A 118,552-nucleotide genomic window follows, 5' to 3' on the forward strand; every position below is an offset into this window, starting at 1 on the left:
CATAGTTATGGTATCACATTTAAAGCCCCAAGCATTATGTCGGCACGGTGGGAGACCAGGCAAAATAGTGGGGGTGTACCTAAAAAAATAGAAAGTAATTTATTTAGTATATATGTATGGGAACAGTTTAATTTTAAACATAATTTTTATAAAGTGAGTATAAAGAATTTAATTTGGAATCCACTGTAATTTCATTTCAACAAATTGTTTTGATATGCTTAATATTTTCATATAAAAATTTAAAAACAAACATTTACTGACAAAACACCCGTAATACACAAAAAATACTAATTAAAAATTTAAAAAAATATATTTAGCGGTTACGGTTACACTGTACATGGCATGTAGTACAAAATTTACTTACTTTATATGGTGCTTCTGTTCTTTTTTCCACGAATCTTTGTTTTGTCTTCGCTTTCTAGACACTCCATTAGTGGTCTTTTTTATATTTTGGAGTAAGTCACTCATTATTCATAGTGATAAAACAAGATGAATTCAACGAATAACTGTCACCTTGAGCATACAACTTGAGATTTCGTTCTGATGCCATTTGTAATATTTACCGCTCGCTGATTGGTCTACAGAAATTAAGAATCTAAATATTTTTTTTGTAGGTTTATATCGGGTTTTGAAACATAAAATTTTCACACATGGTGTAAAATTACGCGTACAATTCAAACATATTTTTTTCTCGATTTCGACAAAATATGATTTTATCGCTTTTTGTAACTAGACGCTTCATATACTGGATTATTTGCTAAGTTAGGTCAGGTTTTCATTCTTGAATTTTGCCAAAATCAACTATGAAAATTGAATCTAATAAAATTGGAGACCGTATAGTATATCGTCATCTCTTTCCGATAGAAAGCTCACGGCAAACTGTGCTATGGTGAAATGTTTTACGTACAATTTACATGTAACCGTCAATATTATGTTTATAAACAAAGCTAATTCAATGCAAAATAACATTAACCTCACATTGTAATTATTAGAGATGGAAAACTAGATGATCTGTAGACTTAACTATTCAAAAGATTAATAATAATATGATAAATAACTTCAAATGATGCCGGTATCTATATTATAGGAAACCCACTTTTGATAGATTACTATGCATTAATATGTTCTTAAGTTTCATTGGTTCATAAATTGGTACCATACAATTGAATGATTCGTGGATTAGTTGGCGTCTCTATGAATAACACAGACTGATAATAAATTGAATATTATTGAAATAACACACTCCTTCAAATAATGAACATTCAGCAACCGTGGTACATAAATTACTTATGAAGAGTTGTAGGTTCACTACATTACATATTATATAGTAACATATCACTTGACTAGGAGAGCTTGAGATATGATGACATCAGTTAAAACTGTATTTTTTTATGTTATATTTGCAACTAAAGAGCATTTAAAAAAAATTATAGAAATATATGAGTGACCAGTTACATACAGTCCAATGAAAAAAAAAACTAATGGGTTGGATGAATGGATAACAACGATTCCTCGTAAAAATCTCTTAATCTCCGCTTTTTGGATTACCATTGTCATGAAGTCGGCTGCCAAACAATTATTTATTGGGGAACCAGTCACACGCTTCATGGCAATATAATTAATTATTATTGAGTGATTCAGTTCAACCATTTTTGGGCTCACCAGATGAACGCGTTAGTCATATTGAATTCTTCCTGTTCCAACACTCAGTAGAGAAGGTCGTGTTGTATAGTCTGCTTGGACTACCTACGGACGGATGAATTTGATTAGTACAGTATGTAGTTATGTGTGGGGACTTTATTATTAAGGTATTGTAATTTTTTTATTATGAAATTTATACGTGAGTCCAGGATATCTAATTGTAATATTAATATGAATTCTAAAATTTTTGTAAATTGTAACTTTCAAATTGAGCTTGAATTATAGTGTTTTAACTTTCTTCTCTTGTGTGTTTATTTGCGCTTATCCTTTTTGTACTTCTTATTCTCACAAATATGCACTTGAGGATGGCAATGGCACCCCCCCGGTAACTATCCTGGACAGAAGATTGTAGGTTTACCGCCAATCATGGTACCTGTACCATGATTTTTCACTAACTGGTGAGCCATGCTATAGATCAGACTATTAAGTAGGCTAAAATAAGCTATTTTCATGTGCAAGTTTGTTAACAAAAAGAAAAAAAACAATTTTAGACAGCGAATTAATTAAAGAAGCATTTCTCACTGGAGCCGATTCGCTGTTTGAGGGATTTATATCCAACAACATAACTAGAAAGAGAATCCAGGTGATTTCAACTGATTTACAAAGTCAAATATGAATGGTTCTCACTATAATTAGACGAGTCAACAGATATTGTGCAGCTCCACTGAACTGTTCCGGGTAGCAGACGACAAATCCAAGATCGCCTTGATGGTGGCCGACCTCCGCTAGGGGATGGCACAATAAGAAGAACATATTGGCAGTAATTATTATAAGAATGGTATTCAGTGATTTTAGTGTAAAAGAAGTACAGTAGAACCTCATTAATAAGAACACAGATAATTCGAAATTCGCCGTAATTCGAAATTTTCACAAAAAAAAAGTCCCTTGAACATTCTTTTCATATAAAACCATACCTTTAATTGAAATTTCGTAATTCGAAATTATTTCAGATTTATTAATTATTTCCTGGCATATAAAAATATTCAATAAATCGTAATAAAGTACATTATTTCATGAGCCAGTCATTGAAAATTGTGACAGTCTTTTCGTAAAACATCATAAATTACTTATTTTAAGAAGGTAATAGAAATAATTTTAGATTATTAGATAGATAAATTAAGACATTTTATAACCCATTAACACACACGGCACCGGAAATTTGGTAGGCATATCTATGATAGTAAACAATATTGATGAAAATCAAAAAAAAAAAAAAATTAATATTTTTCCCCCATACATTTCATAATTCGTAATTCGAATTTTTTTTCGGTCCTGTGAAATTCGTATTAACGAGCTTTTACTGTATTAAAGTTCCTACAAATGCAAGAGGGAACAAAGGGCTCATTTCAAAAGGTCAAACATTTGAACAATCAGATGACCTTCATTGGCTGATGAACTTGGCTTATTTAGCATAAAAGCTTTCAAAACTAAAATACAGTTATGGATAAATAATTTGGTGAAAAATTCTCTTTTACATTTTCCAAGGATGAAAATGGTGATTGGTGAAAATAGTTTTGACCTAAATTTATGAAGCTTTTGGAGCAATTTGAAAGTAGATTCCAGCAATTTGCCATTATCGACCAGTAGCTACACTTTTTGTAAATCTTTTTAGTATACGCATAGACATTACTGAAATTATTGCTAAATCCAAAGCGGAAATTCTTCAAGAAGAAATATCAAAAATATAACATACAAATTATGAATAGTAAAGTTAAAGTGATTGTAAAAAAACCCTACATGATCATTAGATAACTAATCACTAATAATACATTCAATAAGCGTACAAAGTGTCATTACTGGTAAAACAATGACACTGGGTAACGTATTGGGAATCCTCCTCCATCTCCCTCTATCCTGGGCAAGTGTCTGCCAGTTTTCTGCACCAGCCGCTTCAGCGTCATTGTTGATATCGATCAACCATCTGAGTCTGGGTCTGCCAGTCGACCTATGACGGTCCAGTATCCAGGATGCCTCTTCGTGATTCAGCACTATTCATTCTTACTACATGACACGCCCATCAGCGTCTACCAAGTTTAACAAATGCGGATGTATATTCTTCTTGGAAGACGTTGTATAGGTTAACTAATTTAGGCAAAGGTTAACAGTAATTTTAGTCTATGGTATATGGCAGCGATGCCAAACCTTTGACTGCTTGACAATGACTAATATTGGGCGTAAATTATAAATTAGGAATTGTGCCTAGTATGTGCCTATTAGTAGTATTAATTGATTACTAGCCGAGCCAGCTGGCTCTCGCCAGTCTGTCTCGCTAGGTCTTGCAGACAGCTTGGCGTCCTAATGACATGGTGTTGGATTTTAATATAATTGTAAAGTATGTATAGACGGCACCATAGTTTTCCCTTTGGGATGGATTTTCATTCACGTCAGACAGTTTGACATTTCGCTGATTTGTCAGTTTTACGATTTGCATGTCGTCACTGCCAATACAAATTTGGAGTCATATGCGTAGTCTATTCTAGAGTCTGACCTTCACAATATCGTCTGACACCATTTCAGGCTGCTAGGCCTAGCAGAACAGCTGGCAATCGCCGATAGCTACCACTGACATTTAAATTTTAATACAATATATCGTCCCCTAATTAACACAAAAACGTATCAACAAAAAGTCGATTTTTCAGGAGAGGCAAAACAAACTTTTTTTGCTTAAACAAGGTTTTTAGGAAAACTAAGTATCGTAGAAAGGTGAAATTTTTGTTGTTTTAATCTATGATCATTTTTCTATAAATTTAATTGTTTTTACGCTATTTTTATTTCATTATATATATTTAAAAATCTGGTTTTAAAAAAAGTCAACGGACTTACGTTTTCGTGTTACCAATAAATATTCAGTCTATCACTGGATAAGCAATAAGGTTTCAAAAATGATAATCATTATTTATTTATTTTAAGTTTGTTTATTCCTAAAACTATATAGATTGCTATTATTTATATAGTTTTCTTAGAAATAAAGTTAAAAATAATAATATAAAATATCATCAATGGAAAAAATAAAGAAAAAATAGACGTGTTCGAAATAATTTTATTATAATACTTATGGAATTCTGGTTCATACAGATTAATAGAAACTTTTTTAGATGTAAAAACATTAATCTCAATATACAGAGAAACAAATTAATACAATCGCTATGTTATATTAAGATTACAAACATGGAAGACATTTAATAATATTGTATTTTGGATACCTATAACATTTTCAGTCCGATTCATTTTCACTACTATTCTCACGAATATCACCACCAATAGTTGTATTAATTATGAAAATATTATAAAACTGGTGGTGTTGCTGTCTTATTACCTACACTGCTCTGACAGAGCGTCATAATTGGCTATTGGTTGTGGTTTAATAATATGCCTGGATGAAATCAAAATCAATCGGGTTCTGTCTTGTACTGAGGCGCTGCTGTATAGGTATATGTACTGCAAAATTCTTATTCAGATTTTTCATACATGATGTATTATTTGGTTCATCATTTCTGTATTGGAATCAAGAAATTTTTAACTAGTTTCCCTGGTCTCCATTTGAGTCAATCTTTTTTTGGCAATAAATTTGAAGTCAATGAATTCCGTTGTGCCAAGTTCATTGACGGCGTACCTTCCACCTTTTGATGATATCCAAACCACTGTGTACCAACCAGATGAGTTAAAGATGTCGATATTCTTTTGTGTTCTCTCAATCTGCGCGTGCAAATTCAGAGTCTGCACTGAATCACATTCCATTTGGGAGTGTCCGGGTTAAAAAAAGCAATGATCAATCTTTGGTGCATTGATATTTTAGTGCAATCAAAAACATTGCACACACTGTGATATTGAGGTTCTGCCCACCGCATGTGTCTGAAAAAAAAGCAAAGTCTTTCCCGTTTACCACAATACCTTTCCGTTTCCATTTCAAATTCAGCAAAATTAATTTCTTGCAGTAGGTATAGCTCGATCCTTAAATAGGTTTTTTTTTTTAATTCTCGACCTTTTACTTTTCTGTCAATGTGTGCATTGTATTCTTCTAATAAACTTGCCTTTTCAGAATCAGAGGCTTTATGAAACTTATAGCACAGGTCGCAAATGTCTTTCTTTGGTTTGTGGAACTTTAGTTTAAATTCGCTGCGTCCAACGCAACTGGTGCGTTGCACATCAGGTGGCCATTAGATATAATTAGCATGTTATTTAAATGTGGTAATCAAATATTAATTAAAAGTTCCGCAGCGAATGGGTCATGCCTATAAGATAATTTTTCAGACAAATATTCTTTTCTAGGCAATTTTCCTTATACAATTCAAACATTTTATCCATTTTAAGAATTTATATTGAAATAAAAGATTTTATATAAGGTGAGTTAGGGTAAGTGCGGCATATAAAATGACTGGATGAACTTTAAGCTGATGTTGAACTTTAATTGTTTGTAATATCTCTTCGAAATTTTTGTTGACTTCTTCTTCTTTGGCCATGTCCGCCCCTTAACTAGAGCATATGGACACCACGCGGCGCCTCCAAGAATCCCTGTCGCTCGCCAGTCTTCTTGCTTCGTTCCAGGTCAAACCAGCATCCCGTAGCTCCGCCATATACACTCTGTAGATTGTATTTAGCGGCCTTCCAGGTCGCCGGAATCCGGTCGGCTTGAAGAACAGGCAAGCCAGGCTAAAGTTCTCTCCTGGCATCCGCAGCACGTGGCCGAGCCAGGTCCAACATCGCCTCTTCACTTTCAGCGTGATGAGAGGCTGCTTGGTGCGTTCTCTTATCTCCTCGTTGCTCCTAAAGTCATACCACCGCACACCCAGTATTCGTCGCAAACATCTGTTTTCGAAGCTCAGTATACGGTTGCTCTGAGCCTTCGTAAGGTGCCATGATTCGCTACTGTAAAGCAGCACCGTCAGAATGCAAGCGTCGAATAGGCGGCATTTGGTTTTGACCGAGTACAATCGTGAGTCCCAGACATTTCACATCAAGTTGAATGTTGCTCCAGCCATTCCCATTCGGATAGCGAGCTCTTTCTGCAAAATGCCATCTCCCGTGATGTGTACCCCCAGGTACTTGAAGCTGTCGACGCTCTCGATGTTTTGTCCATCGCTAATCAGAGGGAAATCTGGATCAGGACAGGTACTATTGCACAAGACGTTAGTTTTCTTCGCGTTGATTTTAAAACCAACGCGAGAGGAGTTGTTATGCAACCTGTCGATTGTCTCTTGAATGCCCTCGATTGAGTTGTCGAATAGGACAGCATCATCGGCGTATTCCAGGTCGCATAGCTTCACCGTGGGGGTAACAGGTATGCCTCGGTCGGGTGGTATTGACTTCCGTAGTATGAAGTCAAAGAGAATGATAAAGAGAAACGGTGCAAGGACACAACCCTGTCTCACTCCGGTCGTGACCCCGAACCATTCCGTAACAGTGTCTCCAATTCTGACACAGCATTCGCTTTTCTCGTGCAGGCTTTTGATTATTGCAATGATCTTGGGAGGGATCCCGTATGCTCCCAGTATCATCCAGAGTGAGGGGCGGTGCGGACTGTCGAAAGCCTTCTCATAATCCACAAAGCAGCAAGCCATCAGACTGTTCAGCTCATGGCTCTGCTGGAGAAGACATCGAAGGTTGTGGATTTGGTCTGCACACGCTCGACCAGGTAGAATCCCGGCTTGGTTTTTCCTGAGGACGTGCATTATTGGGTCCCTTATTCTCATCAAAATGATGTTTGCCAAAATCTTTCCCGGAACACTAAGTAGCGTAACGCCTCGGTAATTGTCGCAGCTTAGAGGGTCACCTTTTTTAAGAAGTGTGATGACTTTGTTGACTGTTCACCAATAATCTCTTTTTCGACTACCATATTCATGAGATGTAGATGTTGCATGATTAATTATAATAAAAATGTTTTAAGGAAACAAGGCGAGTGGACGCTCTTACCCCCGCATTTGGGGTAAGAGTATCTAGTTAAATTATTTCTCATAATTATTACCAGTCGAAAAATATATCAACCACAGGATAATATATTATTTTAAGTGCAACATTTTGATTGTTTATGGTGGTAAATTTCCTTAGGGAACAGAAGATATTAAATAGAATCAAAAAAGTTGGGTAAGTGCTGCATATGTAGCACTAGTGATGTGACTGTGGTAAAATAAAATAACTCGTTATTTTTAAAATATTTTATTTGCTGAATAATTTGAGATGTAGGTACAATGTAAAATTCAACATGTTCACAGTACATAATATGTTATAAAAAATGTTTGATTTTTATTGTACCTGATTACACAGTTGCCACCATCAAAACGAATTTTAAATATAATTTCTCGCCTTCGTCCTGTAGTAGGTGTCGGTAGTACCAAAATTATATGCTCATGGCCAATTTCGTATATATCCTCTACTTTAGAGTATCCCTCCCCCTCCCATGCGATTTTCTTACAGATTTAACAGTTTTATTGTCAAATTTCATAATTTTTCCAATAAAATGTTTTTCACACTTTTTCGCAAGGCATTTCACAAGTATTTCTTTTAGTTGACTCACTGGTGGAATTTAATGGAATATCAGCATTCCACATTTAATTAGTAATTACAACCCCTTCCTCCATTTGAAAATCGTCAAGCAAATTGTTCTAATAATCTTCTTCAAATATAAGACCTATAAAAATCGACAACATTTTCCTCTTCGGAAGAGGATTTCCATTCAGACTCAGTCTCGTCTGATCCACTGGTTGTAACTGATTTTTTTTTAATTTCTTAAACATGTCTTTTGTATAAACTTTTTTTTTTTTTGAATTTTTGTCTACCTTCTTAAACTGTTTTTTGGTTAACGGATGTTTTCAGATGGTTCAAAACATCATCATAGGTAATTATTACTTCTGCTGCTTGATTTTTTAAATTTTACAGGATCCTCCCTTTTTATCCGCAAAAACAGTTTTTTTTATATCAGTAGTTGGCGGTTTTATTATTTGACAATCCAAAATTTGTATTCGCTTAGTAGATTTCACTGGTGTCATTCATTCATTAGAAGTAGAAGGTGCTTGAATAAATATGTTATTTTCCTCGCCAAATATTGAAGAATCTGTTGATTTTTGATGTGTTAATTCATCCGCAGATTGTGTCATTGCAAATGATCCGTGATCAATACAGTGCTCATAATCAATAATAAGAGTTTCCGTAATATTTTTACTGTCAATCATAGGGTCAAACTTGTTTTAGTGTACGTCCTGAGTGGCAGCGTTCGGCGGAGCGTTGAGCGTTTTGCGCAACTCAAATGTATAACCGTGTGTGAAAATTTTCGTAGACAATGTCTTTTTTTGGTAATACGTTTATACGGTTATACGTTTGAGTTGCGCAAAACACTCAACGCTGCGCCGAACGCTGGCACTGAGGCCTCACACTTAGCCTATAACATTTCGATAAAAAGGCTGAATCCTCCCTTTTTGAATCCGTTTTTGATTATTTGGTAGTCAATTTTTTTCTAGGTTTCTGCGATTATTCTTGAAAATTCATTTTTGGGCAGTTTTGAGCCTACGTGTAGTCTTTGCCATTTCACCAATGATTCATCCCAAGCATCTTTCAGGAGGCAATTTTAAAATTGTGACATTATTTTTTCTTGCTTCTTCTATTAAGTTGTCAGTCAAGTGTGACATATGACCTCATAAATCAATAATACAGGCCGAGATGCTCCTATTTCTGTAAGAAAAGAAAGGTTTTTTCGCTCTACTGAATAGTTAACATTTTAGATTTGGTGTGTTATTCTATGAAGTATTCGGTCATGTCGATATATTGTAATATGCACTGCACGGTAGGTATTTAATCTGTGGCCTTATATTTTAAGTAATGTACTGTATGAATCTAGAGGTTGTATTAAAAAATGTTTAGGTACCATAAATTACAAATTCAATACATTTTCATTGCAAGGGACATCACTAGCCAAAAACTTGTCCATACAAAAAAAATAGAGTATATGGGGTAAGAGCGTCAGAAGAATGCTATATTTTTGGTGGGTGAGGTAGAGGTAAATCGTTTTACAGTGGCACCATGGGTACGGCAAATGCGGCTTGCAGTTGTAGTGGTATTGTTTGCTAGCATTGAAACAGGCATTGTCGCAAGCAATTCAATACACGCGCGAATCGCCTATGGTGCCACTGTAGAATGATTTACCTATAAGTGCATCTAGTTCAATAAAACATAATCATTTGCATTAATCATAAATCTTACAGTCGGAACACAAATCACAATTTAAAACAAAAGTACTCACCAAATATCTCCTTAGCACGAAAGATTGTTGAAATACAGATCGATTGAAAACCTACGAGGGTGGGTCAATAAGTCCTTAGAAAAGCCGACAGGTGGCGCGACTAGTACTGCAAGCGGTTTGTTTTCATGCAGCGGCACTACCGATTCAGTATGCTGCGAAGTTTCAATCAGATTGGTCGGGTTGTTGTGTGTTTCTCGTACATTTTTAAAAAAAATTTGCTTGTGGAAAATGGAAAAATGGAAAATGGAGAAAATTGAGTTTAGAGTTGTTATTAAACATTTTAATATAAAAGGGTTAACAGCAAATGAAATAAAAAATGAGTTGGATTTAGTTCACGGCATATCTGCTCCTTCACTTGCAACTATTTATAACTGGTTAAATGAATTTAAACGTGGTCGTACATCAACAAAGGATGAACCACGCTCAGGACGTCCTGTAGAGGTGACTACACCAGAAATGATCAATAAAATCCACGATATGGTGTTAAGTGACCGAAGATTAAAGTTGAGTGAGATAATTGAGGTTACAGGGATCTCAAAAGGTAGCGTCATTTCTATTTTACATGACAAATTGGGCATGAAAAATATTTCTGCAAGATGGGTGCCGCGTTTGCTCACAGTCGACAATAAACGCAGTAGGGTGGTGGCCTCTAAAGCCCTGTTGTCGCTCATGCAACGCAATCCGGATGAATTTTTTCGTCGCTTTGTGACTGTAGATGAAACATGGATACACCACTATACTCCCGAGACGAAAGAACAGTCAAAGCAGTGGATTGCGAAGGCAAACCATGTCCAAAGAAGGCGAAAACCGTAAAATCAGCTGGTAAGGTTATGGCTACTGTATTTTGGGATGCACGTGAAATTATTTTCGTTGACTATTTGGAAAAAGGAAAAACAATAACAGGGGATTATTATGCATATTTATTGGACCAGCTAAAAAACAAAATTGAAGAAAAATGGCCTCATTTAAACAGGAAAAAAATCCTCTTTCATCAGGACAATGCCCGTGTTCACACATGTTTACGATCAATGGCTAAAATTGAAGAATTGAAGTTCGAATTGGTCGACCACCCACCGTATTCGCCAGATTTAGCCCCCAGTGACTTTTTCCTTTTCCCAAACTTAAAAAAATGGCTAAGTGGACAACGTTTTTTTTCAAATGAAGAAGTCATCGATCGGACAAATGCTTATTTTGAGGACCTTCCGAAAACTTTTTTTTCTGACGGTTTAAAAAAAATTGAGAAACGTCTAACCAAGTGTATTGAGCTCCAAGGAAATTATGTTGAGAAATAAAAAAAAAATACAAAAATAAAACCTGTTTTAATGCTTTTTTCTAAGGAATTATTGACCCACCCTCGTATCAAGCGATACATTTGTGTGTTTCTAGTAACATAATATGAGATACGTCTTAGGTTATTTCGATCTGTGATGACATTTTTAAATTTTTTGTTTGTCCATCAGGTAGAAACCGTTATTCTGAGTAAAACTGCATACTTAACTCAAAAACACATTTTTTGTCGATACGTTTTTGTGTTAATCAGGGGACGATATGTGTAGGTGTACGTGCATTTAAACATGATAAATAATTATACATCTCAATCGTGATTATCATAAATAGCGATCCAATGTAACGCGAATACTAATCTCTTTCGGGTCTCATATACATAATAGAAAAAGGTTAGCAGCATAAAAAAAAAAATTTAAACATTATTTTGTTTCATTATCTATAAAAAATAAATGCTGCAGCCATAGAATAATATTTAAAAAATCATATTTTGATTGAAAAATTAACCTTAAACAATATAGTTTCCCGGTGTGGGACATTCATATCGAGTCAAATGTTGATAAATAATAAAGCAATACATATTATATCTGAGTCTATTCTAGACCAATTCTGATAAGAATAGGAATTTATAAGACCTAAAGATGTGGAATCAGCTTAAAGAGGCCTTCATCCAGTAGTGGATTGATACAGGTTGATGACGATAATGACGATATTAATGGGTAGGTATATAAAATCACAAATTTATAAAAATATAGCAGTTTACATGACCAAGAAGAGTAGAATTATGTTGGGATAACCTTCATCCAGCAATGGATTGATCTTGGTTGATGATGATAATGATGATATTATAAATGAGTAAATATAATATCAGCAATTTTGATAAATATAGCAATTCATATGACCGACAGAAATGCAAACAACTTAAAGAGGCCTTCATCCGCCAGTGGATTGATTCAGGCTCATGGGCAATATAAATAGATATAATTTAATAGCAATTCAAATGACAGAAAGGAATAGAATCTGGCTAGGAAGGCCTTTATCCAGCAGTGGATTGGTTCAGGTCGATGTTGAAAAGGATGATAGAAATAGGCATATCACAAATTCGTTTAACCGCTAGTAATAGAATCAGGTTGCGGAACCCTTCATTCAGCAGTGGATTGATCCTGGCTGATCATCAACGCATCTCAGCAGTGTCACCCGTCACCCGGTGCGGTAAATTTACACCCCCCCCCCCCCACAAACACATACATATAATTTTTCATTAAAACTTATATTTTAAGGTATTTATTAATTTCAGTGATTTTATATACCTAATAACATTAACAATGATAATTTTTGAAGTAAATAAAAAACTTGGAAATAGAGAAAGAAAAACTACTTATTCGTTAATAAAATATATTAAATTCTAAACTTGCAAAACATTTTATTTATATTAAATCTGTATTTATTATTAGTAGGCTTAGGGTGTTTAGGTGCTAAAAAATGAATAATAGGTACCTAAAATATGTAGATATAATTGGAAAATATGTTATTAAAATTTCATAATTATGTGCTAAAAAAAAAACAAAAATAGGTGCTAAAAATATAAGTAAGTATCACAATAAATCATATTTCAACAGTTTAATTTATTATTTATTCACAAACAGAAAAAGCTTTATTACAATAAATAATAAAATAATGCTTCAAAGTTTCTTATTTACACGGAAAAACTTCTTTTCATTTCTACAGATGTTATTATTGCGTATTTAAATGAAACTATTTCTGAAATAGAAAAAATTTAAACATCTGAGGCATCTGATGGATTTTCCAAAACTGCTTTAATATTCTGCAGCGATTGAAGTCCAGGATTTTTATTTAAAACACTATTTGTGTCGCTACATTTCAAAATCAGCCAAGTCCACCTTTAGGTATTTTTGACTTTTTTGTGAATTGGTGAAAAACTACTGCTTTCTAACATTTCTGCATTATCGAAATGTGGAATTAATTAATTTTAAATATTCTATACTCGAAATAATATAAACTTTCACCCTTGTGACTGTGTATTTGAGAAAACAAAAAGCTGTTTTTCTCCTATTCATCTATTATGGACTTGGCTGATTTTGAAATCTAGCGACACATTTAATTTTGTACTTATTTTTATTCCAATTGGTTCAAGAACATTTCTTACTTTAGCAGCAGTATTGTTTAAAATATTAAATTTGCTACACTAGTGACTTTGTATTTCAGCGCTGTCCAACTGGTTTTTTTGCGGCCCGCGAGCCGTACAGCAAATCTTTCACCAAACATTGGGGAGAGAATTATTACCCATCATACATTAACATAAAAAAACATTTCATTATAATACTAATTATTAAAAATACTTTGCGTGCACGGGAAACATGAGAATAACACTTGTAAAAAGGTTGAAAAATCAGCGAAACTATCAAATGAATTATTTTAACCAAGGAACAAAGTCTCAAGAAGCATCAGTATTTGCATCGTTTGAAGTTTGTTTAGAAATAGCAAAAGCAAAAAAGCCATTTTCGGATGAAAAATTAATTAAAAAATGTGCAATAAAAATGGCTCAAGCTTTTAATGACAACAAAATGGCAAGAAAATGCGCCAAGCAAGATACCAAGCTAAAAGCATTCCGGACAGCCAGCCAAAAAGACTGCATCGCCACGCCGCAAGCACTGACTCGTCTCGGATGCCAAGCATCAGCAGCTAGGACGCAAAGAAGCCACGTTTGCAGCTCGCCAATTACCAACCGACCGCCACGACAGTAACCTGTAAATACGATAAAATATACCAGCCTTGACAAAATACACCGTGCGTTTCTGTCTCCCACCTCCGCTTTGGCCTTGACGTTATCACGGCCTGCCATCTCCGCTTAAGAGCGCGCGGAAGGCGCGAAGACCATCCAAAAACACTTACTGGTGATAATTGTAAAGTTCACTATATACTATATGTAAATAAATAAATTTTAATTTGACTGTTCAAATTACAGTAAACTCCCGACTATCTGTGCATGAATTTAATTTTTTTTTAAATCGCTCGCTTTCATGTTTACACGTCCTATAAGTGCACGTGTTTGTGATTAGATGTTTGAAGCGGGGGTGTGTGGAAAAGCGTAGAAACCAAGATCATTTAATGGAACAGAAATAAATCTTCCTGTTGATTATTACAACCAGAAAGGAGTATGGATGGATAGAAGGATCTTTCAAGATTGTTTCAAAACTAAATGGATTCCAGAAGTGAGAGATTTTTTGAAAAGTAAGGGGTTGCACAGAAAGCAGTAGTTTTATTATATAATGCTCCTCATCTAAATGAAATCATATTTAAAATGGACGACGGCCTTATGATTGCAAAATTTTTACCACCTAATATTACATCTTTAATTCAACCCATGGATCAATGGGTTATCTCATTAATGAAACAACATTACCCTAATGGCCTTCTTAAAAGTCTTTGTAACGAAGATTACGATTTGATTAAATTCTGGAAAAAAATCACAATACTGGATGCTATCAAATCAAATCAAATCCAAATCAAATCAAATGAAATCAAATTTATTTATTTTACATATAATGAACATAAATTATAAATTCAAAGCGTTCATGACATGACTTAAAATAAGTGTTTTTAAAAATAAAAATACAGAGAAGTGTGAGTTAATAATACAATAAGTAATTAAATAAGAAATTAAATAAGAAAAAAATAAATAACAAAATAAAAGTAGATGGAAGCACACAGAGTGAACTTTGATAGACCCTATCTTAAAAACTTATAAAACAACGTCCACCTAAATTCACCTCACGTAAGTAGAATATATCAATATCCGAAGCGATTTCATTAAACATGGTTACTGCCCTCCCAATTGGTATTACTAATGGCGGGTTAGTTCTGCACCGTGGGAGAACAAACAACGGATACCCTCAATTCCTAAGGTAAGTATCAGAAACACACAAGCCAACACCACCAAGAATGGCAGAGTTCACATTTACGCGGCGTATAAGTCTGAAAAAATATGTAGCTAAATAAAGATCCCATCTAAATTTTAAGCTACAGTATGTAAACATACCTAAGAGAAAGTCAGTCGGATAGAGCCACGGATAATATCCATACAGCCGAAAGTAAAGGAGTCTTAAAAATTTCTTTTGGACTCTCTCCACCATAAGGCCGTACTTTAACTGATGCGGGGCCCAAACGATAGACCCACTCTCAAGTCTGCTTCTAACTAAGGAGTTATGGAGAATTTTTAGTACCGTAACATCCGAAAAGACCCTGGAAGTATGCAAGACAAAGCCCAACATCTTTAGCGCCTTTTTACAAATGGTATCTACATGACCACTAAACGTCAGTTTACCGTCAAACGTAATTCCAAGATCTCTTACAGATGATATTCGCGAGAGAATTCTGCCATGCATCGAGTACTGGAAAAACAATACTCGTGAGGCTTTAGTAAACGATAAAACATTGCATTTATCAATATTGAAGTCCAGTTTGTTACGCCTGCCCCAATCTAATATATTATCTATATCAAGTTGGAGTTGACGACAATTGTCCAAGGTGACAACTTCCATGAAGAGTTTCAAGTCGTCAGCAAACAACAAAAACATAGCATTTTTAATTACCAATGCTGTCATTTATGAAAATCGTGAACAGCAATGGCCCCAAGTTTGAGCCCTGAGGCACACCAGAAAATGTTTCAAATGTCTGTGACTGATAAAGGCCGTACGATACGTATTATTGACGATTCTTAAAATAACTCCCGAATAACCTGAGAAATCGATCAGACAATCCAATTAGTTGGAGTTTTTCCATTAGAATATCGTGATCGACTTTGTCAAATGCCTTCGAGAAATCATTGTAAGAACAGTCAACCTGGCTGCCTCTATCTAGTACTGACAACACATAATCAGTGAATACCATCAGGTTGGTTTCCGTTGATCGGCCTGCTCTAAATCCATGCTGTTCATTCATTATAAATGACTCAATTTTTGCAGAAACATGCTGTGCATGATCATCTCCAGAACTTTTGCTGGTGCAGAGAGAACAGCTACCGGCCTGTAGTTTTCCACTGACGACTCTGTACCACTCTTATGGATTGGAGTAACCTTTGATATCTTCCATGGAGTAACTCAATCTTGTTACAAAATAAAGTCAATAACACTCATTCGATCGTGGAGGAAAATTCTACAAAACGTAGAAAGTGATTTTTTAAAGCTAATGGCAAATTTACATGGCTTTTTGCAAATGTTGATAGAGAAAATATTGAGGAGTGGTTAGAATATCATTCATGTGATCCAGGTTTTCAAATAATGAGTGTCGCGGATATTATTTCCAATCTCATTCAACTAGAAGAAAAAAAGAATGCGGCTGAAAGTGAGGAAGCAATCGCATTAGTCACAACACGGCACTGACTACTGTTAAGACTTTATTGGAGTACATCGACCAATTAGAACTCGAATACATATAACAATATAATAACTTAATCCTTTCTATGCCGCAATTAGTTAATTGATAGTAATTAACATAAGAATTGGTGTAATTAGGGCGTCCAAAGACGCTTTGGGCACTTAACCGGTTAAGAGCTATTCGGAGGAAAATTCGAATTGATATTAGAAAATCATTAAAAGATTCCTGCAAACAAGCCATAATCACAGATTTTCTTAAATGTAAAAATAATTGTCAGCTTTAGAAATGCATAATATCAACTGCTAAATCTGCAAACCGGCTAACTCCATTTGGGCAAATTGTTCAGGAAGGAGAAAAAACATAATAATTTAACTATTGAGTGGAATTTAACAAATTACAAAAATACGCTTGAAAATTATTTTTTTTTTACAAATAAGCTGCACTATGAATATTAATACACTATTTTAGCTTCCCTTTTATATAAATAAAGAGCTGAGTCATTCCATTTACGATATTGGAAATTTGGCACTTGAAGTTAGTTGTTTTGTGACAAAGACGATAGTGCATTTATTTATAGGTTTAGGAGTTTGAAATTTTGTGAGTATAGTAATCATGCTTTATAACAAAATGCCATCATAAACTCATTTTTGGTCAAAAGTGCAGTTGGCTGGTTTGCAGATTAAAGCAGTCGATATGTAGTATTTTATAAAGAAAAAACCATAGTACGGATTATCCGTGTTTTTCGTTTATCCTTGCTGACTCTCCCCACCATTAACCCCGGATAATCGGGAGTCTACTGTATGTGCATATGGACACATCTAGAAGCAATAGCAAAATACATAGTATTTGTTATATTGTGTATCCAGCTATCCTGTTCAGCTATCAATCTATCGATTAGTGTCCTGTACACCAGTGCTCCGTAACCTTTTCTCACCCACGGCACACCAAAGATCTTCCCAGAATTCCGCAGCACACCACACGTAAATCAATTTATACACCAAAACACGGACCCCACATATTGAAGGGGGACTTCAGGCCAGGATGTTTAGCGGGCCCCCTACCTATCGGTAAGGTTAAGGATAGTGTGATACTCTAAAATAGCATTTTTCAAATGGTGGTAAAATAGCGCCTTAGGCAACTTTTTTAACTATTAGAGCAAATTTGTAATTTGTGTTTATCTCACTCATCTGGTTGACCTGCCACGCCCCCCCTGAGCCTGGGCCTCCAGGCTGGAGCCCTGTCAGCTCCTCCCCTGTGGGGGCCATGCACCAAAATTACATTAATTTGTTTTTTTATTTGATAGGTAATTAAATATACAAACAACATAACACATGATGAAGAACTAAATGTACACACTTCCATGTACCTATTTGTATTATCAATATATCTAATAACTAATTAATGTGATAAATGAGCTTGTTCCAATGAATGTAAAAGTTTTATGTATTTTGACTTGATATTTGAAAGAGCAACCCAAAGTTCTCGGTCAAGACTGCTTATTATTTTTAATTATAACTTGAGTTGAAAAACTTTGCTCACCTAGATATGTCGTAGAAAAGCTGAATGCCAGAATCCGAAATCCTCTCGAATTTATGGGAAAAGCGCTTCAATAGAATTTTCGGCATTGGTTGCAAAAAGGTTTCGAATCTAGTCATATTGATTGTATGAAAGTAATGATAATAATGAAATTTCTTTTACAGCAAAGTTAAATACTTTTGTGACAGATCCAAAATTAATTGTTTATTTTATGGTAGGTTTTTTGATACATTTGTAGAGATCCTTGTCTTAACTCCTTCTAATTTATCAGAGCTCGTCAATATATTTTCATTCTGACCTGGCATTATTTTATTAAGTTCATGCAGGTGCTCAAATATATTACCTGCCATGTACGCAAATTTGGCTATTAAGTAGGTAAGTATTGTATAATATACAAAATTTATTTGTGTTTTTTTTTGGGAGCAATGTACCGTGGCACACCTAGCATCGATTCACGGCACACTGCTGTACACTACCATTCTTTTAAAATGAATAAGAAAAATATATCATCGTTGTGACTTCAAAATCAGTTATAAAAAATTGGATAATAAAAAAAATGATATGGTAAATTTCAGATAATTTATTCAACATTTTAAAGATTTTTCCATCCCACATTATATTTATACAACAAATTTCAAAGCAACGTGTGTAAAAAATAATAATTACGGTCTTCTAATAATTATTTTAATATTACTGTCAACTGAACACTTGCGCAAACATTAATAATTGCAATATCAAAACTGATTTCATTGTTGCTGTTTGGATTTTCTTTACACATTTGTTTAACATACATACTAAAATGACATATTTAAAAGAGTATTGCAGTAACCCACGAATTATTGTTATTTATTGAAGAAAAAAGATTCTTCTTCAACATTTGAAAACATTACAATTTTTAACATGGTGTATTCCATTTTTAGTAACAATTTTTGGCCTCATTTAATATTGATTTAACATATTATAATAACAATTTTTCTATTCATGGTTTTAATCGGTATAGAAAATGGATCAACTTTTCAAAATATTAAATTCTACAAATAATATCCCCGAGGTAACAGAGGCAAACGATAATATAAACTATTATAAACCATAATACAGTCATAATGTAAAACCATTCAAAATTCTTATTTATATTAAGGCTTTTTCAATATAATTTCATATCTATAAGAATGTTGCAAAAACACCAATATTATTTAATACTACAACCAGGATATACAAAAAGCGATGACAATAATGTTTTCATACGGGGTAAATTCTGGGATTTAGTATTTTACATTAAATTTAGCCGATTCCACAAAACCATGAAAAATTTCTAAATCATATAATCATTACACTACGGTGGACAAATATCAGTTAACAATAAAGAGGTAGGGACTGAATAATTGACAATTTTATTGTGCCGAGTTTTATAAAATATGCAGATATATGAATAAATTTCACCGTCTGCTATGAATACATAAAACTCTTTTATTTAGGATATTCAACACGCCAGAATCTTCAAATTGCTACAAGTAGTATAAACAGAAACATAATATTCGTTTAATCATTTTTATACTCTTCAATCAATTTTTAGAATTGCATATTTGGAAAATCCAGTCATTATTATTTATACTACAATATTTCATATAAATACTTTATTCTTATAAAAATATTAAAATAATTAGCTAACCATTTCGTTTATATTTTTCGGCACATTACTGGAATATGAATGCATAATGAAAACCCACAAACTATAGTCTAGCACTGGATTCTAGGCATTTGATGCAAATTATTAAATATTATGTTCATTTATGTGAATCAGATTTCTAAAAGTCTGTTCAATAATGCAATCGATGAATTTTTAATGTTTATATCCATTGAAATAACATTATTGAAGTGTATTCAAAATCACATTCAACGTGTCCTTTTTTTTGCAATCATGTGATGCCATTTTGTAAAAGTAAACATGCATTTTGAAGGGCGGCGCTAGAACTGCTTTATGAGGAATGCAAAACGGTAATAATCAAAACAAATTTTACGGTATATAATTATTAGGAAATAATTATATAACAGGGAAATTAACATAATCAAGTGTTATAGCACCTGTACATGTACATGGATTTACTGGCAGCAATAGTGCATATTTTAAACTATGGTGACAATAACTGTTTACATGTAAAAGTGCTGACTGTCTCTCCAATCTCATTTTTCAAGAGTAAGCGAGACGCGATGTTGTCATTTTATGGTACTATTTGACAGGTAGTGAAAATCAAAGTCAAAATGAGTATAGTTGGTTTTTTTGTCGGCAGGTTCGCCACTATCGTTCTACTGCACAGGTGCAGATCAAAAAAATCCCTACTGTCACATGAAAATTCAGAAGCTTCCAAACTTTTTTGATTTGTGCATGCAAGCTTGCAACTGAAGGATAATACAAGTTTACCCATACATTTTCTTGTTATGGCCGCGATGATACGTACTGTCAACAGTAAATCCATCCACGTGTAAACGGAGTATTCTACAACATATAAAGCAATTCCATCACTAGCTGCCAATTCGCAAATGACATAAGAAAATAATTGTATCCATTTTCCCAAAGTCGGCAATTGATTTAGTTTCGATTTATCATTCGGTTTTCCGATACCAGAAAAAGCCTAAAAACTCTAAAAAAGTTTCAGTGGTATAGAAAAACTAAACTAATTACCTGTGTTAAAAGAAGGTAGATATGTAATTTGAATTTAAATAAAATAAACATTCACAATAACCAAAAAACAAATTCATCTAAAATTTGTAGATCGCATATCTATCACAAAATGAAGACAAGATGAAATCTACTTTTCCTAGTGGTACACATATAAAAAAAAAACAATAATATATTCACCTTTGGAATGAACATGAGCCATACAATAAAACTTTATACAAACGTAATATTAAATTTGTTATTTGATCATCCGTAACTATTTTTAGCACAAATTAACACCGTATTAAACACTTGGAATAGAATCTGCCATGTACTATAAAAAATATCATTAGAAATTATTTTAAAAATCCATGCATTTTAAACGTTTGACTTTTGTTAAAACATCCATACCCGCTCGCACATGATTAGGTTTACTTCAACTATTTAATGAGTCTATGTTTATAAAAATATTCTTTTAAACTGTAAGGTGATTATAAATAACATACAAGTAAATAACAAGAATTATTTTAGGCATTTAACTCCATACATCGGCTGAATATCTTTTTTGTGAGTCCATTTTCTTGAGATACGCTGTCGCCTCGGATTCGCTCATCTTACCCTTTTCCTGGATCACTTTCATCACAATATTACGGACGTCGTGCGCCATGGTCCTTGCATCACTGAAATCATAATAATTATAAAATAAGAAACTTTATTCTAGAAAAAATATTGTCGATTTGATTGAGTGTGCATTTTCATAAATTGTAAAAAGTGTAATATTATAATTTCTTGTTTTCATTTTATGTAATGAATTTTTTAGCTGATACAACACAAATTTTTCGTTAATTAAGAAATAATAATTAGTTTGAAGAAAGCGAAAAGTTTATAAGCTAATGCTTACAGCTGGGTTCGCGAACCATTTTACGTACGCGTGTCAAAATTTCCCAAATATATTTTTCAACTGTCTGACGTGCCGAGCAGTTTTTCATGGGGAAAAATGGTTTTTAAGAATACTATTAAAAATGATGATGTTCTAGATACTACTCACAGAACATAGCACGCATATAGCTTTATCACTTTTTCAATTACGTCATACAGTTCAGTCTACCAATTTTGAAACGGTCTGCCAGAATTACCACTAGGTACTAGCTCCTCAAAGTTTTTGGTTCTTATTTGGCGCAGCCATTTTTGTGGGTATAAATAAAATCAGATGAGGCATTCTCTCGCTATAGTAGTGTCAAGAATTGTATATCAGTCAAAATTAGAGGTTCGCGGTGCGGCTTCCCCCACTGCCTGATGAGGTTAGTGCGATAATATTATTATATGTGACGCATAAAGCCTAAGGACCAACCTATGCAATAATATATAAACGTAATTATAGGTCTTTTTTTCTCTTCATATGCGTGCCATAGGTTCACCACCACTGGTGGTGTTGTAGTAGCAGAGCATCCACGTTAACGCCATAGGTCGATCGTACGTCTGGCAAATTCACATGTCACTTTTTCTCGACCCAATCGGTTGAGAAAAAAAACTTACAATCAAACAGAAACCTTCAATATCAAAAGCTGGGATCATAATCATTTATATGATACATATTGCTGCAATGTGTGGTTTATTTATGGTGAATATTGGGATGGCATGAGAGAACTGATTCATCAGTCGCACACTTACCCATCGTTTAAGCACTGTATACAGACCAGTTTTTTAAATGTGTAACATTGCAAGTGACCAATGGTTTTCATTCTACCCAATGATGTTGAGTTAATGCAACACGTGTATTGTGAATGTCAACTTAATCAAAGAGATAAAGTTGGTAAGTTGCGATCGCTCAAGTTTGTATATGCGAGGCAGCTTAGTTGTGATTTAGATAGTCGATATAACAAAGAGCATTTTAAATTAAATACCTAATCAAAAATGACTAACTTAACGGGTAACTTACCCGCAAATATAGACGTGTCCACTATTTTCTATAACATTCCACAGTTCGTCAGCGTTTTGTTCCAATAGATGTGTCACATACACTTTCTTATCAGAGTCACGTGAAAATGCAGTGTGTAACTTCAACAAGCCGGATGCCTGGTATGATTCTAGCTCCTACAAAATACACAAAGAGTTAAAAAATGGAAATAATGATTTAAAAATAATATAAAACATATGAATCAAATAAACTACAACATACTTCTCTGTATAAGAAATCCTGTTCTTTATTCCGGCAACCAAAATAAAGTATGGTTTCGCCTAGTGGTTTTGATTCACTCTTGGATAGATTTCTCTCTTGGATGAATCCTCGGAAAGGCGCCAAACCTGTTCCGGGACCAATCATGATCACTGGAATTTGAGGTCGGACAGGCAACCTAAAAATAATACATGATGAAATTAATTTAGTTTACAAAAAACCATTATGCAACACCGTTGTTTACCATAGATTTTATAATAATAATTGCAAGATCTGTTGTTTTCAACATTTTCAATTGACAATGCGCAGTGAAAAAATTCTTCTCATGAAAGCATCATGATAAGGCGGTGATACCCCATCTTCTTTGGTTGAAATATTTTATAAAATCTAGGGAAACTCTCATCTGGCTGATACACCATCAGTGTTGCCATATTTTTCTATGCTGATTATAGTAGAAAGGCGTAAAAATTATAGTATTTCTGTAAAAACATGTACAGGAACATTTTTCGGCTCAAATCCTTTAAAATTATAGTATTTTGGCATATTCGGCGTAAAATTATAATATTTTACATTGTTTGCAGAATCAAAATTATAGTATTGTACTATAATTATAGTACGGTTGGCAACACTTTACACCATAGACATGGGTAAAAAAAGGGCAAAAATTTCCACTTTACGTCCAGACTTTCTGGTTAAAAACAAACTACTATAAATAATAAAGTTGTTCAAAAGTAACTGTCCAGCGAAAAGCAAAACATTCAAAAAACTTGCAAGTTGCACCTTTTCATCACCAATGTTTCGTGAATTATAGAACAACTAGGTTGAAAATTACTGGAATAAATGATTTATATAACTTATGACTTTTATATGGCAACTTTCTTAGAATCAAGCATGAATGGCATATTTCTGTATATAAGAGGAAAAAAGAGATGAATCTTAAAAAAATGCGGACAAGTCAAATCAACGCCGCTGCAGTAATTCACATTCAAAGTTGACCAAAGCAATTTTCTTTTGAGAAAATAGTGATTTTAGACATGTCTCCAATTTCCTTGAACACAGATTCTCAAACTCAAACGGTTCGTTTTACCTGAATTGTGATTTTCTTATATATATGGGCACAACAGGACTGTCTTTCCCATCCTCAGGATGCATATCGGCAAGCCAGCTCGTAGCCACACCTTTGTTTACTCGCCCACTCCCTGTCTCATATTTCACAACCACTGCCGTGATATGGACCGTGTTCGGATACAGCTGAAAAATGAACAACCCTTAAATATAACGGCACTACCAAAATTCGTGTCCACACACATTATATCGTCTCTGTTCTGGCAGAAGAACAGAAAAAGGATGACTTTAAAATAAAGACTGTTTATTTATTAAGAAGGTTTCCAGACGGTAAGTTTGAAATAAAGAACAATTTGATATAACTAACTCAATATGTCATTTTTTCGAATTAGTGTCTTCTGCCAGAACAGTGACGATATTACCAATATTAATTTGGATTATGAATATGTAGTAATGATTTTATGTAACTGTACATTATCTAATGCAGTGTCAAATAATAACAAATTTGAAAACAATCAGAAATTAGTTCATTCAAAAAAAAAAATTGTACCTCCATTATGCAACTGATATTAGATAACTAAATTGACTGGGTGACAATGAAAATTCATAGTGAAATTATTGTGGAAATTCCACATTCAATTCTACTGATTTTCTTCTTCAATGGAAGACACAATGGTGTATTTTAACTGTGATTAAATAATTGATTCAAAACTTTGTATAACAGATGATGCATCACTTAAGGTCGGTTCGGATTAGTCGAGTGGCGAGTAATTTAGTAACTAAACATGTATGAACAGACAAATTTAGTCGAGTAATTTAGTAAAATCATTCAGTCGAGTCAATCCATTTTGTTCTATTTTTTTGGTTGAGTAGCGCGGCCCCCACGACCTCTCACTACTTACTAAACAAGTCACGAGACAAGTCTGAACACGTTATCTTTAGTCATGTTCATTAATTGTCATAGAATTTCTTCCTCCAATTCTTTTAATACAGCCATTACAAATGAAGTTATTAACTTATTTATTTTTTGAACATTGTATTTGAAAACACTTCTGAGAAATATATAACCAATAAAAAAAATCTTATTTTTGAAAAAATACGACACAGAAGGATTCGAACCTGCTATGCTATAGGATCTATCTAATTACAATGAATTTTAACTAATGGTTGTAGAGACACTTTTACATAGATTTTTTCTATTGGTTATATATTTATCAGAAGTGTTTTAAAATTATGTATGTTCAATAAAAAGAATGTTAGGTACATTCTGAAGTCTTGTGAATTATTCGTTGAATAAAAAGAATAGTTAATTATCTATTTTTGCTTTGTTACGTTGTGCTCTGTTCATTTTGACACGTCACCCACTAATGTACTGTGTTCGGACACTTTTGAGTTACTAAATCATTTAGTGGTAACTAAATCTTTCGTCACTCAACTAAACTACTTGACTAATCTGAACCGGCCTTTATGTATGACATTACTTAATAATCATACTTTTTCAGTGTTGTCCATTGTGCAAGAATAAAATTCGATGAATAGGAATTAAATGGAAATGACTTACCTTAGGACTGGATGAAATGGAATAATATCTTGGCTGCAGGCGAGGAAGCAACTCGCAAAGATGGTCAAGAGGCGGGCGACAAGATGGAAGATCTTCCAGAATGTGAACAATGTTACGAGTGGCTGCTGCTATCCAAGAAGAGTAAAGAGCTTTTCCTTCAGCACTCGTCGAAGACATTAACCGTAGCTTTTCTTTATCCTATGAGAATGACAACAAATAATAATTACTAATTAGCCATTTAGGAATGTTGTTATAGTGTCCTTCTGTACCCATTACACTACAGAGTTATACGATAGCCAACCGTAAATATATCAGTAAGTTATATTGTGTATCAGTCGACCATTCTTCGTAAGAAAAGGCTCCTAATATAACCTGCGAGACACATTAATATGATATAATACTAACCGCTTCATCTGAGCAGTACTCTGCCAATTCTTTCAGTACGTGAGTGCGGGGTATGGCCGTTATCTCCAAGTAGTGAGTTAAAGCAGTTCTGTAAGAAGTGGGGCACGGGAACGGATGCTTTTTAGAACTGTCGGTATCCGTGTTCACCAATGAAAATATCTGATCCAGATCTGAACCGCTCAATTCTCCCAGACGTCTGACAAGGTCCGTATCATTTACAGGGAACATTGCAAGATGGTCACCTGAAAACGTTTATGTAGTGATTAAATGAAGAGATTTACATTGAAATAGGATTCTAACAAAAAAATAATGTATTTTTAGGTTAAAATGCATAGAATGTCACTAAATGTTATTTGGGCACATAATGTTTAATGTTAAATGGAGAACGAGAGTTCATGCGTAACGAGTAGCAAACACTGATAGCACCAATACCGGCATAACAAGTGAAGCAAATCTGACTGCTGTAATATTTTAACCTTAATTTAAATAAATATGGTGTTTATTTGTTTCCGAGAAAGGAAAATTATTTTGAGTATCGATTATATATGTAAACATGAAAAACTGGTAGTATTAAATACATTTTATTATATTATTCACATTGTTGAGAATAAATTGACATCAATTGTGTAAATAATATTAATAATATGTTATATGAATTACAATAAAAAAATATATGAATTAGAAGATGCTGTCGGTATACTGAATCTGCGATGCATCTATTTATTCAATTAACTACTTATAAAACAACAAGTGATTTATTCTAAGTATGTATAAACTTTTAATTTATAATTATTCGCTTTATATGGCAACCGGAATTGTGAAATAATGGCAAAAATTTTGATTGCAGAAAGCATTGTATCCTTACTAATAAAGATTTTTGCACCTGTCATTTTATTTTCATATATGCTTGGTTTTCGTCGTTATTTCATTTAACATAATGTCAAAATTCTATGCATGTGGGCATTAAATTATAAAAATTAGAATGAAGTAATGACAGTTTAATATCAAAATTACATATCGATTAATTTAATAAAACGCTTAATTTTTTAGTACTTATTCCACTTTTGTTATTTAATAAATTTGGACCGGTTTTGTCGGCCTCAAAGGGACATTTTCAACTGAATAATATTCATGAAACAGGTATTTACCATGATTTCGTTTTGGTAAATACCTGTTTTATGAATATTATTCAGTTGAAAATGTCCCTTTGAGGCAGACGAAACCGGTCCAAATTTATTAAATAATAAAAGTGGAATAAGTACTAAAAATTTTGGGTTATATTAAATTAATCAATAATACAATGCAGTTCCACCATGAATTGATAGTTAACACATTAAAAGTAATATCATAATAATATATCCACAGAGTAAACAAATATTAAATGTGTTGTAGTGTATGTGGGGAGGCCCATATGATCGTATTAGGATCGGACATGGTCGGAAAAAAAAATACCAGCATTTTGTATATAAATTAATATTGTTGCTCATAGAGGGTCATCAAATAAGAGGTATGTATATATATTTAATTTAACTCTCAATAAGTTGATTGTGTGACAAGTTGTATGGAATGTTGCACCATCTTGTTCGTACCGCATATCATCCAGATTGAAATCATCTAATTATTCTAATACATGCCAGAAAAAATCAGTAATCATGTTTCTGTAACGCTTACCATCGACAGTAACTGCATTGCCATTTTCATTTTCAAAAAAATACGGTCCAATCACACTTCCAGACCATAAACCACACCAAATTGTTAATTTTTGTAGATGTAAAAGGGTTTTTCAAGAATAACATGTGGGTTTTCATTACTCAAAATGCGACAATTGTGCTTATTTACGAAGCCATTTAACCAAAAATGAACGTAGTGATGCAGAATGTAGCCAGTCCACAATAATGTCAAGCTGAGATAATGGCACTTTAGTAACAACATGATTATTAAAAATGTATGTGAAATGTCAGATTGTAAATAGTATTTTATTTCAAGAATAGTTTTTTTGCGGCTTGGCTATTTTCAGTAGAATGTAGAGAAAACCTTGTCGCATCTTATCTATATCATATCTCATTTTTTTTATTTTTTGTGGACTGACTACTTTCTGCATAACTATGTCCAAATGAGCTTCAACGCTGATGAGGATTTTTTCATGATATAATGGGTCTGTTTCAAGTTTCTCTAAATCCCAATCAGCAAAATTTCATTTGGTATTTGGTTTATGTTTTTGTGTTAATTGTATTTTAGACAACTTCAAATGCAAATCTTTATAAAGAATACTCTATGTAGTGAGAACGACATGTAATTGATTGTTCTTGATTTTCATCCACACTTTGATTCACAACATTAATATTTTCAGCAGTACGTGTACATTTTTGACGGCTTGGATTCTTACCATCACAAACATTACCATTTGACTCGAATTTACCAATAAAATTACGAATAGTAAGCTCTGTAGGTCGATTATTTTGACCATAAATTTCACATAATGACCGAAACGTAGTTCGAATGGATTCATTATTGTTGTAATACATTTTAATAATTCGTATACACTGTACAATTGTGTATCTTTCCATAATGATTTGCAAAACAATACTGAATACAAATGTCAATTTTGGTGGGATCAGAAAAAAAATGGCAGCCGTGACATTTTTTAAAACTAAAAAATAAACGGATAACATCTTACCAGAATCATATCGCATCTTAGATCCTTCAATATCAAATTCAATGTGAAGACAAGAACGATCACCGCCTTTATGCAGTTCTCGGTTAACTTTCATAGGCGCCAGGTAAGGATTCTTTGAATCGTAAGGTCTAGAAAATTCAAGAATATAATATAATATTATAAACCTACAGTCGAACTTGGTTATTATGAGGAAGATGGGACCGACTGAATTTGCTCGTTATAAGCATTATTCGTTATATCAGAAATTAGGTATTTGGTGAATGAGCTCGGCACTCTTTCTATGTTTTTGGTTATGCATCAGGTTTCCGAGCCATACAAGACAACTGACCCTATTAGTGTTTTTTTTTATTGTACAATGCCTTGGAATGTAACACATTCATTAAACCGAAGTCACTATTTTCTTGCCTAGCACAATTAAATTCTTCTCTTAATTTTGATTTCTAGGTTACTCTCGTGTCAATCTGTACACTGCGTTACGCATATTATATTCATATGAACAAATGAATTGAGTGTTGCGACGGACATTTAAACATGCCCAATATTAATTTGCCCCCTGTACAATAAGCTAGTAGATAAGGCTTAAGCGTCGGCCTATAGTGTCGAGAGTCCCAGGTTCGAATCCTGGGTCTGGCAAAGTACACATATTGTCTTACAATTTGTGTATGAGTCAGAGTATGGAACTAATAAGTTGAGCAAGTGGCTGACATCCATTTCTCGTAAAAAAAAAACAAAATCTGTTAATACAAACCTCCACTCTGTGGAGGCCCATATGATCCTATTAAGATCGGACATGGTCGGAATGAATGAATGAATATTAATTTAAATCAAATTTTGCTGCAGTTAATTAATAAGATATGAAATAATTGGCGCATTCATAGAATGAATGAAATAGCCCAGGTATTCGAAATTATTAACCCTCTCAAAAGCGTTGTTATGTGTCCCAAAGGTCTGTCAGGTCCTCTGGATAGAGCAAAATATTTGATTTTCTCAGTTAAATTGAAGAGGAATATATACCTAATTATAAATAAGCATATAACTCACGGTCTTTGGTTCTTAAATGAGTGCAGTCTCGCAATCTCTCCGGTGTAAATTCTTTCATTGCTGACGTCGGGTTGTTCCAGAAGTCGGTATTGTCTGATCATTTCTTCTTCTCCGGTGCTTTCGATGCCAAAGTAATCGCAGACAGCGGGCCAAAACTTGTCTTTCCACGTAATAAAGTCATCCTCTATACTGAAAGGTTAACAGAAGAACATTATTTAATCTAAAGAAATAAAATATAAATCTTTGTCAATAATTATTATTAACTTGGAAGATACAAGAAGACTGGAGAGTGACAGAGTTTCTTGGAGAAGCCGCATGGCATCCATATGCTCCAATTAACAACTTAAACTTAACCATTGAATTAATATAATAATTAACACACAAAAAAATAGATACCTAATCGAACAAGTTTTATATGAAGTGTCATTGACATGATGAGAATAAAACCCTAAAGCCTGTGACAGATTAAAGCATTTGCTTCTAACGGAACGAGAATACTCCTCAGTATACAAGTTTAACGAATCAAGCAGTTTGCATCGAACGCTTACGGCTAGTTACTGGCCCATGTTACAATACAACAGAGTGCTAGAACGTAGTGATCGTGTGGGCGGCGTGGCGGCAGCACGTATAACCGTGTGTGAAATGTTCGTAGACAGTGTCTTTTTTTGGGCATACACACGGTAATACGTTTGAGTTAGACATGCCGCTGCCGTCCCGCTGCCCGCCCAACCACTGTGGCCAAACGCTTAATATTGAATACTGTAGGGTTTGTATTAACCTGTGTGTCAAGTACTACGTACAATTGGATAATGAAAAAAAAAAATGTAACCTACAGGGGAGCAGAAGTAAAAGTTTATACCACAGAACAGATAATAAATAAAATACCGATAGGCTATATTCAATACGCCGCATGTTGATGCAGGGTTTTTGAATGTGTGAGTGTCCTACGAAAATGAAGCACGCATTATGCACGTGCAATAGTGTGTGTAATACACCAACATTAAATGAGCGTAAATGTATCAATAGTATAAACCGAGAGCAGATTTCAGTATTCGACGTACAACGTATTCTTGACACGTGTGTAAGTTTAACCCGGATTCTTCCTTACTCGAGTCGGTTACCTGCTATCGCCTTACCCGTTCAGTATTTCAGTTCCCATTATTTCTGAGTTCCCTGGTTTATACAGTAAATTAAGCATTTCTTAGGATATGAAGAAAAAATCATAGAGCTACCAATAAAACATTAATTTAAAGAATATTATTTTGTGTTTTAATAATTGTGTATTTGAAATTATATTTTACGCACACTAAAGAAAGATTGACAAAACTAATATGAGCATTTGTGTTATAATCAATTCATTTATCTACCAGAGAAATTTATTTCACTTGCCATGATACCTCCCGTATGATATTTTGTGATGAATTTGGCACCACATACATTCCTTTCATTTAGGTGATTTTCTGCTACCGCGGTTGAAATCGAAAATAATATGAGCCAATGGAAACAATAAAGTGAGTGATGTAACATTTACCCGAGTATTATGTTACAGGTAAATGCTATACTTTGTCGCAGGCTTAGGTTTTTACGAGGTATAAAAACCAGTCGACTTCTTTCCAATGACAGATCTCCATACAAATAGTATAATAATTGTAATGAAAGTAAGTAGAAATGAATGATGAATAAATTATGCCATCAATGGTACATTGAATCATAGACTATTTTCGACCGGTGTTTGCGTGAAACCGGGAAGACTTTGTATGTAAATAGTGCAGACCTACACGGCAATTTTACCCAACCATCATAATAGGAGATTGTGAACATTAACATACTTGGCATCGTCATCGCCCAGCCCCAAAGTATAGACGCGATGGGCGCCCAGCTCCTCCAGTCTCCGGTCCACATAAATACCGACTTCATTGTAATGCTCATATGTTTTGTTTCCCAATCCAAATACCTGGAAAGATAAAAGAATACAAATTTACATATTATTATTCATATGTGACATAGCAATAAAATGGGTACAATTTTAGTTAGGTAGTTTGGAAGACCTATATTAATTATCATCATGATCATCAGTCTGAATCTATCCACTGCTGGATGAAGGCCTCTTCAAGCTGCTTCCACTTCTCTCTGTCCTGTGCATCGCGCTACCACGTACTTCCGCAGAACTTGATCATTTCATCGATCCAGCGGCCTCTAGGTCTACCTTGCGGACGTTTTGTACTTCTTGGATACCACTGAATTACTAGATTTGTCCAACGATTGTCTCTTCTTCGAGCTATGTGTCCAGCCATCTCCATTTAAGGCTTTTAATAAACTCTATTACATCGCAAACCCTTGTCTGCTTCCTTATCCACTCATTCCTCTTTTTGTCCTTTCGCGTTATGCCCAGCATGCACCTCTCCATACCACGTTGTGCTACTCTAAGTTTCTGGATCTCTTTTTTACTTAGGGTACATGTTTCACACGCATATGTGATCACGGGAAGCACACACTGGTTGAACACTTTGCGCTTTAGGCACAGTGGAAGGTCACTTTTGAAGACATTATTCAGGCGGCAAAAGGCACTCCAGTCTAGATTTACTCTGCGAACAATTTCATCAAATATACATCCGTCAATAGACACTTGTCCCAGATAGATGTAGCTTTTCACCTGTTCGAGCTGAGTGCCATTGATGAGGATCTCTTTTTGGCCCGCAATTACATACTGCAGATGAAATATCTGAATAGGGCAGTGTCACGTCAAATCAAACATTATTTCGAAGGTCATGCCGGATATCAAAATAAATCGAAATTCATGAATTAAAAAATGTCACTTTATAATTATAAAATGCTTTGCCTTCTGAAAATATTATGGTTATATTTATATTCCGGATTTCAATGAAACCTGTTTAGTAATCTTGTTCCAAAAGCCAAATTGCACAATTTAAGAAATTAAATAAAATTGGAAACTACACTGATAAAAAAACAATTGAAATATTAGCACAAGAAATGATATGTATGTTAATTTTAATTATAGTGAGAACAATATTATAATAATTATGAAGGGTACATATTATTTTATATATTCTGCGATATTAGTAAAAATGATAACATGGATTTGTTTAAATACGGCGCGAAATATTATATAATATCGACGATAATCAAAATTAGTTGTGTCTCTTTCTCTTACCTCTACATCAAACGTCAACATCGTAGACGTGTGTCTAAACTGTCTGCACGAGGTTATTATTCGTAATGAACATCTTGTCAGAGAAAACATTATATTGTATCGTTCTTTTAATTGTGTTATTATTCTATAATAATAGAATTAATGACAGTTCATCGCTTCAGTGTTTTACACATATCTGTCTCGATAAAACGGCACACGATGTAAAACATTTTCATTCACAGTTCAAAGTCCAATGTTATTTAAGAATTATTATTATAACATAACCTTAAACATTATACGACAATTAGATGATAATACAAAAAAGCAATGAATGGGCTTGACTGTAAGCTAGGATAGATCTAGGTAATATTTAATACTAAACCGCATGTATATATTAAATTAAAATTTTCGATAGAGCATATCATTTTAGAATTTACTATACATAATTCAGAGCCGATTATGACTTTGGCAGCTGAGCTGCCAACATGGCGGATGTAAAATATAAAATATGGACAGTGACGTTAAGTACTACCAACCATTCGTTCATTTGTAGATAACAAAAGAAATGTGACTTAGTTATATTGTCACCAAACGCATATCAATCGAAATAAATTATCTATTTTATGTTATTTTGACAGAAGGATTTATATTGTATGCAACGATGATAATATAATAATTATAAGGTCAGTAGGTACGGACTTGAGCAAATTTGCGCACACGCCATTGACATTTTTGTTGCCATGTTGTTGAACATGACGCCATCTTTGAACGTAACTTGTTATATCCGGAAAACTAGCTTCCGGAAAACAATAAAATCAAATTTGGAAATTGTTTAATCAAAGCAGGTATTTTAAAAATATAAACTACTTTTCGTGAGAAGGGCGACATGCGAACATATTTTCGTCTACTATAACGAAATCTGGCGATTGAAAATTTTGAAATCTCAGGTTTACGATAGTAGTTTGTTTGGTTTTAAAAAGCCAAAACGGATAATATTATGCTTTAGTCAAATATCAAAATACAATTTAAAGAAACCGGTTAGTTTATATATAAAATGTATAAACTAACCTCTGAAAAATGCCAGTCATTTCCAAACTTTCACGGAATTACTTTAGAATACTCCGCAAAAATCATTGACAGATAAAAAAAATTAAACCTCTTTGGTGCAACAAGATGTGCAAAAAGAAATAAGTAATACAAAATGTGTAAATGTTTTTTTTTTGTACCTACCTACCTGTATAATAAACAGTCTTAGTTTATGTTTATACCATACACCGAAAAGATTGCCTAAATTTTCTTTTTTGTCTAATATCATTGACAAATACTAATCCTGTAATTAAAATTCTGAACAGGGTTACAAACTCCATTACGCATACGTAACCATACAAAATTATAAAAATACTGATATAACAATAGTTTAATATTTTATTTACAATATATTTTTTTACGACGTGGCGGAGTGTATTCAGAAATTTAACTGGATTACATTAGCAATTAACAGATTGATTAAACTGGAGGCCGATAGCCGTACATTGATTTGGCCTCCACCATTGTATAATAATATCTTGATTCTATCGTACAACGGGAATAACATTTTGTGTTTTCAAACGCAGATACTAAATGAACGAATAATAGTTTGATTATAATGAAGGTCTACCTACATTCCATCATCAGTAAATTGTTAACCATAACATAATTGGCGAATAACGAGGAAGGTACAACCATAAATTCTGTGGCTATTTGGCAGAAGCAGATATGTCGATTTTTGGTGTTTTGAGGTTTAAATGCAGATTTGTTCTTCTATGTGTATATTTTTATTTTCCAAAATCAGATATGTCTTATCTCTTTTACTGACTTCATAATCAACGAAACAAGTTTCAGATATGTTTAAAATTAAGCAAGTCATATTTGCCAAAACAAGATATGGTACCATATCGGCTTCTGGCAAAATAATAAATATTGAATATGATCAATGTATTCTATTTGCCAAAACAAGATATGGCTGCTGTTTTGGTAGTTACTGTTTTTTGTAGGAACAGTTTTTTTATTATAATGTCTTATAATAACTGAAATTGACAACTCTGATATTCTATCCTCAACATGGCGCAGCGAAAATGCAGTACTAGATGAGCAAGCCACAGAACACGCGATTTCAATGTCTGTGTCGCAAGCAGATCATGATATTCAAATTACCGAATCTCAACAAAACTTTGCCTCGTCGGATGACGAACCCCTTGTTCAACAGATTAGAAGAAATTCTGCTAACAGCTCTTATAATCCGTGTACATCTACATCTCGAAGCACGAATTCATCTCAAGAAAAAATCAAGAATAAAAGAAGGCACATGAAGAACTTGAAAGACTGCGGCAAAGAGTATAAAACTCGTGGTGGTGTGGCTAAACCTGAAAAGCTGTTTATTCCATTAGAGTCCTGTTGCCGTTAGAAATGTGTTAGCATGCTTAGTGAAAACAATCAGAAGGATATGTTTGCAAAAATTCTGGGAATGAATAGTAAAGACACGGCTGACCAATTCCTCGCAGACAACATTACCATTAATGACAAATTAATAGAGAGGAAAGGAAGAGGCAAAGGTGGTCAAGTAAAAGAACGCATGATTACAGCTATTTATAAAATAAATTCAGTAAAAGTTTGCAAGAAGATGTTTCAGAATGTTATCAGCGTATCCCGAAATAAAATTAATGTCGCAATTGTGAAAAAACGCAGCTCGGAAACAGGAATCATAGACGGTGACCAATGAGGGCGTCACGAACCACACAATAAAAATAACATTGAAGAGATTGAAGTAACTAATCATATTAACAGGTTTCCGAAATACCAAAGTCACTACTCCCGAAGACATAGAAGCAAGCTTTATTTATTTCCGCAACTTAATATTGCAAAGATGTATGTATGATATGTATAAAAATGAACGGACTTCTCAACAGAAAATACCTTTTACAATTTTTCGTGAACTAGCCTACAAATTTAAAAGTCCTAGTATAGACACCAGTAAAGTATGTGATACATATAACATTCAGATTAAGTGTGCAAATCATTTAGAAAGAAAAGCTGAACTTAATGAAAAAAAAAACGAACACTTGGCTAAGGCTGATGAATCATATAAGAAGAAAGAACACGACAAATTGTTATCTAAAATTAGTCAGTCCACTCGAATGCTAGTTTTTGATTTGCAACAATGCCTGCCAACGCCTTCCCTGAATACCAACATAGTGTACTATAAAAGGCAACTGTGGACTTATAATTTTACAATAGAGATTGTTAAACAGATACCGCAAGCTGTTACATGTGGCATGAAGGGATTGCTGGTCAGGGGTCTGATCAAAATAGCATCGTGCTTCGTACAGCAATATAGTAGCCTATTGAGACTCCTGTCCAGGGCAAAACAAAAACATAAACTTTTCTTCAGCATTGTCTTATTTTGTTAGTAAATCTGAACACGTGCATTCTATAGACCACAAATTCTTGGAAGTGGGACACACCAGAATGGAATGCGACACGGATCATGCCCGCATAGAAAAAGCTAAAAAATCTATTGAACTTAACACTAACATCCCACAAAACTGGTACCAATGTGTACGAACTGTACGAGGCAAACATCCGTTTAATGTGGTGGAAATGTCAGCAGAAACTTTTCTCTCTTATTCAGACTTACTGAAAACCACTTTCATTAAGAAGTTAAAGTGTGTTGAAGGGCAACCGATCAATTGGCACAGTATAAAGTGGCTACGGTATGAAAAACAAGTCGGTGATATAAAATTCAAATACTCTCTGAATGATGAGGAGCCCTTCAGAACAATGCAGTTATTAAGGAATTCCAGAGGGTGTCCACATATTCCTATAATACCGAGGACTCATATGGCACCTGCCCCAATAAATCCTCAAAAAAAGAAGGACTTACTGAGCATGATGTATTTGATAGATCCCGTGTATCATACTTTCTATAATTTACTTGAAACACAACCTTCTGTACCCAATTATGGTGATGCTGAAACCAGCGAAGACGATTAAAACCTGGATGTTATTTTTAAGCTACCTGTAACTTTAAAATAATAATATGCCTAACCTAGATATGTGTGAGATATGGTACATTATTTTTAATATTGAATTTGCCAAAACCTGATATGTTCTTTAAAGTGATTTTTAAGAAAACCTGTACTATTTAAATACAAATGCTTATAAGTGATTAAAACTCAGTCCATGTCTTCATAATATTTCATTAACTTTCCTTCATAATTAAATACATAGGATTTATCACAAGACACACAACATTCAAATTGCTCTCCTGAAAAGTAGGTGAAATGGTCATATCTGCTTCTGCCAAATAGCCACAGAATTATATGCGTTGTATGAAGATCCCCCTGTAGTCTTACACGTGAAGTGGGGCGACTTCGTTGGGCAGGCCATGTCTCAAGGATGGAAGATACCCAACCACCAAAGAGGCTTCTCTTCAACAGACCAGAAGGGCAAATGAGGGTCAGGAGACCTAGACTGCGGTGGCTGGACTGTATAGAAAGAGACACAGCATCCCTGAGACTAAGGCGGTGGAGGGAGCTTGCGACAGACAGAGGGGAGTGGAGACGTTTCCTGGAGGCGGCCAAGACCCACATTGGGTTGTAGTGCCGATGATAACATAATTATTAACTATGTAGGTACCTATAGCATTTGTATTATAATTGTGTACATATAGTATCTATAGTTCCTACCTACGTCAAAAAATATACAATAGTTTTGCTAAGAATTCTATATTTTTTAATCGGAAAAGTAATATGAAATTGGTGTCGATTTTTCAATTAGCTATTAATATATAAATATATTTTGTACGCTGTTACCAGTGAGGTCCCTAGACAAAATGCCGCCCCTAGGCAGCGCGACAATACCGCCCCATTTTGTTATACAGTATTTTTTATCATCCTTTTATGACTCCAATATCTAATAAGTGTGTTGTGTGGATACATTACTAACAAAATATATACACTAAATCATACAAATTAAATTTAGATATAAAAAGAGAAAAAATATAATATAGGTAATTGATTATGTTAGACACTTCATCAAAATTCTTCACCAAATCATCAGAGTCTGAGGTTCTATTTGGTTGATATTTCTGACACATTTGGTTTGTACCAATCAACAATACACAAATTTATTATTTTCACACTATTTTTGCATACATGTAAACAAAATAAGTTTAGCTATTTATACTTTTACCAAATGTTTCTCGATTTGCCGCCCTTAGAGTAACTGTCGCCCCCAAGCGACGCTCAATCTGCCTACCCCCACGGGACGTCACTGGCTGTTACTTGGTAACAAACCTAGAAAACAGGATCTGCGCATCTATTATATACACAATACTGCTTTCGGCCTTTACGGCAGCTAACTAGGGCAGGAAAGTATCAAAATATTAACACTTATTGTAACAATTACTTAAGTTAGCCGTCTGAACTGTCAAAACTGTCTATATCACTCTAAAATGTATCACAGGCAAGGGAGGTGCTGTTAAAATATAGCACTTATTGTAACGGTTACAACTAACTTATTGTAATTGTTACAATAAGTGCTAATACTTGGATACTTTCCTACCCTAGATAGCGGCCGAAAGCAGTCTTGTGTACAGAATAGATGCGCTGGTAATCGAGCGAGGTGCGGTAACAAAATAAATGTGGACAGTGAATTAATATAAGGCAGGGGGTGTCAATAAGGTCGATCGCGAAATGATTTTTGGTCGATCGCCAAAAATATTTTATTTATTTATTCATAATTTGGAAGTATGTGATTTTTTCATTATATTATCCAAATTTTTAATTACCTATCTAATTCTAACACAGCAGATGGCAGTAATGCTACCAAATAGAATATTATTTTTAATATAGGATAACTTAAGGCAGTGACTCATTTCGTAGAAGTGGTTTCTAATAGGATATCACTACAAACTGTCAAACAAAATTATTTGTCTGAATAATAAATTGTCGATTTGCAGTATTTTTTGTTTTTCCTTCATATGCTTGCTAGGTATGCGAGATAATCGAATTTTAAATCTTGACACAGTGAATAGTCCAAAAAATTAAAACGTATCACTCTCATGAATAATCAAACTCCTATTCAAAATAAAATAACTATATCATGGCCCCCACATCCTGAAGCGGGCCCCCAGTCTAAGATGTTTGACGGGCCCCCCTAACTATCGCTAATGGTAAAGGCAGTGTGACGCGCTACAGTAGCGTTTTCCATGGTGTACGCGGTAAAATTAAGATTTATTTTTAATATGTAAGTACATCCATTTGAATTATGGAGTTGTCGAGTATCGGCATACAGTTAAAAATTGCATCGTACAATCAAATATTTTAATTATTAATAATTATTGAATTAAAATAGCGCGTTTTTTTATTATTAGAGAAAATTTTTGGTCTGTGTTTATCTCACTTATCGGTCGACTCGTCACGCCGGGCCCCTAGGCAAGAGCCCTGTCAGCCCCCCCCCCCCCCCCCCCCTCTTGTGGGGGCCATGAACTACATACCAAAGAGATTGGACTCCTCAATCTCTTTGCTATTATACATACAGTTATCTAAATATTTTTTTCTATTTACAACGCTTTATTTAATTTTTTTAGTAAGATTTTATTTTTATTTAAAAATATATTTATTATAATATACTATAGGTACTTTTATTTATAATATATGTCCTTAATTTCAGAAAAAAAAATAGATCGCGGAGGATTTTTCTTCTCCAAAGTAGATCTTATGTAAAAATTAGTTGACACCCCTGATATAAGGGGTTCTAGAATGATACAAATTTAGGTAACACTGCCTTATACGTTGGCTGTTATCTTATCTGCTACTTAGTTGAGTTGACATAGCTTAATTACATGATGACGCAGCTTTTATTCCACAACTACGTGATTATAATACTACGTAAATGTTACAATCAATATTTCGTTAAAGAAAAATCACGGAAGTGATGATAATATAATATTATTTTTATTAGAAGAAATGTCTGTCACTACGTAGACATTAATAATTACAATGACAATGCAAATTTGTATTAATTTATATAACATTCGTCCACATTATAATAAACGCACTAGTTTTACAATATGCTAGCGTCAATTGCATAATAAGTCTGTGAAAATCGAAACACTAGGAGCGGAATGCACAATCAAAGATTTTGTTCCTAAGGATAAGTCGCCGAAAAGGATGACTTAACTATAGACAATCCTAAGTATAGAGTTAAGGAATCCTTAACCATAGACTACTTTTGTTATGAACACGCCCCCTTCTGTATTACCATTTACCACTGACAGCTGCTGTCAAAATAAATTCGCATGTCTATAACACAGTCCATACACTCAAATTCATTTGACAATGTATCTCAATATGGATATTGATAGTGTTAATTCGTTTGGCATGTACTTGCAGAATGTTATTTTATTTTTATACGCCAGCCCGCAGAAATACAAAATACCAGATGAAGAATGACACTTGATGCTAGTGTTACCATGTTAAAAAAAAATCTTGTGGTGCCTGTGGAATCACGTATAATGACTTATAACGGAAACTTAAGAGTATTATAATTAAATATTAATATGTATTTATAGTTATTGCATTTATAAAATGCAGTTGTCATATTTTTGTCATCGTTTAACGATTATAAAATAATTTACCTAATTTACCTAACGAGAATTTTTAAATATGGTATTATTTTCAATAAAAATGATCTTAACTAAGGACAGTGTTTCTGCATAGTGTTTTCTGCTAAGGAAATTTTAGTTATGACAAATGTTTCTGCATTCCGCTCTAGGAGTCTGCCCATACGGCGCGTTTTGGCGCGTTTTGGCGCGATTTACGCTCGAGTACCAAAAATGTCTTCCATCCAGATATGTAGGTACAGCGTTTCTGCGCGTTTGAATCAGCTAGGATTTTGGATTAAAAAATCACGTGAAAAACAGTAACCCCTGATTTACACAATATTATGTATAAGATTGGAGTGCATTTGGGCGCCTGAATAGTATCTTCAAAAGTGACCTCCCATTGTTTCTTAAGAGCATACTTCAGTGAAACGGCAAATAATTTCCAACTATAGGTGCGACTCGCTGGCAATCGGAGAGCGAAAGTCGAGCTGTGAAGACGTCAAATTGCTTCGTGATGGCGGGTATTAATTCTTAAATCGTGTAAAGATGACTAAAAAACGTTACTCATTTACTTGACAAAGTAAACATGTCAATGAATATATTATTATTGTTACTAATAGTTGAGAGAATGCCTGAGCACAGGACGCCAAAAATCATGACCAAGTGGATCCCACAGTGGAAATGGTCTAGGGGCAGACCTAAGAAGAGGTGGGCTGACTGTATCGAAGAGGACTGGAGAAAGATGGGGAGGGTTGGAGACTGGAGAGGAGCAGCCAGGGAAAGGAGCGTGTGGAGGACAATTGTAGAGGAGGCCAAATCCCGCCCCGGGATGTAGTGCCGAGAAAGAAGAGAGAATAGAACAATAAACAGAACATTAAATGGACGCATGTTTAATTTTTATGACAAATTATATTTCGTTCGGCACGCGTCATTTACACAATCCGCGCATCGCCTAGTCACGATATTTTTAGACCGTGCCCCAGCTATAGTATAGCATTAAGCGTAAAGTGTTCAACCAATGCTCACGTATGCGTGTGAAACATGGACTATTAATGTAAGAGAAATCAAAAAATTGCGAGTAGCGCGACGTGGCATGGAAAGGTAGGTACATGTTGAGCAGTGGCGAAGGGTGGAGGTAGGCTGTTAAGATCCGCCATAAATAGTGTACATTAAACTTTTTCAGACATACATATTTGTTTTCATTGAAATAAGACTGCAATTTACAGAAAGTGTTGGTTAGTTTTTAAAATTCATTTAAACCATGAGAAACCAAGCCATAATAGCTAATAGTCAAAAAATACAATATGTCTATCTATAAAATATCTAAAATAATGCAATTAAATCATACATAACTTTGAATATTTTATAGATAGAATAATATTTTGTATTTATTATATTTTGGTTTATTCAGGGCTTAATGAAATAAAAAAAATGAGCCAACAATATGTGTAATATGTTATTTTAATCCAACGAAAACAAATAACTATGAATGAAAAAGTGTGCACAATTTTGTCGTATCGCCCAAATTAGACCAAAACTATTATGCTTTCGCTTAGGCAGGGTTTAATTGGTTTTTAAAAACTAACTGACACCATCTGTAAATTGTAATCATAGTTCAATAAAAACAAATACATATGACTAACAAAGTTTAGTGTGCACTATTTATAGCGAATCTTAACAGCCTACCTCCACCCTTCGCCACTGATGTTGAGTATAACGCGGAAAGACTGCAAAATAAACCAATGGCTAAGACAGCATACAAAGGTGCGCGATGTGATAGATGTCGCTAAGTAGATTAAATGGCAATCGGCTGGCATTTCGCTCGGGGAATGGACAATTACTGGGAAAATGCCGTCATCAGTGTCACCCAAGGGGTACTAAACGACCACGGGGATACCGTAAAATCAGCTGGATGACGAACTAATAAATTTCTGTGGATGTACATGCCAGCGAAGAGCTAATGACAGAGAAGAATGTAGGGAGCTAAGGGAGGCTTTTATTCTGTAGTGGGTCGACCCTGGTTGATGATGATGAAGATTCAGTCATCGAACTTAATAAAAAAAATGTAAATCTTAATTATTGCTGGCGTTGAATGATCATTATTTTTTTATTATAACACAAAAACAATAAATTGAAATAAAATAAACGTATTAAAATAATTACGACAACCAAAAAATCATCGAATATTAATTAAATACAACAAAAATCTAGCTGTTTATTACTAGTAATTTCCTCCATACCATTTCTAAACTACGAGGTCTGAACAAATAAAACAATAGTTAAATCTGTTTAGATTTATTCAAAAATCGCTATCTGAATATGACTAAAATATTCACCATTGTGCAATAACGATCGACCGATAAGACGTCACCGTATTAATATATGTAAATAATATTACCAATTAACTACAATTTATACAAGTGTGATGGAATTTGGATTATCAAACCAAAAGACATACTTACCTACTTTGCGTATTCAGAATATATTTAAAACACTTTCCACTTTTACCTTATCAATATGGCAATGTTGACCATGGTGGAAATCAATCCCAGTATCATATCACAAGGAGTTACCAAATAATTTTACAAACTAACCACATCAGCGAACAATCGTGTATCACATTTAGAGAACATGAACATGCGTGGCCTGGGGGGGGGGGGGTTAACAGGTATTTTTTTATGAATCCCCCACCTTCAAAATCAAAACTATGTGAAAGAAATTATAAAATGATAGAAAAGATATACATATATATTAGGCAGAGGCGAAGACTCCATACTAGGCGATTATTTAAAACCTACCATATTGCTAAATTTATAAATAATCGCTTGATTATTTTATATTATACTCGTATAAAAATAATTAAATGTACTAACGACAGATGTCGTATATGTAGGAATGTATTATACAGATTACAAAACAATCTGCAAAGGTTTAAAAAAAATATACCACAGCAGTCAGCTGTCCTCACGTAAATAAACGTCGTATGATTTCTCAAGGAATTGTGATATTTTTTCGTATTGGCTTTACGTCACGTAACGTCAGAAGTCTATCGAATTATATGAAATATGATAGGCTCTTATCGCAGAGCCTAAAACCTTCGCGCACAATATTGGTCACGTAACCTCAGCAGTCTATCGAATTATATGAAATATGGTAGGCTCTTATCGCAGAGCCTAAAACCTTCGCGCACAATATTGTTGTCATGACTGCACTTTGTCCAAAATAATGAATAATTAGATAATTTAAAAAAAAATCAATGGCGTTTAAGCGCATATTTATAAATATATATTGAATTAATGTGTCATTTTTTTCCGACCATGTCCAATCCTAATAGGATCATATGGGCCTACACAGAGTAGAGGTTTGTATTAACAGATTTTGTTTTTTACGAGAAATGGATGTCAGCCACTTGCTCAACCTATTAGGTCCATACCCTGACTTACACAAATTGAAAAACAATATGTGTATTTGCCAGATCCAGGTTCGAACCTGGGACCCACGGCGTGATAGTCCAACGCTTAAGCCGCGCGGCCACCGTGGGTATGTGTGTGCACTTATTCATTAGTAGTAATATCGGATTATTTTCTCATTTCCCATAAGTATACCTGACAAGTGTGCTCTTTTTCTCAGATCTCCACAGTCTACCTCTTTCCAAGTCACTCTTCGCCACTGATATTAGGTGAACTCCCCATAAAACACACTCTCTTATAGTTAGTGCCCCAATAAATGTTGGGTACAATTACAGTGACCATATTTTGTTGGTGTAAATACTGTAAATAAAGAATATTATTGATTTTTTCCTGTGGCAATTAAATAGTTTTTAAACAAATCTCTCCAGTTTCGATGCGGTATGCGGTCTTTTTTATGTACACAAACGTACGCACGACAAAGGTGGTTTATTCAAACATCGATAAATCTAATGAACACCGCAATTAAAGAACTGTCCTATGAAATAAACGACAAAACGTAACCGTAAGGCCCGTTTCACACGGGACACATGTGTGTCGAGATGCCGCATTTACATATTATAAATTAACGCGACACTCGTGTGTCTCCGTCTGAACGCTCCCATTCATTTATGGCACGTTTCACACGGGACACCTGTGTCGAGCGGCTGCATTTACACATAGGCCCATTTCAGACGGGACCCCGGTGTCCCGTCTGAAAAGGGCCATATATTAATAGGCGCGTTCAGACGGAGATACACGTGCCGCGTTCATTTATATGTACATGCAGTGTTCAGAGATACCAGTATCTAGACACCAGTGTCTCGTGTGAAACGGCTCTATGTGTAAATGCAGCCGCTCGACACACCGGTGTCTGAATACAGGTGTCCCGTGTGAAACGGCTCTAAGTTGTGTCAAACTAGGGGCTTATGGTACTTTGCGGTGAATGGCGGAAAACTCGACATGATTTCGATTCAAAGGGGGGAGTTGTAGGTAATTGATAATAGGTATTTCCTTTACGGTCAATTCAACCAAATACTTATATTTCAGTACAAAGTTACAAACTCGACAAAGCACATTTACCTATATGGTAATTATATAGGTTATGGTATTGATTCTCAACTCATTGAAAGGGGATCAAGGCTACGACGCGCTCTCCCTTCACATGCGAAAGCACTAAATTTTATTACCTATTTAGTGGCTTTCGCTGGACGGCAGCCGCCTCGCGAAAAATGCTTTGGTATACAATCGCGATTACGATAATATAATATTGTAATGATTAATTATTATGAATATTATGATAGTAAAAGAAGATATAAATAATGAATTTATTATTTTCTTCTGTAATATAGAGATGGGCTGAGCAGAATGTTTTTAGTTAGTGATTTACGAAACTCCATTGCTATTAAATTTACAAATATAATAGACCAGTTCGTTTCACATGATAATAAATTAAAATATGTCAAGGAAAGTTTTCTGTGAGTGGATTAATCTACAACCAATATTCATTGATGCGATTTCATAGTGTTGTCTGCAACGTAAATAACGGAGGCGTTGGTCAGTGTATATCAGTAGCGAAGGGTGGAGGTGGGCTGTGAAGATTCGACATAAATAGTACACCTTCGCCAGTCATACGTATTTGTTTTCATTTAACTAAGAATACAATTTGCAGATGATGATGGTTAGTTTTTTAAATTCAATTGAACCCTGCCTAAACCAAACCATAATAGTTAAGGTATACATGGACAATCCGACAAAAAATAGTGCACTCGTTTTCAGTCCTACTTATTTGTTTTTATTAAATTAAGAATACATATTACAGATGGTGTTGGTTAGTTTTTCTTTAAAATTCATTCTCTACATAGTCCTAGACCAAACCACAATCGATAAAAATATTCTTTATCTATAAAATATCTAAAATTATGTATGCTTTTATAGAATAATTTTAGATACTTTAAAAATAACCGAATATTTTTTTAACTATTATCTACTATGGATTAGGTGGGGTTTAATTGAATTTTAAAAAGTAATAAACACCTACTACACATTGTAGACTTAGTTCAATTAAAACAAATAGGTACATTTGACTGACAAAGTGTAGTATGCACTATTTATGTCGGATCATAACAGCATCCTCCACCCTTCGCCACTGGTGTACTTCCGCATATCGCCGTCAAGACGTCCGAAGTTATGATACAGATAATGGTGTTTGACCATTGGTTCCCAACGGTGACCCCTTTTATAATAGCCCAGTTACCTGAACGTCCACGGATTAGTTATAATACATAGTTACATTATAATCCTTTCAGCTTTTCTGAAAAAAATTATGCCAATAATTCCTCGCAGAAAGAGTATCTGTGTCCATATGGAGCACACTTTAGTATTGAAAATGAGACTTACGGCATAGTTGAGTCCGGTAAGATCGGCGTCACCAGACTTGATCCAATCATAAAACTCCATCGCGTTGTCGGTAGGGTCTCCTTCGCCGTACGTGGCAAGAGCGAACACAGCCATTGAATTGGGTATTTCCTTTAGCTTCGTTAATTCCTCCTGCGAAACAAGTTTGCAATTACATATTACCATATTATTATCAATATATTGCTCATGCCTGATTTCATATGATTCAAAAAATATGAGCATATTAAATTTAACGTATCATGCCAGCAGTGAACAGTATTTTACAACGCTTTATTAGCTCGTATTCCTGTTTGTCCGGTGGTTGTTTGTCCAGTACAAATCTTGCAATCGATTTTTAACTATCTTCCCGACTAGCTAGACATTTGAAACTTTTAGAACTTTCAGCTAATTCTGTTTTGTATGAAAAGTTATTTCAGAAAAATACGTAAAAAGTAAAAGACTGTTGAAAGAGTTGCTAAGGAGGTGGTAATAGCAACTAAATTATTAATATATACGTGCGTTACTATGGAAATCAAAATGAAATGTCAAAATGACATTTCAGTATTCTATATTTGTTTGTTTGTTTTTTATCTACTTCATATCAAGTACAAGTTTGAGCATATTGAGCATAATAATTCAACAGAAAATTTAAAAACGTTGTATATAAAAAGTTATTTACGTATTATATACACAATATTATCGAATAATCAAATTCCCTTTTTATTTACACTGTTACGCGTATCGATTAGGATGCTAAGCCAAAAGGTCGTATATGTTTTACTATTAATTATGCTATTATATTAATACTATCGACCGAAGGTACTTGATGGAATTTGAATTTAAATTTTAATGGATTTAAGTTATGTACTATTCCATTTGAGTCGTTTTTTGCGACCCGGGTTTTGCGTTAGGCACTATGTGCATTCACCAACAGGCAAATACACACTGACAAAAACAATTATATATAACATTTGTTATTGTTACAAGTTAGAGTTAACGGTATTCGTTGTCAGTGTCTATTTTCCTTTTGCTGAATGCACATAGTGCCTAAAGATGCCGAAAGGCGAAAAACCCGGTCGTAAAAATGACTCAAATGGAATAGTACAAAACTTAAATCCATTAGAATATTAATTATGTATTTTTTTTGTATTTTACGTTTTGTTTTCTTTACTATTCATAAATATTGTACAATACTTTTACTGTGTATTATGGCGCATTGGTCAATCACTGATAAATAATTAAATGAATGGGATATTTATGGGGTCTTAATGCGATATGGGGTAATCAGTGCCGAAGGGTGGAGGTAGGCTGGATCCGCCATCAATAGTGCACACTAAGCTTTGTCAGTCATACGTATTTGCTGTCGTTGAAATAAGACTAAAATTTACAGATGGTGTTGGTTAGTTTTTTAAATTCAATTAAACCCTGCGAAACCAAACCATAATAGATAACAGTCAAAAAATACTTGTCTATCTATAAAATATCTAAAATTATGCAATTAAATCATACATTACGTTGAATATTTTATAGAGAATAATATTTTTATCTATAATAGTTTTGTTTAGGCAGGGCTTAATGAATTTTGAAAAAATGAGCCAACAATATTTGTAATATGTATTCGCAATCCATCGAAAACAAATAAGTAGAAATGAAAAAGTGTGCACAATATTGTCGTTATAACCCAAAATTTACCAAAAATACTATGGTTGGTTTAGCCATGGATTAATTGATTTTTAAAAACTAACCAATGCCATCTGTAAATTGTAGTCTTAGTTCAATAAAAACAAACACGTATGACAAACAAAGTTTAATATGCACTATTTATGTCGGATCTTAACACCCCACCTCCACCATTCGCTACTGTGGGGTATTAATTCAGATAGGCTATACCCCAATACACTACATTTTGAAGCAGGGTTTTGAATGTGTGAGTGTCCTACCAAAATGAAACACATTATAGACGTGCAATAGTGTGTTACAACCTTCAAATACACCAGTATTGAATGAGCGCCAGTGCGTAAACTGAGAGCAGTTTTCAGAAGTAGGACAAGCTTAGAATGACGTATTCTTGACACGTTATTATATTATTCCACAATCGTAATCGCTTGCCTGTCACTCCACACCCGCTAGGTTTTCAGTTCCCATTAATTCTGTGTTAGACAATAAAATTTAGAATACCAAGTTCGTCGTCTCAAAAGTACGTCAACAAAAGTTATTTCGTGACGAAATTACCTTTTTTAACGGTTTTCGTTTAGTAAACTAAACATTACAAGCAATTATATTTCATAGTTCATTTTTTCGAACTTTTTGTGTGGATAATTTGTTAGATTTTGCGTATCAACTGTAAAAAGTCTAACTTATTACCACGGAACTCGTGTAATTACAAAAACGAGTTATCGATGTTTTTGTTATTATTCAATTTAAAAAAAATAACATCTTGAAAAACCTTTAGATGGATAGAAAACCGCCAATGAATAAGAATTTATCATTATTAATTATATTATGATATCTAGGTTCAAAGTTATGCGAAAACACTGGTGAATATACCTACTAAAGAAATTTTGCCGAAACCATTTGGCCGATTTACAGAACGCAAAAAGCATTCAAGCCGAATGTCTTTTTTATGAATCAGTTATTTGTCGAATTAAAAAAAAATACATGGCTTATATCTGAAATATACTGTGAAATAATATTACAGTCTTGATCAATCTACTGTTTGTTAAAACGGTAAAGCTAAAACACTAAAATGTTGAATTGTTTCAAGTAAATATTAACTACAATAATTCAATTAATAAAGAAAAGATCCAGAATGGTTAAACGTTAAAAGAAAAATAAGTATGTATTGTGTAACTGCCATAATCATTATCATTAATATTTGCTTTGAATTATTTCATCAAAATATACGTTGTACCTCAATAAATGCCACGGATTTTCGAAACTTATCGATTTAGCAAAAATCCGGTTGATGTTGATTATTCAATTCTGTGGGAAAACTTTTCTGTCAGTTGGCGTAATGGTTTCTACCAATTTTCCTTCGCACAAGTTAGCGGACGTCAAATAGTACCATACAATGACAACACCGCGTCTCGCTTACGCTTGTAGAATGAGATTGGTGAGACAAGTCAGCAATTTTACGTGTAAACAGTTATTATCGCGATAGTTTAAAATACACACGATTGGTGACGGTAAATCCATGCACGTGTACAGCGCTATAATGCACTCATAATGAATTTTTAATTTGACAGAAGACGTCTTCGATAATAAAAGATTATAATAAATGATTATAGGTAATATGATAACAGTATTATCAATTTCATACTAGAATATATCGGCTACGGAAAACCATTAGGTACGCATGATACATTTAGATAACTATTATCACTCATTTGCATTACATTTAGATAACTTTGAATGTTGAATTATACAAAAAATCATAGATTGCAATTCACATACTTTTTTATGAAACAGCAAAATTTCACTGGAAATTTAATACATTTTATATGGTAGGTACTTATAATATTATATACGAGAATACACAGCGCCGTTAATTTTATATTATACGTGGGAAGTGAAAAATATTACGAAAGTATTGTCTCTATTTGCTTGGAAATGTTCTCAATATCGATTAGGTCATTTTGAATAAGTGTCAAAGGCACAAAGGTACCAAATCAAGCTGATTTCACAAACCGCTTTATAATTGCAAATTTTCATTCTACTTTATATGCCACGTACGAATTATAATTTGCATTTTATAAACCAGCATAACAGGTGCCATTACTTAACAGATATACCAACGACCTATATTCTACTATGTTGAAATTTAAATGTCTGGTTTACGGAAAAGATATCTATGGAATATGTATGAAACAGCATTGAAAATAAATATTTTTTTATGATTTATTTCAGAAATATTCAATAATCTAGAAAACACTCAATCATTTTACTTGACATATAAGGTAAATATTACCTACGTACCGTTGCTATCGGTTTATTATCAATTATCATATAAGTGGCGAATTATTAAGAGAAACACTTTATATATTTATATACTTTATAGTCACTTAATGGCCAAACAAAGATACTGCATACTATAGCTTCAGAATTACTTCCTTAGTCATTTTGATAAAGATAAAACATTAAGTTAATAATTACTAATATACAAAGGTGTATATTACAGTGGTTTTTAAACTGTGATTCCCGAATACCCAGAAGTCTGCTGTAATTTCGCAAATAATTAAAAATTAACCAATTTGTATAGTAGGTAATGCTAACAATTACGAAAAAACTGTACGCGTAAAATGAGACAGAATAATAAAGAAGAAAGACGAGATAAAACCGATTAAATTAAATAAAAAAGTGTGATGTTACCATGTCGCATTCCTCTGGGTCGGCGACCATGCCTTTCATTTTATATCGCACTCCTTCTTTGGCAAGTCGGCCTGCAAACTCCTCGCCGGTTCCTGTCTGCGATCCATAGAAAACCACCAGGCTACGACCCGATGACTTTAGTTTCTTTATGAAAGAGCTCTCTGATGCTGTGGCTGTGAGTGTGGCAGGTCTGAAATAAATCAAAATAATATTGTAGTTTGGCAAAACAAGAAAACCTTATTATTCTAACGAATTTTACGGGAAAAAAAAAGTTATAGTCAGCCGTAAGGGCGAATTGTATGAAAATGACGATTTTATAATATGTACATATCGATCTCATTTTGCAGCTGGTGTGTCCCGTCCATTATACCCCGTTTACACGTGCATTGATTTACTGACAGTACGTATTATCGCGGCTATAACAAAAAGATGTACATGTAAACACGTTGCAGGATTGCGGACACGCGACAATTGGACTGTGCGATATCTGCGCCTGCGCAATAGAACCATAGTGGCGAACCTACCGGTAAAAAAACAAAGTACACCGCGCAGACTCATTTTGACGTTTACTGATTTTCACGGCCTGTCAAATATCACCTTAAATGCATAATTTTGAAAACGATATCAGCTTCGCAAAATGTCACTTAATTTACAAAAATGCATAACGCTGCTCCATTTGCGGGATATTAAGAAAATAAAACTATATACTAACAAATATAATTTCCAAATAGGGTAAAAAATACACTCGACAGTAATTAACGCAAAATATAATCTAACTTAGTAAAACTGACTGTGTGTCAGAAAATATTGAAGTTAAAATAAAGCGAAGAGAGCTTCCATAAGTTTCTTTGTATCCATCTGTGTGAAAAAAAGTAATTCATATGAGTAGATTCGACTGGTCATTTTTCTCACTTACCTATGAAATAATATTATTGTTAATTTGGCATCTTCTGGTTATTCAATTTTAAGACTTTTTTTCCTTTTCCTTCCACACACAGATATTTACGATGCAGTATAATTGCGGTGACCATACGTCCGTTATTAAAAAATAAAGAATAAGTAGTAACTTATTTTAAGGCGTAGTACTTTAAATATTCTTCCCTAAAAACCCACTTTTTTATTTTACCATTTAAAGAAGGTACATATCTATATAAATTATGTTTTAGAACCAGTGCAACAGTAAAGTTTGTGATTCCACACAAAATGTGTTAATATGCGCAGTATGTATGATTAGATAATACAGAAATAATTGTTGTGTTACAATGAAAATATTATAGGTACCTACTGTTATTATGCACTGTATGAACAGTGTTATATTGTAGCTATTAAGATTTTGCACAGAACCAATTAATGCGAAAACCAGTTAATAATTTGAAGCCAGCTTTGGTTTATGACTTAATGACAGTCATGTCATAAAACGAAAAATGCAAAGTAAACCTAGTGTCCTCAAATATTACCAATATGGAATGCGCGTTTCGATTACGTGACAAACTTTAATTCATGTTATGATACATACGTAAATATTGGGGTACATGGGTCAATGAGAAATGGGACCAGTCTCAGGAAATAAAAACTAGAATTGAGATCACAAGGAGCGCCTTTCTCAAAATGAGACGCCTCCTTAGCAATCGAGATCTTAACCTAGGTCTGATACTGCGTATGGTACGTTGTTATGTGCTCTCGATTCTTTTCTATGGTATGGAAGTATGGACACTAAACCAAGAGATGTCACGGAGACTTGAAGCTTTCGAGATGTGGCTGTATAGACGCATCCTCAAAATTCCTTGGACTGACCGGGTGACAAATGTTGAAGTTCTCAATCGAATGGGGAAGGACCGAGAAGTTCTACGTAGTATCAAAACCAGGAAACTACAATTCCTCGGCCACATTATGAGAGAACAAAAATACAGCATTCCCCAACTCGTCATTCAAGGAAAGATCAATGGGAAGCGTAGCAGAGGACGGCGCCGCATTTCATGGCTTAAGAACCTCCGTGATTGGTACGAGTGCAGCTCCACCGAACTGTTCCGGGTAGCAGACGACAAAGATAAGATCGCCTTGATGGTGGCCGACCTCCGCTAGGGGATGGCACAATAAGAAGAAGAAATATTGAAAATAACACACACGTATTTAAGTTTATCCTATATTTCTCCACACTCGAGAATTGCACCTCTTACAGTCACACGAAGACAGTAACCCAAACCAGTTATCTTATTTTGGTGTTCTTGGGATTTAGTTAAGTTGATATAGGTAGATATATGTTTTAATTAAGTCAATGGCTACAAAGTAAAATGTGTTTTAGCTGCAGAAAGAATCTACTTTCAAATATATCAAGACTGAAATATACTCCCATAATTAATAATTAATAGTAACATAATCAGGGAAACGACTGACCTTCAACCCTTATATTTAAAACATGCATACAATTTTAAAAATAAAAGATTACTCTAATTTTTTATACGATCGATGTTAAGGCGAATAAAACTATTTTAAAGATTTACTCACTGTATTGAATATTTGGTAGTGCTGATTTCTTCTTTCTTCTCTGGTTTCCTGATGAGGAAGTACCATCCTGCGAAAAGGATTGCGCCGATCAACATCCAGTCTGTCATGTCAGGCATTCCAAAGTATGAGGATTCACTCTCTATCTCTATCTCCGCAACTATGTCTTCTGCGGCGGCGTCCATGTTTCTTTAGTTACCTGTAACAAATAAAAAAGAAACCATACAATTACAATATTTTATATATAGGTACCAGAACTGTTAGGTAACTATAATGGATTTATATTTTAATTTAAATAAACTTAAGAGCATCCATAAGTGAAACGGCAAATAATTTTCAACAATAGGTGGGACGAAATTTCGCATCGTCGCCAATCGCCGAGCGGCATTCGAAGTGAGAGCACGTCGATTTTCTTTGTGATGGCGTCGTCAGAATATATTCTTATATCGTGTAAAGATGACTAAAAAACGTTATCCCTGTACTCGAAAAAGCAAACATGTCAATGAATATATTATTATTATTACTAATATAACAATAAACATAACACCGAATGGACGCATGTTGAATTGTTATGACAAATTATGTTCCGTTCGGCACGCGTCATTGGCACAATCCGCGCGTAGCATAGTTACGATCTTTTTAGAGTTTTAGACCATGCCTCAGCTGAGGTATAGCCTTAATACCCGAACAAGTTTTCCTTTAGTGCAGAACAATTATAATATTATAATGCAATGGATTTGGGTTAAAATCCGATTCGTTACAATTTTTCTATGATTGTTTCTAACAGGTTATGTAAATTATTTAAATAAAAACACAATGTGTGGTAGTTATTCCACATATTTAAATAATATTCGGGACTGGTTTTATCCAGAGTGTTGGAGCGTAGCTCGGAGCAGGAGCACTGAGCAGTGGAGCAATGGGGTTTTACCAGGAGCATCGAAAATTTGTAGTGCTCCACGGCTCCGGATGATTTTTTATTATTAAATTTTCGTCCTAAAATCCAATTAAAATATTATATTTAACACTCTACAATATTGAAATTATTTGAAATATGGCAACAGTGCCGAGCAGTGTTGCCATATTTTTCTATGCTGATTATGGTACAAAGGCGTAAAAATTATAGTATTTCTGAAAAATAGATAGTACAGGAACATTTTTCGTCTTGAATCCTTTAAAATTATAGTATTTTGGTATATTTGGCGTAAAATTATAGTATTTTACATTTTTCGTGAAATCAAAATTACAGTATTGTACTATAATTATAGTACGGTTGGCATCACTGGTGCCGAGTGATAAAAACCTCACTTTTTTGACAGAAGAGGCAGATAATGAAAGAGGATTTGCTGTCAGAAATTTAGTTTAATAGAATAAAGAAAGGGACGATTAACAACCTTTATTTCAAAACTGCATATTTTTTATGTTTTAACATTTGTATACATTATAGGTACTACATTTTAAAACTTTTTACCCGGAGCGAAGCAGACCCTGGAGCGGAGCTGGAGCAAGTATTAGGTTCCGTATTACAGGTATTATGGACCAGATTATAATTATAATGTTTTAAAAACCTAGGTAGAGAAAGGTCTTTGTTTATTTTAATTAATAGGTACAATATTTTTCGGCCAAGACTTGACAGTTAACATTATTAAAGGTGTTCCGTATGTTATATATCCGCATGTTATGTATGTTCCTATCTTTGTTCAAAATCCAAATAATGTATGTTTTTGTAATTATGTCAACAAAACATTAAATCAATAATTATCTCGTCCAAACCCGTAATTCCCAGATTGAAAATTCTGTCCGAGAATGAATCAGTAATTCGAACGAATCTTGTATGTAGGTACATCATTTTATAAAAACAATTTGTTATGCGTGCCGTTTAACTGAAGCATATGGGTAACTCTATCAATAGTCTTCGTATATTGTGTCTTTATTTTAATATACGCCTACACAATCAATGATCACCATAATCATGCCAATCAGTGAGCACAGGATGTCATAATAAGTAGGTAGTACTTAGGTACATCGTACATTGTATCTATATTTCAGACAAAGTAGATACAATATACTGTATATATTATTATTATTATACTTCATGTCTGTTATATTTATAAGGACTTGTTGGCCTAAGAAATCTGAAAAATGTACAATTGGACTGAGTTTTGAATTTAGAATTGAAACGAAAAAATGGAAAACTGTAGGTATCTAGTAAAATCTATTTTAGATTGAGATCCAATTCATTTTAAGAAATATCGCATATCTAAGAAAAATAATAATAGATAACGCTATAAAATGGAGAACAGGGACTAATTTAAGTAGGTAGGTAGATAAGTGAAATTAACAAAATGCGATTCCTTGGTTTATATACGATACACGTGTATCACAAAATCGCTATCAATATTACAAAATTCGCACATTCCGCGAATAGAAAAGATACATAATAATAATATAAATAGTTATAATCACTGTAATCAACACGGTCACATTTCAAAACAAAATATTATTCTAACAGTGCAAAACAATATTTTTTTTAATTAGATCAACAATCCTGCATAATATATTATCATGACTGCTTCCTAAACCCTACAGAATGTTTTTGAAAAGGGAAGCGGTTCTTAGCCATTTACTCAACCTATTAAATGAGACAATAGGTGGCGAACCTTTGTATGCATAGGTGACAAAAAAACTAAAAAAACAATATAATGGGTGGCGTGCCAATAAACTTATTATTAAAATTAGGAACTGCATTTTATAATATAGCTTTGACCGAACGCTTTCCCTAAAAAAGTATCATCCAGATTCCATGTCAAAGCTTTTTTAAATTGTATCTTCCAATCCATCCATTGAAATCCATCCAGAATCATTTTAATCGTGTCATTTATATTAATTTCCATCTAGAACCGACTTTTAGTTTTTCACCCAAAATTATTATTCCCGTTTCGGGAACTCTTTCTCACCCACAATACTACCTAGATCATTTATGTATGCTACCAGAGGTTCTCTAATTCTTTCTTGTCCCAGCAGAATATTGAAATAATTATAATTTAGAATCCATAATATAATATACGTCGCTATTAATATACATTATGTTTTAATTAAATTTTATCATTGTTTAAAATATTTATCAAAACTTGTGTGGTTACAAACAGTATTAAGATTGCTGCGGTGATTATAAAATTTAATGTACTAAACTTTGATAACAATTTTAACAAGTTTCGCGAACGTGGGGTTATTGACACGGCGACCTTCAATGTACGAACTTAACAAGTAATGCAAATTTACGCTTCAATAGTATAAGGTCGCAAGGTGTTTTCTAGGGGTCGCCAACTAAATAGTAAACTGAAATAAAATAACGACGATGATGCATATTATTAAACATCAAAATCAAATCAAAGTCATTCACTGCAATATTCGAAATGGGCTAAGAAAATAGACTAAATGACAGAAGAAAATGATATATTTTCTCCAATAGCATTTCAAAAATATAAGTAGGCACCTAATCATGGCCCCCCAAGGGGGGGGGGCTGACAGGGCTCTAGCCTGGGGGCCCAGGCTCATGGGGGGGGGGGGCGGCGTGGCGAGTCGACCAAATATGTGAGATAAACACACAGACAACAAATTTGCTCTAATAGTAAAAAAAGTCAATTTTTAATTGTGTCATTACTTGATAACTCCATAATTCAAGTGGATGTAAGTATTAAAAATACACTAAACACCCTTAATTTTACCGTGAACGACATTTGGAAAACGCTACTATAGAGCGTCACATTGCCTTTAACCTTTGCGATAGGTAAGGGGGCCCGACAAAGATCCTAGCCTTGGGGCCCGCTTCAGGATGTGGGGGCCATGCACCTAATGATAAACACTACGAACAAAGTTTTCCGAGGAATTATTAAAATTCCGATTAGAATCAATGTCCAAACCATTTTTTTAAACTCTTCCGGGCAAATTTTTTTACCAACTAATTAAAGAAATTCGAATTCCAGAACTTTTTTCAGTTTTTCCAGCCAAATACTATTTATTATACGGTTATAATCTCGTCATCAATTAAATATTGTAAATAACATTTAATTTTTTAGGTAGGAAGTAGGTACATACATGAAAAATTTAAATAAAATTTGTTGAACACCGGAATTATACAAATCTGGTTTGACTTTTTTGATATTGCGTGCCAGCTTAAAATTGCAAATTGCAGATTAATCACTATCAACATTTCCGGTTCAAATTATCAAAAAATAAACAACAATAATAATTATGCAATTCAGTATAATATAATATATTTTGTCACTTAGTAACTTCATGTCTAGCTGTGAAATGCATAGTCAGATTGTGAAGATGCTACGTTTTCTTCCTACTTATATTTACGGTGACTTTTCTTAACGGAAATAGGGACAGTTGAATTTTTCTGGTGTTTTCCTGATGTATCAGAACTGTCGTAAATTTCTCTTTAAATAAAATATTATAGTATTTCCTCAACAAATATAGTACGCATACATGTCAAGCAAGTCTTTAGGATTTTTAACTTCACATCCAATTCCATTTATTATGTTCTTTAGTGCCATTAACAGAATTATAGTATGTATTTTACTTCCAATATTTAACGTAGTTTTATATATTTTTTAAATATCGCAAAATAGTCACATTTCTATCATTACAAAACAAAACGAGATTATTTCTTTTCCTCCCTCAAAGACCTACCAATCTCCACGTTGCAAGTCATTTTCTGGGGTTCGGCAAAAATAAAGTAGGTACGATGTTGAAAAATATCTTGCTCATATAAAGAACAGGTATGTATATTAAATAAAGCACGGGTGGTCACCGTAAATCTATAATATAAAAATTAATATTTGTTTGTTTGTTTGTTCGTATTTTCCGATCCGATTGCGATAAAACTTTGTCAACCTATTGCTTGCACTTGCGCGAAGAGTATAGGCTATATCTTATATATAAAAATGAATGTCTGTCTGTCTCGTATCGGTTCCTATACCATTCATCCGATTGCGATGAAATTTTGTTAAGTGGTTTTATGCACACTCGCAAAGGTTTCTGAATTAGAAAAATCATCATCGTCTTCTTCTTCTTCATTCCATTTTCTTTTAATCGTATGGTTCCTATACCATTCATCCGATTGCGACGAAACTTTCGTCAGTTATTGTACGCACACCCGTAAAGGTTTCTGAATTAGTACAACCATCTTCTTCTTCTATTCGTATGCGTTCCTATTCCATTCATCCGATTGCAATAAAACTTTCGTCAGTAATTGTGCCAACACCCGCGAAGGTTTTTGAGTTAAAGTACAACCATCTTCTTCTTCTTCTATTCGTATGCGTTCCTATACCATTCATCCGATTGCAATGAAACTTTGGTGAGTTGTCGTGCGCATGCCCACGAAGATTTCTGAATAAGAAATACATCTTCTTCTTCTATTCGTATGCGTTCCTATATCATTCATCCGATTGCGATGAAACTTTTTTTTTTGACTTCATATTAATAACATTAATAACGTTTGCATATTTTGGATTCGACTTTAATTTAGTGGTCTTTTGTTTGACCTTTACTCCTATTAGAATTATTTTCATATTGCCATATATTACACAGATATTTTAATATTAAAAAAATAATTACCTTTTATTATTTTTTAAATAGGTATCTAAGATAAATATAAAATGGAGTAGAACGGTGCACTGTGATACATGCAATGTAATGCGGTGTTTACATTTGCGTATATAAGTAGATTGAATAAGTGACAGGTGAGTTTCGACACACGCAAAATAAGTGTCTGGTACAAATATAATTACTGTTTACACTTAGTGAATATGGTGTCATACATAAATATGACAATATAAGTGTCAAATGTAAACGTACCATAAGAAGCGAACAGTATTTGAGATGTAGACATATTATTATACTATCGCCGTATTCACAGGATTTCGTAGAAAACTAAAATTACGAACTTGTAAGGAAGTCATTACGATAAGACTACGTTTAAGGAAAACATCATTGATTCAGTGATACAGCAAAAACCGCAGTATTTCGATTAAGTCGTTAGATGCAAACAATGCGAAATGCTTCAGCTTACCATTCTATGAAAAACAGGTTTACTATGTCGTCACATGTTTTGCTTTTTTATTTGAATTTTGCCTGTTGAAATTGCTGCTGAAGTCTACTGGGGAATTGAAGGGTTCGCGTGCATGTTCCGTGCGTTGTAGCTTATTCGGTAGACTACAAAGGGAAAGAGGAATGGCCCTGCACTTCAGGAGGTAGGTAGCCGAAACCCGTACTTCCAGCCTCACAAAGTCGTGGCACGAAACTGAGTTTCGATCTTATTGCTATTAGTTATTGGTTATTATTATATTAGTTATTGTTTATTCGTCAAGTGCGATATGGTAAAATGTTTGTAGAAAATGATAATTAGTTCATATTGAAAAAATATGAATACGTTACCAATTAATATGAAGGAAATATTCAATGCAAAATCTTCATTTACTGCACACAGGTTACTGCACCGTTGTATGTCATTAGGAAATAAAACATGCCAAAACGGAAAGTATAAATAGGCACACTAAAACAAACAATAAAAATGTGTAAGTATTTTAACATTCAAGGGAAGATTTCCAATAAGCGAGATCCTAGCAGAAGAAAAACATTATTTTTCAAGAATGTCGGACACCGGTTTGAGCTCAGCAACTCAATCACTGTTTAGAGCTGGGGTCCACAAAGTGTGTCCCGCGAGCCAATTAGTCCCATGTCACCTTTTTATGTGTCCCGCGAGATTTATGTTAAATCTGTATTCATTTTTATTCTTCATATCGAATATTAAAAATTACTTTTAAAATTAAATATCCACTGGAAAGAATGAGAACTTTCACTTGGGGTATATCCAAATATAGTTCAACAAGCTCATCAAATGGCTTGTTTATTTGGAAGTACCTATATTTGTGAAAATACATGTTCTACAAGAAGCATTAATAAAATCAAAATTAACAGACAACCATATCGCATCTGTTTTACGTAATGACACCACAAAATTTGAGCCTAGATTGCAGGATTTAGTTTCAAACAAACAATTGCATAAATCACATGGTGAAATAATTTAAATATTATTTTTATTATATTAATAAGAGTAATTAATAATAATGTATATTTAGGTAAAAATATAAGTTTACAAAAATATATTTTTATTTTTGTGCCTTGTTTTTTAAAAAAACAGAACATATTTACAAAAGAAAGATGATTTGATTTCAATATTGGCCCTTTAACGAAAAAGTTTGTGAACCCCTGGTTTAGAGTAACGACAGACACGGAAAATATGTCAAAATCATCGCCAATGTCCGATATCGGATATGGCACATATTATATGATAACAAGTCACATATAAATATGGGATCTAGTATTTTTTTAAATACCTACTTATATAAATTTGTATACTATCTTATAATGTCGAGCTAGAATATAGTAACGCTACGTAAACCGAGTGTATGATTAAAGCGAATTTTGTGGCTTAGGAATCTATAAAAATAGTTTATTTAAAAGACGTAACTAAACTGGATACCAACATTGCTCCAATAATCAGTCAAAATGATCTCCAATCACTGCTAAGAAATGGAACGCAACAACGAACTAGCTATATCAGCGGCTAATGGTAAAGGTAGGCTGTTAAGATGCGACATAAATAGTGCACACTAAACAAATACGTTTGACTGACAAAGTTTAGTGTGTACTATTTATAGTCTACCTCCACCCTTCGCCACAGGCAGTGACGTCCCGTGGGGGTAGGCAGATTGAGCGTCGCTTGGGGGCGGCAGTTACTTGAAGGGCGGCAAACCGAGGAAAATCATTTGGTATATATAGAAATAACCCCCTAAACTTAGTACTTAATAACGAAAATATCGTTCCTTTCAAAAATTCAGCTCACTGGTTGGAAACAAATTGTATTAATTAGCTTAAAAGGTTTAACAGGACTTTAATTTTTGTCAGTTTCGCGATGTCTAGTTTACTTCCGTTGCCGTTCGACGTCCTTGGTGACCAGAAACAACACGAGCACAGATATTAAAAATATTGTATAAAAATGGGGCGGCATTATGGCGCTGCCCAGGGACGGCATTTTGTCTAGGGACGTCACTGGCCACAGGTACCTATATATCGAGTTCCTACATTTATAATGTAGAAGTTACAATACGAGTATATCAAAAAAAAAATTTATAAAATTTAATTTTATGTAATTATTTTAACGATGAAATAAAATTATGCCAAATAAATAATGCTAGCAAGATGGAATCATAATAGACTCACTCTCACAAAGAATTTGCAAAATGTGCGTATTAAGTATGTATAGGAATTTCATCATGACGTCTAAAATGATTTCTTGAATGAAAAAATAAACTTTCTTCCTACAAACGGTTTTGTTGGCATGCCATTTCGCCACACTTTGAATATTCACGTTAATTATTTAAGTAATTCAAAACTTTACATAACATCGATAAAAAAAATCAATCAGACGTACCTATCTGTCGACAAAATAAATTATAAAAAATCACACATGAGAATATTCTGGGAGACGTGACCACGAGTCAGTAGTAGTTGATAAAAACAAGTTTTCCCAATTAACAGAGTAAGGACAATTTATTTTTTGGTATTTACACAGATTTGTTAGAGAAGATAAGGAAAACTGTACAGGGACCTAAATTGTTCAACACGTTGAAAATAACATGTACGAGTCCGAACATGCCAAAAGGATATTACGTATTTGTGTGCAATTAGTTTTTTTTTGTAAGTATATATACGAAAACTTTCTTTTTGATTTATTTATCTGAAACCGGTCGGTCAACTTGTGGACGGACGAAGTTGTCTGGTGTAGATTTTCAAACGTTTCGCTCAAATTACAACGCTCGTAAAGTTTTGCCTACCATATTATAAAATATAGTAGTGGCGAAGGTGGAGGTAGGCTGTTAAGATCCGACATAAATAGTGCACATAAAACTATATCATGTAGAGTCATCTATACTATTAATAACAAGTATGTTGGAATTTAAAGGTAATCATTAAACATCTTTTAAAATATGCATAAATATTGTATGTAAACTAATTGTAAAACCATACAATTTTTTTAAGATGTGAGTTAAAAGAAGAGTTGGAAATGTAACCGGAACCGAAAACTTATAACCCGTTAATTAATTTTGGACCGGAACCGTGGCCAAAACTGTTGTTTCTAACTATTGACATCCATAACTGGGACCCCTTAAAGTGTCGGGGTTCTTAATATTAATTCACATAGTATAGATTCTATGAAGTACATTTTGAAAAAATAATATAGACACCTCAAACCAATTGACACATATTTTTTGAAATTTGGATATTGGTTTTTCGACTGGAACTGAATATTATAAAAGTCATGTATTGTATCAGCAGCTCTGGTTAAAATTGGAATTTGCAACGTTTGAAACAAAGTGGGTATATGGCTCATGTCAATGGTCAAGCTTTGGTATTTATCCCCACGACCTTGACATAAAGATATAGGTACACATGTCTTGTTCAACAGCATTCGTTTGACGTCTGACTGTCTGAATATTAATTATTTGTGTAATATTATACTCTTTTATTGTGTCAACTGTCAATACACGGTGGAACTGCATTGTATTATTGATTAATTTTAATTAATCAATAAGTAATATTTTACAAAATTATCAATGGTTTTGTTGACTCGCCAAAACTACTCGAAAGGGTTGGTTTCCACTGTCTATCAAGATTTACGCGAAACCAAATTTGGTACCACGTTAGTCGTAGTGATTCAAATTATGCACAAAACTCCTTTATTTGGCGTTCTTCTTTAAATTACAATATGTCTTTCTCCGCCGTTGATCCTTTCAATAATACATCTGTTTCGTGTAAACGCGCTATCTCCAAAATTTTGAATAATGGATATTAACCAAATTTAAAATGTATGTATATATTTTATAATATACTATCATTTCCCTCCATTTTCGAAAGTGAATAGCAAGCTGTCACTTTGTGTTTTTGTATGGATTTAGGACTTGGAGGTGAACATATGACACACCGGAATTGTGATCAGAAACGTCGAGATGTATTTACGTTTATTATATACTAAATGGTTACATTTTTAATAATTTATTTTATGCCGAGAACGAAATGTACGTGTTTGCGGTTTGGCTGTTTGCAGCGTTCTGCCCGCCATCTTGTGTTTCGCTTTCAACCAGAAGCATTGTCAAAAAGGCGACGTTGCAAATATTTTTAACGGTCGTGATCTACGGCATTGCCGGGCTCTATTATTATTTATTTTCGTAATCAGCTCTTACTATGTGTTGGATTTGATACCGACTCGGGCCTCTCCAGATACACAGAGACATCCCCAAATGGGGACCATACGGGGGAGTAACAATACTTAACTTATTTTTGTCTATAATTATTCCTCATTTTTCATATGTAATTTCGTTATATTTATGCTCTTCTTACTTTCTCACTTTTTATTCTTGGTAGGCTTAACTATATTATAATTTATACATGGAAACTTTGTTGGTTACAATATAATTATTTCACTGTTGTTTTTTAAACATATTTTTGTATTCAAAATGTACCTAACTGTTTGTTTCCTTAATAAATAAATAAAAAATTAAATGAAAAAATACGTCATTACCAAGTGTTTTACTAAAAGCGAACTACTATGCTGTTACTATAAGCCAGGTGCATAAGGGGATACTATCGTATCCTTTTACACATATTGTTATAAAATGAAAAGATTTGTCTCACCACAAATGGTGACAATTTATCAGGTCACTTTCTCCTTCACACGGTGTAGGTACTGTAATATGATAATTACACAAAAGATAAAATAACATTGATAAAGTAGTTATTATGTCAACATGATTATTAGCCGGGATAGATCCACTGCTGGATGACATACTAAATGTACTTCTTTATAATTCACTTGTTCGAACCAATGTCGATTATTTGGACCCCGTATCCGTTGAAGTACGGTCTTAATGTAGAGAAAGTTCAGAGAGGAATTTTTACGTATAGCTAAATGGATACTATTCGTGAGCTTATTCAACTGACACGTAAGCGTCAAAATAGATATTTATTTGAAGATGTATTTCAATTATATGTGTGGTGTAAATGAAAGTGTATAGTTATTGTCATTCTTGCTAGTATTTATCTGTGCGACACAGGGCTCGAAATGGACCGGAACGCACCGTAGCGCCGTTCCGGTTCGTAAAATCGGTAAAATTATCGATCCGTCTCGTGGAAAAAAATAATTTGACCGTCTGAGCTAGATAGACCTTATAACAAAAAATCTAACAGTTATATTTATAAAATACAAATAAAATTTGATAACGATGTTAATAACTTCATAAAATTTTCGAGCGCTCCGGTTCGTAATCTTTTCCATTTCGAGCGCTCGTGCGACATGAAAAAAATCTAGGAAATTGATTTGATGAAACAATTATTTGTTCTCTCAATGCGTAGAACTAAGATTCCATTGATAATGTCAATTGGGAGGGTACCAATATAATTGTGCAATGGCCAGATTGCTTCGGATATAATGAATTCACTGTAAAAGCTTTAATTTTTGAGGTAAATGTGTTTTATTTATTTAGTTCAAATGAACTTAGCAATGCACAACGAAATTTTACAGTTCAAAAATCAACCCAGACATTCCCGTTTATAATTATTGAATTAATGATTAATAATCCCAGAAAAGGTTTTTCGATTTAATGACCAGTTAAAGAAATTTTTGAATAGTTTTTTTTTTCAATTATAAAGAAAAGACCCTTCTACATCAAATTGCATTATTAACTCAAAACCTTGAAATGTTGAGTAGTTGTTTCCATATAGTAGAAGTGACGTGTGGAATTTGAATGGTAACATACGAGGGTGGGTCAATAATTCCTTAGAAAAAAGCATTAAAACAGTTTTTATTTTTGTATTTTTTTTTATTTCTCAACATAATCTCCTTGGAGCTCAATACACTTGGTTAGACGTTTCTCAATTTTTTTAAACCGTCAGAAAATAAGTTTTCGGAAGGTCCTCAAAATAAGCATTTGTCCGATCGATGACTTCTTCATTTGAAAAAAAACGTTGTCCACTTAGCCATTTTTTTAAGTTTGGGAAAAGGAAAAAGTCACTGGGGGCTAAATCTGGCGAATACGGTGGGTGGTCGACCAATTCGAACTTCAATTCTTCAATTTTAGCCATTGATCGTAAACATGTGTGAACACGGGCATTGTCCTGATGAAAGAGGATTTTTTTCCTGTTTAAATGAGGCCGTTTTTCTTCAATTTTGTTTTTTAGCTGGTCCAATAAAGATGCATAATAATCCCCTGTTATTGTTTTTCCTTTTTCCAAATAGTCAACGAAAATAATTCCACGTGCATCCCAAAATACAGTAGCCATAACCTTACCAGCTGATTTTACGGTTTTCGCCTTCTTTGGACATGGTTCGCCTTTCGCAATCCACTGCTTTGACTGTTCTTTCGTCTCGGGAGTATAGTGGTGTATCCATGTTTCATCTACAGTCACAAAGCGACGAAAAAATTCATCCGGATTGCGTTGAATGAGCGACAACAGGGCTTTAGAGACCACCACCCTATTGCGTTTATTGTCGACTGTGAGCAAACGCGGCACCCATCTTGCAGAAATTTTTTTCATGCCCAATTTGTCATGTAAAATAGAAATGACGCTACCTTTTGAGATCTCTGTAACCTCAATTATCTCACTCAACTTTAATCTTCGGTCACTTAACACCATATCGTGGATTTTATTGATCATTTCTGGTGTAGTCACCTCTACAGGACGTCCTGAGCGTGGTTCATCCTTTGTTGATGTACGACCACGTTTAAATTCATTTAACCAGTGAAGGAGCAGATATGCCGTGAACTAAATCCAACTCATTTTTTATTTCCTTTGCTGTTAACCCTTTTATATTAAAATGTTTAATAACAGCTCTAAACTCAATTTTCTCCATTTTCCACAAGCAAATTTTTTTTTAAATGTACGAGAAACACACAACAACCCGACCAATCTGATTGAAACTTCGCAGCATACTGAATCGGTAGTGCCGCTGCATGAAAACAAACCGCTTACAGTACTAGTCGCGCCACCTGTCGGCTTTTCTAAGGACTTATTGACCCACCCTCGTATTTTATACCTACACATATGGTATAAACAGTTTTTATACAATGTTAATTAATTTTTTCACGAATTACGCGTCTTTATCTGAACTAGCTATACGACAAATAATGGTACCGACATACAGAAAATTCAGATTTAGATACGTGTCAGGTATTGTTACATCACTTACCAATCTATAATAATATAACTAGTATTTTTAATCGAAGAAATTATTTATATGAGCAGAGAAAGTGAGACCGCAACATAAAACACGAGTTTCTCTTTGATACATCTGGCTTAGCAAACTTTAACTTTGTTCCACTTGTGATGTCATTATCTTGAGGCCGTGCAATGTTCGCATACAATGTGTAGGTGAGTAGATGTGTTATAATTCAAGGGTAGCCAACCTTTTGCATACCATGCGTAAATTTTTTTCACAGACGAGTTCAAATGCGCCATACAACTTAAGCACCTTTTCTACCTTCTTATGTTCACGGTTGAGGTTGGAAAATAGGGATAGGGGTAGGATCTGCTTCGCTTAGGGGAGGAAAAAGAATATAACTCAATCATGCAATTAAGTTAATTAATTTATGACAGTTCAAAAAATACACGTTTATTGGACCACCAATCAACAATAGTCAGAAATGATATCTTGAACGAGAGGGTGATCACTTTCGTGGACCCCGCCGATGGTACTACAGCTGCCGGAGAGTCTCGTTTGGAGAAGATAACTTTGGAACACAGTTGTTGGATGTGATGAGAGAGAGAGAGCTCTGAGCAGGATGGAGCACTAAGAGCATTTGAGCGTTTGGATTTCGCGAGTCTTTCAATGTTTGGTGTTAAATTTGTTACTGAGAGCAGCAAATAATTCTTCAAATTTGAATCAGTTATTCGCGACCTTGTTTTGCTTTAATCAATTTCTCTCTCTCGGATCTCTCTCATACACACACACACTGTTCACATCCTACAATTGTAAACTGTAAAAAAATGAGACGAACTGATGAGTAAGAAGGCTGTATGACTTGAACTGAGAGCACTCAGGTGTTGAAAATATGAAGATGGATTCAGTTATGGCGCCTACTTCAATAGAATTAGTAGGTGCAAAGATTCAATGCGCCACGGTTCGGCCACCACTGTATTATATTATAAACATGAGGTACGACCTTAATGACAGTTGCTGCCGATTATATGGATGGCGGCGTTCGAATAAATATTACATGAATGGAAGTCATCACACATCACGATTTTTATATAGATAGCATCACGAAAAAATGTTTCTATGTATGGGCAATTGGCAATCAGCTGTTCCGCTTTAATATTCTCTGTGTCTAGAGCAGCGGTTCTCACGTAAAATGTAACTGTGGCCGCACAATTATGGAAACGTCTGGTGGCCGCACCAAATTTCACTCATTGTTGTGATTGAAAAAATTAAAGATAAATTTTATTTACTAAAAAAATGGATCAATTTATTTATAGACAAGTCCATTTAACAAAAAACATTTAAACATTTTAGTACAATCTATTTATTTAAAAATAATGCAAATGGAAATTCCTCAATACTCCTTTTTTCCAATGCGAGCCGCATGGCTGCTTCTAAGTTTACATCTGTTAACTAGCTTCCATATGTGTTTTCTTATGAAGTGCATTGCACTGAATGATCTTTTACAGTCTACAGTAGTAGGAAAAAACGACAATAGTAATAAAGCAATTTTTGCCAATTGTTTGACTTGACTTGATTCTTGGTCAACGTATAACTTCGAGAGAAATTTTTCAACCGTGGTAATTAAAATGGTTTTAAGTACTTGGTCATGACTCATATCCAATACCGCATATTTAACGTTAGCCCAGTTCTTCTTCTTATTGTGCCATCCCCTAGCGGAGGTTGGCCACCATCAAGGCGATCTTATCTTTGTTGTCTACTACCCGGAACAGTTCGGTGGAGCTGCACTCGTACCAATCACGGAGGTTCTTAAGCCACGAAATGCAGCGCCGTCCTCTGCTACGCTTCCCATTGATCTTTCCTTGAATGACGAGTTGGGGAATGCTGTATTTTTGTCCTCTCATAATGTGGCCGAGGTATTGTAGTTTCCTGGTTTTGATACTACGTAGAACTTCTCGGTCCTTCCCCATTCGATTGAGAACTTCAACATTTGTCACCTGGTCAGTCCAAGGAATTTTGAGGATGCGTCTATACAGCCACATCTCGAAAGCTGCAATTCTCCGTGACATCTCTTGGCTTAGCGTCCTAAGCTTAGCCCAGTTAATTAAATTAAATACTGAAAATGATGTTGGTGGCCGCAGCAAAATCCTCTGGTGTCTGCACATAAGAACCACTGGTCTAGAGCAGGCATGTCCAACGCGATGGTCGTGACTCGTGATCGACCGTCGATCGCAGGATGGATTTTGGTCGATCGTAAAAAAAAATTAAAACTTGTACATTCAGATGTAATATAATATGGTTTCATTGTCAATTTGAAATGGAAGCATTAAACCATAAATTAAACCAATCATTAATATTTTTTTTATTTAATTAACCAGCTTGCGTCAAATTCGTTTTCGTTGACCACCAGGAAGTCGACGTGATCTCAGTTGATTCATATTGCATCACAGCCAGCCGCAGGAGTGACTAAAGGAGATGTGAATCTCCGCGTTTTTAACTGAGGCGTAGTTTCTCCTTACGTTGCATCCACTGATGTACCTAGTTGGTCAAAATTTTAAGTGTCCTATCGTTTGGCATTCTCTCAATCTAACCCGCCATGGTAAGGGTATTCATCCACGTGTTATTGCGACCTGTCGCATCCACAAGTGGCTATAGAATTCGTGTTGGCTTAATTCTTTCAGTGCTAAAGACGCGCAACCATTAGTTGGCCATTTGATATAATTAGCATGACATTTAAATGTGATAATTTATTAGTAATTATCTGGTCAGCAATGACATTCATAATTATTAGGATCATTAGTGTCCATTTGTGTCATTCGCGCTGTTTTTTCTTTTAGATATGTCGCATCAGAATATTAAAGCAATTGGATTCCCTAGATATTGCACCAATTTATGGGTGCCACGTTTCTTCGAGTGGCCACAGACATTACATGTCGTAGAATGCCGAGAGGAGTAGGGCCAACCCGTTAAGAAGGCTGTTTTACAATCAAATCATCCGGGTCACGATCCTCAGCCATGAGGTAATGATGAAAAAGAAGAATAGCGAATATGCCATTTACCGAAATAATTTGTATTTTTTTCCATTTATGGAGGGGGCCTGAACCCGAAACCCCTCATCTTGTGTGCGCGCCTGCTTTAAGGCGAATTGTCGATGTTGTCACGGTGTCACAAATATCTAAGAAAATCTTTAAATATGCAGGTTAACTATTTTTTATCCACTAAATATTTGTATATGTATGTATACGAATAGAAGTCAGACGATTAGAATAAATGAATTATTCATACGGCTGTAGGACGAGACATATTAGTACCCATGATCCGTTTTACTTAAATTTAAATAAATAATTTTGGTTTAAGATTTTCAAGGTGGCATAACAATATATACACAAAAATTGTATCTTGAAGATGAGCACTCCTAAGAATGTAACAACATTGAATTACTTTGCATATCATTTTGAAAGGAGAGAAACTTTGCGTACCTAAGTATACTAATTTGTAAGTGCATAGCAGAAAATAATTAAACAATAAATATGTATTCTGATATAATGTAATAATCATCTAATACAAATACTACAAATACATATAATAGGGTAGAGGAAGAGAGTCGCAAATACGGCCTCCTTATCAATAGGAATAAGACCAAGTTAATGGTTGTTGATCGGGCCAACCTTCTACCAACACCAAGTACACTCCAAAACCTCGAAACAGTCGACGAGTTTGTATATCTGGGATCGACCATCAGTGGAAAGGGCGGATGCGAAGCGGAAATAAGAAGGCGCACACAGTTGCAAAAAATGCGATGACACGCCTTACCACTATATGGAAGGATCGGGGAATTTCGATTGTCACAAAAATGATGCTAGTGCAAACATTGATGTTCTCGATATTTCTGTACGGGGTCGAGTCGTGGACCCTGAAGGAAAGAGAACGGAAGTCATGACCACATTTAAATTTCGCCATCCTTTGAGCGACCAAGACTTTCCATCCTTCTTGATCTTCCTCTTCTCTCAGGGCAGAATGGATTGTGCCCCCAGTCAGCTCTTTCACTTGGTCGCTCCATGGCGCAGGCGCTCTTCCTCTGCTTCGCCTTCCCTGGAGGCTACCCAAAGCTACCAGTCTCTCCCGGTTGTCCGGTCCGCGCCTGACAATATGTCGAAAAAACTGCAGAATTCTTCTCAGACATATCGTCGAGAGCCGTTCCTTTATCTTCAGTCTCTGGATAATTGACTGGTTCGTTCTGTGATCCGTCCAAGAAATACTAAGCATTCGGCGCCAATACCACATCTCAAAGGCATCAATTGCCTTCCGTTCCTTTGCCTTCAGGGTCAACGACTCGACTCCGTATAGCATAGCGAATATGCATTTAGGTTTATAAAGAAATGTTGGAAATTTCATAGAGAATCGATTGATGTAAAACATTGGCGTTTAGGATAAAATTAAATTAAGCACGTGAACATCCATAGTGTCGATTATATTTTAATTTATCAAATACGTAATAAAATCAATATTAATTGTGAGCAAGGTTATAAGTGGTGTCGCATCAGTGTTGTTATAATTTATAAATAAGAAAATATCTACGTCTCAATAAAATCAAATCATTACAATTTTATATTTGCCCCTTAGTGCAGGATCCCATAGACTTGTCGTATACATAATATGCGGAACGCATTCTGACAATTGGAATAGGTTTTTGGGGTCACCAAGATATATAATGTCGATGTTGCCAGGCGATATTAGTGGTCATTTTTTTTTTTATTGAGGTTTTAATTTTTTTTCTTATAACCCACCAAAAATTATTCTGAGTTCTTCAATAAAACTAAGACGGGATCAGGGATTGATTGAAAATGCAATAATTGTACCATGCCATCGGCATGGTCGTAGAACGGTCCGTCCCGTTTGAAAAAATAAAAATAGCGGGTAGTGAAATGTGTTCAAAATTATCGATTCTTAGGACCCTTCTTGGCTTAAATTATTTTATTTAGTAGCATTTTTGTATATAATCACCTAAATTGGTTTCTTTACTATATCTATGCATATGACATTCGTTTTAGTATTATGGTTAATCCGGAAACAGTGTAGGTTGCATATATAGGTAGGTGAATAAATGAAATAACGATAACCACTAACCACACTAAGTACCTACACATTTATTAAAAAAAAAGAAACAACAAGTCAAGTGTTCAAACTCCTTTAAGTATCATGATCACAGTTTTTACAAACACTACTTACACATTTGCACAATGATATACATGTCAAAGCCGATTTCTTATAACTACGTGATAATGTACGGCAGTTAGAATTACATTTGCATGGTTTAATTAAATAATTTGGTAGAGGTTCATTCGTCATTTGTCTTGGATACGAATTATTTTCTCGTAACTCATAGTCAAGTTGTGGGACATCAAGAGGCTCAAATAGTGGAACAGATGAGCTTTTCCATAAATAAACTTATGCTGAAGCCTTTAAACAGTGTAAACACAATGAATCATATGTGCATATCACTCTTGACAAATTTAAACTAAATTCAATATTTTGGGAAATAAATTTATGCCGAAGCTCATTCGATATTGGTTTTTGTTTATATAATAAGTAAGTGCAAACTTTTTCCAGGTCTTGAAACTGCTGTGGTCTCCAATAAACCATTTCCTAAAGCTGAAAGTGCATCCTGAACAAAACTCGTTGACGAGATGGTTAAAGCTTGTTTCTTTGTACATATGCAGTCACTAGTGGTGTCGCAGCCGGTTAAACAATGTAATGCTGGTATAATATTACAAATATTTTCGACAAGAGATTCAGCTGCCAAATGGCATTCTAAAACATGGAATTTCTTCTGAGATCCCTCAAACCATAATCCATGGCAACCAATCGTTGCAAGTTTATTCCAGAAATGAATGCCTAAAATTAAAACATCTGTATCGGGACTGTGATAATCTCCAAATTTTGCATTTTTACAGCATGAAATATATGACAGAACATTCTAGACTCCAGAGTCTGCTTCTAAATGATTTTGATTTTAAATCAATGGCGTCAGTGAAAATTGATCCCTGCAATTTAAACCATTGTGTGGGGTCGTCAAATCCACCACAATGTACAGCTCACTTTTTCCGTTGATTTTTGGAAATGTGGGAGCATTTTTGCAAATACATTTAACAAGCTGTAATTTATTTTGAGGGCTCACAAAAAATCTTTGCAATTAATCCACCACATACCTACTACATACACTAAGGGACAATCTCCAAGGCTTAGATATTATAAGCATTTACACTGTTTAAGGGCTTCAGCACAAGTTTATTTATGGAAAAGCTCATCTGATCCACTATTGAGCCTATTGATTTCCTACAACTTCTAACAATTATGAGGAAATAATTTGTATCCAAGACAAATGACGAATGAACCTCTGCCAAATTATTTGGTTAAACCATGCAAATGTAATTCTGACTGCCGTACATTATCACGTAGTTATAATAAATCGGCTTTGACACGAATATCATTGTGCAAATGTGTAAGTATTGTTTGTAAAAACTGTGCTCATGATACCTAAAGCAGTTTGAACACTTGACTTCTTGTTTCTTTTTTTTAATAAATGTGTAGGTACTTAGTGTGGTTAGTGGTTAACGTTATTTCATTTATTCACCTACCTATATATGCAACCTACACTGTTTCTGGATTAACCATAATACTAAAACGAATGTCATATGCATAGATATAGTAAAGAAACCAATTTAGGTGATTATATACAAAAATGCTACTAAATAAAATAATTTAAGCCAAGAAGGGTCCTAAGAATCGATAATTTTGAACACATTTCACTACCCGCTATTTTTATTTTTTCAAACGGGACGGACCGTTCTACGACCATGCCGATGGCATGGTACAATTATTGCATTTTCAATCAATCCCTGATTCGTTCATGGTTTTATTGAAGAACTCAGAACAATTTTAGGTGGGTTATAAGAAAAAAAATTAAAACCTCAATAAAAAAAAATTTACCACTAATATCGCCTGGCAACATCGACTTTATATATCTTTGTGACCCCCAAAACCTATTCCAATTGTCAGAATGCGTTCCGCATATTATGTATACGAAAAGTCTATGGGATCCTGCACTACCTACTCTAGCAATGCTCGCTGTTGTCTAAAACAATTATTTCTAATAGCACATAGAGCACTTTGTTGAAAGGCACTAATAGCAGATATGTACCTTCTTATCTCGAGCCACGTAATAGATTTCCCGTATTATTAAACATAATATAAGGTACTTACGTATATTCAAATAATAATTTACAAAACGTGTCATCGTCTCATTTCATTACAGAAAATCGTTCTAATCAATTTGTCTGACCTTGCGATTTTTTCTGTGATATAATTATATTTTTTCAAATTGTAATAAGTATATAATTTATTGTAAATGTGGCATTAATTCTTTAATTCACTCTCAGCATAATATTTTCCAATAAGTAATGTTGGAATAAAAGCATTTTGTGTTATTCATATCATGCAATTATTGATTAAAGATTAGTTGTAATGAAACATAATAAAGTATATATTATTTAAAATTAATAATAAATTGATCGCATATGTATTATACTTCTCTGGGTAGGTTATAAAAACGTATTGTGCTATGCTGATAATATGGTGGTGGTTCTTTCATAATTTATACACTAAAATAAAATGTTATTTCAATGAATTGTCTTTAATATACGAAATTTTATTATTTAACAAGGACTATCAATGATATCGATACGATTTGACCCCTGTGACATATTGGGGTAGGTACTGGTGTAAATTAGTAGATATTATTAAATTATAAATATAAGCAGTGATATACCTGGGCATGATGTAAGATTTTAATTCACATCTTTTAAAAATATATATACCTATGCATAACACTATCTGAATCTGTTGAAGGGGGGACATGCTCAGCGTAGGTCAAAATGGAGCTTTTGTTCTATTTTCAAAGCATGATCCTGGACATACCTTAAACGTTGTAGATAATCTATTTATATAATTTTGAAGCCTTATTATCCTTTATATTTATTTAAAACATTTGATGACTGCATAAAGTATTTTTATTACATAAAATAGTATTATTTTAAACCTCTCGCTCTAATGTTTTAGAATATAGTCATATTTCGGTACATAACTGTGCAGTGGTGTTAAGATTTTTTACATTTATTATTTTTTAAACGCATTTATAAAACCATCAGTATAATTTATGTCGACATTATTTTAGTGAAATATTTACGATAAAAAATCATATTGATAATCTCTGTGATCCCAAATTTGACAAGAGTTAGGCATTTTATTATTCAAAAAACGGGCAAAATTAACACATTTGAAGATAATTCCAAAGATACTCATTATAAGCTATGTCTTTGACCATTCACGTGTGATAAACATCCTACGAATAATGATTGCTTTATAATAATTATTGACCTATGAATAATAGGGTAGTATTTTTTTAAATACGCCATTTCTTTTGGCATTCCCCAGTGGTTAAGCTACAACCTACGGTCGTAGCCATAAATTGACAAACTATAATTGAAGTAGGGAGTAAAATGATGTTAACGCGCGTGTTTGAAAATGTACCGTTTAAAAAAATAAAATCGGTTAGGTAATAAGGCTTCAAAATTATATAAAAAGATTATCTACAGCGTTCAAGGTATGTCCATGATCATGCTTTGAAAATAGAAAAAAACTCCATTTTGACCCACGCTGACACATACAATTTCTTGGTGTAAAACGTGATCATAATAATATTCAATTCTTGTTTTCAGTTTTGGTTTTAGTTCTGCATATTATTTCAGTGCTGTTTGTTTTCCGCTACGAAGCTTGGCACATCAAAACGATTTCGTATTTACAACGAAACAACGAGGCAATGTTCTTAACTTAAATCTTATGAAACCAAGTCCTTGGATACCTATGATATTCACGTTATGCAAGGAGTTTTTTTAACACTGGAATTCTCTCCTGTTTAGGGATTGCAATACCGGTAATCAATCAATTTATCGATACCGAAATACCGGTTTCAAATATCCAAAATACCGGTATTTTCGGTATTAAGAAACATACAAAAATAAACAATGAATTTAATGTTATTTTTCATTACTTACTATGTACTGTATTGTATATTAAATTTAGTGTACGTATAAGTTTTATGCTGCCAAAATGCAAATATATTGACTGAAACCAACAAAAGTTAAAAATCTCTCAATTATACTAATAGAATTGCCGCGATTAATTAAAATATTTCGAAAAAGAAAACAATAGTGGCAAATATGTCAAATTATTATATAACTATTGATCCAACGTTGATAGTACATACATCCAACAAACGTTGAATTTCACATAGATTTTCCTCTACCCGGACTTGAAGTATTTTGTAAAAATTAGCAGTTCTAAAATATTATGATCTATACATATTTACAAAAGGTCAACATAATAAATGTAGGTAGGTACTTTAGGTTGCTATACAATAGTGTTTTGATAAAATTTTAATAGTTATATTTATTGATAGGTACTCGTACCTACTTCTTTGTTCTATAATATGTTTTGACAAATTTTCAATTTCAATTTATTTTCAATTTATTTATTTTTAACATATTGTGGACATTACATATTATAAGTTTAAGACGTTTACAACATGACATATAAAAACAAAGAAGTATACTTAAAACAGTAAGTGTTACATAAAAAAAGAGATAGATAGTATGTTATTAAACAGTAGAAATATGTACATACAAAAATATTAATTAGATAGGTACAAGGAAGTACACCGGATGAATTAAGCAGACCCTATTATAAGAATTTATAAAACAACGTCCACCTATACTCATCCTCACGTAGGTGGAATATATCAACACCCGAAGCAATTTCGTTGAACGTAGTTATCGCCCTCCCAATTGGCATTACCAGTGGCAGGTTGGTTCTGCACCTTGGGAGAATAAACAACTGATGTTCTCTATTTCTAAGATAGTTATCAGGGACACACAGGTCAACACTGCCCAGAATGGCAGAGTTCTCATTTATACCTCGTATAAGTCGAAAAAAATACGTTACAATACAATACCGATATTGATACCGGTATTCAATAAGAAATAACAAAATACTGATATTGATATATTCATTCGGTATTGCAATCCCTACTCCTGTTGGATGAGTTATATGATCTGGTAGTTTTCACCATGCTTCAGGTATCCAACATATTCCAGTATTCTGCGTTTATGGTGTGAAGGTAATATCTCCAACTGCCTTTTCATTGAAATAATCTGTGTCGTTTGTCATCTTGTATTTACAATATATTTTAAATTAAAACCTACATAATTACACCTCCTGATTTTCTAATGCATTCATTGTCTTATGAGTATAGTAGGAGTAGAGTAGTGATATTTCTTATTTTTTATTCTTGGTGCGTAATTTCACAGCTTCGAACAACATTGAATCGATAAACACTTCAGCAAGATTGTTATGTATGTATTTGGATAAGGAAAAAATGACCGCAAGCGTGATCGACCTTAGTGACGAGATCAAGGGCTCGCCAAGTTCATCGGAATAGTGAATGATTGCCTGCTAAGGTCGCAGTCGAACCGATCTATCTACGCCATAGGTGACGGAAACCTTTTCAGGCTGGTGGGTCACATTCGACTACTAGTTTTGATAATAAAGTCGCAATTGCGTAAGAGGATAATAATATGGAGCATAACAAATACGTACCAATTATTTTTTTAATTATTTCAATCATATTAGATGGTATGATTTATTGATTTATAAAAACGAAACCGAATAAAAAAAATGGTGTAAAAACAATAATAAGAGATTAAAAACAGAATACACCACTGTCTGCCTCCGTCATAGTATATTTTTTGTGGCTGTGATACAAAGGCTATATTCTGTGAGGACCAAACGTCGTTTGTTCAACGCGTGCGCGCTACCCGCAGCCCTATGTTCTAACTAGTGATATAAAGTCACCCGACGACATGACGTAACTGTGACGTCAGCCAATACACGCTCGAGGCAAGCCGTCCAACGCACATGGCTCACCATAGATATTATTATGCTGAAACACCTATTTGTGTATAGGGACAATGGATAGCGCCAGTATTTTAGTAGCGTTATTTTCTCGAATGCTATTATCACTCCGGTAGTACGTTACAATGATGTCATATGACGTCATGTCGACCGGGCGACTACAACTCGCAAGTTCTAACATAAGGCCTGTGCTCATGTATGGCTGTAAGACATGGCATCTTACTAAGCTTCGAAGGTCTCGGCCTTTGAGCTTTGAGAATCGATGTCTCCGCCGAATCTTAGGGGTACATTGGTACGACCGCGTTACAAACACCCGAGTTCGTGAGCGGACACAGCAGCCTTCGGTGAATGGCGTAAAGCGTCTTTTCGTGATTTCGTGATCTGGGACATGTGTTCCGGATGCCGCCAAAGAGTACGACACTTCGTACCCTTGTGGCACAGTCTCAAGGGTTCCATCATCGTAGCCAGCCCTCCCTCACCCTGCAGCGGTGCTACAAAAGCGATCTAAGCGCTGCAGGTCTGGCATGGCGGGAGGCGCAAGAGTTGGCGATGGATCGAGGGAAGTGGCGCAAACTACTGCTTGCCCTATGCCCCAATGCTGGGTCGTGATGCGGGAAAGAAGAAGAAATGATATCCCACTTTTAAATCTGAGGTGTAATTTCGAAATTTAAAAATGGAAGTGTTCATCAATCAGTCGAGAGAAAAATATATTCTTTCTAACTCTTAACTTAACTTAACTCTAAAACTCATGGCAAAAAATGCTTGTTGACTGACGCATATTTTTCCCTCGAATTGTACATATTTTCAAAATTTCCATCTGTAATTGGTTTAATATGTCATTGATTTCTACAATAAAATAGTTCAAAAGCATTCGTATTTCTCTATTTTTAAATGAAAATCCATAAATACTGTTGAATATTAAGTTTGTAAATATTCCAATAATGGATACCAAAGATGATAAAGAAAGCATTTTTGTAAACAGTTGAAGCCTAAACGTATGAAATTGATGGCACAAAATCACAACTGGGACAATTAAAAAGACATCTTCATACAAACCCTGCAGGGAAAATAGTACTAGGTGTTTTGCATACAAATGTGACACTTCGGTACGTCAAAATTGATATTTTATTGATTTTGATATTTTAGGTTAGAAATATATAAAATGATGTAGGTGTTCTTCAATCATATATTCTATTTTCTGCCACGGACAGTATTTGTTTTAAAAGAATTTATGGGGCGCAAAAAATGCACAGATGGACCATCCTTTGCCGACCCCTGAATTCTACGCGACTGCGTCTCGGCCGAGATCACACTGCCAATTACGACACGCGATGTCAAAAAATATTTACATTGTTATTACTTATTCTTATTAGATAATATAGGTAAATTACAGCTGTTAAAATTTAAAAAAAAAAGTATATTATGTATGTATATAACTCGGTACTACCTGCCCAACGTAATTTGACTCATGGCCAATGTTCTATTCACAAAGGATTGATATGGGGCCACAAAAAACATGTCTTATGTCTTCTTAAAAAAAACTTTAACTACATATTGATTACGGAAGTGACAAGGAGACCAAATTTTTTAGCATAAAATTTGTCATATTTCTGCAAATACATTAACTTGATGAAAGATGTTATTAAATTATGTTCGGTTCTTAAAAAAACACTATATATTACAATAGATACGTAGTTGACAGCATTTAATAACGATGATGACCGGTTTCAGCAGATAACGTGTATACTGCACTTCCAAGGAAGAAGGCAGTAACTCGCAAAATTTGTGAGATTGAGTTATGAATGCCATCTGTTAGGTAATTTTGAAAGCTATATATTCTGTTCACTTTAAAATCAGAATTATCACTAAAATACCGTTAAAATCCTTAGTGAAAAAAATGGACATCTGCTAAAATAATACAAATTTCTTAGCAAAAAACCAGTAATTGCACCTATTTATTGCAGTTCCTGCTTGTTTATTATTAATTTATTTGTATTTTAACATCCTACTAATAAAAATTATCACCGTTTTTTATTAATTCACAGTACTAAAGTTTTTAAAAAAACACATCATTTATCTTGAAAGTGTGTGAGAGTCAGTTACTGCCTTCTTCCTTAGAAAGGCAGTATAATATTACTATTATTGTATTTCTTGGTAAGCAGTAGGTATATTGTGCCACGGCTAAGACCTGGGAATTAATTACAACGAAAATGTTAAAATGCTAATCTTTTCGGTCCTATAACAATCACAGAAAACTTGAAGTTTACGAAATGCGGGCAGGTACTCAGACGCAAGCTTCGTATCAATTGGAAAGACAAAGTCACGAATGTCAATTATGAAAATGGTCAAATAAATAATCAGAGAAGTGAAAATTAGAAATTCGGCATTCTCAGAGATTTTTGCACCATATCATCTAAAGTCTAAAGGATGATTTCCGGTAGACAAGACAGTGACAAAGAATCTCATAAATTAATTCGAGCTCATAATTCCATCGATGTCTTTTTCTAGACAAAATCATAGATTAAAAATAATTATGCATTGCCAAAAAACTTATTAAAGAGTCAATCTTGAGGCGAAAGATCTTGGTATAATTTTTGACTTTCATTATCTTTTCACATAACCTCTACAGCTGTGCGTGCAAGTGAGCTCCTAGGATGCATCATGCGACAAGCTAAACCACTCGAGAATCCAAATTGGGAATATTATCTGGAATCCTTATGATGTTCACGTCCATAAGAAATTTCTTCGATGTCTTTATTTTAAGACATAACTATTGTCCTTCTGTCACTTCTGATTTGAGACATTTTTACCTGCTCTCACGGGGAATGGTTTCCAATCCTGACGTCCTAAAGAATTTGAAATTATAATATTAACCCGTCAATTACCTACATGGTTGCAGCTATGACCTCTTCTAGGTTAGAACCGTTTCCTCGTGTCACGTTTATCAGTAATTATTCGAGAGGGGTACGAGACTAATTACCGGTGATGTGCAGTGTATTTAACATTGTTTTTTTAAATTTATTTTCTCTCTTTTGTGAATGTACTATTTTTGCTATATATTAGTATGTATTTTTATTTAACTTGTTTGAATAGAACCAGTATTTTTCAGTTCAAATCTCACGTTCAAATCTTACCGTCCTGAGTTCTGATTTGCTATGTCCACAAAGTGTTGCATTTTTTTTTTTAATAAATAAATGGTATCTAGAGCAGCGACAAACATGGAAAAATGGTAAAAATCACCGGCAACTTCCGATAACAACCTAAACACCATCAAAGATTCAACGATAATAATGTTAAATGTAAACGTCTTTCGTTCTTAGATTCAAATTTCAAATTTTTTTTTTTTTTTTTTACATACGGTGAACATTACAAATTATAAATTTAAGACGTTCACAACATGACATCGAAAAACAAAGAAACATTATTAAACAGTGTAAAGAAAAAATAAATATATGCTGCATCACAAACGCAGAATGAAAAGTAAAGTAAAAGGTACAAAAATTATAAAAAATATAAATTATAAAGAATGGAAGTACACCGAATGAACCAAGTGGACCCTATTTTAAGAATTTATAAAACAACGCCCACCTACTACACTCATCCTCACGTAGGTGGATTATATCAACATATTATTATGATAGATGTCAAGTAGCAAATATATTGGGATCCGAAAACCCGTAATCAATAATAATTGATAGTTACACCAAGCAATAATATATTTCCACGTGTCAATTATGTTGGTCAGGCGTGCAAAAATCTCTTGAAAATGTATACCCAAAATGACATTCCTGTCCATACTGAACCGGAATCGAACACGCACCACTACAATGGAGATTCGATGAGGACGTTTCACCGGTGGGCCAGTTCACTACAGCTGGTTAGGTGGGTAGGTACATACAATATTTCTATCACCAAAGTCGTGTCAAAGACCAACAACGTACAAATAAATAATGATACAGCATTGTGATTACATATCTGTAATCATTCTGCTTATTTCCCCGACTTTGACAGTTTGACATCTGGTAACTATTAAGCACACAATAAAATTATTAATCAATGGCAAAGGTGATACGCATTTTGTCATGGTAACCAGTTTTCGATAAGCTGGAAAATTTACTGATCGGAATCATAATAGGTTTGTTTTTGCTGGTTTTGGCCAGTTTCGCATTTTCATCCAAAAGAATACAATATATTATACAATATTGATTATTATTTAATGATCTATTATTAGGGTACTTGACGATGTATACGCCTATTGATTGTATTATTAGTGATACGGGTTTATTACAAACACTTTAAGGGGGGACATCTCAGCGTACGTCAAAATGGAGTTTTTATGATATTTTCAAAGCATGATCCTGGACATTCCTTAAACATTGTAGATAATCTATTTACATCATTTTGAAGCCTTATTATCCTTTATATTTATTTTAAACATTTGATGACTGCATAAAGTATTTTTATTACATAAAATAGTATTCTTTTAAACCTTTCGCTCTAATGTTTAAGAATATAGTAATATTTCAGTACGTCCATGTGAAGTGGTGTTAAGATTTTTTATATTTATTAATTTTTAAAAGCATTTATAAAACCATTAGTAAAATTTATGTCGACATTATTATAGTGAAATATTTACAATAAAAAAATATATTGATAATCTCTGTGATCCCAAATTTGACAAGAATTAGGCATTTCATTATTCAAAAAATGGGCAAGATTTACACATAAAATTAATAAAAGCTCCATTTTGACGTACGCTGAGCATGTGGGCCGTTAACTATTCATAATTTGTTGGTTATATTTTTATTTGGATCCTTGACTTCATTTCTACTTTATTGTATTGGTTTATTATATAAGTTAGAATAAATTGTATTCGTTGTCAGTGTGTATTTATTTACCTTTTGGTGAGTGCCTGAAGATGCCGAAAGGCGAAACCCGGGTAGCAAAAAACGACTCAAATGGAATAGTACAAAACTTAAATCTATTATAATTTAAATTCAAATTCCATCAAGTACCTTCGGTCGATAGTATTAATATTTAAAAAAATAATAGCTGGAACATGGGGTAATTATTCATGGATGACTAAAGTCAAATTTGTATAACACGCCACTTGCTTGAATCGTTCACGTAGAGAGCATCTATAAATTATTATAAAATACTAAGTATAATAATATGTGCTATCAAATAATATAGTATCTATCCTATTTTTATGTCCATAAATGTTATGTCGAACAATCCGTTGAGGAAAGCGACAAGCTATGTTCTGAGTACCAGTGGCGAAGGGTGACTTTTGGAAAGAGGTAGGCTGTGGACATCTGATAAAAAGACTTGTCAGATATACTATAATAAGACTATAGAGAAATAAGAAGATAATACGATATTTACTACTAATGAAGACACTAATAAATGACAACGACACACTAATTCAATGAAACTTCAAAAACTCACTAACGACATAAAAATGAGCGATGTGTTTAAATTACGTATTTTTCAACACATTTATACCCATCAAAAATCATTAGATAAAATTTCTTTTTATTTTTAGAAACAATCTATATGTATTTATTAATATTCTATTAAACGCCGTAGAAAATATTTTTATAAATTATCTAATTATAAATGATTTTGGACAAAGTGCGCAGTCATGACAACAATATTATGCGCGAATGTTTTAGGCTCTGCGAGAGGAGCTTACCTTATTTTATACAATTCGACAGACTTGCGAAGGTTACGAGACGTAAAGTCCATACGAAAAAAAATCAGAATTATTTCACACATAATCGGACCTTTATTTACGTCAAGATAGATGGCGCGCTGTGGTATATTTTTTAATACCTTTGCAGATTGTTTTGTAACTGTGTAATACTGTAATACATTCCTACATATACGACATCTCTCCTTGGCAAAATAAATTATTTTATAGAACATAAAATAATGAAGTGATTAAGTATACAAATACCTATGTCAATATGCAATTAAAAAATATTTTCTTAAGAAGGTATGCTTTAAATAATCGTCTAGTATGGAGTCTTATGTAAAAAGCCCTAAGTTAAAACCATTGAGAAGACAAACATCTTCAAGGTCTGATGTTTTTGTGTCTCTTATATTGTGAAAATAATAGTCCCTGCTGCTCCATCGTTTTGTAGAAATCAGCTACCAAGTATAATTAAAATTTTCGGTTTAAAAAGGGATTTAGAATAACAAAAACACATACGTTTATAACTTTTTAAGTACATTCATTGACTTTCGTTGCATTATTTCCTTCAAGTTATGATACAACGCATACATTAAACCAGACTAATTTTACAATCCACAGATTTGTGGACACTTATACGACTTCCACCCCTCCATACGTAAAGCGAGACCCAAAAACAGGTACGAAATGTAGTACCTACTTACCTGCATTTGTCCACATGTAAATTTAATACTTACAAAGAGACTACTTTTCTATTATCTTAGAGGAGAAATGCATTGTTTCTTTTTTAATTCCGCGATACGCATCCACTGATGCTCGGTGTCTGTAGATATCATCGCAATTGAGTTTTTTGTCATCTGCACTGCACGATACTTGGGTACTTTCTACTCTCTATCATTATCTATTCATATGCCAAGGCAGACTGTATTCAGGCCGTGGCATTGAATTACGATGGTAGTGCTATAGTGGAACAACTTAGCCTTAAAATCGCGTAGATTACGATTTCTTCTACTACGCAAGAATTACATAGTGTAAATTTAATTATTGTCACCATTATAATTTCTGAGTGCTCTTACATAAAACATATTACATCGTTTTCTTTCGCTCGACGTCGCTATGACTACGACATATTTTCTGTCAAAACTATCGAAGTTCACGCTTATGTGGTGTCTTTATGGTTATTTATTATCTTCTAATACAATGCGGTAACCTGTCTGCAACAAATGATTATTTTCAATTGTATATTTCGTTCAAATTATATATTACTATTTATTTCAATATGCAAGAATTATCATTTTCTAAAATATTATCATATTGCATTCAAAGTGTGATCAATAACTAGCACTATCATCGAAGTTTACAGATTCGTGCCATGACCTGACTATTATAATATAGTGGGTCTTGTCATAGGCATTCACAAAAGTAAAATAACCGCCACCAATGACGTGTCCCCCTTCTGCCGTGGAGTGCCTATCTGATCTACCCCCACGAACTGTCATTGGTCATATCTCACACCTGAGTCACATGCCATCCATATTAATCAATGGTGACTTAATGACAACAAATTACAATTTAATGTTTACCACCCCATGCGAACCATGCAGGCACTGAGGCACATATATATTCAACATTATAATATGATACATATCAATATGTAAACCTATGCATATATTATAATTTATGATAAGTATATAAATATTATAAAGCCCACGGTGGCCGCGCGGCTTACGCGTTGGACTATAACGCCGTGGGTTCCAGGTTCGAATCCTGGGTCTGGCAAGTACACATATTGTTTTTCAATTTGTGTGTCAGGGTATGAACCTAATAGGTTGAGCAAGTGGCTGACATCCATTTCTCATAAAAAACATAATCTGTCAATACAAACCTCTACTCTGTGGAGGCCCATATGATCCTATTAGGATCGGACATGGTCGAAAGAAAAAAAGAAATATAAATAAGTGGGCACATAATAAATACTGCACGATTCAAACGAGAAACAAAAGATAAAGCTTTCAAATAACTAAACACGTTTTGTAAACAAAAATCAAAAAAAAATGTATTTAATTTCATTTACTAGTTTTGACACATCAAAATTGTATCGTAAATATAATAGATTATCTACAGAGCGTCTACCTAGCTAGACGAACACCAACCAAAAGACCATTGGAATGAATAATCTACATACATTTTGTATGTCCACGCGAGATTTGTGAATAATGAACACGAAAAACGTGTTGCCATTTTAATAATAAATAAAAATAATGCTAGTAACACTTCATGCACGGTGTGTGTATTTATTTATTCAAATACGTCACAACTTTGCTCATTCAATTTATATTCGGCAGTTATCATATTTTTTTCATTCTACGTATTTTTTTAATTTAGGGAAAATTTGAATTCAAACAACTATGCATAGGGTTCATAATTAGTTAGTTTTGTAAAATGTTGACATCTTTGCATTAGGTCCTAAATCCCAGATAATAATACTTAGGTAAAACGAAAATCATTTATTTTATTACGTACTTACCTACTTTAATACAAATATTATTTTCAATTAGAACTAATGATATTATTATAACACAATTCCATACAATATAATTATCCTATCAGAAAATGGGTAGTTTTCGAGCAAATGTTATAGACGACATCTGACATTAATTTGCAAGGATCAACTTTATTGCAATGTTTTAAGAGACACAATGTATTTATAACAATTCTATTGCAAAATTTAATATTTAAAATTGACGTACTCATGGGCCCCACATCCAGAAGGGGGCCCCCAGGCCAGAATGTTTGGAAGCCCCCCCCCTACTGTAAAACACACTTAGTAATGATCTTCGGAACCCCACGGTTCCACGAGGTAAAATGAAGAGTATTTTTAGTGTTTTTTTGTATTTTTAAATAAATTCACTTGAATTATTGAGTGGTCGGCACTCGGATATAGGACTGACATAAAATCCATGTCTAAATAAAACACGGTTCTAGACGGTTTACAGTTTATATTTACAGGAAGCCAGCAGCAAACAAATTTTGAAAATAGCCGATATATTCGATTATTTGTTAGGTTAGGTTAATTTTTCATTCTTGAATTCATGAATTTTGCCAAAATAAGCTATGAAAATTGAATTAATGTTCATATTGAATCTAATCAAATTGGAGACCGTGTAGTATTAAGGTCATCTCTTTCGGATAAGAATGCCACGGTGAAATGTTTTACGTACAATTTACATGTAATCTCATCGTTAGTTAAATAAAACTCTAGTCCAGCCTATCATTTGCGATGACAATTAAAAACAAAGTGTTTATAATAGGTGCTTATGATTACAATATGATAGAGTAGATAAGACAGTACAAATTGTTTTATCAGAAAAATCAAGTGGGCATTTTCGCCAAAGTTTGTACATGTTTGAAATTTGGGTAATATTATTTTTTCACTCAAATTAACCATTTTTATATAGCTAGCAGATTCCTTGTTCTATTGCTGAATTGGTGATAGCAATTTTTCAGCAAAATATTGATTAATACAATATTTATATCATTTTTATTATGAAATTGGGCATAATAAGTTTCCGTTCCGTGACTACGAAACTTAGCTTTTAAAACATGAATGAAACACTTTTTATCACTTAAAAGAGCTCTATTAGATTAAAAAAACCATACACTTCAAAATAAAACTACAAATAGTCAAAAAATATTATTGAATTTTAATTCTTGGGCACATTTCGTTCCCCTCCGTTACCCTATGTCTATAATGGCAGAGCATTTTTCCTTTAGTATTTGAAAAAACCAATCAATGTTCGTTCTGCTATTTTTTTAAAGACAATAATCACTTTTACTAAATTTTATTGGAAAAATAAATAAGTTTCGTTATTTAATAATCAAATGAAAAATAGTTAACGTTCAACTTTTTTGGGGACATTTTCGGAATGGAACGAAATGGTAACGGAGTGTAATTTGTAAAGCTTAAGTTACATGTTACCATAAAAACAAATTTTTGTTTTATGAAATTTATTTGAATTTTTTGATAGACAGATAAATATTCAACGTGCGTCAAAATAACAAAACAAATCAAACTTAATCACTAAAATAGACATATTTTATAATAAATTTCACAATACTTGTAAAATAAGGTAGGTAATAATTTTGACACACTATACATTACCATAACTTTATTTGGCATTTATATTATTTGTAACTCAGATAAAAAATATTTTTAAGCAAATTAACAATATATGAAAAAAAAAATCAGCAAGGGATTCAGACGCGAGTTCCTAGCGCGGCACGGAGTATATAACTTTTACGAAAATAATTATAGTCAAACTCGGTTATTACGATCTCTGACATAGCGAGATCTCGGATGTAATAACGAAACATTTGTTGACAATTGGTTTATGATTTTCGCCATACATTTAATTCTTTCACTGTTATAACGAGCAACTTATCGGATATACCGAGCTAAAATACTGTTAATGTGTCGACCGTTTTAAAACATTTCGACCCTAAGCAATAAAATCCGATTGGACAGGATGCCGCCGGGGTCGGATTACGTTTATGACACTAGTAAAGTGTCTAAGTACCTACCTTATTGGTGTTTCACCGACAATAATAAAAAAGTATCCACGCATATGGTTGAAAAATCCAAGGTTTGTGAAGTCCGTAGGTACCTACCAGCGTTAATTACAATAAACAACTTCTTTTGTAGTTTATGAATGCCATGCTCGTTTCGGGGATTTTTACGATGGTTTCCAAATTTTTTATTTTCGGCTTTTTGTGTAATGTGACATGCTCATTTAAAAATACCTATTCTCTGATATAACGAGTAACGCTTATAACAAGCAAATTCAGTCGGTCCCATCTTCCTCGTAATAACCAAGTTCGACTTTATGTTGTCTTGAAATTTAATTGTATTCATCAACATAAAATGTAGCTATACAGGTTGATTGTAATCAAGACGTACTTTTCTGACATTTCGTGAATACCTACAGTTCTAGGTATTAAATCTAATCGAGTACACATTTCTGTTAAACGTGACAAAAAAATACTTTTTCATACATTTTTATAAATTTCTATGCCTAAAATGTATGGAGAAGTTTTAAAATTTTGGTGGCGTATAACAGAAAGAGTATGACAGAGCCAGTGCCTGTCTCGCAATTATTTCAGTCTGGTGTTTTTTCTTTTCCTTCTGTTGTTTTTTTTTATCTCCATACTTTTATGTGCGCTATTTTTGCGTATTCAGACATATCACATACTTTTTTAATCTTTATTATATTATTATATTATAGTCAGGTTATTTTTTATATTTTTTAATGAAAATATTTTTGTTTTTCATACGAACAGACAAAATAATTTTTTTTATAATCTATGAAGAACTAAACACACACTGTAAACCCAACTTTATGCATGCCATTTCGTTACTTTTACATTCCACATATACGTTACCACCAATATAGTTTCGGAGTGGAAGTAACGGATTCTGTTTCAGAAGTGTTTGAAGCCAAAATTTAGCTTAGTTTTATTGTTAAACCTGCGATATGTTTTATTATATCTGTAGTATGAAAGATAAGCTCCATATGTGTAGTATGTGAAATAGAAATATGTGTTTTCTTACCTTATAAATCGTGGTAACAGTAGTGGAACTTCTTAAATGACCAACCCAGAAAGCAACCTGTTCCGATAGCGATACCGACACACACCAACAATTTAAAGTGTACATGGCGATCAGTGTTATACAAAAATGTTGCTACATTAAAAAAAAACATATTTATAGTGAAAATTTTTCGCCTTCATGCTAAAATCGTGGTAACGGAATGTGGAGTTCCACTTTTTCAAATATCCTGGGACACACTTTAAACGTGATTTTTTTTCAATATTGGTACAAATTTACGAAAAAACTATATATTTTCCAAAAATATATAATGTAAGCTGTTGAAAACACTACGAATTTAATTTTACACACTCAAAATTAATGACGAAATCAGACTTTGTTTATTTGAATTTATGGGTGGGACATGGTAAAAACGCACTACCTTTCGATCTAAATAATCAATTAAAAATATATACAGGTCAGATAGTTGTATTTAACTGATTGAATAGAGTAAATTAATAAATTTGCATGTTAAAAGTACATAACTTTCCAACATTTTATAATATAATAACTATGAAAAAATCAATCAAAGTCATGGGACATGCCAAAAACGCAATGTACAAACTTTGGCGAAAATGCCAGACTGCGATATTTCAATTTTTCTATGATAACTTCCTAGTTAGATTCAACAGCAAACTCTTTAACGACATGCAAAGGTCATCACAGGTGCTTATTACATATTGTAATGTAACAGATAATGTCGTAAAAAATGTAATACTATAATTATATATTTCATTAATTACATAAAATGAATAAATAAATACACATACAGCTGTGTGTTTTTGTAATGTGAATGTGTCTGCTATTCAAAGAGGAAGTTGTGATAGGTTGCCATTATTATATAGAGACTAGAATCCGCCAACCAATGATATATCTACATACAATAAGTAACTGATTAGACACATAGGTACCTACTTACTTTACAGAAAAGGTTATATACATATGTTAGAAAAAACCCTATCGAATCACTAATCCTCATTGAAATGTAGGTCGAGTTCAGTTTTAAATACATACAATATGACCGTAATACATAAGAAAGAAAGGGATATAGAGGCGCTCAGAAAAAAAAACGACGTATTCAAAGTAACGCAATATGGAATTGGCAGTTATTACAATGCAGTTAGAGTTCATTTTTCCATCGCTATCATCCGAAATAATGAATAACTGTATATGATGATTCTGACAGACTACACATTAATTTAAGTTCATTTTGTTTTTTGTTGTCATTTTATTTTTCACACATATCCTCCATACGGCAATACCTTGAATCATCTCAGTAATTCTCAAAAGATTGCTAAATTTATAATTACAGCACATGCAGGGACTCAGAAATAATGGGAACTGAAATACCTAACGGGTAATGAGTAGCAGGTAACCGATCCCGAGTAAGGAATAATCCGGGATAAACTTAAGCACGTGTCAAGAATACGTCATACGTCGAATACTGACAACTGCGTTCGGTTATGCATTGACGCTCATGTAATATTGGTGTACCAATTACACATACTATTGCATGTGCATAATGCGTGTTTCATTTTCGTAGGAAACCGTGCATCAAAATGACATGTAGTAGGTATATTGAATATTGCCTATCAGAATTATATTTATTATGTGAGCACATAATTGAAATATTTTAAGATAATATGTGTATCCAAAGATATATGTAAGCCTTACAAGGTGAATCGGTGGGTATTATGGTTAATGGCAAACATATTAACAATATACGATATGCCGATGATACTGTGCTGATTGCTGATAGTTTAAAGAGTTTACATCAACTGGTAGAAAAGGTTAATGACGTCAGTAATTCTTATGGTTTAAAAATGAACCTCAAGAAAATAAAACTATTACTAGTATCAAAAACAGCGACACCAGACACCAACACAAATTTTGTCATTAACAGCGAACCAATCGAACGTGTGACACATTATAAATATTTAGGTACATGGGTCACTGAGAAATGGGACCAGTTTCAGGAAATGAAAACTAGAATTGAGATCGCTTAATTCGTGGCTTAAGAACCTTCGTGATTGGTACGAGTGCAGCTCCACCGAACTGTTCCGGGTAGCAGACGACAAAGATAAGATCGCCTTGATGGTGGCCGACCTCCGCTAGGGGATGGCACAATAAGAAGAAGAAAGATATATCAGAAGTCTGTGACAAATAACACTATTTTAATATATTTTTTTATTAAAAACGTTAGTTAGGTGTTATTTACTAACCCTACCGACAGTGATAGTCCGTACTGTGGAGATAGGCAGATCATACCATCTTTAGGGGAGGTAAATTAGGGAAAGAATATGAATAATACAAGCTTTTCATAGTAGATTCTGTAAAGATGACAACTATGGTTGTATGCATTTTTTTTAAATAAATTCTCACGTGAAATCTTACTTCCGTATACGAAACGCAAACAAAATTATCAGAACAAAGGGAAGTCCCAAGAACTCGGGTCATACACTTCTATTGTATCACGAGTAAACACAAAATTTTATTGGAAATAAATTTTGGGTAATTATCAACCTATCAACTTATCAGAAATGGAAATTCCAAATTATGATAAAATGCAAAGAAACGAAGTAGGATCTATTTATCTCATTTACCTCAGACATATTATGGTTATGTGAAAATTCCTAAATATTAGGCAGTTAGTATTATGACCAATTAATAGTGAAATTAAGTTAATTGACAAGATAATAAAATTGATCAATGAGCTCAAATACATGGGAAATTCCTCTCTCCTTATGAGTAATAACATTAATAACTAATAACATTTATACTATAGGTCAGGGATGGCGAACATATGGCACGCGTGTCACTGGTGGCACGCGAGATGATTTTGAAAAGAAAAGAAATTACTATTTTATATATTATACCTATTTAAAAAAGGTTTTTTTTATAAAAAAAGTTTTACAAATAAATATATACTTACTTATATATTATATAATATTAAAAAATAATGACGACGAAATTCATTCATAAATGACAAATCGCATTGTATAAAAAATACCAGGCAAATCCTTTTCAAAATAATCATTACGTTTAATGTAGGTAAATATACAATTGCATAGGTCGGTCCTTAGAACGGGCAATTAAAAATAAAAATATTAAATCAACAAACCTTATAAAATCAATTACCGGCAGTCATTCAAATATAATAACTGCTTGTTATTTTGAATGAAAACCATTCAGTGATGGAGAATATAATATGAAAGAAGAGAGGTTCAAATGCTTCCACGATCTCTTTGAGAATTTTGAAAACAAGACAAAATTATTCAAAGAATTAAAGATATGCCTTCGGCTAGAAATACGGTGCAACATAGAATATCAAGAACTCAATTGTAATTTTTAAACTTTTTAATGGAATTCTTAAAAACTATTTTTTTAGAAAACTGTTAAAAACTTTTTTTCGCCATGAAAAACTGCTTGGCACGTCAGACAGTCGAAAAGTATTATTTGGGAAATTTTGGCACGCGTTAGTAAATAGGTTCGCGATCCCTGCTATAGGTAATATAAACAGTAACAAGTTTTAATATGTATAATATATATATATATATATATATATATATAGGTATTATATTATGTATTATATAGATAAATACCAATTTATAGAATCACTGACTGCTAAACCCGATTCCTATGGAATAGATTATATCGACCCTTAATCGGCAGAACAACGTAAGCGAAACTTTTTGGTAAATTGCGTTTTAAACTGAGAACTGTTTAATATCACCTAGCGCGTAAGTGACAAAAATATTAGAGCCCGATCTCATTCGCATGACATTTTTTTAGGGTCTGTGCCTTTTAGCGTTTTAACTTGTATCGCATTATAAAGTAGAGCAAAACAACGTAACCGACGTTATTTGATAGTGTAAGCTACGGTACGGTTTATTCGGTGGTCCGTCTGGCAGTGAGTTGTTGCGAAAACCGATTTGGGAGCAAAGCTCGCGCCGTCCAGTAAAACTGGCTGAGATAAAATAAACCTGGTCATAGAGTTTATTAAACAATAATTACCCGCCGTTCCATCTCACTACTGTCGGAATAATCTACGAAGAATAGTATCTTCCTGTAGATTTTTGAAATGTTGAAAATGTATATAAAATTTATACTGAAAATTCGGATTCTTTGAATGAATCCACTAATGTCGTGATTCGTAATGTTTTCAGAAACGTATTTAATAGACAGTAAGTTCAACTTGGGTTTTCATCTACCAAAAAAGATAATAGTGTTTTTTTTCGGAAAAAATAACAAATATGTCTGGTGACGAGAGACTTCGGCTAATTGAAACGGATACTTGGAAATGTCCCCTTACCATAAAGTATAAATGCAAGGAGATGTTCTTTAATGATCTGGCCAAAAGTAAAAATCACAATGACGTTTTGTGCGCAAGTTTTGACCTCGAGAAGGTGCTAAACACTCCCTAGTCGAAAATACGCATACTATAATGAAAGTATCTATGAAAGTGGAACAAATAATGGATACTGCTTTTTATGGGGTGAAACTGATGGTAAACGTGGCTGTAATCTCCGCAATAATGCACAAATCTTTGGATAGGACTGACAAAGCGGGAAAAAATCAAGGATTTATTATCCTGTGATTGGTCAGAATAAGAACCGGGCAACACTGGCTATGCTATCTTATTTTATGAAAAATTCAACTTTCATTGAATTGATAGAAATACATTTTCTATAACCAGTGGGTCTATTCTGTATTTATCGACCGCTAAAGTGATAAATATTATCAAACTTAGAGTAGGTTTGTATCATAGAATTAGCACTTATTGTAACAATTATAATACGTTGATTGTAATTGTATAAGTGCTACATTTTAACAGCACCTCTCTTACTGCTGTTAGAATACAGCACTTATTGCAACAATTACAATACGTTGGTTATAATTGTTGCAATAAGTACTAATACTTTTATACAAACCTACCCTAAGTTTGATAATATCTATCACTTTAGCGGTCGATAAGTATAGAATAGACCCACTGGTCGTACTATGATGCCGGTCGATTCCATTCATGCGAGAATTGAGTCATTTATAATCAGAGTAGTTTGGGCACTATCAGAATGACCCACCATCATTTCCAACGCTAGTTCATCATGTCATATGCAGAATTCCGTGACTGGAAATCTTTCGCTGCTACTTGCATTCCTTCAAAGTTCAAAATTAAATTTGGTGAATTACAAAAGGCATAATTTAAAAAACTTACCAAATATTGTACCTACTCTGGTGACAGTAGGACTAAACTGTTAGACCTAGAAAATGTCATCAGATCCCGATCAAATGCTGTGATGCTTTAAACGCAGCCACCCTTGCTGTATAGTGCTAAATCACCAATATCGGAGATCGAGTATAACGATTTTAAAAGTAAGTATCTGTGTTAAATGTGATATCCCTCAGAGATGACGGATGAGTTTATGAAACTGCCACATAGATTATCAGTGGAAGATACTTTACCGGAATCCGATCGGGAAGATGTGAATGAGGATAATACAGCGATTACTGCCTAAAAAATGTGGGACAATAATTTTTTTGTAAAACTGAATAGTTGATTACAATTTTATTTTATCATAATTAGTAGGTCCCCGTATTTAATTATGTACGATACGTACCTATTTCATTTTGAAAAATAACAGTACCTAATAATATTAATAATATAAGCGAAATCTTAAAAATACCAATCATTTATTTTTATTTTACCTATGTGGTTAAGTATCTACAAGCAAAAATATTAATTTAAAAAGTCTAAGTATTTTTAATTTATTTAAAAACGCCCCCTTTCGTAAAATAAATGGGTACTTATGTTATTTATTTTAATACTTAATTATTAATGCCCTGTCATGGTAATTAGCACGAAATTTATAAATAAAAACAACTACGCCAAATAGCGTAAGCGACATGCCTGGAAAAAATATCGCGTCATAGACATAAGCAAAACAGCGTTACCGCCACTATCTCGAAAACTAAAAGCACTAATGCAATTGTTTTATAATTTCCATATAGGCAGTAACCAATTATTATTAACCACATTAACAGAATTCATTTTTAGAACTAATTACGGAAATAATTAAGAAAAAACCTTCTCCTCTAAAATTTATGAATTGTCGCTTACGTTGTTCTGCCGATTAAGGGTCGATATAACAAACTTATCATCATTTAATAATCAATTCTACAAATTAATTTATTATTTAGTTCGACTGTATATGGTGATCTGTCTACCTGACCGCATTTACCTTTACCGCCAGCTGATTACATTACGCATAATAAAACCGGAAATAAAATCTCTAGCCGAGCATACATATATAGCTGGTGACCACATTTTCATGGGAAAAGAACGAATCTGATAGAGGCCGGGAGGAACACAACATGCTGTGTAAAAAACCGTGGAAAACAACCGAAAAGAAAACCGAACTTAAATACGTCCTTTTTTTCATCTTTCTGGCGTTATAACGCTATGTAGGTATTGACCTCATTCAGCCATTCCCATCTCCATTCGAATAGTCACGATAGTCACAATATAATATAGATATTTTTTATATATATTTAGATTAGGTAATTTAATAAAATTTACAATCATCGCGACGATTTGTGGCAAACGATTTTATTATTGTGATGCATAAAGAACCAACACACAACACAGATATATAATATTAAAAATACTCATAAATGATACTCTGCTATAATACCACCGTGTTGAATTCAATGGCGAAAGGTGCATGTTGGACGTAGGTTATCGATTGCAACAAACGAAAAGAACAACAATACACATTTAGACAGTGAGCCGTATGTTAAAATATAATCTACATTCAACAGTACAGTGGTAACATCGAGGCATTTATTTAATCATATTTGCTTATTAAAACCGTTTTTGTACACAGATTAATAGATATATTTTTTTCTATAAAATACGGCGTTAATCACCAATGTTAATACAAATATTAGTTACGATTACACACATAATAATTCCATTACTTACGTGTGATGTAATAAATCGATTCCCACAATTTGTAGATGTTATGTTGCAGTCAAATTTAATGGCAAAAAGTAAATTAGTACTGAATCTTCATCACCGGTGCGTACAACACACCTACACAACGTATGTTTCTAGACATCCCAAACTATTGCAGTCCAGCTCCAAAACTAAGGCCATGTCCAGATAGCGCGATTTAACTCGCGCGCATTCCAGGTACATTGTGACCCATTGTGACGCCCACGTGCACTCGCGACGTGTCATCTGTCGTGCGACAAATGCTCTCGTCAACGCGACATTGTTATGGCAATTTCAAAACGAATTACGCCCGATTCGACCGCTAAACGACAGTTTTATGGCCATTTCAAAATAAATTGCGTCACATAGGTTGCACAATGCCAAAAATATATCTTGCTAGTATATCGCGAGATATTAAAACTCAGGAGCCGTGTGTCACGACTGAGGTGTGCTTGTTTTGTATGCCCATTAAAATGTATTACGTCACACACTACTAAATGAAACGCATTATATGGACGCAGCACACAAACGTAAAGCGCGGTCAGACATGCGCTATCTGGACCCGGCCTAAATGATTGTACTATACATACTAACCTACTTTAAATGGCAAAATTAATATAATTATAGGCACATTGGGTTTCTGTAAACGATTAAAAGACAACGCCCTAAAATGACGGGCGGTCCTCTATAATAAAGCGTGTCCGGAAACTTTAATGCAGTTCGCCGTATCCACTTCACCGTGAAATGTTGTATCGGAAATATATAGCCATATATTAAATACAGTCCAACCTCTTCGGGTCGTATAGTACTGACATAAACGGTTCTTGTCGGTGTACACTGTACAGGAAGCCAGCAGCAAGCAAAACAAAAAATAGCCGATATAGGTACTGGATTATTTGTTATGTTAGGTTAGGTTTTCATTCTCGAATTCGTGAATTTTGCCAAATCTAATAAAATTGGAGACCGTATAGTGTACGGCCATCTCTTTCCGATAAGAAAGCTCACGGCGAACTGTGCCACGGTGAAATATTTTACGTACAATTACTTTACATGTAATCATAATAAAGCGTGTATGGTCACCGTAACCATGGCAAACCAACATGGCAGTCAAGTACAACAATAAAAGAGCATGGCCAACTAACTAATTGTTTCCCACTGCAATACCACTTAGGTATTCTACAGAATTCATAATTATTATTGTGTTACGATTGAGTAGCCTACAATTACAACTTTGTGATCGGTTTGCAATAATATTATAAGCGATGTCACGGCTTCCGTTGCAGAAGGTCAAGGGTTCAATTGTCGCCAACTGACCTCGATTGTGTGGCAGCAGTTGAACTGATTCCAATAAAATATCGTAGGCCATGTGGCTATGACGAGGTAAATTACCAGAGATTGACAATGCTGTGGATCGTGTCCATAATTGACTTCCCAGTACTGAACGCGTTCCGGGACACGGCATGGCAAAGCACACTACAATCGTGAACAGATTCCAACATTATTAAAAAATATTACCTATCCACTGCGATATAGAAAAAAATACAATTTTGTACGTCAGAAGCAGATGGGGTGGGGGTGTAAGTATCAAAGTCCTAATTGTTCAGGAGAACCAAAATACATTTTATATATTTTCAGTTAACTTTCAGGAAAATATACTGAAGTACTTACATAAGTAAATACGTGAGTACATATTTTTGGTCTATACTAATCCAATCAAGGAACTCAAAAATAATGGGAACCGAAATATCTAACGGGTGTGGAGGAACAGGCACGGATCTCGAGTGTGGAAGAATATGGGATAAACTTAAACACGTGTCAAGAATACGCCTGTATTTCGTTCTGACAACTGCTCTCGTTTTATGCACGACGCTCATTCAATATTGGTGTATTTGAAGTTTTTAGGTTTGGGTTTTAAGGTGTATTAAAAATTTTGCAACCCTTGTGTTAAGCCTATTTACTTATTATAACAATTAGAAAGTTCGTGTCATGCAAAAATGGTTTCACCATAAAATGATTCAAATGAAATCCAACTTTTTTTTTAGAAAAAATGGACTTACATTCATCTGCCTCTGAGATACACATAATGTAATTACTATGATATCACAAAACAATAATTATAATGTATAATTATGTAGATTCTAATGAATTCCGAAGGCCGGACGTGATCAGCGTTGGTCAAAATGGAGCTTTTATTCTATTTTCAAAGCATGATCCTGGACATTCTTAAACGTTGTAGATAATCTATTTATATAATTTTGAAGCCTTATTATCCTTTATATTTATTTTAAACATTTGATGACTGCATAAAGTATTTTTATTACATAAAATAGTATTCTTTTAAACCTCTCGCTCTAATGTTTTATAATATAGTAATATTTCAGTACATAAATGTGGAGTGGTGTTAAGATTTTTTACATTTATTAATTTTTAAACGCATTTATAAAACCATCAGTATAATTTATGTCGACATTATAATAGTGAAATATTTACGATAAAAAATCATATTGATAATCTCTGTGATCCCAAATTTGACTAGAATTAGGCATTTTATTATTCAAAAAATGGGCAAAATTAACACATTTAAAGATAATTCTAAAGATACTGATTATAAGCTATGTCTTTGACCATTCAAGTGTGATATAAACATCCTACGAATAATGATTGCTTTATAATAATTATTGACCTAAGAATAAGGTAGTGTATTTTTGAAATACGCCATTTTTTTGGCATCCCCCAGTGGTTAAACTACAACATAGGGCCGTAGCCATAAATTGACAAACTATAATTGAAGTAGGGAGTAAAATGATGTTAACGTGCGTGTTTGAAAATGTACCTAACCGATTTTTTTTTAAACGGTACATTTTTCACGTGAATAGTGCATTTTTCTTTACTTACCTACACCCTACGATTCATAACTAGATACATAAATATCACATTTGCGATATTATAAAAATAAAAAATGTTACCAATCTCTGCAGGAAGTGATACTATCATTCATTATAATATTGTTGAGCTTTACATTTTAGTGCCTTTAATTGATCAATAACTACGGCCAGAGACACACTTGTTATGCATTCCCGATCAAAATACTTACGCAATATTTACTAAAAAGTGTTACAAAACTAATTATTATTATAAGCATAGTTCTTTTATTTCATACAGTTCCAGTACAGATACTTTCTTTCGACAGTATACTGGTACCAACTAGAAGATGGTCTACTACACCCATGAGAGTTCTCTGCAAATATAACATTGTTTCAGTGAGTTCCATTGAACTGGCGAGACCCGAGTGCATACGTGCTGAATCCGAAAAATCTATTTATATTCCAGCTATGTACCTACCGACTATTGTTACTATAAAATTATCCAATAACGAAGATTGGGAGTACTTACTGAGCGAGCATAGCCAATCCAAGATAATGAGAGGGTAGTGTGATAGAGTCCTCGTAGTCCAAATGACGTTTGTTCAACGCGTGCGTGCCACCTGTGCCCCCCGTATGGTTGTGTGACATGGCATGTTACCAGCCTCTAAAAGCCCGTCTTTTGAGATTTGAGAATCGATGACGTTAAGTCAGTGCTCGAAATAGAAAATCTTACGAACCAGAGCGCTGAATAATCATTCAAAAATATCAAATTATGTTAAATATTTCTCGGATATCATAATGGCGATATGTCTAATAATCAGGGTTTCATTTATACTTGAAGGGGCTCTGCGCTAATACACATTACCCCCCCTCCCCCAATACAACATTAAAATGTTAATTTTTTTTAAATGGGTACCTACTCATTTTTGCAAAATCACTTATCTTTTGTCAATTTTCTTAGAATTGGGCTCTTATCTTCAAAATTCTAGAAGCTCGTACATTTGTGTATTCTTTCGCTGCAAGGTTCTTTTGTGATTTCAAATTATTTTTCAGGTTCCGGAGACCTACTAATTTAGGGTCCTGGACCTGTAACCACTTTGGCCCTTTATGTAAACACATCTGAAGTCTGAACAGCCTATATTATATTATAGATCTTGCAGGACTAACCATTAATAAATAATATATACATTTTCCCACGAATCAGTTCTTACAACTTTAAAAACTACATACCTACATGCAATATTATCTCAATAACATGAAACGGAACGCAATTTTCAAAGAAGCCACGAGCCGGAACGGTGTCTTTTAGAATTTCACGAACAGGAACGGTGCTCCGGTGCGTTCCGGTCTATTTCGAGCCCTGCGTTAAGTCCCGTTAAGTATTTCAGTTCCCATTATTTCTGACTTCCCTGTTGGTACCGGTTTCTTTTCCCAATGAACTTTATATGGGGACTTCAGACAATATTTTTATATTGTTTTACACGGGCAAATTCTTAAATTATTATAGAAGACAGCACAAAGTGACTAATAATTAACAAGAATCTAGATATACTTACGTACATCCGTGGATGGGGTTTCTAAATCTCTATATATATATAAAAATCTCGTGTCACGGTGTTTGTGGTCGCACTCCTCCGAAACGGCTCAACCGACTTTTATGATTTTTTTTATGTATATTTGTTAGGTATGAGAATAGGTCATAAAGTATATTTCATACCGCTAGGTGATTAGGGTATCTCTATCCAGAAAAAAATTCTTTTTTTTTGACATTTTGTTTTTGTATTTTTTTTATTTGGCATAAAAAAAACCTATAACCCCAAATTTTCACCCTCCTACCCCCACCCTCCCATTTTTTAATCGCGATTTTAGTATTTTTGTATGAACAAATTTAACCGTCGTTCGTAATTCAAACAGAACGAAATTATTATTTTGTTGAATGCCAGATGGCGCTACGTCCGGGAAGAATTCAAGAGAAGCGTCGCGCCATTTTGACATTTCATTCAGCATATCACAACGTGTTTGCAAAATTTTGTACGATTTATTTTAATTTATCTATTTGTGTGCGTGTATTACAGTGAACAATGCCAGCAAGACGCAAGGGGGCCCATTTGGGCCGTCTAACGAATAAAGCGACAAACATGCGAAATAGTAGAGCAGAAAGAACAGACGAACAAATCCAACAAGATAACGAAAATGTTTGTGTGAGCATGTCGCAATTGCGTGCATCTCAATCACAAGAGGCACGAGCTGGGCGAAATCAACAACGACAATTGGAACGGAGCCAAGCGCGCCGATTCGTAGTTAACACACGCAGAGCAAATGACCGACAACGCTAACAAGTACATCGAGCATTTACATCCGCTTCGTTCCTTCGTCTCGCATTCGAGTACGAGCCAGATATTGTATATTCCGCTCATCCGAAAGTGCTGATTCGTGCTATGGACAAAGAATGTACCCATTGTCATGCGCTCAAATTCAAACATGAGTCAGCCGGGATGTGTTGCGCATCAGGAAAAGTGCAACTACCAGAAATTGAGACACCACCAGAACCATTTGAACGGCTTGCTCATCGGCACGGTTCCAGATTCAAACCTGTTCCTGGAGTCCATTCGCACATTCAATTCATGCTTCCAAATGACTTCGTTCGGAGCAACAGAAATAGTTCACAATGCCAAACGAACCACATACATTTTTACAAATCTACTTCATGGGCGGTGAGGACACCAATCGTGTGGATGCACGTTGCGGCTACAATAACCTCAATTCGCCTAATGCCATGCGCATCATCGGCGAATTGGACGCCCTATTGAATGAGCACAATGAATTCTTGAAATTCTTCAAATCACACATGCACAAATTGCAAAGTGACAATCACGCTATTGTCATCAATCCTGATAAAACACCAGCTGGAGAGCACGTGCGTCGATTCGATGCGCCTGTTGTTGACGACGTTGCTGGAATCACCGCACATCGACGCGAGAAATCGTGATTCGAAGAAGAAAAAATAATCTGGAGTTCATCGCTGACACACACCGTTCATACGACGCTCTCCAATATCTGCTAATTTTCTGGAAGGGACAAGACGGATATTGCATAAACATTAAACAACAAGATCCCGCCACAGGTAATTCATTCATTATGAACATCATTACTCATTTTGAATTGAGAAAATAAATGGTTGGTGTTTTTTTGTTTTTATCGGCGGTCATCGTCTACAGCGCTCCATTCCTCTTTCTGTCATAGATCCCATCCGCACACACTTGCAATACATTCGTTATTTTTTATTTAACAACCAAAATATTCTCTATAAATAATTTATATGGCAGAACAACGTTTGCCGGGTCAGCTAGTAGTTTTATAATAGGTAATTTATTATTGCAATGAGATAAATAAAAACATGATTTTTAACCTCCTCAACATTTTTTCTCATGTCCCATTATCAGATTTTGAATATTTATATGTCGCCCATTATAGAGTGCATTCCAATATAAAATATTTACATTCACAATCATTATGTGTCTAAATTTAGTACCTATTCAAAACACTGACGCAATTGTATTAAGAAAATCTATAAATACTCAGATCATGTTACCATTGACTTGACAGGTTAGAAGTCAAGTGATGGTAAAAGTTAGCTGCGTCGTATATAATGTAGGTACCACAGTTGTATATAGTACATAGTGACAGAAAATGTCAAAAGGTAAAACCCGAGTCACAAAAAAAAAATCAAATGGAATACTGCTTAGATACTTACTTCGCCATGTTCGATCCTAAGAGGATCATATGGACCTCCACAAAGTGGAGGTTGTATTAACAGATTTTGTTTTTACGAGAAATGGATGTTAGGCACTAATTATTGCTCAACCTATCAAGTCCATACTCTTGACTCCAAACACAAATGTGTATTTCCCAGAACCAGAATTCGGACCTTGGGACCCACATTACAAGCCGACACTTAAGCCACCGGCCAACGTGTGCATAGTACAAAGATAATATTATACTAAATAATATTTTAGACTTGTTATAGTCATTGAATCTGACGTCAAATTCCTCCATAACTTTTTTTTAATTTCTGCAACGTATTTTCAAAGTTAAAACTAAGACGTTTTTGTAAATAAATGGTCATCAGAAAATGATCAGTGTTTATGTTGGATAAAAATAATGATACCAACCATGTTACTTATTTTATTTTACCAAATAACGAATATTGCCGTCATCTACATAATAGCCTCTCAATCGAAGTGCTCCTGTTATTATACCTAATATTTTTAGTATCATTATTTCATTATGAGGCGTACTAATAATTATTATTATATTATTTTAAGCGAGAACGACAGACAGTCTGCGAGTCTGATAAACTGACCTCTGTCCGACCATAATGTGAAACTGATTGTCTGGGAATTACGCGACTGTATATGAATTAGCAGATTTTCTGAAATTGACAAATAAACATACTAAACAACTATCATTATTATCAATAACAACACGAAGACAGCGCAAGCATTGGTTACCTACTTATGGATCTAGAAAACCTTATATTTTTCATACTTACTACTTTTCTAAATTTGGATAGAAATAGGTATTATAACTTGTTCAAATATAGGTAGGTACTGCATTATACCAACCAATATGTTATTATAAAATTAATATTCATTTTAATGGATAAAAAATACGTAAATATACTGAAACTGAACAGACAACTGAACTGATCGTCTAACTAAATTATACCGTTATTTCAAAACTGAAGGCCTCAAACTGAAACCTCGGCTGAACGGACAATAAAACTGACGACCAATATTCAAACGTATGTTTAAAATTGAAAATAATTATTATTTTTGTACTAGAACGAAATTTGTTCAAAATTTCTATTCAATAGACAAATATATTATTCTGTTCTGTTTTTTATTAAAGGATAATATATTTTATATTATTATGTCTTTGTAATGATATTATTATAATCAAACAAACGCGTTAATAAAATACAAGATTTGGTGAAATTTTATTAAACAAAAAAAGTAAAACGTAGCTTGGTCAATTCGAAGTAAATGTTATAATATTATTCCTTTCACATTTAAAATACAATTGTTTCATGAAGATATTATCAGTAATCCATGTGTATATTTTAATTTGTCACTATACTTCATTATAATATAATACTAAGGCACATTTATAATAATTATAATATCTGGGGAAATAAATTTATTTGTTGAATTCAAAAATAATAATCCATTGTAGTTTTCATCTGTGTTCACGATCGAAGAGCAAACTTTTCTGATTTCGTACGAGAGCGACTGCGTCTTCGGGCGAACATGCCTTTACTATAAGTGACCGTCCCGTGGGAGTAATCAGGCTATGCGTTGCATAGAGGTGGCGAATAAAGAGGCGAATACAAATATTACAACTATTCGTCTATGTTCTGGCAGAACACACTAACTGGGGAATAGGTACTAGTTTTGAGTAATTTGACTTTGAAGTTGTTAAAATGTTTGAAATGGTCTATCATGTGAGTTTATTAAGTAATCGTAAAAAGGATGTCTTTAAAATAAAGACTGTTTATTTATTAAGAAGGTTTCCAGACGGTAAAGTTTGAAATAAGGAACATTTTGGTATAACTAACTCAATATGTATTTTTTTCGAATTAGTGTCTTCTGCCAGAACAGTGACGTATTGAACACAGTTCATAGTTAAAAAAAATAATCGAAACATAAAATATCCAGACAACATAACTGTTATTGTATTGTAATATTTGTAATACATATTGTAATGGGGGTTTGTTGCACAGGCAAAATTGTGTGGCCTCCAAACCTATCAGCGTCACAGATCTACACATAGGAACCTAAACAGGGGCCTTATGCCGGGTCCACACTGCCAACATGTCGCGCGACAACCTCGTTAAATTTTACGATAATTATCATAATTGCTTAAGAAATTTTACGATAATTATCATGCTTATCGTAAAATTTAACGAGGTTGTCGCACGACATGTTGCTAGTGTGGACCCGGCATTATGTTATAACTTGTGGCATGAAGTCACCCGGCGACATGACGTAATTGTGACGTAACCTCAATACACGCATCGAGGCGAGCCGCCCAAGCACACGGCTCACTATAGATATTATTATGCTGAAACACCTATTTGTGTATGGGGACAATGAATAACGCCAGTATTTGAGTAGCGTTAATTTCTCGAATGCTATTATCACTCCGGTAGTATGTCACAATGATGTCATATGACGTCATGTCGACCGGGCGACTTCAACTCGCAAGTTACAACACAAGGCCCCAGAGAGTAGATTTCGAGGAAATGCTCTATTTTCAGTAGAATCTGTGTTTGTGAATGTAAAGACCGTTGGTGTATTTGTCTGCTTAATATAGCCGAAAATAAATAATATGATAGGTAAATTATTGGTAACCCAGGTAACCTAAAGAATTTGCAAACAATTTTAAATTAAAATTGAAAGGGGTGGCATTGTAACTACGTTGGCGGGGCGGCACTTTGCCTAGGGACGTCACTGTATAGTAGTATGCTAAGAAGCAGGTATTAATAATATTATGTATGTATCTCTACAAAAGGAATACTACAGATTAGAATCAGTAGGTAGGTGTACATTATTGTACAATAACGAATGAATCAGTTGATGAGTTTGTCTACCTCGTATCACAGGTCAATGTTACACAAAAGTATAATAAATAATATGAGCGACGAGATTAACTGGGGGATCATAAGCGCCAACAGGAGTACCAGGTATTTGCTACAATTGTCTCCATAGACACCTTACATGCCTACTTCCAGATTATCAAGAAACATGAAATTCCGTTATATAAAAAAATGTTGAGACCAGTGTTGTGCTACATTTCACAGATTTTAACACTAAGTGCTCAGCCGTAGTGGTTTGGCGGGCGCGGCGCGGCGTCGTCTTGCGAAACTCAAACGTATAACCGTGTGTGAAATGTTCGTAGACAGTGTCTTTTTTGGTGCATAATACACACGGTTATACGTTTGAGTTTCGCAAGACGCCGCCGCGCCGCGCCCGCCCGCCAAATCACTACGGCTGAGCACTTAGGCCTCGTCCAGCGTAGGCGCGTTCATAAACATAATACAAAGGCCCCTTTATTCGAATACAGAGGCCTCCTTATTATATACGAGTGCGACACCGGTGTCCCGTCTGAAACGGGGTTAAGACCCGTTTCACATGGGAGACCTGTGTGGCGCCACCGGCGTGGCGAGACTCCGCATCTGCATATAAATGAACGCGACACTAGTGTGTCCACGTCTGAACGCGTCATTCAGTTATGTGTAATTGCGGAATCTCGCCACGCTGAACGGGTGTAACTACTGTCAGTGTTTCCCAGAAGCTATTTGTGTATAAATGTCCATTCGTGAGGATGACATCCAATGACACCACACAATCATGAGGTTTATAAGCTCTTTGATGAGCGTGGCGTCGTCAGATTTATTATCGAAACTCAACGCCTGCGATTGGTCGGTACGGATGAACAAGCACCGACAAGGCGTCTCACGTTTAATAGTCTAGAAAGAAAACAACGAAATACGAGAAGTTTACGAGTTTCGTGGCTTGATGGCGTGGAGATAGTGATCGACTAGAGACGTAGAGCAGAGGACTAGGCAGATTGGATGAATCTGCTTCGAGCTGCCATGCTCCGCCCTGGTCCATAGCGGCAAAGAAGAAAGAGTAGGCACTTTCAAAAGTTATTAATTCACCATACATTTTGAGGAATTTAAATAAATTAAATTGGATTCCTATCGTAGAAATACTAAAATGAAAATGCTTTTAAACAACCTGGTCTGCAGTTGTCATTGGTAATCAAAGTATCAGAGCATCGTATGGCATTAAAAAAATCATAATAATGTACCTACCTAAAGTACATATTCGCAGGATAAATAAGTTATTTGGCATTTGCAAAAATGATCAACATGCCTAGCAATCATAACATAATGCACGAGTTATGTTTTTATGCTAGTCATCATGATATCAATCTAATAGTAATAATTCTTATCAAATATCAAAACATAGCATATAGTACGATAGTAGCCACTATAGTAGCAGTACGCCGTTGTCTTTTTTACCATAATTGTGCCGCAAACGTAAGTGTACAAATCGGATAATCTGTCAAACGCCAACTATGCATCGGATATCACTGAAATTTTGACAGAAGTCATTCGAATGATACTTTCTGGACATCACCTCGACATTCGTCTTTCTAGCTAACGGAGCATATGCCCGTATACATTCGTCTAGAAAGCTTAATTTTTTTGGCAATTTTATTGTTTCTGTGAATGTCCACGCCTCTATAATTCTCTCGTGGGTAAATAATATTTTCCCCAGTCGAGTGCCTACAAGCAACCCTGCCTCTCGACTCGTCGTTTTAGTTCAATGTATGGTCCCGGAGTATTTACCCCATGGCCCCCACAAGGGGGGGCTGACAGGGCTCTAGCCTAGGCCCCGGCGTAGAGGGGGTAGATCAAATAGGTGAGATAAACACACATCACGAATTTTCCCTGATAAAAAAGTCGCCTATTACACGACATGACGTTGTGCGGTGCAATTATTGACTGTTGTGTTGATACTAACATGTCCATAATTCAAGTACAATATCAAAAATACAAAAAAAAACCGCTAAAAATACACTGAAGCCCTTAAAGACAGGCCACACGCTCATGCTTCACTACAGTATTGCCTGCGCAAACCGGTTTGCACAGGCAAACCCGTGCTTGTGGACGGCAAAACTGTACACCGCGTAAACCAAAAAGTGCGGCCTGCGTAAAATTCAACTTGCTTGAAATTTTAACTGCGCAAACCGAGTTTAACAAGCCGCGCTCAGTTCGTCGACGGTTACGGTCTTTTTTCATTCATATTAATTTTGTTTTCGTTGGATTAAAAATACCTAATATTACACATATTATTGTTGGTTCGTATGCTTCACTACGGTGTTGCCGAAAAACGATTATGACAAAAACAAATCGTCACTTGACACGACATTGTTGCGATTCCGAAAAACAGTGTTTTCACGACGACGACTTCTGTTGTAACGTAATGAGGTTTGCGCAGTTTTACCTGTGCCGTGTGGCCACGCGAGAGTGTTCCGTCTTTTTCCACAGGCAAGACCGCGCATTGAAGTCGCTGCCGTGTAGCCGGCGCATTACTTTTACCTCTAATGGTACGTTTACATCTGACACTTATACCGTTATACTTATTTTATGTGTCTGACATAAAAATTCACTTACTGTTTACACCTGCATGGATCTGACATAAAATGCTCGTATACTTCTCGTTGAAATAAAGTCTCGACACTTTATTCAATGGCAACATTTGGAATAAATATATGCGGTGTTTACATATGGTATTGTAACTTATTCGGACACTTATTTCGTATACTTCTCAAAAACGTTATGTCAGTTGTCAATATGGGAATGTTAAAAAAGAAAGCAGCGAGTGTTATTATTTTCTATCTTTCTATAAGTCTTTTGGCAACAAAAAGGAGGAAAAAATGGTCTAGATGGATGCGGGAATGGATTCAGCGACAAGAAGAACTAGGTGCCTTCCGTTTAATGTCAGAGTTTAAAATCGAAGATCCAACTCAATTTGTGAACTTTAGTTTGCAAGATTGGACCTTTTGCCAAAAAACAAGACACACAATTCAGAAATGCGTAGAAGAACGATTAACAGTAACTTTGCGATATCTAGCACTTGATCGTCATTGCATATTCAATATAATATTATCGTACCTAATACGAGTGCAGGTGTGGGCCAAAATGAATTAGGTAATACCATTTGAAGCGCATTTTTTCTTCACAGAGTGCATCAGAATTAATCGTATGTGCCGAGAACAAGCGATATTTTATTATCGAACAAAATCCATAGAACACGGCACATCCGATTTATTTCTCATTGTCTATGATTTTTGACAGATCGCTACAGTACATTTATTAACGTAAACGTTGGGCATACATTCATGGTGTACCTATGATAATTGATTGTCCATTGTTTTAGAAATATACATATGCAATTCACTAGGTACCTGTCAAACTACGAATAATGTGTCAGGTACTTGACATAAAAGTAGACGGTGGTCCAACTTCGGTGATATATCGCTCCAAGTTCGAACTTGTCGAATACGCGGTGTTTACATTTGCGTATATAAGTAGATTGAATAAGTGGTAGGTGAGAGTCGACACACGCAAAATAAGTGGCAGATACAAATATACTTTAATGGTACGTTTACATCTGACACTTATACCGTTATACTTATTTTATGTGTCGGACATAAAATTTCATTTACTGTTTACACCTGCATGGATCTGACATAAAATTCTGGTATACTTCTCGTTGAAATAAAGTCTCGACACTTTATTCAATGGCAACATTGGAATAAATATATGCGGTGTTTACATATGATATTGTAATTTATTCGGACACTTATTTTGTATACTTCTCAAAAACGTTATGTCAGTTGTCAATATGGGAATGTTAAAAAAGAAAGCAGCGAGTGTTATTATTTTAAGTCTTTTGGCAACAAAAAGGAGGAAAAAATGGTCTAGATGGGTGCGGGAATGGATTCAGCGACGAGAAGAACTAGGTGCCTTCCGTTTAATGTCAGAGTTTAAAATCGAAGATCCAACTCAATTTGTGAACTTTAGTTTGCAAGATTGGACCTTTTGCCAAAAAACAAGACACACAATTCAGAAATGCGTAGAAGAACGATTAACAGTAACATTGCGATATCTAGCACTTGATCGTCATTGCATATTCAATATAATATTATCGTACCTAATACGAGTGCAGGTGTGGGCCAAAATGAATTAGGTAATACCATTTGAAGCGCATTTTTTCTTCACAGAGTGCATCAGAATTAATCGTATGTGCCAAGAACAAGCGATATTTTATTTTCGAACAAAATCCATAGAACACGGCACATCCGATTTATTTCTCATTGTCTATGATTTTTGACAGATCGCTACAGTACATTTATTAACGTAAACGTTGGGCATACATTCATGGTGTACCTATGATTATTGATTGTCCGTTGTTTTAGAAATATACATATGCAATTCACTAGGTACCTGTCAAACTACGAATATTGTGTCAGGTACTTGACATAAAAGTAGACGGTGGTCCAACTTCGGTGATATATCGCTCCAAGTTCGAACTTGTCGAAAACGCGGTGTTTACATTTGCGTATATAAGTAGATTGAATAAGTGATAGGTGAGAGTCGACACACGCAAAATAAGTGGCAGATACAAATATACTTACTGTTTACACTTAAGTGAATATGGTGTCATACATAAATATGACGATATTAGTGTCAAATGTAAACGTACCATAAGTGAATATGGTGTCATACATAAATATGACGATATTAGTGTCAAATGTAAACGTACCATAACACAATTTTGAAAACGCTTGTGTTGAGCGTTAGGCATAGAGCCCACCAACGCGGCGCTCGGTGCGCTCTCTACGAAGTAGGCCCCCTCCCACCCGCGCATTACCCTTCACATATGTAATAAGGGGCTCAAGGAGCACAAAATAATTATTATTATCAGCGTCTCTCGTAACAAAGCAATAAAAATATTATTAAATTTCTCGGGGCTTGTAATTAATATTCACGATGACATCATTATACCAGCGAAATATCGGACACGCAATAACTAAACAAAGAGTTCACTGTTATTAAATAATGGCTTCTCGCCCGTCTATCGACGAAGCTGCCAGGAGCGTGATTTTGCTTGCCAGTTGTATTTTCGTTAATTCGTATCGCTGAGAAGCCAAAAAACGATGAATCATGGGGCTGGCGGGCACAATGCGTCGTCAAATCCAGTGTGCGCTGGCGTATTTGATTACGTTGTATTTTCGATGATTTACGCGCCACTTGTGAAATTTTGCGCGAGAGCTCCACTTGCTGCGTTAAGTGGGTTTTACGCCTCACACATGCCATTAAACATATCGATAGGTAGGGGGGCCCGCTTTAGGATGTGGGGGTCATGACCTATCCGCTATTAGTTTCTGTTTCTATACAATGAAATGTGCTCACTGCCTTCTATTGATAGAGTGGCTCTCTTCGTTTACTCGCACGTTGTCTTATGAAATCTTTTGAAATGAAATTGTTGACTTTTCTTGGAATACATTTATTAGCATTTTCTTAATATTGCACCGATGGAATAACATAGATAAATAATTACACAACATAGTGTAAGTTTACTGCAAAATACTTAATTCATATTACATTGTTTTAGTTACATATTAAGGAACCGATAATTTTTTAAATAAGTAATTTTGTAGATTGAACATATGTAATTTTAGTAGCTGAAACGAATAATCGTTTAATTGAGTGTGTCAAATGAGATTGATATATAGTAAGTATTTTCTAGATTACCTACCTACTTACATATTATTTTTAATGGATGATCGATCACTGATTAAGTATTCCTTGGATGTAGGTAATCATATTAATATTATCTGTGGAATTCGACTAAAATTACACAATCATTGATTTTTGACCATGATGAATATGTCATTGCCATGATGAGCCAAAAACACCGTTTCACTTTCATACAAAAGATTTTTCATGATCAAAAACATCTGTATGGGTAATATTAAATGTTCGTAAATGTGATACATAGGTGGTGCATTCGTTCAGTGAACATTGAACACACTTGAATCCGTTGACTCTATCAGTGCGCCAAAATAAAAACGTTAATCGACATTGTAATTAGTATTACAATAGAAATATAAGTAAGTACCTATACAAATCAAATACATGCATGTAAATACACAGCTAAGAAATTATAGTAAGTATATTTTTTATCACCTCTTATCAGAGGCTTTTTATTTTGAGGTAGAGGGCATATTGTGTTGCCATGACGTGCATAACAGCTGTTATCAACATTAAGCTTTTCATTGTTTTAATAAATTTATAATTACTTAGGTATTTAGTAGCATTGTTGTGTGCCCCAACACTGAAATGTATCATGTCGACTGCAGGATTTAATTTTGTGTTCTCTGATGAAGTACCTACTTACATCAATTATTCTTTAATTATTGATCGCAGTAGTTATTTATATTATGACTAGAATAATACCCATCACGTCCCAGCTAAGCTACGTTCATTGTGTACTTATTAAATATTATGCACTTTTATGTATGTAGGTATGTAGTTGTAGTACAACTTAAATAGATAGCCAGTGGATACTGCAAACAACTTTCTTCCGTATTTTATAAAACATAGGTGGGATTATGCCAAACATTATTATCGTGTTTGTTCGTATTAGGTAAGATTATTTTGTACCACAAGTAAAATGACATAACGTATTGTAAACTATTTTGTTTTATTCAGCGCTCGAAATGGAAAAGTTTACGAACCGGAGCGCTCGACAATTTTCTGAAGATATTTACATCAAATTAGGTATCAAATTTTATGTGTACTTTATAAAAGTTATGTACCTAGCCTATCTAGCTCAAACGGTCAAATTATTTTTTCCACGAGACGGAGCGATAATTTTACCGAGTTCACGAACCGGAACGGCGCTCCGGTGCGCTCCAGTCCATTTCGAGCCCTGCTTTTATTGCTATACAATGGTGACTAGCAATGTTATAAAAAGTTTTTATATTAGTATACCTAAGTATATAAACAATTGTTCATTACTTTATTAAACCATAATGCATAAAATGTCATCATTATCATAGGTACCTAAGCAAAATAATAATTATTCATTTTTTTTACTCCTAGTCCTTCCTACCTATATCAAATTTTCGCGATTATAAATCAAAATAAGGACCGAAAAGTATGCCAATTCATCAGAATATTAAGCCAACATTGCGGAGTGTGGCTTAAAATGCGGAACAGATAAGTACAAATTGATTAAGTAATTAACTTATATTTTCAATTAATTCTGAAAAGTGGAATCTTCTTCAAATGTTACAATTCTAACGGTAAAATAATATTGTATCAGTGGGTCAATACGTAAGGAGGCAATCTGTTATTCTGCAATAACATGATTTTATTACAAGTTAAAATGTTTATTAGTTTAGAAGTTTATTAAATTCTAGATAAAATTAAAAACTATTACCCACAAAATTATGTAATGTAAACACTGAATAGTAATGTTACAGTATTCCTTACCTATTGACAGGAAGAAATGTCACTTTCGAAATTGAAAGTCAATGACAGCGCTATTTGTATTTACACGCTTAACACTTTTTATTGATTAGTTCAAGAGTTAAAACGTGATGGAGGTCGCAAATCAATTACCTTATTACTGCGATGATGTAGTGTCGTATCTGCTTATTGCGTTTAATCCTCAGAAATTGTTTCACCAATTCAATCACTCACTCCACAAGTGTCGGCAAAACGGAAAGTTTTACAGCCAATTTGGAAAAGTTGGCAAAACTATATATCAATCTCAATATAATGTGAAAAGCACGCCACAGTTTTAATTCTACTATTTATTGTGCAAATTGACTCGCGAATGTAACACTTACGAATATTACTCGGTTTCCGCACTATGGTCGTCTGGCTGCCGCGGAACACGGACACACGGATGACGGGCAGACATAAAACAAGAAAGAAGAAGGCAGACTGGCTACGTGCTATGTGGGGAGCTAGCGCCGCTCAGCGTCGAATCAAACTAACGTCACGTACTCATATTTTACTTCCATATTAAACGATATCAGCCAAGGTGAATTTATTCAGCCAATTGAACGAATTAAATTATAATATTGTTGCTGTCATCACTTAAACGTCAGATTTCGATTGTGCGAAATTTTTCGACACAAAATGAAATTATAGAGAATCTTGAAAATATCTCACTAACAAACTCTTAATTTATTATTTTATACCTAGATAGGTAGCTACATACATACACTTTTTTTAAAACCTACATAATGATATTATGTTTAAGTTTGTCTTATAACTACATGGACAAATAGATATTTTACAAATTTAATTTACCAATATTCGAATTAAAATTCTGGGATAGAAAGGTAACATGATAAATTTAATATTACTACATGCTTAAGTCCCGTTTACACGTTTCACTTTTGACAATCATCGCGGAGTAATCATCCGCAGTGACCCGTGTAAACGCACACTCATCCTCGAATCATCGAAAGTGATCATCCAGAATCGAAATCGAATAAAGTTAAACATGTTCTACTTTTCGATCATTGCGGATGATTGCAAAAGTGGCGCGCATGCGCACCACGCCACTGCCCGTGCCACGCATGCGCAATGCGCCACTGACTACTGTCATCATATTATTTTTACATAAGTATGTAAACTGTCATTCTGAATTGAAAACAAACCGGTTACATAAGTACTCCCATGATATTACGTCGCATTACCCATGGTTTCATCCACCAACACCTCTTTTTCCTATTCCTATTTCTCTCTATGAAATTTCTGCATTCATACAATGAATATTCACTAATTGTTTGAATTCCAACCTGCACTGTTATTTCAGTTGACGCCATTTTGAAATGATTTAAGTATTTCACTTTCGGTGACACGTGTAAACAAGCAGTATACAATTCCCTGCGGATAATCATCCGCAGTGACTCGTGTAAACTCGCCTTTAGACTATGGATAGGTAGGTAAGTACTACATGATACTTTTCCTGAGAGCCAAAGAGAAGATTTAAGTTTTAATAAGTGCGATTAACTAAATAGGAGGGGCTTGTTAGTTCACAGTTTTAACACATGGACAACTCGTCGATAACCGGAAGTTGTTACAGTCGAAGTGCGGTTAAAAGTAGGGGTAGGTAGCTTATTAGTTCACAGTTTTAACAGGTTGACAAGAAGATCTTGTTTCGACAGTAGTGTTTCTATACAGAATTATAGCCTCACCATTATACCTTGACTATGAACATCCAGGGCCATAGCAAAATCTTTCGACGCCCAGGGTAAGGGGTAGATTTTGCGCCCCCACAACCCCACCAAAACACTAAAAACATAATTCCTGAAAATAAGAATTAATCGAAAGACTTTGCCCTCAGACGCAATACGGTCAAGATCACCATAACTGGTCTGGCCGGTGGTTTTCATTAAAAACTTTTCAACAAAAAGTGATTCATAATATAAGTAATTATTTATTTATTCATTTGAATCGTTTCAACTAAATATATAGAATTAATAAATTATGTTCATACAAAAATTTTACTTTTCGTGTTTTGCATGAAGCAAATTCATGAACGATACGCAGTCATTGCCCCCACATCCTGAAGCGGGCCCCTAGGCCAGGATTTTTGGCGGGTCCCTCTACCTATCATTTAGGTAATGGGCAGTGTGATACTCTAGAGCAGCGTTTCTCAACTGATATTCCACAGAACTCAGCAGAATCCTATCCAGTAGGATAATGTGAAAAGATCACAAAATAACAATGAAAAAGGGAACATATTATAAGAAAGATTTCACAATTTAATAGATGTCGTAAAATCAGTTTTCTCAAATATGATATAAAGAATGTTACACATAGACCTAAAATTTCCTGTTTAGATCAAAAAATACAGAATCCATAATTACTATGTTTTTTTCAGCAACCACACACTATAATCAAAAATTTTAAAATACATAGTTGGTACTTCGTACAAATACATAGCTATTTTTAAATGTTAATTCATCTGTAGCAAAGTAGCGCCTGCAGGCGACTTTTCTTTATTTACGGTACAAATTTGTGGCATATGGAATGTGTACAAATGCTATACCTAGTTATTAAAACTGTTGTCTTATGTTAATATTACTTATCTGGCTGACCCGACCCGCCACACCGGACCCCTAGGCTACAGCCCTGTCAGCCCCACCCTTGTGGGGGCCATGGATACCCTCATCGCTCAGTGTTTTGGTTATACTGTTCTTTTTGGAGATAATTGCTAAGCCAGGTAAACATAGGAACAGAGGAACGAAGATTTTTTTTTATAATTTTTAATTTGCTAAAACTTCGTTCACCTCAGTATCTGGTATGGTAAGAAAAATTCGAAGAGCGATTTCACAATTATGGTAAGCATCTTGATGACAGTTATACTATGTATGGATTAATTGCAAAAGTTCTATTGGAGATGCGGTGACTAAATCTGACAGATGAGAATTTGCTCGATATTTGATGCTCGCTATTTTGCTTGCCAAATTCAGTTTTATCCAAATCATGTTGGTATAAATCACGTTGGCCAGATTCATTGCACATCAGTGACGTCCGGTGGGGGTAGGCAGATTGAGCGTCGCTAGGGGCGGCAGTTACTTGAAGGGCGGCAAATCGAGGAGAATCATTTAGAAACAGCTACTTAAACTTAGTAATAACGAAAATATCTTTCCATTAAAAAAATCAGCTCACTGGTTGGATTTGTTTCAAACCAACTTATTAATTAACATAAAAGGTTTAACAAGTCTGTAATTTTTTTGTCGCGTTCGCGATGTCTAGTTTACTTCCGTTACCCTTCGACCTCCATGGTGACGAGAAACAAGACGTACACAGATGATACAAAATACTGTATAAAAATGGGGCGACATTTTGCGCTGCCCAGGGGCGGCATTTTGTCTAGGGACGTCACCGTCGCACATGTTCATAATTGTTCGCTTGTTAAAAGCTCCAGCGAGGAGTTAAAGAATTAAAGTTAAAAGAGACTTCATTCACCTTTTCCAATCGAGATTTCATTTGTAATTAATTAATCATATACAGAACAACAATCTTTATTGAAGCTACTTTCAGGCGATATGAGATGGCCTTCGTCTTCATCCATTTCAGTGACCATAAGTGGTACTTTTCGTTGTTGTTTGGTTAATTTGGCATATTCCACTAGTTTTAAAACATCCAAGACTTTAAGACACCTAGGTACCGCCTAGTTTTTCTTAAATCAGTATGTTGTTACAGAGCGGGCGTTGACTCTTCTTCAAGCAGTTCTCATAAATATTATGTAACACAAAATAATTTTAAATCCTGTGATTTTAGTAAATTATGTGGTTGTTATTTTTATCATAAAAAATTAAGAATTCACATATATTTATATTCATACACAGTAAATAATAGATAAAAATGCGAGAGAAGTGATTCCAATTCCAAGGTAATTATGAGAAAATATATAGCCTTTTTTACTGAAAGTTGTGGAATAAAAATTTTCACTAGGTACATTATCATTAAAATATTATGATAGAGCCTATGGGTTTAGGGGAGGAGGAGTTGATTAGGATTTTAAATACCCAGCGACTCAACACTATATTTTATTCAGCACTACTACACCACTGGATATTATGTATATTTACAACAGAATAAAAAGAAATATAAAGTAAAATCGAATCAGGTGTGAGACAAGGGGATGCGCTATCCACTATGGTATTTAACCTTGTGGTGGAATCCATAGCTCGTGAAACCAACATAAGAGGATGGGTAGATAACAGTACAACGCAGATGTGCGCTTATGCTGACGACATAGTAATTACAAGCAGATGCAAACAGAGGATGATCGACCATGGTGGCACTATGAAAATAAAAGCAGAAAATGCTGGGCTGCAAATAAACCAGTCAAAAACTAAGTATATGGTCAGCACACGCGATCAGGTACCGCTGCAGAATATATACATATGAAGGGGTGGACAAGTTCACGTATCTCGGATCCAGCCTAAATACCCAAAATAAGACAGCAGAGGAGATAAAAATCCGCCTTATCTCCGGGAATAAATGCTGGCATGCCTGCAAGCGACTGGTGGGGTCGAAAATTCTAGGCCGAAGAAGTAAACTTCTAATTTATAAAACAATTATAAGGCCAGTGGTCACTTATGGCTGTGAGACTTGGTGCTTAACTCAAAACGAGGAAAACAAATTAGCTGTCTTCGAGCGCAAAATACTCCGCAAAATCTTTGGACCCACGTTGGAAAATGGGAACTACAAAATAAAAATGAACCACGAGTTGGAAGAGCTGATTGAACAGCAAACAATCATAAGATACTGTAAGTCCCAAAGACTACGATGGGCGGGACATGTGGAGAGAATGCTTGAAGTTAAAGCGCCAAGGATCATGACGAAGTGGCTACCCCAACGGAAGAGACCCAGAGGCCGTCCAAGAAGGAGATGGGCTGATGCCGTAGAAGTGGACTGGCTTCATATAGGAAGACCCGGTAACTGGAGAAGTGTGGCGAGAGACAGGAGTGAGTGGAGAGCGGTTGTGGAGGAGGCCAAATCCCACCCCGGGATGTAGCGCCGTGGAAGAAGAAGATAAAGTAAAATTTGTAACTATACTATGCGGTATAATTAGGCTATTATAAGGCAATACTGGGACACGAATCCTGAAACGATCGTGGACAGGAACTTGGCACGGTTGGAAGTCCTAAGTATCAATATTATTAATTGTAAGTATGTAACCAATTTAAGGTCCCTACCACAACTGATTTGAGCAGCAAAAAAAAGATGAGTAAATTTATAAAAACAGAAAATCCTATTATAAATACAATTGTACACATCTCAAAGAATATATTCATGTTGAAACAGATGAGAAGATATGATAATTAAATTTGTCAATCAATTATTAGATAACATAGGTGCCGTTTAAATTTATAGCAGGTAGCACAAATATGATTGAAATAAAAAAAAAACTGTTAAAGACATTTATTAATTATAAACCATGCATTAAAACCACAGAGAAAATAATAAATTAATACTCCATATAGATTTATGTCATGATTGTTTGCAATCAATAACATGCAAAATTATTTAACTACATTCACATGTCATATTATATTTGTCCTTTAAATTTAAATGAATAATAAAATTAACTCTAAGCCACATCTAAACTTGCCTCGTCTGCTG

General features: G+C 34.3%; 1 protein-coding gene across 1 annotated transcript; it reads right to left on the reverse strand.

Moving 5' to 3' along the window:
* Nucleotides 1–21,121: 21,121 nt before the first annotated feature.
* Nucleotides 21,122–113,392, reverse strand: Cpr (Cytochrome P450 reductase). The gene is made up of 13 exons (XM_085957901.1): nt 113,015–113,392; nt 53,242–53,437; nt 50,737–50,926; nt 46,372–46,521; nt 31,559–31,683; nt 29,730–29,918; nt 28,689–28,816; nt 26,012–26,253; nt 25,607–25,804; nt 24,068–24,231; nt 22,984–23,158; nt 22,744–22,898; nt 21,122–21,484 (listed from the first exon to the last, which is right to left on the reverse strand). The coding sequence occupies exons 2-13, from the start codon at nt 53,421–53,423 to the stop codon at nt 21,340–21,342; spliced, it is 2,043 nt and encodes a 680-aa protein (XP_085814027.1). The 5' UTR covers nt 53,424–53,437; nt 113,015–113,392; the 3' UTR covers nt 21,122–21,339.
* Between the last annotated feature and the right edge of the window lie 5,160 nt (nt 113,393–118,552).

This window comes from Rhyacophila brunnea, unplaced genomic scaffold (genome assembly GCF_057557595.1).
Source record: "Rhyacophila brunnea isolate RB1 unplaced genomic scaffold, BYU_Rbru_1.0 scaffold_7, whole genome shotgun sequence".
In the NCBI taxonomy this organism is placed as follows: domain Eukaryota; kingdom Metazoa; phylum Arthropoda; class Insecta; order Trichoptera; family Rhyacophilidae; genus Rhyacophila; species Rhyacophila brunnea.

Coding starts and splice junctions, on each gene's coding strand:
- Cpr (XM_085957901.1), bottom strand. CDS start 53,423: ATGGACGCCGCCGCAGAAGACATAGTTGCGGAGATAGAGATAGAGAGT. Junction 46,522..50,736: donor ACCCAGAGGAATGCGACATG/GTAACATCACAC, acceptor CTTGTTTCGCAG/GAGGAATTAACGAAGCTAAA. Junction 23,159..24,067: donor ATAAGAAAATCACAATTCAG/GTAAAACGAACC, acceptor TATTATTTTTAG/GTTGCCTGTCCGACCTCAAA.